We start from the raw sequence: 144,179 nt of genomic DNA, 5'->3' as shown, positions 1-144,179 counted from the left end.
TTTGCGAAAAGTTTCTGTTTGTAGTCTGGCACTTTTGGTTTGGCAGTTTACAATGCACAGCGGATAGTGCGGACATTTGTGGTGTGGGACATTTTGTGGAGAAACTCTCCATTTGTAGTCTGGCACTTTTGCAACAGCATGTCTTTGTCTTAAGTTGTGTCTTTGTGTTGACTGTTTTGTTTGTTATTTGGTGTTTATCTTAACCTTAGGCCTTGGCCCAGGGGGCATCTGAGTATGGGGGAGAATCTGCTAGTCTGAAGGGATGGCCGCTAGGGACTTATTTCCCTTGCCCTAAGATGACTGGGACTTCTCTTTCGCCTTGGAAAGCCCCTGGGTCAACAAATGTTGGTGAGATATCACCCCATTCACTGAGACCTGATTGTTCTCTGTTTTATGTTTCCTGAGGCAGAGAAGTTATGGATGAGAATGGACTGCTCCTTCAGCAGACTCTGGATTTACCTTGCTGAGTGGGAATGGCACAGAGTTCTGGTAGGGATAAACTGGGGACCCATTAGCCCCCAACTCAGCCTTTGGTTGTAGTCTTGTCTAGTTTTGTTTTAGAGTTGGTATAAATTTCAAATGTGGATCCTTGGTTTTTGTTTATTTGTGTTATTGTTATTTATTTAAATATCTTGGGGGAATAAAAATTCCAGCCTCCAGCTGGGCTCCATCACAGACCTGCTATGTCCCTTCCCTGTGAGGTGTGGAAGGTTACTAGACTAGTTTGGTTCCCTTCAAGCCTCAGGCTGAATTTTCTCCTTGTGGAGACTGCTGGAAAGGAGGGAGTAGGAGGCTGTGTGCCTGGTTTTGACTTTTCAGGTAGTCCTAACAATGTAACAATTTGTAAAATGCTCCTGTCTAAAATTGGATAAAAATCAGGCCAGTTTAGTTCCAGGTGACCCCCCAGCCTTACTCCAAAAGAAGGGATTCAAAAGACCAATTGGTGAAATCCTTTGGCAAACAAGCAAGCCCTGGGAAAATGAAGCTCAACAGAGGTACTTTGTTTAAAAGTAATATTGTCTTAAGAGTAATATTGTCTTAAGTTTTGGTTTAAAACCTTTAGAAAAAGTATGTACAATTGATTTTGATTTTTGTGAAGTTTAAGATTTGTGTGAGTGTGTTTTGTATGTGTGAACACGTTCGAGATAAAAATTGTCAGCATGCTGTAACACTGGTTGAGTTTAAGTTTAAAATTGGAAAGTTTATGAGGTTTGGACATTACCAAAAAAATTTAAAGAATTATCACATTGTTTTAAAAGTCTTTTTAAAGGATTCTTTTATTTGAAAATCAGAAAATCTGGTATTTTAGAATGGATAAGGATGTTTACACTGTAATCAAGATATCTGGATTAACCAAAAGGAGAAATTTAGATGCTAACAGAACACCTATCTTTAGGAGTGAAGGGTGAATAGGCAGAACAGGCAGAAGTGCTGCTCATGCATGGTGGAACAGGCCTTGAGAGAAGAGGAGTCCAGGACTGGTGAAAGAGGGCAAGCAGGCACAAACACAGTTCATCTACCCCTAAAGAGTTGGATAGGGTGCGTGCCCATTCCAAAGGAGGAACCAAGTGGCCCATCTTTATTCTGTCCCCTTTCCCTGCAGATAGACACTGGAAACATGATGGTAAAAAGGAGTGATTTGATGATCTGATTAGCATTGCTAACACTGCTCCTTGGATGTGTTAAAATTAAAATAAGAAAAGCCTCAAAAAGAGGGTTAAAAAAGTTTGTCTGTATAATGTGATTTACTCTCAATTGGATATATTTTTTTTAAGGCATAAAGGTGTTATGCCTAGCTTTTTGGTACAGTGATGGTGATTGTAATTCTTCCACTTAGGAAATATTGTCATTTGAGTTTAAAAGTCTTAATGTGTATCTGTTATAAAACAAGCAGCGAGGAGGAAATGAGTGACACCTAGCCTTGAGAGTTAAAGGGATCTTTCAAAAAAAGTATAGAATATTGAAACTGAGATTAATAGGAGGCTTAAAAATTAAGAAAGGATTTCTGTATATAAAGAAAAAAATACTTTTTTTTGGTTGGTCATGGGGTTTGAACTCTGGGCTTGAGTGGTATCCCTGTTCAATTCAGACCAGAGCAAGTGCTCTACAGCTTGAGCCAGAGCACCACTTCTGGTTTTCTAGTGGTTAATTGGAGATAAGAGTCTCCCGGCCTTTTCTGCCCGGGCTGGCTTTGAACCATGATCCTCAGATCTCAGCCTCCTGAGTAGCTAGATTTACAAGCATGAGCCACCAGCACCCAGCTTAAAAGCAAAATTGTTCTAAACATTTGCCTCAAAGTAGAAAAAAGAAAAATTAAGATGACCAAAACAATTGCTTAATTCCTATTTCAGTTTGCTGTTATCGTTTTTTTGTTTTGTAACAGTTCCCAGCAGGCCCCACAAAAAGGAGTGAGGATTCTTGTAAGTTTGCCAGATGTAACTTTGGCTCTTAATAATTTTCAGGTAGCATGCTTAAAAGCTACTTCTATGTTGACCACCTTGTTGCTTTTAATTGGAATAAAGTGGCTTTTTATGAGACTCATTGATCTACAAACTGGTTTAAAGCCAGCCCAGGCAGAAAAAAGGTCCCTGTGAGACTGTCACCTCTGCTCAGCCAGCGGAAGGCTGAAACAGCAAGCAGAGTTGTTTTAGGACTCAAAGTGGCACAGTGAGAGTGGCAGAGTGCTAGCTTTAAGGTGTAGAGTTGAGGGACAGCACTCAGGCCCTGAGTTCAAGTCCAGAAACCAAGTAAGAGAAATGCCAATGAGGCATTTTTCCCAGTGTGGAGAAGGTGTTCCTGGGAGGAAAGCAATGGAGGAGCATGCAGAGGCAGTAAGCCACTACTTGGATGGCAGAAATAATGTCAGATCTTAGAGCCGCTTGTGCGTGGCCCTTCAAAAATTGGTCAGAGGCAGGAGTTCATGGGAAGATAGTTTGTAGTTTGTAATCTTGCCTAATGTCCATGTATATCTACATTGTAAGGGACAAGAAGTTGTCAGTAATCTGTGATGATACTAAAAAGCTAAGGTAGTAAAATGTGGAGGATAGTTTAGATCCCAACCACTGTATGTGCCAAAAGCTCTAATTGGCAATAACTTTTTTTTTTTTTGGTTGGACATTGGGCTTGAACTCTACCACTTGAGCTATAGCACCACTTCCGGTTTTCTGGTGGTTTATTGGAGATAAGAGTTTCATGGACTTTCCTGCCTGGGCTGGCTTTGTAGTGCAATGCTCAGATCTCACACTCCTGAGTAGCTAGGATTACAGGCGTGAGCCACCAGTGCCCGGCTTGGCAGTAACGTTTGAGCTGAAACCAGCTACATGAAACTCATCTTCTCAGGAAAAAAGTTTGTAAACCTCAGAGTGTGTTCCTATTGATATCTGTCTGAAGGCCTGCATAGGTAACTTAGGCATTGTTAGGATCTCTAGAGATCACATTCCTAAGCCATCCAGAAAGATGCTTTTGTAATCAGAATGCTAAATAAGCTACAGTGCTGTAGCTAGAGAAAAGGTCTGTGCATTTTTCAAAAGTTAAAATATTGTTCTTAATGAAATCTAACCCTGGTAACCTCTTTGCAAAATAGGCTAAGGTTATAGGTTCCTGGCTAGGTAGGATCAACACCCCTGAGTCAGCTTGAAGAAGTTACAGAAGATGAATCTTCGCCCATCTTCCCCTTTTAAGATCAAAGGACCAGAGTTACTTTTGAAAAAATGTGGCAAGGGGCTGGGAAGGTAGCTCAGTGGTAGAGCACTTGCCTTGCATGCCTGAGGCCCTGAGTTGGATTCCTCAGCACCACATAAGCAAAAAGAAAAGAGCCGGAAGTGGCGTTATGGTTCAAGTTGTAGAGCACTAGCCTTGAGCTGAAGAGCTGAGGGACAGCACCCAGGCCCAGAGTTCAGGCCCCACGACCAGACCCCCCCCCCCCAAAATGTGGCAAAATGGACAGAAGGAAAAGGCATGGGAAAGAGTAATAGAGGCCTGAGCCCTCTATATCTGCCTAGAAAATCCTAGCCTGATTAAAAGAACTATCTAGTTTAAAAAGTTGTCATTTTGGCAAATTGTTCTGGGCTATTGTCTAAATGGTCTTAAAAACTAGTGGGGTCACAGACTTCTAGGCTTATGTACTGTATCCTTAACCAGTCTGTGTAGGAATTTGCAGCCCAGCACAAGGTGTGGCAGTCTGTTGGAGCCACTGAGAGAGTCTGCTGCTGCTGCACACTCTACTGAGTAAAGTGCTATGACAGCCTGACAGTCACCTGGAGGAAATCTACATTGTCACCCAGACCACCTCCAACGTGGTAAAAGTAAACTGAACTCCTGCCTGATTCCATCACCTGAGACTGCTTCCCTGTTGAAAGCTGCTAAAACTAAGACCTTGTGGGACATTCTTTTGGTGATATAAAGTAACCCTGCCTATTCCCACAGTGGATATTGGGGGCAAGGATATCATTAGGTCACAGCCTAGTTTGGTGGAGAAACTTTCACCCCCACAGAGGAGTGACTTTCTTCACTGGGTTAACAGAGCCAGAGGCTGCCCCTCCCTACAGCAGCCGAGACAATCAATTGAAATTCAGTAAACATAAACCCTGAGAATGGCTCCAGGTTGGGCTCTGTGAGTGTCTCAGAAGCTAGCCCCTCAGAGAAAAGCTACTGTTTGCTGAAAGGCCTCAACTCTACCCAGAACCTAGCCTCATCACAGCATCTCCAAACTAGAGTAAACAGGCATCTCCTTCTTTTGTGCTACTCAAAGCAGAGCTCCCTCCCACTGAACTAGCCTGGGAGAAAAATCTCAAAATCCTGTGTAAAGGACAACATTTTTCTGCCTGCTCAAACAAACTGTGTTAAGAAACCAGTCAAGCTACAGGAAAACCAAACACCAGAACAGACCAGAGACTCCACCAAGGTACTGGTTACCGACACAGGGGAGACACAGGATCTTCCCATTTTCCCACCCCCCCCCAAAAAAAAATCAAAGAACTCTTTTTTGTACCAGTTTTTAATTTTAATTTTTAAAATTTTTTTATATTAATCTTTCTTTTCTCTTTTTTCGCCTCATAATTTTTATTTTAGGTGTGTGTGTGTGTGTGTGTGTGTGTGTGTGTGTGTGTGTGTTTGCTTTTTAATAATATCTCTTTAGACTTTTTGTCCTTTTTATTTTTTTAATTTATCTTTTATCCTTTTCATTTTTTTCCTCTTTCTTTTTTGTGTGGCTTAATTGCTGTTTGCTCATCCCCAGATATATACCAGTTTTTGAATATTAGACCTTATACCCCATTGTGTACACACTTAATCTAGAAATTTATTACTCAATTCACAACTTATTAGGCTTACCTTCTTTAACAGCAGTATTATACCTTTATACCTATATAATTTTCAAGTAACTTATTTTAAGTATTTTTATTTTTTTGTTTTCATGTCTCCTTTCTCTCCCTTCCTTACTATCATCCTAGCCTTCTTCTCTCAATATCACATCTTTAAACTTACATTATTTTTAGGTGTTACAATTTTTTTTGGGGGGGGGTCCGGTCATGGGGCCTGAACTCTGGGCCTTGGCTCTGTCCCTCAGCTCTGCAGCTCAAGGCTAGCGCTCTACCACTTGAGCCACAGCGCCACTTCTGGCTTTTTTCTTTTTGCTTATGTGGTGCTGAGGAATCGAACCCAGGGCCTCAGGCATGCAAGGCAAGCGCTCTACCACTGAACCACCTTCCCAGCCCAGGTGTTTCAATTTTTATATTGTGAAAATACTGTACAGAGGGGTTACAATTACATGGGCAAGATAATGAGTACATTACATATCAAGTATTGCAGCCTAATCCTTTGTTTCCACTTCCCATCCCTTCCCATCTTCCACCCACCCCCCCTCCCACCCAATCCTTCCTGTCCCACCCCTCCTTCCCCCACTCTTGCACCAAAACTGTAAAGTTTGTTTTCGACATAACAACTTGTACATCTCATTGTTGCAATGGGTGGAGCTGTATACTTATTTAAACGATGTGTTTTTCCCCTTCCCCTCCACAAATTATACCGATATCAAATACAGTGAAAGCAGTGGGGGAGGGACAAAAAAAGCAACAGAGAAATAATCTTATAAATGTGTTAGAAACAATCACATGAAAGAAAAAAAAAACATTTGAATACATATCTTAGGGTTCATTTCCCTAACATTAACTTATCTGACCTTTTCTGCTTGACTCAGACATATACTAGTTATTACAAATAAAGGAAACCATAGGACCTACGTTTCTTTGGGCCTGGCTTACTTCACTTAATACAATTTTTTCCAAGCCTTTCCGTTTCCTAACAAATGGAGTAATGTCATTCTTTCTGATGGAGGCATAGAATTCCATTGTGTATATATACCACATTTTCTTGATTCATTCATCTACTGAGTGGCATCTGGTTTGTTCCATATCTTAGCTATAGTAAATAATGCTGCAATAAACATAGTCCTGCTGGTAGCTTTAGTGTGGTCTTGTTTGTAAACATTTGGGTAAATGACCAAAAGTGGGATTGCTTGGTCATAGGGGAGCAATATGTGGAGCCTTTTGAGGAAGCTCCATACTGCATTCCAATTGGTTGAACAAATTTACACTCCCAGCAACAATGCAGTCACGTTCCCTTCTGTCCACATCCCCTCCAGCACATGTTGTTATTAGAGTTCTTGATTTTAAACCATTCTAACTGGGTGAGGTGGTATCTCAATATTATTTTGATTTGCAATTATTTTATGGCTAGAGAGGTTGAGCATTTCTTCATGTGTCTATTGGCCATCCTTCTTTCCTCTTCAGAGAAGTTTCTCTTTAAGTCTTTAGCTCACTTCATTATTGGGCAGTTGTTTCTTTGAGGATTTGTTGCTGGGGGATTTAATTTTTTGAGTTCCAAGTATGTTTTAGATATGAGACCCTTGTCTGTTGTATGGCTAGTGAAGATCTTCTCCCAATCTGTGGGCTTTCTATTGATCTTGCTAGCTATGTCCCTTGCCCTGCAGAAGCTCTGCAATTTCATGCAATCTCATTTGTCCAACCTTTCTTTGATTTGTTGTGTTTCTGGTTCTCTATTAAGGAGATTTCGGCCTGTGCCATGGAGACTCAGGGTTTCTCCTATTCCATCCTGTAATGTTTTCAGAGTGTCTGTTTTGACTCTGAGGACTTTGATCAATTTGGAGTTGATTCTGGTGCAGGGTGATATATAAGGATCTAAGTTTAGTTTTCTACAAGTAGTTAACCAATTTTGCCAGCACCATTTACTGAAGAGGCTGTCTTTCTTCCATTTTATTGTTTTAGCTCCCTTATCGAAGATTAGATGGCAATAGATCTGCAGGTTCATTTCTATGTTTTCAATTGTATTCCATTGGTCCTGAGGTCTGTTCTTGTACCAGTACCAAGCTGTTTTGATTACTATGACTTTATAGTAGAGTTTGAAATTTGGTATTGATATTCCTCCAGCAGTGTTTTTTCTGTTGAGGATCGTTTTTGCTATTTGGGGTCTTTTATTGTTCCATATGAATTTTTGGATTGCCTCTTCTATTTCCTTGAAGAATGAGGGTGGAATTTTGATAGGTATGGCATTGAATTTGTAGATAGCCTTGGCAAGTATTGCCATTTTCACGATGTTGATCTTTCCAATCCAGGAGCATGGGAGTTTTTGCCACTTTCTAAGTTCTGTTTTGATTTCCTTTTTCAAGCTTTTAAAGTTTTCATCATAGAGGTCCTTCACTTCTTTGGTTAAGTTAATTCCTAGGTATTTTATTTTTTGTGGGGCTTTTACAAATGGAGTTGCTTTCCTAATTTCAGCCACACTTTTCTCATTGTTGGGATACAGAAAAGCCATTGATTTTGGGGGGTTAATTTTATAACCTGCTACTTTGCCAAAGTTTTGAATCAGCTTGAGTAATTTGGGAGTGGAGTCTATGGAATTCTTTAAATACAAGATCATGTCATCTGCAAAGAGGGAGAGTTTTACTTCTTCTTTCCCTATTTGGATCCCCTTTATGTTTGCATCTTTTCTTATTTCTGTAGCTAGGCATTCTAATACTAGATTGAAGAAAAGTGGAGAGTGGACATCCTTGTCTTGTGCCTGAGTTAAGAGGAAATGGCTTTAGTTTTTCACCATTAAGTATAATACTGGCTGTAGGTTTGTCATATATAGCCCTTATTGTATTGAAGACTGTTCCGTGAATTCCTTTTTTTTCCAGAACCTTCATCATATAGGGGTGTTGGATCTTGCTTTTTCTGCATCTACTGAGATAACTATGTGGTTCTTATCCTTGCTCCTGTTGATTTGATGAATTATATTAATTGATTTGCGTATATTGAACGAGCTTTGCATCCCTTAAATGAATCCTGTTTGATCGTGGTGTATGATTTTTTAGGATGAATTTTTGAAGTCGATTGGCCAAAATTTTGTTGGGAAGTTTTGCATCAATGTTCATCAAAGAAATGGGTCAATAGTGCTCTTTCTTTGATGAGTTCCTGTCTGGTGTTGGGATGAGGGTTACTATGGCTTCATAGAATGAGTTTGGTAGTGAACTTTCTCTTTCAATTTCATTGAATGATTCTCTTTAAGTTGGGGAAGAGCGCTTTATCCTTTGAGGACCACGCCACTTCTGGCTTTTTGTTTTTTCTGTCAGTCATCTGCCTGTACTCTGGGCCTGGGCGGTGTCTCACAGGTCTTCATCTCAAGGCTGGCTCTCTACCACATGAGACACAGCACCACTTCTGGCTTCTTTCTACTTATGTGGTGCTGAGGAATGAAACCCATGGCCTCATGTGTACAAGGCACACACTACCACTGAGCCTCCCTCCCAGCCCCTTGGCTTTTTTTTTAGTAATTTATTTTAGATAAGAATCTTATGGACTTTTCTGCTTGGGCTGGCTTCAAATCACAATGCTCATATCTCAGCCTCCTGAATACCTAGGATTACAGGCATGTGTGACTGCCACCAGCATTTCTTTAACTTTATTCTTTTTTTGTGTGTGTGGTCTGGCCATGGGGCCTGAACTCTGGGCCTGGGTGCTGTCCTTCAGCTCTTCAGTTCAAGGCTAGCCCTCTACCGCTTGAGCCACAGTGTCACTTCTGGCTTTTTTCTTTTTGCTTATATGGTGCTGAGGAATCGAACCCAGGGCCTCTGGCATGCAAGGCATGAGCTCTACCACTGAACCACCTTCCCAGCCCTTTAACTTTATTCTTTATTCTTTTTTTTAAAACATACTGCTTAGCTACGGAAAGAAATTGCATCTTGGAGACAACAGGAAAAAGAAAACCTAAAAATTCACCAATGCCAGTTGCTCAATTTCACACTCTTATACAATAGATTTCCTGTTCCTTTACTCACTTCTAATGAGATCATCTTGGAAAGTTTTCCCATACTCTCTGGACTTCCCTCACCGTATGTCACATCTGTGAGAAAAGATCGAGGAAGTTCAGTGGTGCTCATCAGCATCCACAATTCTCCAGTGTTTGTCACCCGGAAACAATGTTTCCCCCCCACACACACAGTGTCACTGCACTTCCAGGTGACATGATGAGCATGCTCACAGAAGTGATGAGCTCACATAGTCCTGAGCCTTTATCTCAGGGCACCATGGCTGAGCACACATGCTATGACATCTGCCTCTGCTCCTCTGTCTACAGCGAGTTCCCACTGGGTAAGCAGCTCTTCTTCTCAGGCAAGTGACAGTAGTCAATGAAATCATCAAGAAAATGCAGAAGTAACTTCTCTGTAAAATGTGTGTGCTGTGTCGGGTTAAAATGAGACACCTGTCTTGTATTTTAAGAGAAATATTAAGTGAGAGTTACAAGCCTGTTTCTTGCCTCAGTTAGTGGTTTGATGCAGCTCCACATGTCTTTGTATCCTGAAGACCACACAGCTTTGTGGGCTCAGGGTTAGAGCATACTCTGCTGAAATATCTAATATACCTGTGTACTTTGTTGTCATGAGTAATGTCTCAATGTGATTTCTCATTTCATTAAAATAATGACATATTACTTGAAGAAAAACATTGTAAGAGATTGTGAAAAGGAACATTTTGTGAGATGACTAATCATGATATGAATGGAAGAAGCTAGACAATGTTAATTTCAAGTGCCTTGGCTTGTCAATCACATGCCAGCCATTTTCCTCAGTGTTTTATCTCTCCCTCTGCCTTCTCTTTTAATTTCCACTTACTTATGGAGATTCTTTTTTGGGGGAGGTGGGTACGGTCGTGGGGCCTGAACTCTGCACCTGGGCGCTGTCCCTCAGCTCTTCAGCTCAAGGGTAGCGCTCTACCACTTGAGCTACAGCGCTGCTTCCATCTTTTTTCTTTTTTCTTATGTGGAGCTGAGGAATCGAACCCAGGACCTCAGGCATGCAAGGCAAGCGCTCTACTACTGAGCCACCTTCCCAGTCCCCGGAGATTCATTTTTCTTTTGTCAGTCATGCGACTTGAACTCAAGGCATAGACATTGTCCCTGAGCTTTTTTGCTCAAGTCTAGGGTTCTAACATTTGAGCCACTGGACCACTTCCAGTGTTCCTGGTGGTTCCTGGGAGGTAACAGTTTCCTGAACTTTCCTGTCCCAGTTAGCTTCAACCCTCGATCCTCACATCTCAGTCTTCTGAGTTGCTAAGATTACAGCCATGGGTCTAATACACCTCGCTTACGACATTCTTCTTCAAATGAAATCTTTTAAACAGAAACTCTATTTCATGGGCAAATTTATCTATGTGCATCACCAGGAAGGGCTTAATATATGCTTTTCTGCATGGTGAAAACCTTTTTAGGACCAGAGAGATGGAGAGCCCTAGAATTGTCCATGAGTCACCAAAGAGTCTGGAACATTAAGTCTTGTGGGATTGTCTGCTCAGACTGGCTTCAAACTATAATCTTCAGCAGTCAGCTGCCTGAGTGTCTAGGATTACAGGCATCAGTCACCAGAACCTGGCTTCTTTGGATTTCTTTTCTGAGATTGCTAGAGTAATTTTAGACTCTACTTCTTTGTTAATAAACTAAAAAGATCCACCTTTTACAAACTGAAGTTCATGCAAGTTTTGTGTTTCCTTCTATGTGTGCAGTGTGTCTCTTGTTTTTAATGATGATATGGCTACATTAAGCTCTTATCTGTTTCATTCCATGTTTGTTATAATTAAGTGTTGTTTTACATAATTTTAACTTTTTAAAATCTATGTTGTTCTCCTTTATTATAAGAAAGAGTTCTCCTTCTCTGGCTCATGCCTATAATCTAGCTACCCAGTTGGCGGATATCTGAGGATCCTGGTTGAAAGCCAGCCCAGACAAAATTCCATGAGATTCTTATCTCCATTTCACCATCAGAAAACCACAGTGGTGCTGTGGCTGCAAGTGGAAGAGCTGAAATGAGCTCAGAGTTGACACTTAGATCTGGGTGCTCTGTGAGCTTTTTTACTCAAGGCTAGTGCTTGACCACTTGGAGTAACAGCACCATTTTTATTTTTGGAGTGGTTAATTAGAGATAAGTGTATCATGGGAATTTTCTCCCATGAATGGCTTTGAACTGCACTCCACAGATCTTCAATTGTGATCCTCATATCTCAGCACTCTGAGACCCCACCACTGGAGGGAAAAAAAAGAAAACAAATGTTCCTAATACAGAAGATGTTAGTTGATGCCTTACCATTCTATGAAGTATTTGTGTATATTAGTAATCATGCTATTAATTCAAATACAATTTCATGTAATTCTTTTTTTGTCAGTTATGGGCCTTGAACTTATGGCTTGGGCACTGCCAAAAGTGTTTTCGTGTGCAATGTTAGGACTGTATCTCTTCAATCATTCCTGCACTTCTGGCTTCTCATTAGTTTAATGCACTGAATGGGAATTAAGTTGTGATGAAATGAGGAACCAAATTTTGAAAAGTCAAATGCTGGTGACCACAGATGGACTTCTGTCCCAAATACCTGCAGCTCCTTGAATACACTTCATACTGTTAGAAAATTGAGCAGGACAGGAAAGACACAATAAGAAAACAATACCAACAAACCAGATCAACTCCAATGCTGAGCTGACCTGGGACACCATGGTTCCCTGAGGAGAGCCAGGAGACATGAGGTTGGGCTTAATCACACTTCAGCTGGTTTGCCCTTACATAGGGTCAGGTTCATAGGGCAGGGTCACAGGGATCACCAGGATCTCTGAAGCTCAAGACACAGGACTGACTGATAGGTCAGTAATGTATTGTTCAAGTCCTGCCACTGCCTCTAGAATTTCAGTCCTTCCTATCACCTGTCTCCTATGTGTGGGACTTCACTTTCTTCCATAATGAAGAGAAGATGGTGCCATGAAACCTAATTCCTTACCATTCCTCACATGGCTAAGATGGTGCTGGTTATACACAATACCCTTATTTTAAATGGTGATCAGAATCTCACAGACCTCTTGCATGGGCTGGTTTGAACTCTGATCATCTGATCTCAGTTTCCTGATTCACTATGATTACTCGCACCTTCCTTGCTAGCATTCTGGTTTTTGATTTTTTTTTAAAGGCCATGAGGCTTGACCTTAGTTCTGGGTACTCTGTGAGCTTTTTGACTGAAGGCTAGTGCTCGACCACTTGGAGTCACAGCACCATTTTCATTTTTGGAGTGTTTAATTAGAGATAAGAATATCATGGGAATTTTCTCCCAGGAATGGCTTTGAACTGCAATCCTCAGATCTTCAATTGTGATCGTCATATCTCAGCCCTCTGAGTAGGTAGGCTAACACACAGCCATCACCAGAACTCAGCTAGCTGTAATATTTATAGTATTTTTTTCAGTCAGTCATGGGGCCTTAACTCTGGGTCTGGGTGCTATACATGTGCTCCTCAGCTCAAGGTGAGGGCTCTACCACTTGAGACACATTGCCACTTCCAGTTTTCTAGTGATTTACTGGAGATAAGTGTCTGGTGGACTTTCTTGCATGGGCTGGTTATGAACTGAGATAGTCAGATCTCAGCCTTGTGTGTAGTTAGGATGACAGGCGTGAGCTACCTCGCCCAGATAGTTGTTTGTTTTAATGTTAGTTTTGTCTCCCAATAAAATCAATTATTTCTGAGATGTTTAAGTGATGACCTAAGGTGACATGACAATGAGGATTGCCTTCCTCACACAGACTGCAGCAGGGATCCTGGGGAACTCCTCTCTCCTTTGTTTTTATGGCTATGCCCAAGTCATTGAACAGAAGTTGAGGCCCACAGACCCCTTCCTGATCCATCTGGTCTTTGCCAACAAGTTGGTTGGTTTATCCAGAGGAACTCCTCAGACGATGGCAGGTTTTGAATGGAAGTACTTCCTGGATGATGGTGTATGTAAATTCTTTTTGTATTTCTACAGTATAGCCAGAGGGGTTCCTCTTATTGCCACCTGCCTTCTGAGTGGCTTCCTGATCTCAAAGCTTTGCACTAGAAATGCTTGGTGGAAGATCACTGCTACATTCCCCAAGTGCTTTAGATTCTGTAACTCCCTTTTCTGGATCCTGCAGCTCCTGGTAAATGTTTATGTGCCTCCTAGAGTGATTGGCCCTAGACACAAACAAATTGTCACTGTGTACATGCATTATAGATACTGCTCCCCAGGCTGGTCAGTACCCTTTGCAACATTATTACATGTCTTTTTATTCATTTCCATTGGTATTATGTGCTTGGTTTATCAGATGTGGGCCAGTGGTTCCATGGTCCTTGTCCTACATAGACACAATCAAAGGGTCTGTAAATTTCACATCTGCACTCACCCCCAAAGACCTGACCATGAGGTCAGGGTCACGCACCCCATCCTGACCTTGGGTAGCATGTTAATCTCCTTCTACTGCCTGTCTCCCATTTTCACTCTTTGTGTTGGTCTACATATGGTAACAGATGTGTTCGGGTAGACACATCTGTGTACCTGGGTGTGTGTTTCTCAGTTCTGAGCCCCTTTGTGCTCATCAGCAGAGACACTCATATCACTCAGGGGTTTTATTCATACACTTTAGCATATTATCAAGCTGAACAGGGATGGCTCACTCGTGTATAATCCTAGCTACTTAGGAGGGTGAGATCTGAGGATCACAGTTCAAAGCCAGCCCAGCCAGGAGAGTCTGGGAGACTCTGATCTCCAGTGAACCACTAGAAAACTGGAAGTGACACTGTGGCTCAAGTGGTAGATTGTTAGCCTGGAGCTGAAGAGATCAGGTCCAGGGTCCAGGGCCAGAGTTCAAGACCCAGGACTGATAAAAAATATATCATAAGCTGGTCAATTTGATAGAAAACATTTTATACTTGGTTTCATTGTTGTTTCTTTGCAGCACTGGCATTTAGACTCTATGTTCTCACTAGCTTGGGACTCTACTGCTAGAGACATGCTCTAGTTCTTGTTCACTCTGGTTGTTGTTGGGATATAGCTTGCTTTTTTACCCAGATCATCCCGCCCTATAATGTGTTTCTTCAAGTATCTATGCCAGAAGATGCTATTCTAGATGCTGAGAGTTAATGGTTGAGCTAATATCTTAGGAAATCTTTTTCTCCTGGCTCACCTATCCCTGCAACCATCTCAATCGCAGCCTCACACCAGGATGGCATGACAGGTGTATACCACCACACCCAACTAGCACTTGAGATGGGGTCTTACTGTTTACCTGGGCTGACCTTGAACCTGAATGCTCCTGATTCAACCTTGCAGGCCGAATACATATTGGATCAATATTTTGTTCAAGATATTATTAGTAGCATAAGTAGTAGCAGTAGTATAATCATTATTTGTGAGTCATTGGGTTTGGGCTCAGGGATTGAGTGCTATGTGTGAGCTCCTTTGCTCAAGGCTAGCAAGCTACTCTTTTGAGCCACAGCTCCAAATTGGTTTTCCCATGGTTAATTGGAAGTAAGAGTTTCTCAACTTTCCTGCTGAGCTTGCTTTGAAGTGTGATTCCAGACGTCATTCTCTTGAATAGCTAGGTTACAGGTATAAAGCACCAGCAGAATTTTTTTAAAAAACGATTAAATGATGATATGTTATTCTGTAAGAATCCGGTGAAACTGACAAAAAGAGTACCATGGGAGTATATCAACAGTGGCATACTTGCCTACAGGGAACCCTGAATTTGTTGTCTGAACCTCAAATAAAATAAAGTTATAGAAAATTTCAAAGTAGTTATTGTTGCCTAATGATCTTTCACTGTTAGTTTAGTAAGCAAATAAGGAATAAGGAAAGGTACAATAATTAACAGTAACAGAGGAAGAGAAAATACAAATTCTAACCTAGTTTACAGGCCTAACATTTGATTTTTCCTCAGAACCTAATGAATTGTGATAAGCTAAAATGTACTATGCATTTCTAAAAAGAGATTCACAAGATTTTATTTTTTAAATTATTATAAGGTGTTCATTTCATTGTAGTGATTCAAATGTAAGTAAACAACTCAGTGTGTATATATGTGAGTATGGGAGTATGTGTGGGCTTTTCTCTATTGAGTGGCTTTATAGTAGAGATGCAATGTCTCCTCTTTTTGCTACAGAGATTTACTGCTATTTCTTTTTTTTTTTAATTTAATTTTATTTTATTTGTGAACATACTGTACAGAGGGGTTACAATTACATGGGCAGGATAATGTGTACATTTCTTACCAAGCATTGCAGCCTCCTCCTTTGTTTACCCTTCACATTCCTTCCCAGCCTCCTCCCTCCCCCCCCATCCCAACCCTTCTCCTTCCCTCCCCTTCCCCCCCACCCCCGAACCAACGTTGTAAAGCTCGTTTTGGACATGACAACTTGTACTTCTCATTGTTGCAACAGGTCCACCTGTATCCTTAAACAACTGGTTTTTCCCCATCTCCTCCACAACTTATACTGACATCAAATATAGTGAAAGCAGGGGTTATACTGTGGGGGAGGGACATACAAAGCAACAAAGAGATAATGTTATAAATGCGTTAGAAACACATGCATGAAAGAAAAAAACCTTAAAGTACATATCTAAGGGTTCATTTTCCAGACATCACATTATCTGACCTTTTCTGCTTGACTCATACATATACTAGATATTACAAATAAGGGAAACCATGGGACCTATGTTTCTTTGGGCCTGGCTTACTTCACTTAATATAATTTTTTCCAAGTTTTTCCATTTCCTAACAAATGGGGCAATGTCATTCTTTCTGATGGAGGCATAGAATTCCATTGTGTATATATACCACATTTTCTTGATCCATTCATCTACTGAGGGGCATCTGGGTTGGTTCCATGTCTTAGCTATGGTAAATAATGCTGCAATAAACATTGTTGTGCTGGTAGCTTTAGTGTGGTCTTGTTTGTAAACATTTGGGTAAATGCCCCAAAGTGGGATTGCTGGGTCATAGGGGAGTTCTATGTGAAGTCTTTTGAGGAACCTCCATACTGCTTTCCAATGTGGTTGAACAAGTTTACATTCCCACCAACAATGAAGTAAGGTTCCTTTCTGTCCACATCACCTCCAGCATCTGTTGTTGTTAAAGTTCTTGATTTTTGCCGTTCTAACTGGGGTGAGGTGATATCTCAATGTTGTTTTGATTTGCATTTCTTTTATGGCTAGGGATGTTGAGCATTTCTTCATGTGTCTATTGGCCATCCTTCTTTCCACTGCAGAGAAGTTTCTCTTTAAGCCTTTCGCCCACTTGTTTATTGGGCAATTGTTTCTTTGAAGATTTGTTGTTGGGGGATTTAATTTTTTGAGTTCCAAGTATATTTTAGATATGAGTACCTTGTCCGTTGTATGGCTAGTAAAGATCTTCTCCTAATCCGTTTGCTTTCTATTGATCTTGCTAGCTATGTCATTTGCCATGTAGAAGCTCTGCAACCTTATGCAATCCCATTTGTCCAACCTTTCTTTGATTTGTTGTGTTTCCGGGTCTCTATTCAAAAATTTCGGCCTGAGCCAAGGAGACCTAGGGTTTCTCCTATTCCATCCTGTAATGTTTTCAGAGTGTCTGCTTTGACTTGAAGGTCTTTGATCCATTTGGAGTTGATTCTGGTGCAGGGTGATATATAAGGATCTAGCTTTAGTTTTCTACATGTAGTTAACCAATTTTGCCAGCACCATTTACTGAAGAGGCTGTCTTTGTTCCATTCTATTGTTTTAGCTCCCTTATCGAAGATTAGATGGCTATAGGTGTGTAGGTTCATTTCTGGGCTTTCAATTCTATTCCATTGGTCCTGAGGACTGTTCTTGTGCCAATACCAAGCTGTTTTGATTACTATGACTTTATAGTAGAGTTTGAAATTTGGTATTGATATTCCTCCAGCAGTGTTCTTTCCGTTGAGGAGCGTTTTTGCTATTTGGGGTCTTTTATTGTTCCATATGAATATTTGGATTGCCTCTTCTATTTCCTTGAAGAATGAGGTTGGAATTTTGATAGGTATTGCGTTGATTTTGTAGATAGCCTTGGGAAGGATTGCCATTTTCACGATGTTAATCTTTCCAATACAGGAGCATGGTAGGCTTTGCCATTTTTTAGTTTTCTGTTGATTTCCTTTTTCAAGCTTTTAAAGTTTTCATCATAGAGGTCCTTCACTTCTTTAGTTAATTCCTAGGTATTTTATTTTTTGTGGGGCTATTACAAATGGAGTTGCTTTCCTAATTTCAGCCACACTTTTCTCATTGTTGGCATACAGAAAAGCCATTGATTTTGGGGGGTTAATTTTATAACCTGCTACTTTGCCAAAGTTTTGAATCAGCTTGAGTAATTTGGGAGTGGAGTCTATTACTGCTATTTCTTGAGTCAGTCTCTTTTTTTTTTTTTGTTTTTTTTTTTTTTTGTCTGCTATGGAGCTAGAACTAGGGAGCTGTCCCTGAGCCTCTTTCACCCAAGGTAACACTCTGAGCTATAGCACTACTTCATTTCTTCTTACTACTTTATTGGAGATAAACATCTCACATGCATTCCTGCCAGAGATAGCTTCAAACTGTGATCCTCACATTCCAGCTTCCGAAGTAGCTGGGTTTACAGGCCTGCCCCACCAGTAACAGGGTTTCTTCAGTCAATTTTTATAAAAGTACTGTTCTTAGAAATTGAACCCTTTACATCTAGTTTACATAATTTGCATGTCATTGGTAGAATTCATTCTCTCCATATCTCTCTCTTTCTCTCTCTCTGAATATTTCTTTCTCTGTTTCTCATTCTCTCTATGTAGATCCAAGCATTTAAATTCGGGGCTTTGTGCTTGCTGAAATTGCTTACTCTCCTTCTACTGTACCACTTGAGCCATGCCTACAGCAAGGATTTTTGTCATCATTTTTGGTTTGTTTTAGTATTTGTTCCAGTCCTGGTGTTTGAACTCAGGGACTGGGTGCCTTTCCCATCTTTTGTGCTCAAGGCTAGCTCTCTGCCATTTGACCTCAAACTTCACTTCCTACCTTTTTGGCAACTAGTTAGATATCAGAATCTCACAGGGTTTTCTACTTGGAATGGCCTTACACAACAATCTTAGGATCCCAGACTCCTGAGTAGCTAAGAATACAGACATGAGCTATAAGTACTCAGATTGGTGTTGATATTGGAGATGGAGTCTCATGGACATTTATGCTTATTCTGATTGTAACTTGTGATCCTCCTAATCTCAGCCTCCTGAAGAGCTAGGATAATAGGCATGAGTCACCTTTCCTGACTCTGGTTTGCATTTCCACAGGTCAGGAGTCATGTCTATGAAAGGTTAAAGTTTGAGGCAGTGACCACCACATGTTGCTTGTTTCTGTCTAGCAGAGCAACACGTAGTGGTAATCAAAACACCCAGTTGATTGTGTGCCTATATAAGACCTGCAAATCCTTAGCTTGGGGCTCTCCTCCTGGGCTCCACTGTGTCAGAGTGTAGGATGAGGCCTGATCTGCAGCCCGTTTAAATAAAACAGCTAGAGTCTGACCCTCGGTGGTCTTCTTGTGGGGGGTCCTGCGACCTTGGCATTGCATATTAGTGGGGGATCATCCGGGATACCCCCCCAAAGACCCCTGAGACCTCAGACTCCAAAGGTAAAACAGCGCTGTCTTTGTTAATTTGTCTTGTCCTCTCGTTTGTCTGTTTTACTTTCGTTTTCCCTTGTGAGGAGGGCTGCTCTGATTCCTAAAGAGTTGTTGAAACGGATGCGCTTGCACAACAACCCTGGAAGAACTGAGAGATGTCCCACATCCTCTTGTGGGGCGGGGGTAACCCTGCTGTGTGGGTTGGGGGTCCTTGGAACCCTGCTGTGTGGGGTGGGGGGGTCCTTGGAACACTGCTGTGTGGGACAGGGGTCCTTGGAACCACGCCCGTGTGAATTGTGGGGTGAGAGTCGTTTTTGAGGCCCAACTCCCCCACTGTGGGTCTGCTCCTTCTGCTGTGGGGCCTGGGTGTCCCATTACAGGATTCAACAGACCAATTCGGGAGATCTCCACTTTTTTTTTTTCGTAACTGTCAGACTTGCATGTGTTTTTTTTGTACTGTTTATTGTTTTTTGGACTGAATGACTGACGAGACTTACAAAAAGAAGCTGAGAAAGAGGAAAAGAAAAGGTACCCCCCAGTTTTTCAGGGAGATAACTTGGAAGAAGAAATGTTTCCTCCCCCATACTCCCCTCCCCAGGTTCCTTTTGCAGAACCTGAGAATGATCAAGAGGAGGAGGGAGCTATAGCAACCTCTGCACCTGCCCTAAAAGTTTCTCAGGGGCCAGTCACTGGACACCACCATGGGATCAACCCTCCATCTAATGCAGCTGTTTTTCCTTTATGCACTGTAGGTCCTGTGGATGCGAATAGTCAACAGCAACTCCAATATTGGCCATTTTCTACCAATGATCTATAGAATTGATGCACCCAAAATGCCCCCTTTTCTGAGAAACCCCAGGATTTAATTTTCTTGCTTGAAACTATTCTCTTTACTCATCAGCCCACTTGGGATGATAGCAGTCAGCTTTTACAGGTCCTTTTTTTTTTTTTGGGTCCGGTCGTGGGCCCTGAACTCTGGGCCTGGGCACTGTCTCTCAGCTCTTCAGCTCAAGGCTAGCAGTCTACCACTTGAGCCACAGCACCACTTCCGGCTTTTTTCTTTTTGCTTATGTGGTGCTGAGGAATTGAACCCAGGGCCTCAGGCATGCAAGGCAAGTGCTCTACCACTGACCCACCTTCCCAGCCCTACAGGTCCTTTTTACTACCAAAGAGAGAGACTGTATCCCCACAGGAGCACCAATCATGCATCCTGCCCTGATCGCTGCCTATTTTCCTGAGATCCAACCATCATGGGACTACAAAAATGTTGAAGGTAGGGAGCGACTCCTGGTCTACCGTCAGGCTCTGTTGGCAGGTCTCAAGGCGGCGGATCAGCGACGTACTAATATGGCCAAAGAGAGGAAGTGAAAGTCTGGCAGCATATCTTGAGCGGCTCATGGAAGCTTTTAGTCAATATACCCCATATGATCTTGTGACCCAGGAGTCGGCTCAGATGATTATGTTTGCCTATATAAATCAAGCTGCACCAGACATAAAGAGAAAGTTGCAGGCTCTAGACAAACTTGGTGAAAAGTCTATTAGGGATCTAGTAGCTGCGGTGGAAAAGGTTTACAATAAGAGAGAGACAGAGGAGCAAAGACAGGAAAGGAAGGACAAAGAGCATGAAATTGAGCGTGAAAAGAGAGACCGGACCAAGGAAAAGAGGCAGGACTTGTTGGATTAGCCACTATCCCACGCTGAGTATACCTGGTTCACAGAGGGCAGCAGTTTCATTCGAGATGGAAAAAGGTATGCGGGCACAAGTCACCATGGACACTGAGATAGTGTGGGCAGAAGCACTCCCCCAGGGAACGTCTCCACAAAGAGCAGAGCTAGTGGCATTAACAAAAGCCCTACCGATGGGAAAAGGGAAGAGACTAAACATTTACACAGACAGTCGGTACGAATTTGCCACTGTGCATATCCATGGAGTCATTTACCAAGAGAGGGGGCTGCTGACAGCTGCAGGAAAGACAATTAAAAACAAACACGACATTTTAAGCCTCATCCAGGCCATATGGGAACCAGCAAATATTGCCATTATGCACTGCCCTGGCCATCAAAAAGGAACTGATTCTATAACCGACGGAAACAACTTGGCCGATCAGGCAGCTAAGGAGGCAGCCCTCCAGCCCAGAGCGGAAGTACTGACTCTAGTAGATCCAGGACAATGAGCTTTGCCTCCTGAGCCTCAGTACTCCCAAGAAGACTTGGAGTGGAGAAAGAAAATTCCCATGGCCTATAAACCCCCAGACAGAGAAGGAAACAAAGACTGGAGGAAAACTGGTGAGGGGAAACTTATCTTGCCACAAAGATTGGGCAAGGGGATTCTTAAAAGAATTCATCAGTCTCTCACATGGGAATCGGAAGAATGCAGGACTTTCTCCAACACTCAGAAATAAAATTTAGGCAAGGAAATCAACTCATTGAGGACATTGTTAAAAATTGTAAAGCCTGTCAGCTCAACAATGCCCCCTATCAACCCATTAAAAAAGGAGCTCGCCTCCGTGGAGATAGGCCAGGCGTGTATTGGGAAGTAGACCGAAATTAAAAATGGAAAATTTGGATATAAATATTTGCCAGTTTTTGTAGACACTTTTTCAAGATGGGTTGAAGCCTACCCAACAAAGCATGAGACCGCGAACGTTTTGGCTAAGAAGATCTTGGAAGTAATCCTACCCAGGTATGGCTTCCTATTCATCATCGGGTCGGACAATGGACCGGCCATCATCTCAAAAGTAAGTCAGGGAATAGCCAGGACACTGGGGACAGATTGGACACTGCACTGTGCTTATAGACCCCAGAGTTCAGGGCAGGTAGAAAGAATGAATCAGACTCTAAAAGAGACCTTAAGTAAATTGGCCTTGGAGACTGGCACAGACTGGGTATCGCTCCTTCCTTTTTCCTTGTTTAGAATAAGAAATTCACCCTATCAGCTTGGCTTTAATTGTTGCTGATTTGGATGATGCTGGATTTCTGTGTAAGCTTGACAATTTACAGCTGGTGCATAAGAGTATGTGGCCCTAGCTTAGAGCATTATCTGATTCTGCTTCTATTCCTACCCCCCATTTGTTTAAACCAGGGGACTGGGTGTTTGTTTGAAGGCACAACTTGAAATCTCTGGAACCACGGTGGAAAGGACCTTACATGGTGCTACTGGCTACACCTACTGCCCTTAAGGTGGATGGCATTGCTGCTTGGATCCACTGCTCCCAAGCCAGACAGGCTGACCTCTTTGCCCTGGACGACGGTGGGGAAACATGGGAAGTCTCCATGCATCCTACCCAACCACTCCACATACGCCTCAAGAAAAGAAAATGGACTGATTGTTATTGGTATATCCCTTCAAGATCAAGAAGTGTTGGGGTTTAGTTTTGGGCCAGAGCCACAAAATTGTGGCTCAGGACCATAAGTCAAAGGGAGGGGAGTGAATGAAAGGTTAAAGTTTGAGGCAGTGACCACCACATGTTGCTTGTTACTGTCTAGCAAAGCAACACGTGGTGGTAATCAAAACACCCGGTTGATTGTGTGCCTATATAAGACTTGCAAATCCTTAGCTCAGGGCTCTCCTCCTGGGCTCCGCTGTGTCAGAGTGTAGGACGAGGCCCGATCTGCAGCCCGTTAAAATAAAACAGATGTAGAGTCTGACTCTCAGTGGTCTTCTTGTGGGGGGTTCTGCGACCTTGGCATTACAGTCTACACTACTATTTCTGGTTCAGTAATATGTGTCTTCTGGGTTTTTTGCTACCCACAGTAAAACTTTTGTCTATTTCTTCTGTCTTTTCAAGCATCCAACATCATCATCCTGACCATCCTCATTGATAGAGGGGTCTGCTGGAACTAAACCTTTTTTTTTTTTTTTTTGCATCTACGGTAATTTTATGGTTTTTATTGTGAAAATACTATACAGATGGGTTACAATTACATAGACAAGATAATGAGTACATTTCTTATCAAGCATTGTAGCCTCCTCCTTTGTTTACCTTTCCCATCCCTTCCCATCCACCCCCGCTACACAATCCTCCACGCTACTCCCCTCCCCCGCACCAAAGTTGTAAAGTTCATTTTTCGACATAACGACTTATACATATCATTGTTGCAATGGGTCCACATGTATCCCTATTTAAATGATTTGTTCTTCCCCTTCCCCTCCACAAATTATACCGACATCAAATATAGTGAAAGCAGGGGTTATACTGCGGGGGAGGGACATAGAAAGCAACAAAGAAAGCATCTTATAAATGTGTTAGAAACCATCGCATGTAAGAAAAAAAAACTTTTGAATACATATCTTGGGATTCATTTCCCTAACATCACCTTATCTGACCTTTTCTGCTTGACTCAGACATATACTAGATATTGCAAATAAGGGAAACCATGGGACCTATGTTTCCGTGGGCCTAGCTTACTTCACTTAATATAATTTTTTCCAAGCCTTTCCATTTCCTAACAAATGGAAATAGAAATGCAAATATAATAGAAGTTACTCTATAACTGGGATTACAGCAGTAAGCCACCAGCACCTGGCAGATCTTTCATCTTTAAAATTATTAAATTAGTATATAAGACAAGTTATTCTATAAGATTCTGTGTGAAACAAACTGAAAGCAGGCTTTGGAAGTATCTCATGGGTGAAGTTCCTGCCTACGCAAGACCCCAAATTTGTTGTCTGAAACTTAAATAAAAGTTATAGAAATTTCAATATAGTTAATGAGGACTAATGATCTTTTACTGTTAGTTCACTAAACAAATATTGCATAAGGTACAATTGCTAATTTGCAGTGACTGAGATACCAGAAGATGAATGTTTTCACCATATTATGTAGGAATTGTACTCGATTTTTCTTCATGACTTCATGAATTGTGCTACATGTAATGAATAGAAGTGTTAAACTTGGAAATAAAGTTCAATATTTAGCACTAAACAAAGTGTTATTACTTGTTGATTTTTCACCTTGGTACCTGAAAACATATTACCTTCAAACACATTTAGATCCAGCAACATCAGAGAAAGAAGAGTCATGTAGAAAGGTCTCTCCAATTGATCACAAGAATGTCAGAGATCTAAACATATCCTCCATGTTTGATCTGCACCAGGAGACATGAAGTCAGGTCAAGCAGTAAACGTGTGTCACTGATGGTTCTTAAATATATCCAGGGACATGCCCAGAATTCCATCCTTGTCCTAAAAGTATGGCAGACAGAGTGTGAGGCCTAACCTCATGCACAATATCAGCAGTTATCCTAAAGATGGTTTAGTCAATGTTCAAGTGAAATGTGCATTGTTTTTGACAAAGTTTTACAAGTTTTAGTTTTATTAAATTACTATAATCTGTTACTAGAATATATATCATTTCATTGTGGTGATCCAAATATAGGTAAACAACTGTGTGTGATAGTGTGTGTGTTTGTGAGTGTCTGTGAGATTGTCTGTGTTGCTAGTCCTTCTACTACAGATGCAACCTCTTCTTTAGTTATTCAGATTTCCTGCTATTTCTTGATTCAAGTTTTCTTTTCTTGTTCCCTTTTTTTCCTTCTGGTCTTGGCACTTGAACTGAGGTCCTGTGTGTTGTCCCTGACCTTTGCTAGATCAAGGCTAGTGCTCTACCACTTGAACCATAGCATCACTTCTGTTTTCTTTTGAGGACTTTGTTGAAGAGTCTCATGGATTTCTTGTCATCACTGGCTTCCAACAGCGATCCTCAGACCTCAGCCTTCTGAAAAGGTAGGATTATAGGCTTGAGCCAACAGTGTCTGCTTCCTTGAGTCAATTTTTGACAGGGGTAGTGTTCCTACAAACTTTCACAGTCCTAATGATATGTAATTATTAGAATCCGTTCTGTGTGGGTGGGTGTGTCTCTGCGTGCACACCCACACGTGTGCATGTCTTTTTGTCTTCTCTTTTTCTCTTTCTTTTTCTCAGATACCAGTACATGAATTTAGGGCCTATGGTAGTTCATATTGCTTACTCTGCTGGTCCTCTACCACTTTAGCCATGACTCCCGCCCAGGACTTTTTATGTTGTTTTTATTCTCCCTTTGTGTTGTGCCATTCCAGGAGTTTGAACTCATGGCCTTAGTGCTGTCCCTGAGCTTTTGTGCTCAAGGTTAGCAATTTACTATCCGAGTCTCAGCTTTACCACCACTTTTTTTTTGTAGTTATTTGGCAGTAACCGTCTCACAGGCTTTTCTCTCTGGTCTGGCTTCAAACATTGATCCTAAGACCTCAGTCTCCAAGTAGCTAAGATGACAGACATGAGCCACCTATGCCCGGCTTGTATGCCATTTTGGAGATGGAGTTTTGTGGACATTTGTGCTTGTTCTGATTGTAACCCGTGATCCTCATAAACTCAGCCTCCTGAGGAGCTAGAATCACAAGTCTGAGCCACCTTTCCTGGCTCTGTTTTGCCTTTGCACAGGTCAGGAAGCATGTGTGCACTTCCATTTCTGGTTCAGTACTGTGAATCTTCTGGGTTTCCTTTGACAATCTAAGTAAAAGTTTTGTGAAATTCTTTGGTCTTTTCAAGCACCCAATATTTGGTTTCACTGACTTTTTTCTTTTTTATGTCTTTGGTGGGGCTTGAACTCTGGTCCTAGGCGTTGTCCCTGAACTCTTCAGTTCAAGGCAAGCCCTCTAGCAACTGAGCCAAAATGCTATTTTCGGTTTTCTGATGGTTACTAGGAGATAAAAATCTCATGGACTTTCCTGCCTGGGCTGGCTTTTAACTGCAATCTTCAGACAGCCTTTTGTGTAGGTAGGATTATAGGCATGAGCAACTACTGCCCAACTCAGACTTTTGTATTGCTCTTTTTATAGCTTGCATTCATAGTTATGCTCTTATTTCTTTCATATTGTGTTTACCTTGCTATTATTTTATTGCTCTGTAAGGAATGATGACAGGTGAAGACTTTTGGGTGTTTCCCTTTAGTAAGGTCAGGATCAAAGTTTCCCTCTCAACACAGACCTGGTTTCTATTTTCATACACAGGTGTGCCTTAGATTTAGGCAATATGCTCATATTGTGTTCAGAAAAAGAGTGGAATTCAGGTTTTCTATATTGCCTATCTCGGAAGGTCAAATGGCTGGAATAAGGGAGCATGTGGAGTGTTTATTAAGATTATGTGAGAACATTTATAAGACTGTTGTAGAACGTATCTCTGAGCCTTGATAATTTAAGCATCGTAAACCATGACATAATACATGGTATTTCCACTTGGGATATAGTTTTTATTTCCCCCACCAGCCTATCCTGAAACTTGAACTCAGCCCATGAGGCACTGGTCCTGAGTCTCGTTGTGCTCATGTTTAGTGCTCAGCTACTTGAGTCACAGTGCACTTACAGTATTGTCTGAGTAGATTTTTGTTTTGTTTTTGTTGGTCCTTGGGCTTGAACTCTGGGACTGGGCTCTTCACCTCAAGGCTAGCACTCTACCACTTGAGCAGAGCTCAAATTCTTGTTTTCTAGTGGTTTCCTGCACATAATATTCTCATGGACTTTCTTGCACGGGCTGGATTTGAACTGTGATCCTCATATCTCAGCCTGGTGAGTAGGTAGGATTAAAAGGCACGATCGACCAGCACCGAGCTTGACTGAGTACTTTTTTAGAGATAAGAGTTTCAGACTATTTTTCCTGGCATGGCTTCAATGTGCAGTCCTCAGATCTCAGCTTCCTGAATAGCTAGGATTTAGGCATAAGCCACTAGTTCCCAGCTTTTTTATTTTTAGAATAATGGTTTTTTTAAGGAAGAAACCACACCTTGGAAACAAAAAAAAAATCACCCTAAACTGCGAAAGCCATTTGTTCAATTTCACACTTTATACAGTAGTTATCCTGTTCCTCTATTCACTTCTAATGAGATTGTCTTCAAAAGTTTCCCCATATTCCCTGGACTTCCCTAGCCCTGAAGTGACATCAGTTGGAAATGTTTGTGGAAGTTCAGTGGTGCTCAACAGTATCCACAATTCTCCAGTGTTTGTCACAGGAAAGCTCTGTTCCCCATGTACACAGTGTCACCGCACTTCCAGGGGACATGATGAGAAAGGCCACAGAGGAGATGAGATCACACAGTCCTGAGTCTTTACCTTGGGGCTCCAAGGCTGAGCACACAGGCTTTGAGCACTGCCTCTGTTCCTCTATCCTAACAGCCAATTCCTACTAGGTAAGCAGCTATTCTTCTCAGGCAAGTGACTATACAACTCATCAAGAAAATGTGGAAGTAACTTCTCTGTAAAATGTGTGTGCTGTGTGGGGTTAGAATGAATTTTAGGAAAAATGTTTGGTGAGAGTCACAGGCCTGTCTCCTGCCTCAGTTAACAGTCTTGGTGCAGCTACACATCCCTTCGTATCCTTGAGACCATACAGCTTTGTGTGCTCAGGGGTACAGCATTCTCTGCTGAAATGATCTAATACAGCCCTTTACTTTGTTGTATGAGTAATGTCTCAATGTAATTTCTCCCTACCCTTAAAACAGTAACATATTATTTGATGATAGACATTGGAAGAGATTTTGCAGAAGAAGAACTTGTGACCTGACAAATTATGATATGAATGTATGAAGCTAGTTGACTTTAATTAAATATACTTTGGCTTGTCATTCACATTCTAGCCAGTTTCCTCAATGTGTTCTCTTTTCCTCTGTCTTCTCTCTTATTGCCCTGCAACTTATTTAAGAATATTTTATTTTGTCAGTTGTGGGAATCGACCTCATTGCCTGGGTGCTGTCCCTAAGCTTTACACTCAGAGATAGGCTTCCCTCATTTGCTACACAGCATTGATTCTAGATTTTCCTGGCAGTTATTTGGAGATAAGAGTCTTGATTTTCCTTCCTGGGCTGGCTCCATACCTCAATCCTGACATCTTAGCCTCCAGAGTTGTTAAGAGAACAGCCATGGGCCTCCAATGTATAGATTAGGTTCTTTATCAGATGAAAAGTTTTGACCTCATATTCTATTTGATGGGTAAACTTATCTATGTATGTGAGCAGAAACCATTTCATCCCATTATTTCTGCATCTTTGAGAACTGTTTATGATCACAGAGATGGAGAGTGCTCTTCTCCCTGAGTCACTGAAGAGCCCCAAACATTCAGAAACCAAAGCCATGTGGGATGTGCAGTATAAGGGCTTGAACTCAGGGCCTCTGAGTGTTGCCTAGTTTTTCACTCAAAGCTGCTGTTCTATTACTTCAGACACAATTATACTTCTGCCTTTTGTGGGTTAATTGTGGATAAAATGTCTTGTGGATTTGGGCGCTCAGGTTGGCTTCAAACTGTAATCTTCAGTTCTCAGCCTCCTGGCTTCTTTGTATTTGTTTTTTGAAATTGCTAAATTAAATTCAGACTACACTTCTTTGCTACTAAACTACCAAATTGAAGTGTGTGCAATTTCTGTGTATCCTTCGTATAGAGTATGTATCTGTTGTTATTTGTGCTGTGGATACATTAAGACATCATCCTTTTTTTCCATCTTTCTTATAATTAAGGGTGTTTTTATGGAGTTTTAACTGTTTTTCTCTTGTTGTGGGGAGGACCACCAGGAGAGACCATGCAGACATAGAGTACAGTGAATAGAAAGTCTTTGTTAGCCAGCCAGTGACCACATTAGGACTTTTTGGTCCCTCAGTGCAGTCCCAAATCTGATCTGTGGGCCCCTTTTAAAGCAGCAAGCCACTCCTGGTGGCAGTGCCTCACACCTGTAATCCTAGCTACTCTGGAGGCTGCAATCTGAGTTTGCGGTTCAAACCAGCCCAGGCAGGAAAGTCCATGAGACACTTATCTCCAATGAACCATTAGAAAAGTTGAAGTGTCACTGTGGCTCAAGTGGTAGGCACTGGCCTTAGGCTGAGGAGTTGAGGTACAGCACCCTAGGCCAAGTGGACAACGCATGACGGACAAAAAAAAAAGTCAGAAAATCCACCTCCTTGCTCAGTACGGGGTAGAGAGTCCCTCATGTTTCTTTCCTGCAGGTGCAAGCTAAGCATAACATTACAGAAACTAGTCATTGCTGTAAGCAAGCATCCAGTAAGGGTAACATGACCGGTTTCTGTGACTATTTCTATGACTGTTACCTAGAGACTGTGAAGGAAACAGTGAAGAAGGGATAACTATATCTTTTAGCTCAAACCTTAAGGAACTAGGTAGGAGTGCTCTCCTTTCTTTAAGATAGAGTCACAACGGAAAATGGAGTTATAGAATCTCAGAGTAAAGTCTAAGATGCTGGGGTTTGACAAGCTCTACTACAATCTAAGATAAACTGCCATTTTTTCTTTTTTGCTTGTCCGGGAGCTTGAATTCGGGGCCTGGGCACTGTCTCTGAGCCTTTCTGTGCTCAAGGCTAGCATTCTATCACTTGAGGCATAGAACCACTTTTGGCTTTTTCTGTTTCTGGGGTAGTAGGTAATAGAACACAGGCCTTCATGCATGCTAGACAAACACTCTACCCCCAAGCCACGATCACAGCCCAAGATAATCTCCTTTGTTATAAGAAAAAAATGTTCCTTGTCAGTCTCACGTCTCTAATCCTGGCTCTTCAGGAAGCTGAGAACTGGGGATCCTGCTTGGAAGCCAGCCTGGGCAGGAAAATACCTGAGACTCTTCTCTCCAATTCACCATCAGAAAACCAGGAGCTGTGACTCAAAGTGGAAAAGCACTAACCTTGAGTAAACAAGAGTCCAGCAACTGACAAAACAAGAGGTCCACAACTGACAAAAAAGAAAAACAAAAAGAAAAAAATAGTGTTCCTTATAGACAAGATGTTGGTGGATGACTCACCATTTTATCAATTATTTGTGTGTATCACTAAGCATGCTCTTAAATAATATTTCATGGATTTCTTTTGTGGTTACAGTTGTTGGCGCTGAGGCTTCAACTAAGGGTTTGTAGACTATGCATGCACTTTATGCTCAAAGCGCATGCTCTACCACTGCAATATGGTTCAATTTCTGGCTTTTTGGTAGCGTAATGTGTGGTACAGGAACTCAGTCATGAGAAACAGAGAAGCCACATTCTGAGCGGTTGAGTTGGGAGTCTTATTGGAGAGCCAACGAATGCCGGTGAACTTGTGTCACAAACACCTGCAGCCCCTCAAATACACTTACCACCTTCAGAAAAGAGGCATGCAAGAGGATACAGAGCTGACAAACAACATCAACAAACCAGAGCAGCTCCAATGAAGAGCTGAATTGGGAAAACATGATGACCGAGGCAAGAGAGGCATGGTGTAATGGAGGCTGAGCTGGTCCAGGCCTAGAGAGGGCTAGGGTCATGGGCCAGTGTCATTGGGAGATGAAGAGTCAAGTTCAAGGCACAGGAATGGCAGATCCAGTATCTATTGTCCAGGTCCTTGCCACTGCCTCTAGGAATTCAGGCCCTCATTATCTGTGGTGGGAGTTCACCTTCTCCCATCACAAAGACAAGATGGTGCCAGCAGCCACTTTAGCAAAAGGTTGACTCAGTTTCTTAATTTCGTGGGTATCAGACTCTCACAGACCTCCTGCCTTCGTTGGCTATGAGCTATGATCCTCAGATCTCAGCTTCCTGCATTGCTAAAATTACTGGTACCTGGCTAGGATAGCTTTTTTTTTATTGTCAAGGGTTTTGAACTGAGGCCAGGGTGCAATGTGAAGCCTAACGCTCTATCATTTTCAGCCAAAGCACTGCTCCTGATTTTGAGTGGTTAGTTAAGGGTAAGAGTGTCATGGGAATTTTCTGCCTGGGCTGGCTTCGTCCAACCACAATTCTCAGATCTAGAAACACGATGCTCATATCTCAGCCGCCTGAGTAGCTAGGATTAAAGGTGTGAGTCACCAGTGCCCAGCTAGCTAACATGGTCATAGTTCTTTGTTTTCAATGTATTTTTTGTCTCACAATAAAATGAATTCTTTCCAACACTCAAGCCAACATGGAGGTGGGCGTTGTCTACCTCACTCAGACTGCAGCTGAGATCCTGGGGAACTCCTCCCTTTTTTGCTTTTATAGCTACACCCTCCTCATTTGACAGAAGATGAGGCACATAGACCTGAATCTGTCGCCATCTTGTCTTTGCCAACAACTTGGTTCTTTTATTCAGGGTAATCCCTCAGACAATGGCAGTATTTGGATGGAAGTACTTTCGGGATGAGGCTGGATGTAAAGTTGTTTTGTATGTCCACAGAATACGCAGAGGGGTTTCTCTTGATGCCACCTGCCATCTGAGTGGCTTCCAGGTCTCAAAATTTTGCACTAGAAATGCTTGTAGGAAGATGACTAGTAGATTTCCCAAGTGCTTTGGTGTCTGTTGTTCGTTTTCTGGATCCTGCAGCTCCTGGTCAATGTTTCTGTGCCTCAGAGTGATTGGCCCAAGACACAAACAAAATGGCACTGTGAATGTGCATTATAGATACTGCATCACAGGCCCACCACAACCCTTTACAACTTAATTACAGCTAGCTTTATTCTCTTCCATTGATATTATGTGCTTGGTTTTCATGATGTGGGCCAGTGGCTCCATGGTCCTTGTCCTGCTCCGACATAAACAGAGGGCCTGGCAGATTAATAGCCTCATTCCCTCCCAAGTACCTTGCCATGAGGCCAGGACCACGTGCTCCATCCTGACCCTGGTGAGCATGTTCATTTACTTCTAGTGCCTCTCTGCCATTTTTACTGATTGGTTTAGTTCACATAGGAAGCCAGTCCCATGGCTCCTGTACAGACATGGCTGTGTTCCTCTATGTGTGTTTCTCAGTTCTGGGAACTTTTGTGCTCGTCAGCAGAGACACCCGCTTCAGTAGGGTGTTTTACATGTTTACTAAAAAATTATTTTCCTAATTTGTTTAAACCATACCTTATATCAGATTTTACAGTTGGATCATAATTTCTTTTGGCAGTACTGGGGTTCATACTCTGTGCCCTGCACTGCTAGGGCAGGGGATTTATTACTGGAGACATTCTCTAGTTCTTTCTCAGTCTAGGTATTTTTGAGATGTACCTTTCTTTGTATCCTATTATGTGTTTCCTGAAGTATCTGGGATCACAGATGTGAACCAATATATTGAGGTGGTTTTTGGTTGAGATGGATTTTTTCACCAGTCTTACTTATAACTGCAACCATCCCAAGCTCAGCCTCTCACATGGATGGGAATGACAGGTGAACATCATCACACCCAGCTAGCAACTGAGATGGAATCTTATGAACTGTTTACCTGGGCTGGCTTTGAACCTGAATCCTCCTGATTCAACCATACTGATATGAGCCAGTGCATACATCTTGGATTCGTTTTTCATTAAATTATTACTATGATTATTCTTACATCATTTATGCGGCTTTAACTCAGGATCCCTGGGTTATCCCTGGGCTCTTTTTCTCAAGACTTATATACATTTTGAGCAACAGCTCTTCTTCTGGTTTTCCTTTGGTTCACTGGATATAAGAGTCTCTCAAGCTTTCTTGCCTGGGTTTTCTTGGAAGCCTAATCCTCAGATCTCCACCTCCTGAGTAGCTAGCATAACAGGTGAGATACACCAGCACCTGAAAGAAAATTCTGTTGTTATCATTATTTAACAATTAGGTATTCTGTAAGAATCCATGTGAAATGGACAAAAGAGGGCCAGGAGAGAATTTCAGCAGTGAAGCACTTGCCTACCCAAGACCCTGATTTTTTTTTAATTGTGAACATACTGTACAGAGGGGTTACAATTACATGGGAAAGATAGTGAGTACATTTCTTATCAAGCATTGTAGCCTCCTCCTTTTTTTACCCTTCCCATCCCTTCCCAGCCTCCCCCTGCCCCCCTCCCCCCCCACTAAAGTTTTAAAGTTCATTTTCGACATGACAACTTGTACTTCTCATTGTTGCAACGGGTCCACCTGCATCCTTATTTAAACGACTTGTTTTTTCCCTTCCCCTCCACAAATTATACCAACAGCGGTTATACTGTGGGGGAGGGACATACAAAGCAACAAAGAAATAATCTTATAATTGCTTTAGAAACAAATGCATGAAAGAAAGAAAACATTTAAATACGTATCTTAGGGTTCATTTTCCTAACATCACCTTATCTGACCTGTTTTTCTTGACTCATACATATACTAGATATTGCAAATAAGGGAAACCGTGGGACCTATGTTTCTTTGGGCTTGGCTTACTTCAATTAATATAATTTTTTCCAAGTCTTTCCATTTCCTAACAAATGGGGCAATGTCATTCTTTCTGATGGAGGCATAAAATTCCATTGTGTATATATACCACATTTTCTTGATCCATTCATCTACTGAGGGGCATCTGGGTTGGTTCCAGATCTTAGCTATGGTAAATAATGCTGCAATAAACATATTTGTGCTGGTAGCTTTAATGTGGTCTTGTTTGTAAACATTTGGGTAAATGCCCAAAAGTGGGATTGCTGGGTCATAGGGTAGCTCTATGTGGAGTTTTTTGAGGGACCTCCATACTACTTTCCAAAGTGGTTGAACAAGTTTACACTCTCACCAACAATGAAGTAAGGTTCCCTTCTGTCCACATCCCCTCCAGCATCTGTTGTTATTTAGAGTTCTTGATTTTTGCCATTGTAACTGGGTAAGGTGGTATCTCAATGTTGTTTTGATTTGCATTTCTTTTATGGCTAGGGATGTTGGACATTTCTTCATGTGTCTATTAGCCATCCTTCTTTCTTCTTTAGAGAAGTTTCTCTTTAAGTCATTAGCCCACTTACTTATTGGGCAGTTGTTTCTTTGAGTATTTGTTGTTGGGGGATTTAATTTTTTGAGTTCCAATTATATTTTAGATATGAGACCCTCGTCTGTTGTATGGGTAGCGAAGATCTTCTCCCAGTCTGTGGTCTTTCCATTGATCTTGACAGCTATGTCCTTTGCCATGCAGAAGCTCTACAACTTCATGCAATCCCATTTGTCCAACCTTTCTTTGATTGTTGTGTTTCCGCGTCTCTATTAAGAAAATATCAGCCTGCGTCAAGGAGACCTAGGAAAACCCTGATTTTTTTTTACAGAACTACAATATAATAAAGCTATGAAAATTTTAATGCAGTTATTGAATCATAATGATATTTTACTTTTAGTTCTCTAAGCAAATGAAGCATAAGGAAAGACACAAATACTGTCTTCTGAGGAGTAACAGAGGAATCAGAAGATGAATCTTTCCCCCCTACTATACAGAAATTATGCTTAATTTTTCTTCATTACTTAATAAATTGTGTTGCATAATTGTAATATTTGCAAATACTAAGCCTGGAAATAAAGTTCAATATTAACACAAAACAAAACGTTATTAAATGTTGTGTTTTTCATTTGGATGCCTGAAAACCTTAACTTCAAATGTACTTAGATTCTCCATCTTCAGGTAAGAGGAGTAGTGTAGAAAGGTCTCTCCTATGCATCATGGGGATTTCAGCAATCTGAAGACATCCATGTTTGATCTGAACCAGGCAACATGGAGCAGATCAAGCAGTAAACTTGTGTTACTTCTGGTTCCTAAATGTAATGTAAGACCAGCCCAGAATTCCATCTTTGTCCTAAAAGTAGGACAAACTCAGTGTGACGCCTAACCTCATGCATAATATCAGCTGGTCATCCCAAAGGTGATTTAGTCAATGTTCAATGAAAATGTATTTGCATTTGGCAAAAAATACACAATTATTAACTTTATTAAATTAGCAAAAACTGTTCTTTTCCCTGCTGTGATGCAAATGAAGGTAAATAAACTGTGTGTGTGTGTGTGTGTGGGCACGCGCATGTGTGTGTGTATCTGTGGGCTTTTCTGTGTTGGGTGGCTTTGTACTGGAGGTGTAATCTCTGTTTTCCTTATTACTATTTCTTGAGTCAATTTTTCTTTTCCTGGGGCTTGAACTCAGGGTCTGGATGCTGTCCCTGAGCTTCTATGGCTCAATGCTCGCCCTCTATCACTTGAGCCACAGTGCCACCTCCGGCCTTTTCTGAGTTGTTTCTTGGAGAGAAGAGTGTCACAAACTTTCCTGCCAGGGCTGGCTTCAAACTGTGATTCTCATACTTCAGCCTTCTGAGTAGCTAGGACTAGAGGTGTGAGCCATCAGCACCCATCCTTCTTCAGTCAATTATGACAAGAGCACCGTTCCTAGAAACTTGAATACTTTTCAACTAGTTTATGTTATTCGTAATCCTTAGAATCCATTTTCTCTCTGTGTCTTCTCTTCTTGTGCCAGGACTTGAATTCAGGGCCCTATGCTTGCTAAACTTGTTCACTCAACTGGTACTCTACCACTTAAGCCATGCCTCCAGTCCAGGTTTTTCTTCTTGTTTTTGTTTTTGTGTCAGTCCTGAGTTGGAACTTGGGGCCTGGGTACTGTATGTGTATTTTTCTGCTCAAGGCTAGTTCTCTACCATCTGAGCAGCAGCTTTACTTCCAGCATTGTTGGTAGTTAATCAAAGATGAGAGTCTCACAGGCTTTTCTGCCTGGGCTGGCTTCAAACACTGATCCTCAGACCTCAGCCTCCTGAGCTGCTAAAATTTCAGACATGAGCCACTTGTACGAGGCTTGTCAGCAATTTTGGAGATGGAATCTTGTGGAATTTGTGCTTGTTCTGGTTTTAAACTGTAATCCTCCTAATCTCAGCATCCTGAGGAGCTAGCATCCTAAGCCTGAGACACCTTTCCTGGCTCTGTTTTGCATTTCCACAGGTCAAGAATCATGTCTGCATTTCACTATTTGGTTAAGTAATTTGAGTCTTCTGGTTATATCGTTACCAATCTAACCAAATTTCTGTCCATTTCCTTGCCTTTTTTCAAACTTCCAACCTTTGGTTTCTCTGATTTTTATCTCTATTGTTCTGCTTTCATCTTGCATTCATAGTTAAGCTCTTCTTTTTTATTTCCATATTGTGTTTCCTTGCTATTATTTTCTTGCTCTGTAAAGAGTGATGACAGGTGGAGACTTTTTGGTCTTTCCTTTTGTAATGACAGGATCTAAGTTATATATTTCCCTCTCGGCACCATCCTGGTTTCTAGTTTCATCTATGGATGCCTCTTAGTTTTAGGCAATATGGTCATGCTGTGTTCAGAGGAAGGAATTTCTATACTCTCTGTATCTCAGAAGGTCAAAATGGCTGGAATAAATGAGCACATGAAAAGCCTATGAAGGTATCTATGAAGATACTGGGGAAACATGAAAAAGACTACTGTGAAACTTTGAGCCTTGATTATTTGAATATTGATCAAGACATAGCACTTCAACTTGGGAAATAACCTATTTTATACATTTTTTACTGTGAAAATACTTTACAGAGGGTTTAGTGTTAAATGAGAAAGGTAATGAGTACATTTTTAAGATATGTATTAAGGCTTGAACTCAGGGCCTGGGCACTGCCCCTGAGGGTCTTATTTCCTCTATGTAGTGCTCTATCTCTTAAGCCACAGCCACTTCCAGCTTTCTCTGAGTGGTTTATTGTAGGTAAGAGTTTCATGTATTTTTCTGCTTACACTTCTTTTGAACTCCAATCCTCAGATCTCCCAATTCTGAGTAACTAGGATTACAGGCATGAGCTACAGATGCTTGGAATTGTTTTAAAATAATGGTTCTTTGCTATAGAAAGAAATTGTATCTTGGAGACAAAGGGAAAATCTTACAAATTCACCAAAGCCATTCCTACAGTGTCACACACTTACACAATAGATTTCATTTTCCTCTACTCACTGCTAATGAGATTGTCTTAAAAAGTTTCCAAATATTCCCTTGACTTTCCTCACCGTGGGTCACATCGGTTGGAAATGGTCATGGAATTTCACTGGTGCTCATCAGAATCCACAATTCTCAAGTGTTTGTTACAGGGAAACTGTATTCCCCGTGCACACAGTGTCAGCAAACTTCCAGGTGACAAGATGAGCACGCCCACAGAGGAGATGAGATCATGGAGTCCTGAGCCTTTTTCTTGGGGATCCGTGGCTGAGCACACATGCTGTGACCACTGCCTCTGCTCCTCTGTCCTCACAGCCAATTCCTACTGGGTAAGCAGCTATTCTTCTCTTGTAAGTAATAGTGTTTAATGTAACTCATCAAGAAAAAGCAGAAATAACTTCTCTGAAAATGTGTGTGTTGTGTGAGGTTACATTGAGACCAATGTCTTGTATTTTAGGAAAAAATGTTTGGTGAAAATCACAGGCCTCTCTCCTGCCTCAGTTATCAATTTTGATGCAGCTCCACATTGCTTTGTATCCTGGAGACCATTCAGCTTTGTGTGCTCAGGGGTAGAGCATTCTCTGCTCAAATGATCTGATACACCTCTATATGGTTTCTGTCATGAGTAATGTCTCAATGTGATTTACACTTACACTTAATGTAATCACATATTATTTGAAGATATACATTGGAAGAGATTTGTCAAGGAATAACCTGTGACATGACTATTTATGATATGAATGTAAGAGGCTTGTTGATATTAATTTTAATGCCTTGGCTTGTCATTTCCATTCCCACCAATTTCCTCAGTTTGTTCCCTCTCCATCTGCCTTCTCTCATTGTTCTTGCACTCATATTTCTTATTATTTTGTCATTCACGCAGTTGTACTCAGAGCCTGGGCTCTGTCCCTGCGCCATTTTAAAAAAGCCTAGTGCTCTACCATTTGAGACACAGTGCCACTTCAGTGTTCCTGGTGGTTATTGGTAAATAAGTGTCTCCTGGAGTTTGGGTGGCTTCAATGTTTGATCCACACGACTCAGTCTTCTGAGTTACTAGGATTATACATATGAGTGCCTAGTTTAGGAGATTCTTTTCTAACTGAAAACTTTTAACCAGAAACTCTATTTCATGGGCAAATTCTTGTATGTACATGAGTAAGAGGCCTTTAATATATGCTTTTCTGCATCCTTTAGAATTGTTTAGGAGCAGAGAGACTGAGAGTCCTAGTTGTCCATGAGTCACTGAAGAGCCTGGAGCATTCAAACACCACAGTGCTGTGGGATGGCCAGTTGAAAGTCTTAAACTGAGGGCCTCCATCTCTTGCTTAGGTTTTCACTCAAGGCTGCAGTTCTGTCAGTTGAGACACACTTCTACTTCTGGAAGAAGAGATGGCCAAAGCCGACATTGAAATGAGGGTTGCCTTCCTCACACAGACTGGAGCCGGAGTCCTGGGGAACTCCTGTCTCCTTTGTTTTTACAGCTACACCCTCCTCACTAGACAGAAGGTGAGGCCTACAGACCCCATCCTCTGCCATCTGGTCTTTGCAAACTACGTGGTTGTTTTATCAACTGGGATTCCTCAGACGATGGCAGGAATTGGATGGAAGTACTTTCTCGATGATGCCGCATGCAAAGTTGCTTTGTATTTCCGCAAGGTAGCCAGAGGGGTTTCTCTTAACACCACCTGCCTTCTGAGTGGTTTCCAGGTCTCAAAGCTTTGCACTAGAAGTGTTTGGTGGAAGATCACTACTACATTCCCTAACTGCTTTGGAATCTGTGGTTTCCTTTTCTGGATTCTGCAGGTCCTGGTAAATGTTTATGTGCCTCTGAGAGTAATTGGCCCAACACACAGGCAAAATGTCACTCTGCACATGCATTATAGATATTGCGCCATAGGACCAACTACACCAAAACCATTTGTACGTTTATCACAAATAGTCTTATTCTTTTCCATTGATATTATGTGCTTGGTGTTCATGATGTGGACCAGTGGCTCCATGGTCCTTGTCCTGCACAGACACAAACAGAGGGTCCAGCACATTCACAGCCACATTGCCTCCCAAAGACCTGACCATGAGGCCAGAGCCACACGCACCATCCTGACCCTGGTGAGCATGTTCGTCTACTTCTACTGCCTCTCTGCCATGTTCACTCTTTTTGTTGGTCTACATATGAAACCAGACCTGTGGCTGGTGGACAGGTCTGTGTTCCTGGATGCATGTTTCTCAGTACTCAGCCCTTTTGTGCTCATGAGCACTGACAATCGTATCACTCATGTGTTTCATTCTTGCATTGAATAAAAGATTTTCATGATTCGTTCAAACCAACCCATTACATTCAATTTTACAATTGGTTCATAGTTTTATTTTTGCAGCAGTGGCATTTACACACTATACTCTGCACTGCTAGGGCAGGGGCTCTACTACTAGATACCTGGTCTTGTCTCTTTTCCCTCTGGTTATTTTTGAGCTATACCATTACTTTATACCATGTCAGGCTGCATCCTCATATTCCTATTGTGTGTTTCCTGAAGTACCTGGGATGACAGATGTGAACAGAGATCCTGAGATTTCACTTTTTAGATAGAGTCTTTGGGAATAGTTTTTTCCTCAAGTTGACCTATCACTACAACCATCCCCTTCTCAGCCTTACAGATAGCTGGGATATCTAGTGTACACAAACACACCCAGCTAGTATTGGAGGGGGAATCTTGTGAACACTTTTCCTGGGATGGCCTTGCATCTGAATCCTTCTGATTGAACCTTGCATCTGTGAGCCACTGTATCCAACTTGGATCAGTCTTTGAGCAATATTATCATCATCATCATTATTGTTGTTGTTGTTAGTTGTGGGGCTTGTAATCTGGGCTTGGACACTTTCCCAGAGCTCTTTTGCTCAAACATAGCACTGTACGTATTTGGCCCACAGCACCACTTCAGATGTTGTCTGAGTAGTTTACTGGAGAGAGGAGTGTCATAGACTTTCCTACCTGGTGGCTTCCAATTCTAATCATCAGATCTCAGCCTCCTGAGTAGCTGGGATTACAGGCCTGAGCCCCCGGAGCCTGACATAAAATTTTATCTTTGAAGTTATAAAATGAGTGTATAATAGAAGGTGTTATGTAACAATCTGTGTGAAACTGACTGAAAGCAGGCTATGGGAGTATCTCAGTGGTGAAGGTCCTGCCTACGCAGGTCCTGCCTGAATCTCAAATAAAATGAAGTTATAGAAAATTTCAATGTAGTTCATGTGGCCTAATTATCTTTCATTGTTAGTTCACTAAACAAGTATTGCATAAGGTACAATTGCTAATTTACAGTAACTGAGATACCAGAAGATGAATGTTTTCACCATATTATGCAGGAATTGCACTTGATTTTTCTTCATGATGTCATGAATTGTGCTGAGTATGTGTAATGAGTAGAAGCATTAAACTTGGAAATAAAAGTCAATATTTAGCACAAAACTAAAGTGTTACTACTTATTCGTTTGTCACATAGGCACCTGAAAATATATTACCTTGAAGCATATATAGATCCAGCATCTTCAGTGGAAGATTCAGTAGTAGAATACTCTTCAGTAGAAGAGTATTCTAGAAAGACCTCTCCTCTACATCATGAGTATTTCAGAGGTCTGAAGACATCTGCCATACTTGACCTGGAGCAGGAGACATGGTGTCAGGTCAAGCAGAAAACCTGTGTCACTGCTGGTTCATAAATGTAACCTGGGACCAGCCCAGAATTTCATCCATGTCCTAAAAATTATGACAGACTCAATGTGAGGCCTAGCCTCATCCAGTCATCCTGAAGATGATTTAGTCAATGTTCAAGTAAAATGTACATTGCATTTGACAAAGTTTCACAAGGTTTAGTTTTATTAAATTACTATAATCTGTTATTAGAATATATATAATTTCATTGTGGTGATTCAAATATAGGTAAACAACTGTGTGTGATAGTGTGTGTTTGTGGGTGTCTGTGGGATTGTCTGTGTTGGGAGGCTTTATACTACAGATACAATCTCTTCTTCAGTTATTCAGATTTCCTGCTATTTCTTGATTCAATTTTTCTTTTCTTGGTCCTTTTTTTCTCTTGCCCTGGTGCTTGAACTTAGGTCATGTGTATGTCCCTGAGCTTTGCTGGATCAAGACTAGAGCTCTACCACTTGAACCATAGCACCACTTTTGGTCTTTTCTGAGTACTTTGTTGGAGATAAGAATCTGATGGATTTCTTGTCATGGCTGGTTTCCAACAGCAATCCTCAGATCTTAGCCTCCTGATTAGCTACAATTATATGCATTTGTCAACAAAGTCTGCTTACTGGAGTCAATTTTGTCAGAGGTAGTGTTCCTAGATATTTTAACATTCCTAATTATATGTAATTGTTAGAATCCATTCTGTGTGTGTGTGTGTGTGTGTGTGCGTGTGTGTGTGTGTGTGTGTGTGTGTGTGTGTGTGTGTGTGTGTGTATCCATCTGTCTTTCTTTCTTTCTTTTTCTTTTTCTGCATGTACAAGTACATGAATTCAGAGCCTCTGGTAGTTTAAACTGCTTACTCTGCTGGTCTTCTACCACTTTCACCATGACTCCAGCCTTGGACTTTGTTCCTGTCTTTTATTCTGTTTTTTTGTTGGGCCACTACAGGAGGTTGAACTCAGGTCCTGGGTGCTGTCCCTGAGCTTTTCTGCTCAAGGCTAGCTCTTTACCATCTGAGCCTCAGCTTCACTACCAGCTTTTCTGTGGTTACTTTGAAGTAAGAGTCTCACAGGCTTTTCTGCGTGGTCTGGCTTCAAACACTGATCCTCAGACCTCAGTTTCCATGTAACTAAGATGACAGACATTAGCAACCTGTGCCCAGTTGTAAGCTATTTTGGAGATGGAGTCTTGTGGACTTTTGTGCTTGTTCTCCTAATCTCAGCCTCTTGAAGAGCTAAAATAATAAAATTGAGCCACCTTTCCTGCCTCTGTTTTGCATTTCTACAGGTCAGGAATCATGTGTGTACTTCCATTTCTGATTCATTAATTGGAATGTTCTGGTTTTTCCTTTGCCAATACAAGTAAAAATTTTGTACAAGTCTTTGGTGGTCTTTTCAAACACCCAACATTGGGGTTCACTGACTTTTCTTTCTTCCTTTCTTTTTTTTTTTTAACATCAGTCGTGGGTCTTTAACTCGGGTCCTGGGCGTTGTGCCTGAGCTCTTCAGCCTAAGGTGAGTGCTCTACCATTTGAGCCACCATGTAACTTCCTGTTTTCTGGTTGTTAATTCAAGATAAGCATCTCATGGACTTTCCTGCCTGTGTGGCATTGAACTGCAATCCTCAGACAGCCTCTAGAGTATCTAGCATTACAGGGATGAGCCACCACTGCTCAGCTCACTGACTTTTCTATTTCTCTTTTTATAACTTGCATTTACACTTATGCTGTTCTTCTTTGCTTTCATATTGTGTTTGCCTTGCTATATTTTCTTTCTCTGTAATGAATGATAACAGGTGGAAATTTTTGGGTCTTTCCCTTTTGTAAGGTCAAGATTGAAATTTGCCTCTCAGAACAGACTTGGTTTCTATCTTCATTTACAGATGTGCCTTAGATTTAGGCGATAGGTCATGCTGTGTTCAGAGGAAGAGTGGCATTTAGGGTTTCTATATTCTCTATCTCTGAAGGTCAAAATGGCTGGAATAAGTGAACATGTGGATAGTTTATGAAGGTCATGTGTAAACATGAAAAAGACTGGTGTAAAACACATCTCTGAGCCTTGATAATTTAAGCATTGTTAACCTTCACATAGAACAGTGTATTTCCACTTGGGATATTCTCTTTTTCTCCCCACCAGTGTGTCCTGAAGCTTGAACTTAACCCCTGGACACTAGTCCTGAGTCTCTTTGTGCTCATGGTTGGTGCTCAACCACTTGAGCCACAGTGAACTTACAGCATTGTCTGAGTAGTTTTGTTTTGTTTTTGTGGGTCCTGGGGCTTGAACTCAGGGACTGGGACTCACCTCAATGCTAGCACTCTACCACTTGAGCAAAGCTCAAATACTAGTTTTCTAGTGGTTTATTAGAGATAATAGTTTCATGGACTTTCTTGCCCAGGATGGATTTGAAATGTGATGCTCAGATTTCAATCTCCTGAGTATCTAGGATTACAGGCATGACCCCCCAGCACCCAGCTTGACAGAATGTTTGTAGTGATAAGAGTCTCAGATGATTTTTCCCAGGATGGCTTCAAACTGCAGTCCTCACATCACAGCTTCCTGAATAGCTTGGATTATAAGCAAAAGCCACCAGTGCCCAGCTTTTTTATTTTTTATTTTTATATTTTGGGGTCAGGTCATGGAACCTGAACTCTGGGCCTGGATGCTGTCCCTCAGCTATTCAGCTCAAGGCTAATGCTCTACCACTTGAGCCACAGTGGCACTTCTGGCTTTTTTCTTTATGTGGTGCTGAGGAATCGAACCCAGGACCTCAGGCATGCAAGGCAAGCGCTCTACCACTGAGCCACCTTCCCAGCCCCTATTTTTATCTTTTTAACATTGGTTTTCTAAAGAAAGAAACCACATGCCAGGCACTGGTGGCTCACGCCTATAATCCTAGCTACTCAGGAGGCTGAGATCTGAGGATCGCGGTTCAAAGCCAGCCCGGGCAGGAAAGACCCTGAGACTCCTATCTCCAATAAACCACCAGAAAACTGGAAGTGGCGCTGTAGCTCAAGCAGTAGAGCTCTGGGCTTGAGCTGAAGAGCTGAGGGACAGTGCCCAGGCCCTGAGTTCAAGCCCCACGACCGACAAAAAAAAAAAAAAGAAACCACATCTTGGAGACAAAAGGGAAAAAATCACCCTAAAATTCACGAAAGTCATTTGCTCAGTTCCACAATTTTATTTACTTTTTATTTTTATTGTGAAAATACCGGATAGAAGGGTTACAATTACATGGGCAAGATAATGAGTACATATCTTATGAAGCATTGTTGCCTCCTCTTTCTTTCCCCTTCCCAACCCATCCCATACCCCCCTCCCACACTCCCCACTAAATCTATCCCCCTAAAGTTGTAAACTTCATTTTTGGACATAACGGCTTGTACATCTCATTGTTGCAATGGGTCCACCTAATTCCATATTTAAGCTATTTGTTTTTTCCCGTCCCCTCCACAAATTATACCAACATCAAATACAGTGAAAGCAGGGGTTATACCATGGGGGAAGGACATACAAAAGAACAAAGAAAACATCTAATAAATATGTTAGAAACAATTGCATGAAAGAAGAAAAAACCATTTGAATACTTATCTTGGGGTTCATTTCCCTAACATGAATTTATCTGACCTTTTCTGCCTGACTCAGAAATACACTGCTTATTGCAAGTAAGGGAAACCATGGGACCTATGTTTCTTTGGGCCTGGCTTACTTCACTTAATATAATTTTTCCCAAGTCTTTCCATTTCCTAACAAATGGGGCAATGTTATTCTTTCTGTTGGAGACATAGAATTACATTGTGTATATATACTGCACTTTCTTAATCCATTCATCTATAGAGGGGCCTCTGGGTTGAAAGAAGGATGGCCAATAGACACATGAAAAAATGCTCAACCTCTCTAACCATAAAAGCAATGCAAATCAAAACAACATTGAGATACCACCTCAACCCAGTTAGAATGGCTATAATCAAGACCTCTAATAACAACAGATGCTGGAGGGGATGTGGACTAAAGGGAACCTTACTACATTGTTGGTGGGAGTGTAAACTTGTTCAACCACTTTGGAAAGCAGTATGGAGGTTCCTCTAAAGACTCCACATAGAGCTCCCCTATGACCTAGTAATACCACTTTTGGGCATTTCTAAAATCATCACAAACAAGATCACACTAAATCTACCAGCACAACTATTTTTATTGCAGTATTATTTGCCATAGCTATTCTTCACACTTTTATACAGTAGATTTCTTGTTTCTTTACTCACTTCTAATTAGATCGTCTTCAAAAGTTTCCCCATATTCATTGTTCTTCCCTAACCATGGGGTCACATCTGTTGGAAATGGTCGTGGAAGTTCAGTGGTGCTTATCAGTATCCACAATTCTCTCCAGCGTTTGTCACACGGAAGCTCTGTTCCCCCTACAAACGGTGTCACTGCACTTGCAGGTGACATGATGAGCATGCCCACAGAGGAGATAGGATCACACAGTCTTTTTTTTTTTTATTGCTTTCTTTTTTTGTTTTTAAATTTAATTTTATTTTATTTGAGAACATACTGTACAGAGGGGTTACAATTACATGGGCAGGATAATGCATACATTTCTTACCAAGCATTGCAGCCTCCTCCTTTGTTTACCCTTCACCTCCCTTCCCAGCCTCCCCCCTCCCCCCACCCAATCATACCCCCCTACCCCCCACACCGACATTGTAAAGCTGGTTTTGACATGACATTTTGTACTTCTCATTGTTGCAACAGGTCCATCTGAATCCTTAAATGACTTGTTTGTCCCCATCTCCTCCACATGTTATACTGACATCAAATATAGTGAAAGTGGGGATTACACTGTGGGGGAGGGACATACAAAGCAACAAAGAAATAATCTTATAAATGCGTTAGAAACACATGTATGAAAGAAACAAAAACATTAAAATACATATTTAAGGGTTCGTTTTCCTAACATCACATTATCTGACCTTTTCCGCTTGACTCATACCTATACTAGGTATTGCAAATAAGAGAAACCATGGGACCTATGTTTCTTTGGGCCTGGCTTACTTCACTTAATATAATTTTTTCCAAGCCTTTCCATTTCTTAACAAATGGGGAAATGTCATTCTTTCTGATGGAGGCATAGAATTCCATTGTGTATACATCTATTCGACCTCAAACAACTATATGTTAAAGGACTTTGAACCGCAGAGAAGAATTTGGAAAACAAGAAATTATTAGGGTTAGGGAGAGATGTGGGTAAAAAATAGGAATAGATTGGTGTGGGGTGGCACAGGGAGAGTTAATTATGTCCTAATCACAATGCAGGAAATAGGTTGGGTAGGATGCAAGTAGAGAGAGAGAGAAAAAGAAGAAAGGGAAAGGGGACTGAGAAGAGACCAGAAAAAAATAGAAACATAAAAATTAATGTTATTATAGAGATTAAAAGACCATCTATTTAGAGATGAATGTGAATATATTGAGAGAAAGGGAGGGACAAAGAGGAGATGTGAAAAACTTTAAAAAAATGCTTAAAATTTTATATAGGTATAAAGAGGTAGTACTGCTATTAATGAATTTAAGTCTCAGAGGTTTTGAATTGAGTAACAAATTTGTGGATTAAGTGTGTACACAATGGGGGATAGGGTCTACTGGTTAACTATGGGTTTATCTGAGGATGTGCAGGACAAGAGTTAAGTCACATAAAGAAGAACAAAAGAGAGGAAAAGGTGGAAAGGGTAGGAAAGTGAGAAGAAAAGATCAGAAGTTCAGTAGAGCTAGACAAAAAACAAAAAGATAATTAAGAAAGAAAGAAAAAGAGAAAGAAGACAAGAAAAGAAAGGAAAACGCACATTCACATATTCCTAAAATAAAAATTATAAGAGGAGAAAAAAAAAGTTATTGGAAAACAATTATTTTTTTAAGAAGAGGCAAAAATTAAAGATTAAGAAAAGTTTTACGAAAGGAAAAAAATTTTTTATATATATTAAGTGAAGTAAGCCAGGCCCAAAGAAACATAGGTCCCATGGTTTCCCTTATTTGCAATATCTAGTATAGGTATGAGTCAAGCGGAAAAACAAAGGAGGAGGCTGCAATGCTTGGTAAGAAATGTATGCATTTTCCTGCCCATGTAATTGTAACCCCTCTGTACAGTATGTTCTCAAATAAAATAAGATAAAATTTAAAAAAAAAAACAAAAACAAAAACAAAAACAAAAAAAAGAATAGAAGAAGAAGAAAAAAAAAAGTTCTTTGATTTTTTTTTTTGGGAGGGGTGGGAAGAATCCTGTATCTCCCTTTTGTCTGTAACCAGCCTCTTGTTGGAGTCTCTGGTCAGCTTGAGGTCCTGTGGCTTGATTGGTTTCTTAAGTCAGTTTGTTCGATCAGGCAGAAAAATGCTCTGCTTTACCCAAGATTTTGAGATCCCCCTCCCAGGTTAGTTTACTGGGAGGGTGATCTGCTTTGAGAATCACAAAATAGGGGGATGCAGTGATGAGGCTAGGTTCTGGGTAGAGTTGAGGCCTTTCAACAAACAGTAGCTTTTCCCTGGGGCTATTTTGTGAAAAAACTGACAGCGCCCAGCCTGGAGCCATTCTCAGGGTTTCTGTTTTTCAATTGATTGTGGTGGCTGCTAGAGGGAGGGGCAGCCTCTTGCTCTGGTTACCCAGTGAGGAGAGCCACTCCAATGGCTGGCGCCTGAGCTGGGTGACTTTTCCCTGGATGGAACTGAGTCTGTGAGGTCACTTCACCGTTAAGTTCTTGTGACCTACTAAATGACTCGTTTTATTCCAAGGCCTGAGCTGGAGCTAGCAGCTCCGCCTAGCTTTGTTGGTATCCAAGATGGAGATCACCAGTGCTGGCGGGGGGGAGGGGTGGCCTTCTCTCCTCTGCTCCCTGAGAAGGAGTGAGGACGTCGGGCTTCTACTCATGCTGAGTCTTGGATCCTGGGTCCTCTCTGCAAACTGCAGGATGAAGATGTCCGCTCCGTGTCGGTTCTTGCTGGTGTTGAGTAGAATCCACTCGTCCGCTGCGTCTGGCTCCTTTGTCCTAGACTCTCTGTGTCTCAGGTATGACCCCGCGGCGGTGGTCGCCGCTGCGACCCTGCCGCCGCAGCGGCAGCTGCTGGCAAGCGCTCAGATGTGTCTCTTTGGCTTCCCTTCTCTTGACTAACTCTCTGCCCTGTGATGGCATACTTGGTGTGATTCTCTGGCTTAGGACTGTTCACTGGAACTCTAAAACTGCTTTCTATGCAAGAACTTGTTCAGATTCCAGCTTCTCCTCCGCCATCTTCCTGGAACTCCCAAGATCACACAGTCTTGAGCCTTTATCTTGGGCTCAGTGACTGAGCACACATGCTGTGACCACTGCCTCTGCTCGTCTGTCCGGACAGCCAATTCCTACTGGGTAAGCAGCTATTCTTCTCAGGCAAGAGACAGTAGTCAGTGAAACTCATCAAGAAAATGTGGAAGTAAGTTCTGTTTAAAATGTGTGTGCTGTGTGGCGTTAGAATGAGGAACATACCTTGAATTTTAGGAAAAAATTTTGGTTCAAGTCACAGGCCTCTCTCATGCCTCGGTTAATAGTCTTGATGCAGCCCCACATCCCTTCATATCCTAGAGAACACACAGCTTTGTGTGCTCAGAGGCACAACATCCTCTGTTGAAATGATCTAATATAGCTCTGTACTTTGTTGTCATGAGTAAAGTCTCAATGTGATTTCTCCCTACATTTAAAGAAATAGTATAATGTTTGATGATAATCATTGGAAAAGATTTTGCAAAAGAAGAAATTGTGACCTGACAAATTATGATATGAATGTATGAAGCTAGTTGACTTTAATTAAATATACTTTGGCTTGTCATCCACATTTCAGCCAATTTCTTCAATGTGTTCTCTTTTCCTCTGTCTTCACTCTTATTTCCCTGCAACTTACTAAAGGATATTTTTTTTTGTCAGTTGTGGGTTGGACCTCAGTGCATGAGTGCTGTCCCTAAGCTTTTCACTCAGGGATATTGTTCCAACATTTGCTACACAGCACTGCTTCTAGATTTTCCTGGTGGTTATTTGGAGATAAGAGTCTTGACTTTCCTCCCTGGGCTGGCACCACACCTCAGTCCTGACATCTTAGCCTCAAGAGTTGTTAAGATAATAGCCATGGAACTCAAACATATAGATTATGTTGTTCTTTTTCTTTTTTCTTTTTCTTTTTTTAAATTGAAATTTAATTTTATTTGTGAACATACTGTACAGAGGAGTTACAGTTACATGGGCAGGAAAATGCATACATTTCTTACCAAGCATTGCAGCCTCCTCCTTTGTTTACCCTTCACATCCCTTCCCAGCCTCCCCCCTCCCCCCCAATCCCAATCCTTCTCCTTCCCCCCCTTCCACCCCTTCCCCCCTCACCCCGCACCAACGTTGTAAAGCTCGTTTTGGACATGACAACTTGTACTTCTTATTGTTGCAGCAGGTCCACCTGTATCCTTAAACGACTGGTTTTTCCCCATCTCCTCCACAAGTTATACTGACATCAAATATAGTGAAAGCAGGGGTTATACTGTGGGGGAGGGACATACAAAGCAACAAAGAGATAATCTTATAAATGTGTTAGAAACACATGCATGAAAGAAAAAAAACATTAAAATACACATCTAAGGGTTCATTTTCCTGACATCACATTATCTGACCTTTTCTGCTTGACTCATACATATACTAGATATTACAAATAAGGGAAACCATGGGACCTACGTTTCTTTGGGCCTGGCTTACTTCACTTAATATAATTTTTTCCAAGTTTTTCCATTTCCTAACAAATGGGGCAATGTCATTCTTTCTGATGGAGGCATAGAATTCCATTGTGTATATATACCACATTTTCTTGATCCATTCATCTACTGAGGGGCATCTGGGTTGGTTCCAGATCTTAGCTATGGTAAATAACGCTGCAATAAACATAGTTGGGCTGTTAGCTTTAGTGTGGTCTTGTTTGTAAACATTTGGGTAAATGCCCAAAAGTGGGATTGCTGGGTCATAGGGGAGCTCTATGTGAAGTCTTTTGAGGAACCTCCATACTGCTTTCCAAAGTGGTTGAACAAGTTTACATTCCCACAAACAATGAAGTAAGGTTCCTTTCTGTCCACATCCCCTCCAGCATCTGTTGTTGTTAGAGTTCTTGATTTTTTGCCGTTCTAACTGGGGTGAGGTGATATCTCAATGTTGTTTTGATTTGCATTTCTTTTATGGCTAGGGATGTTGAACATTTCTTCATGTGTCTATTGGCCATCCTTCTTTCTTCTTCAGAGAAGTTTCTCTTTAAGTCTTTCGCCCACTTATTTATTGGGCAGTTGTTTCTTTGAGGATTTGTTGTTGGGGGGTTTAATTTTTTGAGTTCCAAGTATATTTTAGATATGAGACCCTTGTCCGTTGTATGGCTAGTAAAGATCTTCTCCCAATCCGTGGGCTTTCTATTGATCTTGCTACCTATGTCATTTGCCCTGCAGAAGCTCTGCAACTTTATGCAATCCCATTTATCCAACCTTTCTTTGATTTGTTGTGTTTCCGGGTCTCTATTCAGAAAATTTTGGCCTGAGCCAAGGAGACCTAGGGTTTCTCCTATTCCATCCTGTAATGTTTTCAAAGTGTCTGCTTTGAGTTCAAGGTCTTTGATCCATTTGGAGTTGATTGTGGTGCAGGGTGATATATAAGGATCTAGCTTAAGTTTTCTACATGTAGTTAACCAATTTTGCCAGCACCATTTACTGAAGAGGTTGTCTGTCTTCTATTCTATTGTTTTAGCTCCCTTATCGAAGATTAGATGGCTATAGGTCTGTAGGTTCATTTCTGGGTTTTCAATTCTATTCCATTGGTCCTGAGGTCTGTTCTTATGCCAATACCAAGCTGTTTTGATTACTATGGCTTTATCGTAGAGTTTGAAATTTGGTATTGATATTCCTCCAGCAGTGTTCTTTCCATTCAGGAGCGTTTTTGCTATTCGGGGTCTTTTATTGTTTCGTATGAATTTTTGGATTGCCTCTTCTATTTCCTTGAAGAATGAGGGTGGAATTTTGATAGGTATTGCGTTGAATTTGTAGATAGCCTTGGGAAGTATTGCCATTTTCACGATGTTAATCTTTCCAATGCAGGATCATGGGAGGTTTTGCCATTTTTTAAGTTCTGTGTTGATTTAGGGCGAAAGACCTAAAGAGAAGCTTCTCTGAAGAAGAAAGAAGGATGGCCAATAGACACATGAAGAAATGTTCAACATCCCTAGCAATAAAAGAAATGCAAATCAAAACAACATTGAGATATCACCTCACTCCAGTTAGAACAGCAAAAATCAAGAACTCTAACAACAACAGATGCTGGAGGGGATGTGGACAGAAAGGAACCTTACTTCATTGTTGGTGGGAATGTAAACTTGTTCAACCACTTTGGAAAGCAGTATGGAGGTTCCTCAAAAGACTCCATATAGAGCTCCCCAATGACCCAGCAATCCCACTTTTGGGCATTTACCCAAATGACCACAAACAAGGCCACGCTAAAGCTACCAGCACAACTATGTTTATTGCAGCATTATTTACCATAGCTAAGATATGGAACCAACCCAGATGCCCCTCAGTAGATGAATGGATCAAGAAGATGTGGTATATATACACAATGGAATTCTATGCCTCCATCAGAAAGAATGACATTGCCCCATTTGTTAGGAAATGGAAAGGCTTGGAAAAAATTATATTAAGTGAAGTAAGCCAGGCCCAAAGAAACATAGGTCCCATGGTTTCCCTTATTTGCAATATCTAGTATAGGTATGAGTCAAGCGGAAAAAGTCAGAGAATGTGATGTTAGGAAAACGAACCCTCAAATATGTATTTTAATGTTTTTGTTTCATTCATGCATGTGTTTCTAACGCATTTATAATATTATTTCTTTGTTGCTTTGTATGTCCCTCCCCCACAGTGTAACCCCCGCTTTCACTATATTTGATGTCAGTATAACATGTGGAGGAGACGGGGACAAACAAGTCGTTTAAGGATTCAGGTGGACCTATTGCAACAATGAGAAGTACAAAATGTCATGTCAAAACAAGCTTTACAATGTCGTTGGGGGGGATTGAGGGGGGGTATGATTGGGTGGGGGGGAGGGGGGAGGCTGGGAAGGGAGGTGAAGGGTAAACAAAGGAGGAGGCTGCAATGCTTGGTAAGAAATGTATGCATTTTCCTGCCCATGTAATTGTAACCCCTCTGTACAGTATGTTTTCAAATAAAATAAAATAAAATAAAAAATTAAAAAAAAAAAAAAGATTTGTGTGAGTGTGTTTTGTATGTGTGAACATGTTCAAGATAAAAATTGTCAGCATGCTGTAACACTGTTGAGTTTAAGTTTAAAATTGGAAAGTTTTTGAGGTTTGGACATTACCAAAAAATTTTAAAGAATTATCACATTGTTATAAATGGCTTTTTAAAGGATTCTTTTACTGGAAAATCAGAAAATCTGGTATTTTAGAATGGATAAGGATGTTTACGCTGTAATCAAGATATCTGCCTTAACCAAAAGGAGAAATTTAGATGCCAACAGAACACCTATCTTTAGGAGTGAAGGGTGAATAGGCAGAACAGGCAGAAGTGCTGCTCATGCATGGTGGAACAGGCCTTGAGAGGAGAGGAGTCCAGGCCTGGTGAAAGAGGGCAAGCTTGCACAAACACAGTTCATCTACCCCTAAAGAGTTGGATAGGGTGCATGCCCATTCCACAGGAGGAACCAAGTGGCCCATCTTTATTCTCTCCCTTTTCCCTGCAGATAGACACTGAAAACATGATGGTAAAAAGGAGTGATTTGATTATCTGATTAGCATTGCTAACACTGCTCCTTGGATGTGTTAAAATTCAAATAAGAAAGGCCTCAAAAAGAGGGTTAAAAAAGTTTGTCTGTATAATGTGGCTTACTCTCAAAGATTTACTCTCAAATGGATATATTTTTTTAAGGCATAAAGGTGTTATGCCTAGCTTTTTGGTACAGTGATGGTGATTGTAATTCTTCCACTTAGGAAATATTGTCATTTGAGTTTAAAAGTCTTAATGTGTATCTGTTTTAAAACAAGCAGCAAGGAGGAAATGAGTGACACCTAGCCTTGAGAGTTAAAGGGATCTTTCAAAAAAAGTATAGAATATTGAAACTGAGATTAATAGGAGGCTTAAAAATTAAGAATGGATTTCTGTATATAAAGAAAAAAAATTACTTTTTTTTGGTTAGTCATGGGGTTTGAACTCTGGGCTTGAGTGTTATCCCTGTTCAATTCAGATCAGAGCAAGTGCTCTACAGCTTGAGCCAGAGCACCACTTCTGGTTTTCTAGTGATTAATTGGAGATAAGAGTCCTGGCCTTTTCTGCCCGGGCTGGCTTTGAACCATGATCCTCAGATCTCAGCCTCCTGAGTAGCTAGAATTACAAGCATGAGCCACCAGCACCCAGCTTAAAAGCAAAATTGTTCTAAACATTTGCCTCAAAGTAGAAAAAAGAAAAATTAAGATGAACAAAACTATTGCCTAATTCCTATTTCAGTTTGCTGTTATCTTTTTTTTTTTGTAACAGTTCCCAGCAAGCCCCACAAAAAGGAGTGAGGATTCTTGTAAGTTTGTCAGATGTAACTTTGGCTCTTAATAATTTTCAGGTAGCATGCTTAAAAGCTACTTCTATGTTGACCACCTTGTTGCTTTTAATTGGAGTAAAGTGGCTTTTTATGAGACTCATTGATCTACAAACTGGTTTAAAGCCAGCCCAGGCAAAAAAAAGGTCCCTGTGAGACTGTCACCTCTGCTCAGCCAGCAGAAGGCTGAAACAGCAAGCAGAGTTGTTTTAGGACTCAAAGTGGCAGAGTGAAAGTGGCAGAGTGCTAGCTTTAAGCTGTAGAGTTGAGGGACAGCACTCAGGCCCTGAGTTCAAGTCCAGAAACCAAGTAAGAGAAATGCCAATGAGGCATTTTTTCCAGTGTGGAGAAGATTTTCCTGGGAGGAAAGCAATGGAGGAGCATGCAGAGGCAGTAAGCCACTACTTGGATGGCAGAAATAATGTCAGATCTTAGAGCCACTTGTGCATGGGCCTTCAAAAATTGGTCAGAGCCAGGAGTTCATGGGAAGATAGTTTGTAGTTTGTAATCTTGCCTAATGTCCATGTATATCTACATTGTAAGGGACAAGAAGTTGTCAGTAATCTGTGATGATACTAAAAAGCTAAGGTAGTAAAATGTGGAGGATAGTTTAGATCCCAACCACTGTATGTGCCAAAAGCTCTAATTGGCCAAAACTATTTTTTTTGGTGGGACATTGTGCTTGATCTGGTCCTGACCACTGTACCTCAGATCTTCAGCCCAAGGTGAGCACTCTACCACTTGAGCTATAGCCCCACTTCCGGTTTTCTGGTGGTTTATTGGAGATAAGAGTTTCATGGACTTTCCTGCCTGGGCTGGCTTTGTAGTGCGATGCTCAGATCTCACGCTCCTGTGTAGTTAGGATTACAGGCGTGAGCCACCAGCGCCCGGCTTGGCAGTAACTTTTGAGCTGAAACCAGCTACATGAAATTCATCTTCTCAAGAAAAAAGTTTGTTAACCTGAGAGTGTGTTCCTATTGATATCTGTCTGAAGGCCTGCATAGGTAAGTTAGGCATTGTTAGGATCTCTAGAGATCACATTCCTTAGCCATCCAGAAAGATACTTTTGTAATCAGAATGCTAAATAAGCTACAGTGCTGTAGCTAGAGAAAAGGTCTGTGCATTTTTCAAAAGTTAAAATATTGTTCTTAATGAAATCTAAACCTGGTAACCTCTTTGCAAAATAGGCTAAGGTTATAGGTTCCTGGTTAGGTAGGATCAACACCCCTGAGTCAGCTTGAAGAAGTTACAGAAGATAAATCTTTGCCAATCTTCCCCTTTTAAGATCGAGGGACCAGAGTCACTTTTCAAAAAATGTGGCAAGGGGCTGGGAAGGTAGCTCAGTGGTAGAGCACTTGCCTTGCATGCCTGAGGCCCTGGGTTTGATTCCTCAGCACCACATAAGCAAAAAGAAAAAAGCCGGAAGTGGCATTATGGCTCAAGTGGTAGAGCACTAGCCTTGAGCTGAAGAGCTGAGGGACAGCGCCCAGGCCCAGAGTTCCAGCCCCACGACCGGACCCCCCCAACCCCCCAAAATGTGGCAAAATGGACAGAAGGAAAAGGCATGGGAAAGAGTAGTAGAGACCTGAGCCCTCTATATCTGCCTAGAAAATCCTAGCCTCATTAAAAGAACTATCTAGTTTTAAAAGTTGTCCTTTTGGTAAATTGTCCTGGGCTATTGTCTAAATGGTCTTAAAAACTAGTGGGGTCACAGACTTCTAGGCCTATGTACTGTATCCTTAACCAGTCTGTGTAGGAATTTGCAGCCCAGCACAAGGTGTGACAGTCCCTTGGAGCCACTGAGAGAGCCTGCTGCTGCTGCACACTCTACTGAGTAAAGTGCTATGACAGCCTGACAGTCACCTGGAGGAAATCTGCATTGTCACCCAGACCACCTCCAACGTGGTAAAAGTAAACTGAACTCCTGCCTGATTCCATCTCCTGAGACTGCTTCCCCGTTGAAAGCTGCTAAAACTAAGACCTTGTGGGACATTCTTTTGGTGATATAAAGTAACCCTGCCTATTCCCACAGTGGATATTGGGGGCAAGGGTATCACTAGGTCACAGCCTAGTTTGGCGGAGAAACTTCCACTCCCCAGAGGAGTGACTATCTTCACTGGGTAAACAGAGCCAGAGGCTGCCCCTCCCTACAGCAGCCGAGACAATCAATTGAAATTCAGTAAACATAATCCCTGAGAATGGCTCCAGGTTGGGCTCTGTGAGTGTCTCAGAAGCTAGCCCCTCAGAGAAAAGCTACTGTTTGCTGAAAGGCCTCAACTCTACCCAGAACCTAGCCTCATCACAGCATCTCCAAACTAGAGTAAACAGGCATCTCCTTCTTTTGTGCTACTCAAAGCAGAGCTCCCTCCCACTGAACTAGCCTGGGAGAAAAATCTCAAAATCCTGTGTAAAGGACAACATTTTTCTGCCTGCTCAAACAAACTGTGTTAAGAAACCAGTCAAGCCACAGGAAAACCAAACACCAGAACAGACCAGAGACTCCACCAAGATACTGGTTACAGACACAGGGGAGACACAGGATCTTCCCATTTTCCCACCCCCCCCAAAAAAAATCAAAGAACTCTTTTTTGTACCAGTTTTTAATTTTAATTTTTAAAATTTTTTTAAATTTATTTTATTTTATTTGTGAACATACTGTACAGAGGGGTTGCAATTACATGGGCAGGATAATGCGTACATTTCTTACCAAGCATTGCAGCCTTCTCCTTTGTCTATCCTTCACATCCCTTCCCAGCCTACCCCCTCCCCCCATCCCAATCCTTCCCCCCCCCAACATTGTAAAGCTCGTTTTCGACATGACAACTTGTACTTCTCATTGTTGCAACAGGTCCACCTGTATCCTTAAACGACTTGTTTTTCCCCATCTCCTCCACAAGTTATACTGACATCAAATATAATGATGGGAGGGACATACAAAGCAACAAAGAAATAATCTTATAAATGCGTTAGAAACACATGATGAAAACTTTAAAATCTTGAAAAAGGAAATCGACACAGATCTTAAAAAATGGCAAAACCTCCCATGCTCCTGGATTGGAAAGATTAACATCGTGAAAATGGCAATACTTCCCAAGGCTATCTGCAAATTCAACATGATACCTATCAAAATTCCAACCTCATTCTTCAAGAAAATAGAAGAGGCAATCCAAAAATTCATATGGCAGAATAAAAGACCCCAAAGAGCAAAAACGCTCCTCAACGGAAAGAACACTGCTGGAGGAATATCAATACCAAATTTCAAACTCTACTATAAAGCCATAGTAATCAAAACAGCTTGGTACTGGCATAAGAACAGACCTCAGGACCAATGGAATAGAATTGAAAACCCAGAAATGAACCTACAGACTTATAGCCATCTAATCTTCGATAAGGGAGCTAAAACAATAGAATGGAACTAAGACAGCCTCTTCAGTAAATGGTGCTGGCAAAACTGGTTAACTACTTGTAGAAAACTAAAATTTTTTTATATTAATCTTTCTTTTCTCTCTTTTTTCCCCTCATAATTTTTATTTTAGGTGTATGTGTGTGTGTGTTTGTGTGTGTGTGTGTGTGTGTGTGTGTGTGTGTGTGTGTGTGTGTGTTTGGTTTTTAATAATATCTCTTTTGACTTTTTTGTCCTTTTTATTTTTTTAATTTATCTTTTATCCTTTTCATTTTTTTCCTCTTTCTTTTTTGTGTGGCTTAATTGCTGTTTGCTCATCCCCAGATATATACCGGTTTTTGAATATTAGACCTTATACCCCATTGTGTACACACTTAATCTAGAAATTTATTACTCAATTCAGCACCTATTAGGCTTAACTTCTTTAACAGCAGTATTGTACCTTTATACCTATATAATTTTCAAAAACTTATTTTAAGTATTTTTATTTTTTTGTTTTCATGTCTCCTTTCTCTCCTTCCTTATTATCATCCTAGCCTTCTTCTCTCAATATCACATCTTTAAACTTACATTATTTTTAGGTGTTACAATTTTTTTTTGGGGGGGGGTCCGGTCATGGGACTTGAACTCTGGGCCTGGGCGCTGTCCCTCAGCTCTTCAGCTCAAGGCTAGCGCTCTACCACTTGAGCCACAGCTCCACTTCTGGCTTTTTTCTTTTTGCTTATGTGGTGCTGAGGAATCGAACCTACGGCCTCAGGCATGCAAGGAAAGTGCTCTACCACTGAGCTACCTTCCCAACCCAGGTGTTTCAATTTTTATATTGTGAAAATACTGTACGGAGGGGTTACAATTACATGGGCAAGATAATGAGTATATTACTTATCAAGTATTGTAGTCTAATCCTTTGTTTCTACTTCCCATCCTTTCCCATATCCCCTTCCCACCCCCCCTCTGCCCTCCCACCCAATCCTTCCTGCCCTACCCCCTGTTTCCCCCCACTCTTGCACCAAACCTGTAAATTTCGTATCCCACATAACCACTTGTACATCTCATTGTAGCAATGGGTCGAGCTGTATCCTTATTTAAACAATTTGTTTTTCCCCTTCCCCTCCACAAATTATACTGATATCAAATACAGTGAAAGCAGGGGTTATACTGTGGGAGAGGGACATAAAAAGCAACAAAGAAATAATCTTTTTTTTATGTATTTTATTTTATTTGTGAACATACTGTACAGAGGGGTTACAATTAGATGGGCAGGATAATGCGTACATTTCTTACCAAGCATTGCAGCCTCCTCCTTTGTTTATCCTTCACATACCTTCCCAGCCTCCCCCTTCCCCCCCAGTCCCAATACTTCCACCCCCCTCGCACCAACACTGTAAAGCTCGTTTTTGACATGAAAACTTGTACTTCTCATTGTTGCAACAGGTCCACCTGTATCCTTAAACGACTTGTTTTTCCCCATGGCCTCTACAAGTTATACTGACATCAAATATGGTGAAAGCAGGGGTCATACTGTGGGGGAGGAACATACAAAGCAACAAAGAAATAATCTTATAAATGCGTTAGAAACACATGCATGAAAGAAAAAAACATTAAAATACATATCTAAGGGTTCATTTTCCTAGCATCACATTATCTGACCTTTTCCGCTTGACTCATACATATACTAGATATTGATTATAAGGGAAACCATGGGGTCTATGCTTCTTTGGGCCTGGCTTACTTTGCTTAATGTAATTTTTTCCAAGTCTTTCCATTTCCTAACAAATGGGGCAATGTCATTCTTTCTGATGGAGGCATAGAATTCTATTGTGTATATATACCACATATTCTTGAGCCATTCATCTACTGAGGGGCATCTGGGTTGGTTTCATATCTTAGCTATGGTAAATAATGCTGCAATAAACATAGTTGTGCTGGTAGCTTTAGTGTGGTCTTGTTTGTAAACATTTGGGTAAATGCCCAAAAGTGGGATTGCTAGGTCATAGGGGAGTTCTATGTGGAGTCTTTTGAGGAACCTCCATACTACTTTCCAAAGTGGTTGAACAAGTTTACATTCCCACCAACAATGAAGTAAGGTTCCCTTCTGTCCACATCCCCTCCGGCATCTGTTGTTGTTAGAGTTCTTGATTTTTGCCATTCTAACTGGGTTGAGGTTGTATCTCAATGTTGTTTTTTTTTTTTTTTTAATTTTATTTTATTTTATTTGAGAACATACTGTACAGAGGGGTTACGATTACATGGGCAGGATAATGCATACGTTTCTTCCCAAGCATTGCAGCCTCCTCCTTTGTTTATCCTTCACCTCCCTTCCCAGCCTCCTCCCTCCCCCCCACCCAATCATACCCACCCTCCTCCCCCCCACACCGACATTGTAAAGCTGGTTTTGACATGACATTTTGTACTTCTCCTTGTTGCAACAGGTCCACCTGAATCCTTAAACGACTTGTTTGTCCCCATCTCCTCCACATGTTATACTGACGTCAAATATAGTGAAAGCGGGGGTTACACTGTGGGGGAGGGACATACAAAGCAACAAAGAAATCATCTTATAAATGCGTTAGAAACACATGCATGAAAGAAACAAAAACATTAAAATACATATTTAAGGGTTCGTTTTCCTAACATCACATTATCTGACCTTTTCCGCTTGACTCATACCTATACCAGATATTGAAATAAGGGAAACCATGGGACCTATGTTTCTTTGGGCCTGGCTTACTTCACTTAATATAATTTTTTTCAAGCCTTTACATTTCCTAACAAATGGGGAAATGTCATACTTTCTGATGGAGGCATAGAATTCCATTGTGTATATATACCACATTTTCTTGATCCATTCATCTACTGAGGGGCATCTGGGTTGGTTCCATATCTTAGCTATGGTAAATAACGCTGCAATAAACATTGTTGTGCTGGTAGTTTTAGTGTGGTCTTGTTTGTAAATATTTGGGTAAATGCCCAAAAGTGGGATTGCTGGGTCATAGGGGAGTTCTATGTGAAGACTTTTGAGGAACCTCCATACTGCTTTCCAAAGTGGTTGAACAAGTTTACATTCCCAAAAACAATGAAGTAAGGTTCCTTTCTGTCCACATCCCCTCCAGCATCTGTTGTTGTTAGAGTTCTTGATTTTTGCTGTTCTAACTGGAGTGAGGTGATATCTCAATGTTGTTTTGATTTGCATTTCTTTTATTGCTAGGGATGTTGAACTTTTCTTCATGTGTCTATTGGCCATCCTTCTTTCTTCTTCAGAGAAGTTTCTCTTTAAGTCTTTCACCCACTTGGTTATTGGGCAGTTGTTTCTTTGAAGATTTGTTGTTGAGGGATTTAATTTTTTGAGTTCCAAGTATATTTTAGATATGAGACCCTTGTCCGTTGTATGGCTAGTAACGATCTTCTCCCAATCCGTGGGCTTTCTATTGATCTTGCTAGCTATGTCCTTTGCCATGCAGAAGCTCTGCAACTTTATGCAATCCCATTTGTCCAACCTTTCTTTGATTTGTTGTGTTTCCGGGTCTCTATTCAGAAAATTTCGGCCTGAGCCAAGGAGACCTAGGGTTTCTCCTATTCCATCCTGTAATGTTTTCAGAGTGTCTGCTTTGACTCTGAGGTCTTTGATCCATTTGGAGTTGATTCTGGTACAGGGTGATATATAAGGATCTAGCTTTAGTTTTCTACAAGTAGTTAACCAATTTTGCCAGCACCATTTACTGAAGATGCTGTCTTTCTTCCATTCTATTGTTTTAGCTCCCTTATCGAAAATTAGATGGCTATAGGTCTGTAGGTTCATTTCTGGGTTTTCAATTCTATTCCATTGGTCCTGAGGTCTGTTCTTATGCCAATATCAATCTGTTTTGATTATTATGGCTTTATAGTAGAGTTTGAAATTTGGTATTGATATTCCTCCAGCAGTGTTATTTCCGTTGAGGAGCGCTTTTGCTATTCGGGGTCTTTTATTGTTCCATATGAATTTTTGGATTGCCTCTTCTATTTTCTTGAAGAATGAGGTTGGAATTTTGATAGGTATCGCGTTGAATTTGTAGATAGCCTTGGGAAGTATTGCCATTTTCACGATGTTAATCTTTCCAATCCAGGAGCATGGGAGGTTTTGCCATTTTTTAAGTTCTGTGTTGATTTCCTTTTTCAAGATTTTAAAGTTTTCATCATAGAGGTCCTTCACTTCTTTGGTTAAGTTAATTCCTAGGTATTTTATTTTTTGTGGGGCTATTACAAATGGAGTTGCTTTCCTAATTTCAGCCACACTTTTCACATTGTTGGCATACAGAAAAGCTATTGATTTTTGTGAGTTAATTTTATAACCTGGTACTTTGCCAAAGTTTTGAATCAGCTTGAGTAATTTGGGAGTGGAGTATATGGGATTCTTTAAATACAAGACCATGTCATCTGCAAAGAGGAAGAGTTTTATTTCTTCTTTCCCTATTTGGATCCCCTTTATCTCTGCATCTTGTCTTATTGCTGTAGCTAGGCATTCTAATACTAGATTGAAGAGAAGTGGAGAGAGTGGACATCGTTGTCTTGTTCCTGAGTTAAGAGGAAATGGCTTTAGTTTTTCACCATTAAGTATAATGCTGGCTGTAGGTTTGTCATATATAGCCTTTATTGTATTGAGGAATGTTCCATGGATTCCTAATTTTTCCAAAACCTTTATCATAAAGGGGTGTTGGATCTTGTCGAATGCTTTTTCTGCATCTATTGAGATAACCATGTGGTTCTTATTCTTGCTCCTGTTGATGTGATGAATAATATTAATTGATTTGAGTATATTAAACCAGCTTTGCATGCCTGAAATGAATCCTGTTTGATCATGGTGTATGATTTTTTGGATGAATTGTTGAAGTCGGTTGGTCAATATTTTGTTGAGAAGTTTTGCATCAATGTTCATCAAAGAAATGGGTCTATAGTTCTCTTTCTTTGATGAGTCCCTGCCTGGTTTTGGGATGAGGGTTATGATGGCTTCATAGAATGTGTTCGGTCGTGAATTTTCTCTTTCAATTTCATTGAAGAATTGGAGGAGTATTGGTGTGAGCTCTGCTTTGAAGGCCTTTTAGAATTTCGCTGTAATACCATCTGGTCCTGGACTTTTTTTAGCTCGAAGGTCTCTTATTGCTGTTTCTATTTCAACGCTTGATATGGGCCTGTTAAGCTGGTTTAACTCATCTTGGTTTAGTTTTGGCATGTCAATATTTGCTAGGAAAAGGTCCATTTCTGTCAAGTTCTCAAACTTATTAGCATAAAGTTTTGAGAAGTATTCCCTTATAATGTTTTGAATCTTGGTTTTTCCCGTGGTGATGTTTCCATTCTCATTTCTGAGTTTATTTATTTGGGTGTGTTCTCTTCTTTTTCTGATAAGATTTGCTAAGGGTCTGTCAATTTTGTTAAGTTTTTTGAAGAACCAACTCTTTGTTTTGTTGATTCTTTCTATAGCTTTTTTGGATTCTAATTCATTTAATTCTGATTTAATTTTAATTATTTCTTTCCGTGTACTGGATTGGGGTTTATCTTGCTGCTCTTTTTCAAGGAGGTTTAGATGTGTCATTAGATTGTTGGTTTAGATCTCTCCAATTTGTTGATGTAGGAGCTCAGATCTATAAACTTGCCTCTGAGTACTGCTTTTGCTGTGTCCCAGAGGTGCTGATAATTTGTTTGCTCACTTTTGTTGAATAGCATGAACATTTGAATTTCCTTTCTAATCTCTTCCATGACCCACTCGTGATTCAGCAGTGTGTTGTTCAGCCTCCATGTGATACCAGAATTTATTTGGTGGCTTTTGTTGTTGAGTTCTAATTTTATTCCCTGTGGTCAGAGAGAATGCAAGATATAACTTCAATGTTTGTGAATTTGGACCAGTTTGCTTTGTGGCCTAAAATGTGGTCTATTTTAGAAAATGTTCCATGTGCTGCTGAGAAAAACGTGTATTCTGATGCTGCTGGGTGAAATGTTCGGTAGATATCTCTTAAATCTAGTTGATCTATGCAGCTGTTTAGATCTGTAGTTTCTCTGTTGAGTTTTTGCCGAGTTGATCTATCTAGTGGGGAGAGTGGTGTGTTAAAATCCCCAACAATTTGGGCTGGGAAGTTGGCTCAGTGGTAGAGCGCTTGCCTTTCATACCTGAGGCCCTGTGTTCAATTCCTCAGCACCACATAAGCAAAAAGAAAAAAGCCGGAAGTGGTGCTGTGGCTCAAGTGGTAGAGCGCTAGCCTTGAGCTGAAGAGCTGAGGGACAGCGCCCAGGCCCAGAGTTCAGGCCCCACGACCTGACCCAAAAAAAAAATCCCCAACAATTAATGTCTTTGGAGTTATATGATATTTGAGGGAAAGTAGTGTTTCTTGGATAAATTTGGGTGCTCCATTGTTTGGCGAGTAGATATTTAGAATTGTAATATCCTCCTGAAAGAGTGATCCCTTAATTAGTATGTAGCGACCTTCTTTATCTCTTCTCACGAGTTTTAATTTGAAGTCTATTTTATGTGATATTAGGATTGCAACTCCCGCCTGTTTATGGGGTCCGTTTGCTTGGTAGATTTTGTTCCAACCTTTAACATTGAAAATGTGTTTGTTTTTAAGGGCAAGATGTGACTCCTGCAGGCAGCAGATAGAAGGGTCTTGTTTTTTAATCCAACTAGACAGTCTATGTCGCTTAATTGGAGAGTTCAGTCCCTTAACGTTAATAGATAGGACTGAGAGGTATTTGGGAGTTCCTGCCATGTTATCCACCTTCTTGGGGGTTGCAAAAACTGGGTTCTTCCTATGGTTCTTGGATTCTCAGTTTGGGTGCAGTTTCTAGACCTTTATTGTGGTCTTGTTGGTTTTCTATGTGTAGGACATCTTTAAGAATCTTTTGTAGGGCTGGTTTGGTGGAGATGTATTGTTTCAATTTTTCATGCTATGGAAGGTTTTTATTTGGCCTTCAGTTATGAAGGAGAGTTTAGCTGGGTACAGTATTCTTGGTTGATAGTTGTTTGTTTTTAGGGCATGGCATACATTATTCCAGGCTCTTCTTGCTTTGATTGTCTCTGCTGAGAAATCTGAGGTGATTCTAATTGGTTTTCCTTTATAGGTGATTAATCTTTTCTCCTTGACAGCTTTAAGGATCTTTTCCTTGTTCTGAGTTGATCCTGTGTGGATTATAATGTGACGGTGGGATGTCCTATTCTGGTCTGGTCTGTTTGGAGTTCTAAAAGCTTCTTGTATCTGAATAGGCCTATCTTTTTGCATGTTTGGGAAGTTCTCTGCTAGGATCCTGTTAAACAAATTTCCTAGGCCATTAACTTCTGTTTCTAGGTGCTCCTCTACACCCATTATCCTTAGATTAGGCCTTCTGATGGTGTCTTCCAGGTGTTGGATAGATCTACCATATTTCTTGGACTTGTCTTGGATGTTTGTATGTTCTTTCTCTATAATATCTAGGCTGTCTTCAATCCCTGAGATTCGATCTTCTGCATGATCTAACCTGCTGTCAAGACTTTCTACTTTGTTTTTTTATCTCTTTTCCTTCTAATTGGTCAGCTTTGATGGCTTCAAGTTCTTTATTGAAGCTTTGTTTTAGATCTTGTATGAACTTCTTTACTTCCTTAATTTGATGTTCAGTGTTTATTCTCATATCACTTAGTTGATTGGTTATGGTTTCCTTGGACTCCCATTCCTTCTGTTGGGTTCCATTCAGCATTCCCTTTGTGGTCTCCCTGACTTCCTTCAGCTCTTTGTTAATGGATTCCATGAATGCCTTTAGTGATCTTTGTGTATTCTCTTCCTTCTCTCTCAATTCCTGTATTACTCTTTGATAAGCTTCCTCCCGTTAGTGGGATTCCTGTAGTTCTCTTTGAGTGTTCTCAGCTTGTTCACGCCATTCCTGTCTTTCTCTTTGAGTATTCTCAAGCTGCTCATGCAAATCCTGTATCAGCTTTTGAGTAGCTTCCTCACGCTTATGATATTCCTGTATAAACTTCTGGGATGCCTCCTCTCTCTCCCTATCACGCTCATACAGAGACCTTTGTATGCTTTCAATCTTTTGATTTATCATGTTTGCCAGCAGTCTTTGTAGAGCTATTTGGGAATTCTCCTCTGGATTATTCATTATCTGTTCTGTCCCCTGATTATCGGGATTGGGAATTGAGATACCCGGATTTGCCATTTTTCTTGTGTTTTTCCAGCTTACTCTGCCCATTTGAGATGAAAATAGCACCAGTTTTGTGCTAGAACACTATCTTAAGGCAAGCATCAACCCAAGTCTGAATTTGCACAGTCAATAGTCTACAGATACAATCTAGTTCAACAGATACATCTATTCAACATCAAACAACTATACATTAATGGGCTACGGACTGCAAAGAATAATTTGGAAGACCAGAAATTATTAGGGTTAGGTAGAGATGTGGGTAAAAAAATAGGAATAGATTGATGTGCGGAGGCTCTGAGGGAGTTAACTAAGTCTTAATCTCAAAGCAGGAAATAGGTTGGGTAGGATGAAAGTAGGGAGAGAGAGAAGAAAAAAAAGAAAGGGAACGGGAAAAGAAAAGAGACCAGGAAAAATACAAAGGTAGAAATTAATAAAATTGTGTAGATTCGTTAACAATCTATTTAGATAAGAACGTGAATTTATTGGGAGAAGGGGAGGGATATATAGGTATAAAGAGGTAGTACTGCTATTCGGGAATTTACATCTTAGAGGTTTTGACTTGTGTAATAAATTTGTGGATTAAGTGTGTACACAATGGGGGATAGGGTCTAATAGTCAACTACAGGTTTATCTGAGGGTGTGCAGGACAAGAATTAAGTCACATAAAGAAGAACGAAAGAGAGGAGAAGGTGAAAAAGATAAGAAAGGAAGAAGAAAAAGATGAGAAGTTCAGTAGAGCTAAACAAAAAACAAAAAGATAATTTTAAAAGAGAGAGAAAAAAAAAGAGAGAAAGAAGACCAAAAAAGAAAGCAAAAACGCACACTCCCATATCCCCAAAATAAAAATTATAAGGGAAAAGAAACTTTCTGGAAAACATTTTTTTTATCAAAAGAGGCAAAGATTAAAGATTGAAAAAAGTTTTAAAAAAGAAAAAAAATTTTTTTTTTATATAAGGTACCAAAACTAAAAACTAAAAAAAAAAAAAAAAAAAAAAAAAAGAAGACGAAGAAGAGAAAAAGGAAAACAAAAAAACAAAAACAAAAAAAAAAAAACAAAAAAAAATTTCTTTTTTTTAAGGAGGAGTGGGAAAAATCCTGTATCTCCCTTGTGTCTGTTACCAGCCTCTTGTTGGAGTCTCTGGTCTGCTTGTGGTCCTGTGGCTTGGTTGGTTTCTTAAGTCAGTTTGTTCGAACAGGCAGTAAAATGCTCTGCTTTACCCAGGATTTGGTGATCCTCCTCCCAGGCTAGTTCATTGGGAGATAGATCTGCTTTGAGTATCACAAAAGAGGGGGATGCAGTGATGAGGCTAGGTTCTGGTAGCTTTTCCGGGGCTGGTTTGTGAAAAACTCACAGAGCCCAGCCTGGAGCCATTCTCAGGTTTCTCTTTACTGATTTTCAATTGCTTGTCCAGGCTGCTAGAGGGAGGGGCAGCCTCTGGCTCTGATTACCCAGTGAAGAAACCCACTCCTCGGGCTGGTGCCCGAGCTGGGTGACTTTTCCCTGGGTGGAGCTGAGTCTGGCAGGTCACGCCGCTGTTAAGTTCTTCTGACCTGCTAAATGACTCGTTTTATTCCAAGGACTGAGCTGGAGCTAGCAGCTCCACCGAGCTTTGTCGGTATCCAAGATGGAGATCACCGGTGCTGGGGGGGCAGGGGTGGCCTTCCCTCCTCTGCTCCCTGAGAAGGAGTGAGGACATCAGGCTTCTACTCACGCCGAGTCTTGGTTCCTGGGTCGTCTCTGGTCTGCGAACTGCAGGATGAAGATGTCTGCTCCTTGTCGGTTCTTGCTGGTGTTGAGTAGAATCCGCTCGCCTGCTGCATCTGGCTCCTTTGTCCCGGACTCTCTGTTGCTTAGGTATGGCGGCTGCGCTCGCCCACCACCGCCACAGCTGCCGCCGCCGCGGAGGCTGCTAGCAAGGGCTCAGAAGTGTCTCCTTGCCTGGGTTTCCTTCTCTGGCCAAACTCTCTGTCCTGTGATGATTCCCTTAGTGTAGTTCTCTGACTTAGGACTGTTCACTGGAACTTTAAAACTGCTTTCTATGCGAGAGCTTACTTAGACTCCAGCTTCTCCTCTGCCATCTTCCCGGACTCAGCACCAAGAAATAATCTTATAAATATGTTAGAAACAATCACATTAAAGAAAAAAATCATTTGAATACATATCTTAGGGTTCATTTTCCCTAACATCAACTTATCTGACCTTTTCTGCTTGACTCAGACATATACTAGTTATTACAAATAAAGGAAACCATAGGACCTACGTTTCTTTGGGCCTGGCTTACTTCATTTAATAGAATTTTTTCCAAGCCTTTCCATTTCCTAACAAATGGAGTAATGTCATTCTTTCTGATGGAGGCATAGAATTCCATTGTGTATACATACGACATTTTTCTTGATTCATTCATCTACTGAGTGGCATCTGGTTTGTTCCATATCTTAGCTATAGTAAATAATGCTGCAATAAACATAGTCCTGCTGGTAGCTTTAGTGTGGTCTTGTTTGTAAACATTTGGGTAAATGCCCAAATGTGGGATTGCTTGGTCATAGGGGAGCAATATGTGGAGCCTTTTGAGGAAGCTCCATACTGCTTTCCAATTGGTTGAACAAGTTTACACTCCCACCAACAATACAGTCAGGTTCCCTTCTCTCCACATCCCCTCCAGCATATGTTGTTATTAGAGTTCTTGATTTTAGCCATTCTAACTGGGTGAGGTGGTATCTCAATGTTGTTTTGATTTGCATTTCTTTTATGGCTAGAGATGTTGAGCATTTCTTCATGTGTCTATTGGCCATCCTTCTTTTCTCTTCAGAGAAGTTTCTCTTTAAGTCTTTAGCTCACTTCATTATTGGGCAGTTGTTTCTTTGAGGATTTGTTGCTGGGGGATTTAATTTTTTGAGTTCCAAGTATGTTTTAGATAGGAGACCCTTGTCTGCTGTATGGCTAGTGAAGATCTTCTCCCATTCTGTGGGCTTTCTATTGATCTTGCTAGCTATGACCCTTGCCCTGCAGAAGCTCTGCAATTTCATGCAATCTCATTTGTCCAACCTTTCTTTGATTTGTTGTGTTTCTGGGTCTCTATTAAGAAGATTTCGGCCTGTGCCATGGAGACTCAGGGTTTCTCCTATTCCATCCTGTAATGTTTTCAGAGTGTCTGCTTTGACTCTGAGGTCTTTGATCCATTTGGAGTTGATTCTGGTGCAGGGTGATATATAAGGTTCTAACTTTAGTTTTCTAGAAGTAGTTAACCAATTTTGCCAGCACCATTTACTGAAGAGGCTGTCTTTCTTCCATTCTATTTTTTTTTAGCTCCCTTATCGAAGATTAGATGGCAATAGGTCTCCAGGTTCATTTCTTTGCTTTCAATCGTATTCCATTGGTCCTGATGTCTGTTCTTGTACCAGTACCGAGCTGTTTTGATTACTATGGCTTTATAGTAGAGTTTGAAATTTGGTGTTGATATTCCTCCAGCAGTGTTTTTTCTGTTGAGGATCGTTTTTGCTATTCAGGGTCTTTTATTGTTCCATATGAATTATTGGATTGCCTCTTCTATTTCCTTGAAGAATGAGGTTGGAATTTTGATAGGTATCGCATTGAATATGTAGATAACCTTGGGAAGTATTGCCATTTTCACGATGTTGATCTTTCCAATCCAGGAGCATGGGAGTTTTTGCCACTTTCTAAGGTCTGGTTTGATTTCCTTTTTCAAGCTTTTAAAGTTTTCATCATAGAGGTCCTTCACTTCTTTGGTTAAGTTAATTCCTAGGTATTTATTTTTTGTGGGGCTATTACAAATGGAGTTGCTTTCCTAATTTCAGCCACACTTTTCTCATTGTTGGAATACAGAAAGGCCATTGATTTTTGGGGGTTAATTTTATACCCTGCTACTTTGCCAAAGTTTTGAATCAGCTTGAGTAATTTAAGAGTGAAGTCTATCGGATTCTTTAAATACAAGATCATGTCATCTGCAAAGAGGGAGAGTTTTACTTCTTCTTTCCCTATTTGGATCCCCTTTATGTCTGCATCTTGTCTTATTGCTGTAGCTAGGCATTCTAATACTAGATTGAAGAGAAGTGGAGAGAGTGGACATCGTTGTCTTGTTCCTGAGTTAAGAGGAAATGGCTTTAGTTTTTCACCATTAAGTATAATGCTGGCTGTAGGTTTGTCATATACAGCCTTTATTGTATTGAGGAATGTTCCATGGATTCCTAATTTTTCCAAAACCTTCATCATAAAGGGGTGTTGGATCTTGTCGAATGCTTTTTCTGCATCTATTGAGATAACCATGTGGTTCTTATCCTTGCTCCTCTTGATTTGATGAATAATATTAATTGATTTGCGTATATTGAATCAGCTTTGCATCCCTGAAATGAATCCTGTTTGATCATGGTGTATGATATTTTGGATGATTTGTTGAAGTCGGTTGGCCAATATTTTGTTGAGAAGTTCTGCATCAATGTTCACCAAAGAAATGGGTCTATAGTTCTCTTTCTTTGATGAGTTCCTGTCTGGTTTTGAGATGAGGGTTATGATGGCTTCATAGAATGTGTTCGGTAGTGAACTTTCTCTTTCAATTTCATTGCATGATTCTCTTTAAGTTGGGGAAGAGCGCTTTATCCTTTGAGGACCACGCCACTTCTGGCTTTTTGTTTTTTCTGTCAGTCATCTGCCTGTACTCTGGGCCTGGGCGATGTCTCACAGGTCTTCAGCTCAAGGGTAGCGCTCTACCACTTGAGCTACAGTGCCGCTTCCGTCTTTTTTCTTTTTTCTTATGTGGAGCTGAGGAATCAAACCCAGGACCTCAGGCATGCAAGGCAAGCGCTCTACTACTGAGCCACCTTCCCAGTCCCCGGAGATTCTTTTTTCTTTTGTCAGTCATGGGACTTGAACTCAGGGCATGGACATTGTCCCTGAGCTTTTTTGCTCAAGTCTAGGGTTCTAACACTTGAGCCACTGGACCACTTCCAGTGTTCCTGGTGGTTCATGGGAGGTAACAGTTTCCTTAACTTTCCTGTCCCAGTTGGCTTCAACCCTTGATCCTTACATCTCAGTCTTCTGAGTTGCTAAGATTACAGCCATGGGTCTAATGCACCTTGCTTATGACAATCTTCTTCAAATAATATCTTTTAAACAGAAACTCTATTTCATGGGCAAATTTATCTATGTGCATCACCAGGAAGGGCTTAATATATGCTCTTCTGCATGGTGAAAACCTTTTTAGGACCAGAAAGATGGAGAGCCCTAGAATTGTCCATGAGTCACCAAAGAGTCTGGAACATTAAGTCTTGTGGGATTGTCTGCTCAGACTGGCTTCAAACTGTAATCTTCAGCAGTCAGCCGCCTGAGTGTCTAGGATTACAGGCATCAGTCACCAGAACCTGGCTTCTTTGGATTTCTTTTCTGAGATTGCTAGAGTAATATTAGACTCTACTTCTTTGTTAATAAACTAAAACGATCCACCTTTTACAAACTGAAGTTCATGCAAGTTTTGTGTTTCCTTCTACGTGTACAGTGTGTCTCTTGTTTTTAATGATGATATGGCTACATTAAGCTCTTATCTGTTTCATTCCATGTTTGTTATAATTAAGTGTTGTTTTACATAATTTTAACTTTTTTAAATCTATGTTGCTCTCCTTTATTAAAAGAAAGCATTCTCCTTCTCTGGCTCATGCCTCTAATCTAGCTACCCAGTTGGCAGAGATCTGAGGATCCTGGTTGAAAGCCAGCCCAGACAAAATTCCATGAGATTCTTATCTCCAATTCACCATCAGAAAACCACAGTAGTGCTGTGGCTGCTAGTGGAAGAGCTGAAATGAGCTCAGAGTTGACACTTAGGTCTGGGTGCTCTGTGAGCTTTTTTACTCAAGGCTAGTGCTTGACCACTTGGAGTAACAGCACCATTTTCATTTTTGGAGTGGTTAATTAGAGATAAGAGTATCATGGGAATTTTCTCCCACGAATGGCTTTGAACTGCAATCCACAGATCTTCAATTGTGATCGTCATATCTAAGCACTCTGAGACCCCACCACTGGAGGGAAAAAAAGAAAACAAATGTTCCTAATACAGAAGATGTTAGTTGATGCCTTACCATTCTATGAAGTTTTGTGTATATTAGTAATCATGCTATTAATTCAAATACAATTTCATGTAATTCTTTTTTTGTCGGTTATGGGCCTTGAACTTATGACTTGGGCACTGCCAAAAGTGTTTTCGTGTGCAATGTTAGGACTCTACCTCTTCAATCATTCCTGCACTTCTGGCTTCTCATAAGTTTAATGCACTGAATGGGAATTAAGTTGTGATGAACAGAGGAACCAAATTTTGAAAAGTCAAATGCTGATGAACACAGATGGACTTCTGTCCCAAATAACTGCAGCTTCTTGAATACATTTCATACTGTTAGAAAACTGAGCAGTACAGGAAAGACACAATAAGAAAACAATACCAACAAACCAGATCAACTCCAATGCTGAGCTGACCTGGGACACCATGGTTCCCTGAGGAGAGCCAGGAGACATGAGGTTGGGCTTAATCACACTTCAGCTGGTTTGCCCTTACATAGGGTCACAGGGAGCACCAGGATCTCTGAAGCTCAAGACACAGGACTGACTGATAGGTCCAGTAATGTATTGTTCAAGTCCTGCCACTGCCTCTAGGATTTCAATCCATCCTATCACCTGTCTCCTGTGTGTGGGACTTCACCTTCTTCCATCATGAAGAGAAGATGGTGCCATGAAACCTAATTCCCTGCCATTCCCCACATGGCTTAGATGGTGCTAGTTATACACAATACCCTTATTTCAAATGGTGATCAGAATCTCACAGACCTCTTGCATGGGCTGGTTTGAACTCTGATCATCTGATCTCAGTTTCCTGATTCACTATGATTACTCGCACCTTCCTTGCTAGCATTCTGGTTTTTGGTTTTTGTAAAGGCCACGGGGCTTGACCTTAGGTCTGGGTGCTCTGTGAGCTTTTTGACTCAAGGCTAGTGCTCGACCACTTGGAGTCACAGCACCATTTTCATTTTTGGAGTGGTTAATTAGAGATAAGAATATCATGGGAATTTTCTCCCAGGAATGGCTTTGAACTGCAATCCTCAGATCTTCAATTGTGATCGTCATATCTCAGCCCTCTGAGTAGGTAGGATACCACACAGCCATCACCAGAACTCAGCTAGCTGTAATATTTATAGTTTATTTTCAGTCGGTCATGGGGCCTTAACTCTGGTCTGGATGCTATACATGTGCTCCTCAGCTCAAGGTGAGGGCTCTACCACTTGAGACACATTGCCACTTCCAGTTTTCTAGTGATTTACTGGAGATAAGAGTCTGATGGACTTTCTTACATGGGCTGGTTATGAACTGAGATGGTCAGATCTCAGCCTTGTGTGTAGCTAGGATGACAGGCGTGAGCTACCTCACCCAGATAGTTGTTTGTTTTAATGTTAGTTTTGTCTCGCAATAAAATCAATTATTTCTGAGATGTTTAAGTGATGACCCAAGGTGACATCACAATGACGATTGCCTTCCTCACTCAGACAGCAGCAGGGATCCTGGGGAACTCCTCTCTCCTTTGTTTTTATGGCTATAACCAAGTCATTGGACAGAAGTTGAGGCCCACAGACCCCATCCTGATCCATCTAGTCTTTGCCAACAACTTGGTTGGTTTATCCAGAGGGACTCCTCAGACGATGGCAGGTTTTGAATGGAAGTACTTCCTGGATGATGCCATATGTAAATTCTTTTTGTATTTCTACAGTATAGCCAGAAGGGTTTCTCTTATTGCCACCTGCCTTCTGAGTGGCTTCCTGATCTCAAAGCTTTGCACTAGAAATGCTTGGTGGAAGACCACTGCTACATTCCCCAAGTGCTTTAGTGTCTGTGGTTCCCTTTTCTGGATCCTGCAGCTCCTGGTAAATGTTTATGTGCCTCCTAGAGTGATTGTCCCTAGACACAAACAAATTGTCACTCTGTACATGCATTATAGATACTGCTCCCCAGGCTGGTCAGTACCCTTTGCAACATTATTACATGTCTTTTTATTCATTTCCATTGGTATTATGTGCTTGGTTTATCAGATGTGGGCCAGTGGTTCCATGGTCCTTGTCCTACATAGCCACAATCAAAGGATCTGTCAATTTCACATCTGCACGCACCCCCAAAGACCTGACCATGAGGTCAGGGCCACGCACCCCATCCCTAACTTGGGTAGCATGTTGATCTTCTTCTACTGCCTGCCATTTTCACTCTTTGTGTTGGTCTAAATATGATACCAGACGTGTTCAGATAGACACATTTGTGTTCCTGGGTGTGTGTTTCTCAGTTCTGAGCCCCTTTGTGCTCATCAGCAGAGACACTCATATCACTCAGGTGTTTTATTCGTACACTTTAGCATATTAACAAGCTGAACAGGGATGGCTCACTCGTGTGTAATCCTAGCTACTTAGGAGGGTGAGATCTGAGGATCACAGTTCAAAGCCAGCCCAGCCAGGAGAGTCTGGGAGACTCTGATCTCCATTGAACCACCAGAAAACTGGAAGTGGCGCTGTGGCTCAAGTGGTAGATTGTTAGCCTGGAGCTGAAGAGATCAGGTACAGGGTCCAGGCCCAGAGTTCAAGACCCAGGACCGATAAAAAATATATCATAAGCTTGTCAATTTGATAGAACACATTTTATACTTGGTTTCATAGTTGTTTCTTTGCAGCACTGGCATTTAGACTCTATGCTTTGTTCTCGCTATCTTGGGACTCTACTGCTAGAGACATGCTCTAGTTCTTGTTCACTCTGGTGGTTGTTGAGATATAGTTTGCTTTTTTCCCCAGATCATCCCACCCTATAATACTCCTATAATGTGTTTCTTCAAGTATCTATGCCAGAAGAAGCTATTCTAGATGCTGAGAGTTTATGGTTCAGCTAATGTCTTAGGAAATGGTTTTCTCCAGGCTCACCTATCCCTGCAACCATCTCAATCTCAGCCTCACACCAGGATGGCATGACAGGTATACACCACCACACCCAACTAGCACTTGAGATGGGGTCTTACTGTTTACCTACGTTGACCTTGAACCTGAATGCTCCTGATTCAACCTTGCAGGCCGAATTCATACTGGATCAATATTTTGTTCGAGTTATTATTATTAGCATAAGTAGTAGCAGTAGTATAATCATTATTTGTGAGTCATTGGGTTTGGGCTCAGGGCTTGAGTGCTATCTGTGAGCTCCTTTGCTCAAGGCTAGCAAGCTACTCTTTTGAGCCACAGCTCCAAATTGGTTTTCCCATGGTTAATTGGAAATAAGTGTTTCTCAACTTTCCTGCTGAGCTTGCTTTGAAGTGTGATTCCAGACATCATTCTCCTGAATAGCTAGGTTACAGGCATAAAGCACCAGCAGAATTTTTTAAAAAAAGGATTAAATGATGATATGTTATTCTGTAAGAATCCGGTGAAACTGACAAAAAGAGTACCATGGGAGTATATCAGCAGTGGCATACTTGCCTACAGGGAACCCTGAATTTGTTGTCTGAACCTCAAATAAAATAAAGTTATAGAAAATTTCAATGTAGTTATTGTTGCCTAATGATCTTTCACTGTTAGTTTAGTAAGCAAATAAGGAATAAGGAAAGGTACAATAATTAACAGTAACAGAGGAAGAGAAAATACAAATTCTAACCTAGTTTACAGGCCTAACATTTAATTTTTCCTCATGACCTAATGAATTGTGATAAGCTAAAATGTACTATGCATTTCTAGAAAGAGTTTCACAAGATTTTATTTTTTTAATTGTTATAAGGTGTCCATTTCATTGTAGTGATTCAAATGTAAGTAAGCAACTCAGTGTGTATATATGCGAGTGTGGGAGTATGTGTGGGCTTTTCTCTATTGAGTGGCTTTATAGTAGAGATGCAATGTCTCCTCTTTTTGCTACTCAGATTTACTGCTATTTCTTGAGTCAGTCTCTTTTTCTTCTTTTTTTTTTTTTTTTTTTTTTTTTTGGTCTGCTATGGAGCTAGAACTAGGGAGCTGTCCCTGAGCCTCTTTCACCCAAGGTAACACTCTGAGCTATAGCACTACTTCATTTCTTCTTACTACTTTATTGGAGATAACCATCTCACATGCATTCCTGCCAGAGATAGCTTCAAACTGTGATCCTCACATTCCAGCCTCCGGAGTAGCTGGGTTTACAGGCCTGCCACACCAGTAACAGGGTTTCTTCAGTCAATTTTTATAAAAGTACTGTTCTTAGAAATTGAACCCTTTACATCTAGTTTACATAATTTGCATGTCATTGGTAGAATTCATTCTCTCCATATCTCTCTCTTTCTCTCTCTCTGAATATTTCTTTCTCTGTTTCTCATTCTCTCTATGTAGATCCAAGCATTTAAATTCGGGGCTTTGTGCTTGCTGAAATTGCTTACTCTCCTTCTACTGTACCACTTGAGCCATGCCTACAGCAAGGATTTTTGTCATCATTTTTGGTTTGTTTTAGTATTTGTTCCAGTCCTGGTGTTTGAACTCAGGGACTGGGTGCCTTTCCCATCTTTTGTGCTCAAGGCTAGCTCTCTGCCATTTGACCTCAATCTTCACTTCCTACTTTTTTGGCAACTAATTAGACATCAGAATCTCACAGGGTTTTCTACTTGGAATGGCCTTAAACAACAATCTTAGGATCCCAGACTCCTGAGTAGCTAAGAATACAGACATGAGCTACAAGTACTCAGATTGGTGTTGATATTGGAGATGGAGTCTCATGGGCATTTATGCTTATGCTGATTGTAACTTGTGATCCTCCTAATCTCAGCCTCCTGAAGAGCTAGGATAATAGGCATGAGCCACCTTTCCTGACTCTGGTTTGCATTTCCACAGGTCAGGAGTCATGTCTATGAAAGGTTAAAGTTTGAGGCAGTGACCACCACATGTTGCTTGTTTCTGTCTAGCAAAGCAACAAGTAGTGGTAATCAAAACACCCGGTTGATTGTGTGCCTACATAAGACCTGCAAATCCTTAGCTTGGGGCTCTCCTCCTGGGCTCCACTGTGTCGGAGTGTAGGATGAGGCCTGATCTGCAGCCCGTTTAAATAAAACAGCTAGAGTCTGACTCTCTGTCGTCTTCTTGTGGGGGGTCCTGCGACCTTGGCATTGCATATTAGTGGGGGATCATCCGGGATACCCCCCTAAGGCCCCTGAGACTTCAGACTCCAAAGGTAAAACAGTGCTGTCTTTGCTAATTTGTCTTTTCCTGTCCTTTGTCTGTTTTACTTTCGTTTTCCCTTGTGAGGAGGGCTGCTCTGATTCCTAAAGGGTTTTTGAAGCGGATGCGCTTGCATGACAACCCTGGAAGAACTGAGAGATGTCCCACATCCTCTTGTGGGGCGGGGGTTACCCTGCCGTGTGGGTTGGGGGTCCTTGGAACCCTGCCGTGTGGGGCGGGGGGGGGCGTCCTTGGAACACTGCTGTGTGGGACAGGGGTCCTTGGAACCACGCCCGTGTGAATTGTGGGGTGAGAGTCGTTTTTGAGGCCCAACTCCCCCACTGTGGGTCTGCTCCTTCTGCTGTGGGGCGTGGGTGTCCCATTACAGGATTCAACAGACCAATTCGGGAGATCTCCACTTTTTTTTTTCGTAACTGTCAGACTTGCATGTGTTTTTTTTTTACTGTTTGTTGTTTTTTGGACTGAATGACTGACGAGACTGGAAACCATGGGCACCACTCCATCTAGCCCCCTAGACTTACAAAAAGAAGCTGAGAAAGAGGAAAAGAAAAGGTACCCCCCAGTTTTTCAGGGAGATACCTTGGAAGAAGGAATGTTTCCTCCCCCATACTCCCCTCCCCAGGTTCCTTTTGCAGAACCTGAGAATGATCAAGAGGAGGAGGGAGCTATAGCAACCTCGGCACCTGCCCTTAAAGTTTCTGAGGGGCCAGTCACTGGACACCACAATGGGATCAACCCTCCATCTAATGCAGCTGTTTTTCCTTTATGCACTGTAGGTCCTGTGGATGCGAATAGTCAACAGCAACTCCAATATTGGCCATTTTCTACCAATGATCTATAGAATTGGTCCACCCAAAATGCCCCCTTTTCTGAGAAACTCCAGGATTTAATTTATTTGCTTGAAACTATTCTCTTTACTCATCAGCCCACTTGGGATGATAGCAGTCAGCTTTTACAGGTCCTTTTTACCACCAAAGAGAGAGACCGTATCCCCACAGGAGCACCAATCATGCATCCTGCTCTGATCGCTGTCTATTTTCCTGAGATCCAACCATCATGGGACTACAATAAGTTTGAAGGTAGGGAGTGACTCCTGGTCTACCGTCAGGCTATGTTGGCAGGTCTCAAGGCGGCGGCTCACCGACGTACTAATATGGCCAAAGTTTATGATGTTAGACAGGGAGGAAGTGAAAGTCTGGCAGCATATCTTGAGCAGCTCATGGGAGCTTTTAGTCAATATACCCCATATGATCTTGAGATCCAGGAGTCGGTTCAGATGATTATGTTTGCCTATATAAATCAAGCTGCACCAGACATAAAGAGAAAGTTGCAGGCTCTAGACAAACTTGGTGAAAAGTCTATTAGGGATCTAGTAGCTGCGGTGGAAAAGGTTTACAATAAGAGAGAGACAGAGGAGCAAAGACAGGAAAGGAAGGACAGAGAACATGAAATTGAGCGTGAAAAGAGAGACCGGACCAAGGAAAAGAGGCAGGACTTGTTGGACTTGCCACTATCGCACGCTGAGTATACCTGGTTCACAGAGGGCAGCAGTTTCATTGAAGATGGAAAAAGGTATGCGGGCACAGCAGTCACCATGGACACTGAGATATTGTGGGCAGAAGCACTCCCCCAGGGAACGTCTCCACAAAGAGCAGAGCTAGTGGCACTAACAAAAGCCCTACAGACGGGAAAAGGGAAGAGACTAAACATTTACACAGACAGTCGGTATGCCTTTGCCACTGTGCATGTCCATGGAGTCATTTACCAAGAGAGGGGGCTGCTGACAGCTGCAGGAAAGACAATTAAAAACAAACACGACATTTTAAGCCTCATCCGGGCCATATGGGAACCAGCAAATATTGCCATTATGCACTGCCCTGGCCATCAAAAAGGAACTGATTCTATAACCAAAGGAAACATCTTGGTCGATCAGGCAAGTATGGAGGCAGCCCTCCAGCCCAGAGTGGAAGTACTGACTCTAGTAGTTCCAGAACAACGAGCTTTGCCTCCTGAGCCTCAGTACTCCCAAGAAGACTTGGAGTGGATAAAGAAAATTCCCATGGCTTATAAACCCCCAGACAGAGAAGGAAACAAAGACTGGTGGAAAACTGGTGAGGGGAAACTTATCTTGCCACAAAGATTGGGCACGGGGATTCTTAAGAGAATTCATCAGTCTCTCACATGGGAACCCGAAGAATGCAGGACTTTCTCCAACACTCAGAAATAAAATTTAGGCAAGGAAATCAACTCATTGAGGACATTGTTAAAAATTGTAAAGCCTGTCAGCTCACCAATGCCCCCAATCAACCCGTTACAAAAGGAGCTCGCCTCCATGGAGATAGGCCAGGTGTGTATTGGGAAGTAGACTTCACAGAAATTAAAAATGGAAAATTTGGATATCAAAATTTTGCCAGTTTTTGTAGACACTTTTTCAGGATGGGTTAAAGCCTACCCAACAAACATGAGACTGCGAACGTCGTGGCTAAGAAGATCTTGGAAGTAATCCTACCCAGGTATGGCTTCCCATGCATCATCCGGTCGGACAATGGACGGGCCTTTGTCTCAAAAGTAAGTCAGGGAGTAGCCAATACACTAGGGACGGATTGGAAATTTCACTGTGCTTAAAGACCCCAGAGTTCAGGGCAGGTAGAAAGAATGAATCAGACTCTAAAAGAGACCTTAAGTAAATTGGCCTTGGAGACTGGCTCAGACTGGGTATTGCTCCTTCCTTTTTCCTTGTTTAGAATAAGAAATTCACCCTATCAGCTTGGCTTTAATTGTTGCTGATTTGGATGATACTGAATTTCTGTGTAAGCTTGACAATTTACAGCTGGTGCATAAGAGTATGTGGCCCCAGCTTAGAGCATTATCTGATGCTGCTTCTATTCCTACTCCCCATTTGTTTAAACCAGGGGACTGGGTGTTTGTTTGAAGGCAAAATTTGAGATCTCTGGAACCACGGTGGAAAGGACCTTACATGGTGCTACTGGCTACACCTACTGCCCATAAGGTGGATGGCATTGCTGCTTGGATCCACTGCTCCCACGCCAGACTGGCTGATCCCTTTGCCCTGGACAACCGTGGGGAAACATGGGAAGTCTCCAAGCATCCTACCCAACCACTCCACATACTCCTCAAGAAAAGAAAAATGGAATGATTGTTATTGGTATATCCGTTCAAGATCAAGAAGTGTTGGGGTTTAGTTTTGAGCCAGAGGAACAAGATTGTGGCTCAGGATCATAAGTCAAGGGGGGGGGGGGAGGGAATGAAAGGTTAAAGTTTGAGGCAGTGACTACCACGTGTTGCTTGTTACTGTCTACCAAAGCAACACATGGTAGTAATCCAAACACCCAGTTGATTGTGTGCCTATGTAAGACCTTCAAATCCTTAGCTCGGGGCTCTCCTCCTGGGCTCCGCTGTGTCAGAGTGTAGGACGAGGCCAGATCTGCAGGGGGTTTAAATAAAACAGCTGTAGAGTCTGACTCTCAGTGGTCTTCTTGTGGGGGGTCCTTCGACCTTGGCATTACAGTCTACACTACTATTTCTGGTTCAGTAATATGTGTCATCTGGGTTTTTTGTTTCCCAAAGTAAAACTTTTGTCCATTTCTTCTGTTTTTTCAAGCATCCAACATCATCATCCTGACCATCCTCATTGATAGAGGGGTCTGCTGGAACTAAACCTTTTTTTTTTTTTTTTGCATCTACGGTAAATTTATGGTTTTTATTGTGAAAATACTATACAGATGGGTTACAATTACATGGACAAGATAATGAGTACATTTCTTATCAAGCATTGTAGCCTCCTCCTTTGTTTACCTTCCCCATCCCTTCCCATCCACCCCCACTACCCAATCCTCCCCGCTACTCCCCTCCCCCCGCACCAAAGTTGTAAAGTTCATTTTTCGACATAACGACTTATACATATCATTGTTGCCATGTGTCCACCTGTATCCCTATTTAAACGATTTGTTTTTCCCTTTCCCCTCCACAAATTATACTGACATCAAATACAGTGAAAGCAGGGGTTATACTGTGGGGGAGGGACATACAAAGCAACAAAGAAATCATCTTATAAATGTGTTAGAAACCATCGCATGTAAGAAAAAAACATTTGAATACATATCTTGGGATTCATTTCCCTAACATCACCTTATCTGACCTTTTCTGCTTGACTCAGACATATACTAGATATTGCAAATAAGGGAAACCATGGGACCTATGTTTCTTTGGGCCTGGCTTACTTCACTTAATATAATTTATTCCAAGCCTTTCCATTTCCTAACAAATGGAAATAGAAATGCAAATATAATAGAAGGTACTCTATAACTGGGATTACAGCAGTAAGCCACCAGCACCTGGCAGATATTTTATCTTTAAAATTATTTAATTAGTATATAAGAGAAGTTATTCTATAAGAATCTGTGTGAAACAAACTGAAAGCAGGCTTTGGAAGTATCTCATGGGTGAAGTTCCTGCCTACGCAAGACCCCAAATTTGTTGTCTGAACCTTAAATAAAAGTTATAGAAAATTTCAATGTAGTTAATGAGGCCTAATGATCTTTTACTGTTAGTTCACTAAACAAATATTGCATAAGGTACAATTGCTAATTTGCAGTGACTGAGATACCAGAAGATGAATGTTTTCACCATATTATGTAGGAATTATACTTGATTTTTCTTCATGACCTCATGAATTGTGCTACATGTAATGAATAGAAGTGTTAAACTTGGAAACAAAGTTCAATATTTAGCACTAAACAAAGTGTTATTACTTGTTGATTTTTCACATTGGTACCTGTAAACATATTACCTTCAAACACATTTAGATCCAGCAACATCAGGGAAAGAAGAGTCATGTAGAAAGGTCTCTCCAATTGATCACAAGAATGCCAGAGATCTAAACATATCCTCCACGTTTGACCTTCACCAGGAGACATGAAGTCAGGTCAAGCAGTAAACCTGTGTCACTGCTGGTTCCTAAATATATCCAGGGACATGCCCAGAATTCCATACTTGTGCTAAAAGTATGGCAGACAGAGTGTGAGGCCTAACCTCATGCACAGTTATCCTAAAGATGGTTTAGTCAATGTTCAAGTGAAATGTGCATTGTTTTTGACAAAGTTTCACAAGTTTTAGTTTTATTAAATTATTATAATCTGTTACTAGAATATATATAATTTCATTGTGGTGATGTGCCTATGGTAGTTTATATTGCTTACTCTGCTGGTCCTCTACCACTTTAGCCATGACTCCGGCCCAGGACTTTTTATGTTGTTTTTATTCTCCCTTTGTGTTGTGCCATTCCAGGAGTTTGAACTCATGGCCTGAGTGCTGTCCCTGAGCTTTTGTGCTCAAGGTTAGCAATTTAATATCTGAGTCTCAGCTTTACCACCACTTTTTTGGTAGTTATTTGGCAGTAACAGTCTCACAGGCTTTTCTCTCTGGTCTGGCTTCAAACATTGATCCTAAGACCTCAGTCTCCAAGTAGCTAAGATGACAGACATGAGCCACCTATGCCCGGCTTGTATGCCATTTTGGAGATGGAGTTTTGTGGAGGTTTGTGCTTGTTCTGATTGTAACCCGTGATCCTCATAAACTCAGCCTCCTGAGGAGCTAGAATCACAAGTCTGAGCCACCTTTCCTGGCTCTGTTTTGATTTGCACAGGTCAGGAAGCATGTGTGCACTTCCATTTCTGGTTCAGTACTATGAATCTTCTGGGTTTCCTTTGTCAATCTAAGTAAAAGTTTTGTGAAATTCTTTGGTCTTTTCAAGCACCCAATATTTGGTTTCACTGACTTTTTTCTTTTTTATGTCTTTGGTGGGGCTTGAACTCTGGTCCTGGGCGTGGTCCCTGAACTCTTCAGTTCAAGGCAAGCCCTCGACCAACTGAGCCAAAATGCTATTTTCGGTTTTCTGGTGGTTACTTGGAGATAAAAATCTCATGGACTTTCTTGCCTGGGCTGGCTTTTAACTGCAATCTTCAAACAACCTTTTGTGTAGCTAGGATTATAGGCATGAGCGACTACTGCCCATCACAGACTTTTGTATTGTTCTTTTTATAGCTTGCATTCATAGTTATGCGCTTTTTTCTTTCTTTTTTTTTAAATTTTTTAAATTTTATTTTATTTTTTTTGTGAACATACTGTACAGAGGGGTTACAATTACATGGGCAGGATAATGCGTACATTTCTTATCAAGCATTGCAGCCTCCTCCTTTGTTTACCCTTCACATCCCTTCCCTACCTCTCCCCGACCCCCCCCCCCGCACCCATTCCTTCCCCGTCCCCCCCTCCACCCCCCCCCACCAAGGTTGTAAAACTCGTTTTCGACATGACCTTGTACTTCTCATTGTTGCAACAGGTCCACCTGTATCCTTAAATGACTTGTTTTTCCCCATCTCCTCCACAAGTTATACTGACATCAAATATAGTGAAAGAAGGGGTTATACAGTGGGGCAGGGACATACAAAGTAACAAAGAAATAATCTTATAAATACGTTAGAAACAAATGCATGAAATAAGAAAGCATTAAAATACATATCTAAGGGTTCATTTTCCTAACATCACATTATCTGACCTTTTCTGCTTGACTCATACATAAAATAGATATTGCAAATAAGGGAAACCATGGGACCTATGTTTCTTTGGGCCTGGCTTACTTCACTTAATAAAATTTTGTCCAAGTTTTTCCATTTCCTAACAAATGGGGCAGTGTCATTCTTTCTGATGGAGGCATAGAATTCCATTGTGTATATATACCACATTTTCTTGATCCATTCATCTACGGAGGGGCATCTCGGTTGGTTCCATATCTTAGCTATGGTAAATAATGCTGCAGTAAACATAGTTATGCTGGTAGCTTTAGTGTGGTCTTGTTTGTAAACATTTGGGTAAATGCCCAAAAGTGGGATTGCTGGGTCATAGGGGAGTTCTATGTGAATTCTTTTGAGGAACCTCCATACTGCTTTCCAAAGTGGTTGAATAAGTTTACACTCCCACTAACAATGAAGTAAGGTTCCCTTCTGTCCACATCCCCTCCAGCATCTGTTGTTGTTAGAGTTCTTGATTTTTGCTGTTCTAATTGGAGTGAGGTGGTATCTCAATGTTGTTTGGATTTGCATTTCTTTTATGGCTAGGTATGTTGAGCATTTCTTCAAGTGTCTATTGCCCATCCTTCTTTCTTCTTCAGAGAAGTTTCTCTTCAAGTCTTTAGCCCACTTATTTATTGGGCAGTTGTTTCTTTGAGTATTTGTTGTTGGGGGATTTAATATTTTGAGTTCCAAGTATATTTTAGATATGAGACCCTTGTCTGTTGTATAGCTAGTGAAGATCTTCTCTAAATCCGAGGGCGTTCTATTGATCTTGCTAGCTATATCCTTTGCCATGCAGAAGCTCTGAAACTTCATGCAATCCCATTTGTCCAACCTTTCTTTGATTTGTTGTGTTTCCAGGTCTCTATCCAGAAAATTTCGGCCTGAGCCAAGGAGACCAAGGGTTTCTCCTATTCCTTCCTGTAGTGTTTTCAGAATGTCTGCTTTGACTTCGAGGTCTTTGATCTATTTGGAGTTGATTCTGGTACTGGGTGATATATAAGGATCTAGTTTTAGTTTTCTACAAGTAGTTAACAAATTTTGCCAGCACCATTTACTGAAGAGACTATCTTTCTTCCATTCTTTTGTTTTAGCTCCCTTATTGAAGATTAGATGGCTGTAGGTCTGTAGGTTCATTTCTGGGTTTTCAATTCGATTCCATTGTTCCTGAGGTCTGTTCTTATGCCAATGCCAAGCTGTTTTTATTACTATGGCTTTATAGTAGAGTTTGAAATTTGGTATTGCTATTCCTCCAGCAGTGTCCTTTCCGTTGAGGAGCGTTTTTTGCTATTCGGGGTCTGTTATTGTTCCATATGAATTTTTTGATTGCCTCTTCTATTTCCTTGAAGAATGAGGTTGGAATTTTGATAGGTATCGCGTTGAATTTGTAGATAGCCTTGGGAAGTACTGCCATTTGCACCATGTTAATCTTTCCAATCCAGGAGCATGGGAGGTTTTCTAAGTTTTTGCCATTTTCTAAGTTCTGTTTTTATTTCCTTTTTCAAGATTTTAAAGGTTTCATCATAGAGGTCCTTCACTTCTTTGGATAAGTTAATTCCTAGGTATTTTATTTTTTGTGGGGCAATTACAAATGGAGTTGCTTTCCTAAATTCAGCCACACTTTTCTCATTGTTGGCATACAGAAACGCCATTGATTTTGGGGAGTTAATTTTATACCCTGCTACTTTGCCATAGTTTTGAATCAGCTTGAGTAATTTGGCAGTGCAGTCTATGGGATTCTTTGAATACAAGATCATGTCATCTGCATAGAGGGAGAGGTTTATTTCTTCTTTCCCTATATGGATCCGCTTTATGTCTGCATCTTGTCTTATTGCTGTAGCTAGGCATTCTAATACTAGATTGAAGAGAAGTGGAGAGAGTGGGCATCCTTGTCTTGTTCCTGAGTTAAGAGGAAAGGGCTTTAGTTTTTCACCATTGAGTATTATGCTGGCTGTAGGTTTGTCATATACAGCCTTTATTGTATTGAGGAATGTTCCATGGATTCCTAATTTTTCCAAAACATTCTTCTTAAAGGGGTGTTGGATCTTGTCGAATGCTTTTTCTGCACCTATTGAGATAACCATGTGGTTCTTATCCTTGCTCTTGTTGATGTGATGAATAATATTAATTGATTTGCGTATATTGAACCAGCTTTGCATCCCTGAAATGAATCCTGTTTGATCGTGGTGTATGATTTTTTGGACGACATGTTGAAGTCGATTGGATAAAATTTAGTTGAAAAGTTTTGCATCAATGTTCATCAAAGAAATGGGTCTATAGTTGTCTTTCTTTGATGAGTCCTTGCCTGGTTTTGGGATGAGGGTTATGTTGGCTTCATAGATTGCGTTCGGTAGTGAACTCTCTCTTTCAATTTCATTGAAGAGTTGGAGGAGTATTGGTGTGAACTCTGCTTTGAAGGCCTTGTAAAATTCTGCTGTAAAACCATCTGGTCCTGGACTTTTCTTAGCTGGGAGGTCTCTTATTGCTGTTTCTATTTCAATGCTTGATATGGGCCTGTTAAGATGGTTTAACTCATCTTGGTTTAGTTTTGGCATGTCAATATTTGCTAGGAAAAGGTCCATTTCTGTCAAGTTCTCAAACTTATTAGCATAAAGTTTTGAGAAGTATTCCCTTATAATGTTCTGAATCTTGGTTGTTTCCATGGTGATGTTTCCATTCTCATCTCTGAGTTTATTAATTTGGGTGTGTTCTCTTCTTTTTCTGATAAGATTTGCTAAGGGTCTGTCAATTTTGTTAAGTTTTTCGAAGAACCAACTCTTTGTTTTGTTGATTCTTTCTATAGTTTTTTTGGATTCTAATTCATTTAATTCTGATTTAATTTTGATTATTTCTGTCCGTCTACTGGATTGGGGTTTATCTTGCTGCTCTTTTTCAAGGAGGTTTAGATGTGTCATTAAATTGCTAGTTTCAGATCTCTCCAATTTGTTGATGTAGGAGCTCAGAGCTATAAACTTGCCTCTGAGTACTGCCTTTGCTGTGTCCCAGAGGAGCTGGTAATTTGTGTGTTCATTTTTGTTGAATAGCATGAACATTTGAATTTCCTTTCCAATCTCTTCCATGACCCACTCTTGATTCAGCAGTGTGTTGTTCAGCCTCCATGTGATACCGGACTTTCTTTGGTGGCTTTTGGTGTTGAGTTCTAATTTTATTCCCTTGTGGTCAGAGAGAATGCAAGGTATAACTTCAATGTTTCTGAATTTAGACAAGTTTGCTTTGTGGCCTAAAATGTGGTCTATTTTAGAAAATGTTCCATGTGCTGCTGAGAAAAACGTGTATTCTGATGCTGCTGGGTGAAATGTTCGGTAGATGTCTGTTAAATCTAGTTTATCTATGCAGCTGTTTAGATCTGCGGTTTCTGTGTTGAGTTTTTGCCAAGTTGATCTATGTAGTGGCGAGAGTAGTGTGTTAAAATCCCCAACAATTAATGTCTTTGGATCTATATGGGATTTGAGGGAAAGTAGTGTTTCTTGGGTAAATTTGGGTGCTCCATTGTTTGGCGAATAGATATTTAGAATTGTAATATCCTCCTGAAGGAGAGATCCCTTAATTAGTATGTAGCGACCTTCTTTATCTCTTCTCACGAATTTTAATTTAAAGTCCATTTTATCTGATATTAGGATTGCAACACCCGCCTCTTTATGGGGGCCGTTTGCTTGGTAGATTTTTTTTTAATTTTAATTTAATTTTATTTGTGAACATACTGTACAGAGGAGTTACAGTTACATGGGCAGGGTAATGCGTACATTTCTTACCAAGCATTGCAGCCTCCTCCTTTGTTTACCCTTCACATCCCTTCCGAGCCTCCCCCTTCCCCCCCTAATCCCAATCCTTCTCCTTCCCCCCCTCCCCCCCTTCCCCCCCCCCCGCACCAACGTTGTAAAGCTCGTTTTGGACATGACAACTTGTACTTCTCATTGTTGCAACAGGTCCACCTGTATCCTTAAACAACTGGTTTTTCCCCATCTCCTCCACAAGTTATACTGACATCAAATATAGTGAAAGCAGGGGTTACACTGTGGGGGAGGGACATACAAAGCAACAAAGAGATAATCTTATAAATGTGTTAGAAACACATGCATGAAAGAAAAAAACATTAAAATACACATCTAAGGGTTCATTTGCCTGACATCACATTATCTGACCTTTTCCGCTTGACTCATACATATACTAGATATTACAAATAAGGGAAACCATGGGACCTACGTTTCTTTGGGCCTGGCTTACTTCACTTAATATAATTTTTTCCAAGTTTTTCCATTTCCTAACAAATGGGGCAATGTCATTCTTTCTGATGGAGGCATAGAATTCCATTGTGTATATATACCACATTTTCTTGATCCATTCATCTACTGAGGGGCATCTGGGTTGGTTCCATATCTTAGTTATGGTAAATAATGCTGCAATAAACATAGTTGTGCTGGTAGTTTTAGTGTGGTCTTGTTTGTAAACATTTGGGTAAATGCCCAAAAGTGGGATTGCTGGGTCATAGCTGAGCTCTATGTGAAGTCTTTTGAGGAACCTCCATACTGATTTCCAAAGTGGTTGAACAATTTTACATTCCCACAAACAATGAAGTAAGTTTCCTTTCTGTCCACATCCCCTCCAGCATCTGTTGTTGTTAGAGTTCTTGATTTTTGCCGTTCTAACTGGAGTGAGGTGATATCTCAATGTTGTTTTGATTTGCATTTCTTTTATGTTGAACATTTCTTCATGTGTCTATTGGCCATCCTTCTTTCTTCTTCAGAGAAGTTTCTCTTTAAGTCTTTCGCCCACTTATTCATTGGGCAGTTGTTTCTTTGAGGATTTGTTGTTGGGGGGTTTAATTTTTTGAATTCCAAGTATATTTTAGATATGAGACCCTTGTCCGTTGTATGGCTAGTAAAGATCTTTTCCCAATCCGTGGGCTTTCTATTGATCTTGCTAGCTATGTCATTTGCTCTGCAGAAGCTCTGCAACTTTATGCAATCCCATTTGTCCAACCTTTTTTGATTTGTTGTGTTTCCAGGTCTCTATTCAGAAAATTTCGGCCTGAGCCAAGGAGACCTAGGGTTTCTCGTATTCCATCCTGTAATGTTTTCAGAGTGTCTGCTTTGAGTTCAAGGTCTTTGATCCATTTGGAGTTGATTCTGGTGCAGGGTGATATATAAGGATCTAGCTTAAGTTTTCTACATGTAGTTAACCAATTTTGCCAGCACCATTTACTGAAGAGGTGGTCTTTCTTCCATTCAATTGTTTTAGCTCCCTTATCGAAGATTAGATGGCTATAGGTCTGTAGGTTCATTTCTGGGTTTTCAATTCTATTCCATTGGTCCTGAGGTCTGTTCTTATGCCAATACCAAGCTGTTTTGATTACTATGGCTTTATAGTAGAGTTTGAAATTTGGTATTGATATTCCTCCAGCCGTGTTCTTTCCATTCAGGAGCGTTTTTGCTATTCACTGTCTTTTATTGTTCCATATGAATTTTTGGATTGCCTCTTCTATTTCCTTGAAGAATGAGGTTGGAATTTGGATAGGTATTGCGATGAATTTGTAGATAGCCTTGGGAAGTATTGCCATTTTCACGATGTTAATCTTTCCAATCCAGGAGCATGGGAGGTTTTGCCATTTTTTAAGTCCTGTGTTGATTTCCTTTTTCAAGCTTTTAAAGTTTTCATCATAGAGGTCCTTCACTTCTTTAGTTAAGTTAATTCCTAGGTATTTTACTTTTTGTGGGGCTATTACAAATGGAGTTGCTTTCCTAATTTCAGCCACACTTTTCTCATTGTTGGCATACAGAAAAGCCATTGATTTTTGGGGTTAATTTTATAACTGCTACTTTGCCGAAGTTTTGAATCAGCTTGAGTTATTTGGGAGTGGAGTATATGGGATTCTTTAAATACAAGATCATGTCATCTGCAAAGAGGGAGAGTTTTATTTCTTCTTTCCCTATTTGGATCCCCTTTATGTCTGCATCTTTTCTTATTGCTGTAGCTAGGCATTCTAATACTAGATTGAAGAGAAGTGGAGAGAGTGGGCATCCTTGTCTTGTTCCTGAGTTAAGAGGAAATGGCTTTAGTTTTTCACCATTGAGTATAATGCTGGCTGTAGGTTTGTCATATACAGCCTTTATTGTATTGAGGAATGTTCCATGGATTCCTAATTTTTCCAAAACCTTCTTCTTAAAGGGGTGTTGGATCTTGCCGAATGCTTTTTCTGCATCTATTGAGATAACCATGTGGTTCTTATTCTTGCTCTTGTTGATGTGATGAATAATATTAATTGATTTGCGTATATTGCACCAGTTTTGCATCCCTGAAATGAATCCTGTTTGATCGTGGTGTATGATTTTTTGGATGAATTGATGAAGTCAGTTGGTCAATATTTTGTTGAGAAGTTTTGCATCAATGTTCATCAAAGAAAATCGTCTGTAGTTCTCTTTCTTTGATGAGTCCCTGCCTGGTTTTGGGATGAGGGTTATGATGGCTTCATAGAATGTATTCGGTAGTGAGCTTTCTCTTTCAATTTCATTGAAGAGTTGGAGGAGTAATGGTGTGAGCTCTGCTTTGAAGGCCTTGTAAAATTCCGCTGTAAAACCATCTGGTCCTGGACTTTTCTTAGCTGGGAGGTCTCTTATTGCTGTTTCTATTTCAATGCTTGATATGGGCCTGTTAAGATGGTTTAACTCATCTTGGTTTAGTTTTGGCATGTCAATATTTGCTAGGAAAAGGTCCATTTCTGTCAAGTTCTCAAACTTATTAGCATAAAGTTTTGAGAAGTATTCCCTTATAATGTTCTGAATCTTGGTTGTTTCCGTGGTGATGTTTCCATTCTCATCTCTGAGTTTATTAATTTGGGTGTGTTCTCTTCTTTTTCTGATAAGATTTGCTAAGGGTCTGTCAATTTTGTTAAGTTTTTCGAAGAACCAACTCTTTGTTTTGTTGATTCTTTCTATAGTTTTTTTGGATTCTAATTCATTTAATTCTGATTTAATTTTGATTATTTCTTTCCGTGTACTGGATTGGGGTTTTTCTTGCTGCTCTTTTTCAAGGAGTTTAGATGTGTCATTTAATTGCTAGTTTCAGATCTCTCCAATTTGTTGATGTAGGAGCTCAGAGCTATAAACTTGCCTCTGAGTACTGCCTTTGCTGTGTCCCAGAGGAGCTGGTAATTTGTGTGTTCATTTTTGTTGAATAGCATGAACATTTGAATTTCCTTTCCAATCTCTTCCATGACCCACTCTTGATTCAGCAGTGTGTTGTTCAGCCTCCATGTGATACCGGACTTTCTTTGGTGGCTTTTGGTGTTGAGTTCTAATTTTATTCCCTTGTGGTCAGAGAGAATGCAAGGTATAACTTCAATGTTTCTGAATTTAGACAAGTTTGCTTTGTGGCCTAAAATGTGGTCTATTTTAGAAAACGGTCCATGTGCTGCTGAGAAAAACGTGTATTCTGATGCTGCTGGGTGAAATGTTCGCTAGATGTCTGTTAAGTCTAATTGATCTATGCAGCTGTTTAGATCTGCGGTTTCTCTGTTGAGTTTTTGCCGAGTTGATCTATCTAGTGGGGAGAGTGGTGTGTTGAAATCCCCAACAATTAATGTTTTTGGATCTATATGGGATTTGAGGGAAAGTAGTGTTTCTTTGATAAATTTGGGTGCTCCATTGTTTGGCGAATAGATATTTAGAATTGTAATATCCTCCTGAAGGAGAGATCCTTTAATTAGTATGTAGCGACCTTCTTTACCTGTTCTCACGAATTTTAATTTGAAGTCTATTTTATCTGATATTAAGATTGCAACTCCCGCCTGTTTATGGGGGCCGTTTGCTTGGTAGATTTTGTTCCAGCTTTTAACATTGAAAATGTGTTTTTTTTTACGGGCAAGATGTGACTCCTGCAATCAGCAGATAGAAGGGTCTTGTTTTTTAATCCAACTAGACAGTCTATGTCGCTTAATTGGAGAGTTCAGTCTGTTAACGTTAAGAGATAGGACTGAGAGGTATTTGGGAGTTCCTGCCATGTTATCTACCTTCTTGGGGGCTGCGAAAACTAGGTTCTTCCTATGGTTCTTGGATTCTCAGTTTGGGTGCAGTTTCTTGTCCTTTATTGCGGTCTTGTTGGTTTTCTATGTGTAGGACATCTTTAAGAATCTTTTGTAGGGCTGGTTTGGTGGAGATGTATTGTTTCAATTTTTCTTTGCTATGTAAGGTTTTTATTTGGCCTTCAGTTCTGAAGGAGAGTTTAGCTGGATACAGTATTCTTGGTTGATAGTTGTTTGTTTTTAGGGCATGGCATACATCATTCCAGGCTCTTCTTGCTTTGATTGTCTCTGCTGAGAAATCTGAGGTGATTCTAATTGTTTTCCCTTTATAGGTGATTAATCTTTTCTCCTTGACAGCTTTAAGGATCTTTTCCTTGGTCTGAGTTAATGATTATAATGTGACGGTGGGATGTCCTATTCTGGTCTGGTCTATTTGGGGTTCTAAAAGCTTCTTGTATCTGAATAGGCCTATCTTTTTGTATGTTTGGGAAGTTCTCTGCTAGGATCCTGTTAAACAAATTTCCTAGACCATTAACTTCTGTTTCTAGGTGCTCCTCTACACCCATTATCCTTAGATTAGGCCTTCTGATGGTGTCTTCCAGGTGTTGGATAGATCTATCATACTTCTTGGACTTGTCTTGGATGATTGTATGTTCTTTCTCTATAATATCTAGGCTGTCTTTAATCCCTGAGATTCGATCTTCTGCATGGTCTAACCTGCTGTTAAGACTCTCTACTTTGTTTTTTATCTCTTTTCCTTCTAATTGGTCAGCTTTGATGGCTTCAAGTTCTTTGTTGAAGCTCTGTTTTAGGTCTTGTATGAATTTCTTTACTTCCTTAATTTGGTGTTCAGTGTTTGTTCTCAAATCACTTAGTTGATTGGTTATGGTTTCTTTGGACTCCCATTCCTTCTGTTGGGTTCCATTCAGCATTCCCTTTGTGGTCTCCCTGACTTCCTTCAGCTCTTTGTTAATGGATTCCATGAATGCCTTTAGTGATCTTTGTGTGTTCTCTACCTGGTCTCTCAATTCCTGAATTACTCTTTGATTAGCTTCCTCCCGTTTGTGGGATTCCTGCAGTTCTCTTTCCTCCTGTTCGTGGGATTCCTGCAGTTCTCTTTGAGTGTTCTCAGCCTGCTCACGCCATTCCTCCCTTTCTCTTTGAGTATTCTCAAGTTGTTCACGCAAATCCTGTATCAGTTTTTGAGTAGCTTCCTCATGCTTATGATATTCCTTTATAAACTTTTGGGATGCCTCCTCTCTCTCCCTATCACGCTCATACAGAGTCCTTTGTAAGTTGTCAAACTTCTCATTTATCATGTTTGCCACCAGTGTTTGTAGAGCTATTTGGGAACTCTCCTCTGGATTGTTCATTATCTGATCTGACCCCTGATTATCAAGATTGGGAATTGAGATACCCGGATTTGCCATTTTTCTTGTTTTTCCGGCTTACTCTGCCCATTTGAGATGAAAATAGCACCAGTTTTGTGCTAGAACACTATCTTAAGGCAACCATCAACCAACGTTTGCATTTATACAGTCAATATTCTACAGATACAATCTAGTTCAACAGATACATCTATTCAACATCAAACAACTATATGTTAATGGGCTTCAAACCGCAGAGAAGAATTTGGAAAGCCAGAAATTTTTAGGGTTAGGGAGAGATGTGGGTAAAAATTAGGAATAGATTGGTGTGGGGAGGCACAGGGAGAGTTAACTATGTCCTAATCTCAATGCAGGAAATAGGTTGGGTAGGATGCAAGTAGAGAGGGAGAGAAAAAAGAAGAAAGGAAAAGGGAAAGGAAAAGAGACCAGAAAAAAATTAGAAACGTAAAAATTAATATAGTTATGGAGATTGAAAGACCATCTATTTAGAGAGGAATGTGAATATAATGAGAAAACAGGAGGGAGATAGAGGAGATGTGAAAAACTTAAAAAATGCTTAAAATATCATATAGATATAAAGAGGTAGTACTGCTATTAAGGAATTTAAGTCTCAGAGGTTTTGGATTGAGTAATAAATTTGTGGATTAAGTGTGTACACAATATGGGATAGGGTCTACTAGTTAACTATGGGTTTATCTGAGGATGTGCAGGACAAGAGTTAAGTCACATACAGAAGAACAAAAGAAAGGAAAAGGTGAAAAGGATAAGAAAGGGAGGAAAAAAAGATCAGAAGTTCAGTAGAGCCAGACAAAAAACAAAAAGATAATTAAGAAAGAAAGAAAAAGAGAGAGAAGACAAGAAAAGAAAGGAAAATGTACATTCACGTATTCCTAAAATAAAAATTATAAGAGGGAAAAAAAAGTTACTGGAAAACAATTGTTTTTTCAAAAAAGGCAAAAATTAAAGATTAATAAAAGTTTTAGAAAAGGAAAAAAATTTTTTTTATATATATAAGGTAACAAAAAAAAAAAAAGAAAAAAGAAAAGAACAAAAAAAAGTTCTTTGGTTTTTTTTTTTTGATTTTTTTGGGAGGGGTGGGAAGAATCCTGTATCTCCCTTTTGTCTGTAACCAGCCTCTTGTTGGAGTCTCTGGTCAGCTTGAGGTCCTGTGGCTTGATTGGTTTCTTAAGTCAGTTTGTTCGAACAGGCAGAAAAATGCTCTGCTTTACCCAAGATTTTGAGATCCCCCTCCCAGGTTAGTTTAATGGGAGGGTGATCTGCTTTGAGAATCACAAAAGAGGGGTGATGAGGCTAGGCTCTGGTAGAGTTGAGGCCTTTCAACAAACAGTAGCTTTTCCCTGCGGCTATTTTGTGAAAAATTCACAGAGCCCACCCTGGAGCCATTCTCAGGGTTTCTGTTTTTCAATTGATTGTGGAGGCTGCTAGAGGGAGGGGCATCCTCTGGCTCTGGTTACCCAGTGAGGAAAGCCACTCCAATGGCTGGTGCCTGAGCTGGGTGACTTTTCCCTGGATGGAGCTGAGTCTGGCAGGTGACTTCGCCGTTAAGTTCTTGTGACCTGTTAAATGACTCGTTTTATTCCAAGGCCTGAGTTGGAGCTAGCAGCTCCTCCGAGCTTTGTTGGTATCCAAGATGGAGATCACCGGTGCTGGGGGGGGAGGGGTGTCCTTCCCTCCTCTGCTCCCTGAGAAGGAGTGAGGAAGTCGGGCTTCTACTCACGCCGAGTCTTGGATCCTGGGTCGTCTCTGGTCTGCAAACTGCAGGATGAAGATGTCTGCTCCTTGTCGGTTCTTGCTGGTGTTGAGTAGAATCCTCTCGCCCGCTGCATCTGGCTCCTTCGTCCCGGACTCTCTGTGTGAGTGCTCAGGTATGGCCGCGGCTGCGGTCGCCGCTGCGACCCTGCCGCCGCCGCCGCGGCTGCTGGCAGGCGCTCAGACGTGTCTCCTTGTCTTGGCTTCCCCTCTCTTGTCTAACTCTCTGTCCTGTGATGGCACACTTGGTGTGATTCTCTGGCTTAGGACTGTTCACTGGAACTCTATAACTGCTTTCTATGCGAGAGCTTGTTCAGATTCCAGCTTCTCCTCCGCCATCTTCCCGGAACTCTGCTTGGTAGATTTTGTTCCAGCCTTTAACATTGAAAATGTGTTTGTTTTTACGGGCAAGATGTGACTCCTGAAGGCAGGAGAGAGAAGGGTCTTGTTTTTTAATCCAACTGGACGGTCTATGTCGCTTAATTGGAGAGTTAAGTCCGTTAACGTTAAGAGATAGGACTGAGAGGTATTTGGGAGTGCCTGACATGTTATCCACCTTCTTGGGGGCTGTGAACACTGGGTTCTTCCTATGGTTCTTGGATTCTCAGTTTGGGTGCAGTTTTTTGGCCTTTATTGTGGTCTTGTTGGTTTTCTATGTGTAGGACATCTTTAAGAATCTTTTGTAGGGCTAGTTTGGTGGAGATATATTGTTTCAATTTTTCTTTGCTATGGAAGGTTTTTATTTGGCCTTCAGTTATGAAGGAGAGTTTAGCTGGGTACAGTATTCTTGGTTGATAGTTGTTTGTTTTTAGGGCATGGCATTCATCTTTCCAGGCTCTTCTTGCTTTGATTGTCTCTGCTGAGAAATCTGAGGTGATTCTAGTTGGTTTCCTTTTATAGGTGATTAATCTTTTCTCCTTGACAGCTTTAAGGATCTTTTCCTTGGTCTGAGTTGATCCTGTGTGGATTATAATTTGACGGTGGGATGTCCTATTCCGATCTTGTCTATTTTTGGTTCTAAAAGCTTCTTGTATCTGAATAGGCCTATCTTTTTGCATGTTTGGGAAGTTCTCTGCTAGGATCCTGTTAAACAAATTTCCTAGACCATTAACTTCTGTTTCTAGGTTCTCCTCTACATCCATTATCCTTAGATTAGGCCTTCTGATGGTGTCTTCCAAGTGTTGGTTAGATCTATCATATTTCTTGGACTTGTCTTGGATGGTTGTATGTTCTTTCTCTATAATATCTAGGCTGCCTTCAATCCCTGAGAGTCGTTCTTCTGCATGGTCCAACCTGCTGTCAAGACTTTCTACTTTGTTTTTTATCTCTTTTCCTTCTAATTCGACAGCTTTAATGGCTTTAAATTCTTTGTTGAAGCTTTGTTTTAGATCTTGTATGCTTTGGGTATCACGAAAGAGGGAGATGGCTGTTCCCTTTAGTTTGGAGATGTTGTGATGAGCCTAGGTTCTGGGTAGAGTTGAGGCCTTTCAGCAAACAGTAGCTTTTCCCTGAGGAGCTAGCTTCTGAGACACTCACAGAGCCCAGCCTGGAGCCATTCTCAGGGTTTATGTTTTCTGAATTTCAATTGATTGTCTAAGCTGCTGTAGGAAGGGGCAGCTCTGGCTCTGTTTACCCAGTGAAGAAAGCCAATCCTGGGGCTGGTGGAGCTTGCTTGGCCCGGGCTGGGTGACTTTTCCCTGGTGGAGCTGAGCCTGGCAGGTTTGGGCAGGTTCCTGTGGTCTGCTAAATGGCTCTTTTGTTTTCTTCCAAGGGCTGAGTTGGAGCTAGCTGCTCAGCCAGGCCTTTGTCAGTATCAAAATTGGAGATCTCCAATAGTGGTGGGAAGGAGGGGTGGCCTTCTCTCCTCTGCTCCCTGAGATGCAGTGAGGATGTCAGGGTTCTACTTACACCACCTGGGTCTTGGTTCCTGGGTCATCTCTGGTCTGCAGCCTGCAGGATGAAGATGTCTGCTCCTTGCCAGTTCTTGCTAGTGTTGAGTAGAATCTGCTCGCCCACTGCATCTGGCGACTTTGTCCGGGACACTCTGTGTTGCATGTAAGGTGGCTACAGCCACTGCCACCTCTGCCACTGCCTCATCAGCTGCTGCTGGCAAGTGCTCAGATTTGTGTCCTTGCCTGGATTTTCCTCTCTGGCCAAACTCTCTGTACTGTGATAGCACACTTGGTGTGATTCTCTGGCTTAGGACTGTTCACTGGAGCACTAAAACTGCTTTCCATTTGAGAGCTTGCTTAGCCTCCAGCTTCTCTTCCTTCATCTTCCCAGAACCCCGCTTAGTATTTTATTTTTTGTGGGCTTATAACGAATGGAGTTGCTTTCTTTTTATCTTTTTATTTTTAACTTTTGGTTCTGGTCGTGGGGCCTGAACTCTGGGCCTGGGTGCTGTCCCTTAGCTCTTCAGCTCAAGGCTAGGCTCTACTACTTGAGCCACAGTGCAACTTCCGGCTTTTTTCATTTTGCTTATGTGGTGCTGAGGAATCTAACCCATGGCCTCAGGCATGCAAGGCAAGCTCTCTACCACTGAGCCATCTTTCCAGCCCTGGAGTTGCTTTCTTAATTTCAGCCACTTTTTTCATTGTTGGCATACAGAAATGCCATTGATATTTTTATTGAATTTTATTTTTTTCCTCTGTTTTTCTTTTTTTTCTTTTTTTTTTTATTGTGAAATACTGTACAGTGGGGTTACAATTACATGGACAAGATAATGAGTACATTTCTTATCAAGCATTGTAGCCTCCTCCTGTTTCCCCTTCCCTTCCTTTCCCGTCTTTCCCCTGGCCCACAACCCAATCCTTCCCCCCGACCAAAGTTGTAAAGTTCACTTTCAACATAAGGACTTGTACATCTCATTGTTGCAGTGGATCCACCTGTTTCCCTATTTAAACAATTTGTTTTTTCCCTTCCCCTCCACAAATTATTACCACATCATATACAGTGAAAGCAGGAATTATACCGAGGGGGAGGGACATACAAACCAACAAAGAAATAACCTTATAAATGTGTTAGAAAAAATTGTATGAAAGAAAAAAATGTGAATACATATCTTAGGGATCATTTCCCTAACATCAACTTATCTGACTTTTTCTTCTTGATTCAGACATATAGTAGTTATTGCAAATAAGGGAAACTATGGGACCTATGTTTCTTTGGGCCTGGCTTACTTCACTTAATATAATTTTGTCCAAGTCTTTCCTTTTCCTAACAAATGGGGCAATGTCATTTTTTCTGTGGAGGCATAGAATTCCATTGTGTATATATACCACAGTTTCTTTATCCATTCATCTACTGAGGGGCATCTGGGTTGGTTCCTTATGGTAACTATGGTAAATAATGCTGCAATAAACATAGATATGCTGGTAGATTTAGTATGGTCTTGTTTGTGATCACTTGGGTAAATGTCCAAAAGTGTGATTGCTGGGTCATAGGGGAGCTCTATTTGGAGTCTTTTGAGGAATCTCCATACTACTTTCCAAAGTGGTTGAACAAGTTTACACTCCCACCAACAATGCAGTAAGGTTCTCTTCTGTCCTCATCCTCTCCAGCATTATTATTATTGTTACTCTTATTATTTGTGGGGCTTGAACTCAGAGCTCGGACACTGACTCAGAGCTCGTTAGCTTAAGGCTAACACTCTACCATTTTGACCCACAATGCCACTTCAGGCCTTTTCTGAGTAGTTTATTGGAGAGAGGAGTGTCATGGACTTTCCTGCCAGGCTGGCTTCCAACTGCAATCCTCAGATCTCAACCTCCTCAGTAGCTGGGATTACAGGCATGAGCCACCGGCACCTAGCATATATTTTATCTTTAAAATTCTTAAATGAGTATATAATGGAAGGTTCTGTAAGAATCTGTGTTAAACCGACTGAAGGCAGACTTTGGGAGTATCTCAGCAGTGATGTTCCTGCCTATGCAAACCCTCAAATTGTTGCCTGAACCTCAAATAAAACAAAGTTATAGAACATTTCAATGTAGTTAATGAGACCTACTGATCTTTTATTGTTAGTTCACTAAACAAATATTGCATAAGGTACACATGCTAATTCGCAGTAACTGGGATACCAGAAGTTGAATCTTATCACCCTATTATGCAGGAATTACACTTCATTTTTCTTCATGACCTCATGAATTGTGCTGAGCAAGTGTAATGAGTAGAAGTATTAAACTTGCAAATAAAGTTCAATGTTTAGCACAAAAACAAAGTGTTATTACTTGTTGGTTTTTTACATTGATACCTGAAAACATATTACCTTCAAACACATTTAGATCCAGTGAAGAGCCAAAATAACTCCATTTTGAGATTAACCCCATCTTGTGCTAGGCTGCCCTCAGAGGATCCCCGAAAGAGAAAAACAGTTCTCGGGAAAACCGTAGGTTGCCACGAACCCTTCCAACCCTTAAGAAACAGAACAATTGCCCAAGTGTTTCAGGAACAGAACATAATGGTTTTGTAGCCATCGAACCATCAAATGTGGACCAATATTTCAGATAAAGGGCAGTGCTGTTAGGTTGGACTCAAACCTCAGTACATGGGCCAATAAAAATGACTATACAATCTTTATAAATGTTAACCAATTATTTAGCTGCTTGTATGAAAATCCCCTAAACTTCTATGTTAAATGCTATAAAAGCTGTGCTTATTTTGTGCTCAGGACCTCTTAGCATCACCAGTTACCAAGTGGGTGGAGGACCAAGCTCAAGCTTGCAAATAAACGACTTTTTTGCTGTTTGCATTGGTCATGGTCTCTGGTGGTCTCTCGGGGGTTCCGAGTCCATACAATATTTCTGGAGGCTCATCCAAGATACCCCTCATAAGATCCTCCAGACGCTCCACCACAGAGTAGTGGAAACCCGGCAGGTAAGTTAAGGCATTTCCGCTTTGTATTTTATTTGTAATTTTGGTTGCCTGCAGGTTTTGTATTCAAGTTGGCAAAGGGTCTTGGTGCTAAAAGCCTCCAACAGGATCTGTGGGAGATGTCCCAAGGCATTATTTGGGTAAATTGCTGTTCAGTGGGGACATTTGTTTGGGGAAACTCTCCGTTTGTAGTCTAGCACTTTTGGTTTGGCAATTTACAACGCAGAGCGTGTTTTAGTCTTAAATTGTGTCTTTGTGTTGAGTGTTTTGTTTGTAGTTTGTGTTTTAAAATCCCCCAAAATTCTGGAGGGAGAAATAGTTCCCCTCAGGATTCCCACCAGCTGGACCTGGCCTGTGAAAGACCCGAGCCACTGTCGGAAACCATTTTAACGTGCTCCAGATTTGCGATGGGAATTTGTCTTTTTTGTCTATCACTTTTTCTTTCAGGATTAGTTGTGGTATATTATTTTATGTTTTTCAATATGACTTCTAAATTGAGTGCTTCCAAATTATAACTTCCCTTTATTAAAATTTTCACAGGAAATCACTTGGGAGAACAACTTTCGTGTAAGGTTCTCTGCTCTCAGTATTTTGTATTAACTTTCTTCTTTTGTCCCTGTGTTGAGTGTCTCATGGAACAGGAAAAGCACCATTTTGGAAGATGGGACAGAATCACACCACCCTTTTGATAGGACAGAAACACACCTCTCTCCTCACTATTTTAACCGACCATATCAAAGATGTTAAGGATTGGGGTAACTCCCTGAGCATTGAAATTTTTAAAAAGGAAATGAATAACTTTCTGTTCCTCTGAGTGACCGACCTTCGGTGTGGGGTGGCCCCCAGAGGGGTCATTTTACCTGAACCTAATTCAGCAGGTCCAGAACAAAATTTTCTTTCCAGGACACAACGCACACCCTGACTAGATCCCTTATATTCTTGTTTGGAGAGACCTAGAGGAAGACTCCCCCTCCTGGTTAACCCCTGTCTTGCCTCCTCCAGAGTCAGAATGCCATAAGATTTTGGGTGTGAAGGAGTCAGGAAGACCTGCCTGATCCCCCTCTGCCCCTCTTTATCCAGTCCTACAGCAGGAATTGGCTAGTGATTGCCTTCTCTTCCCCTCCCCCCCCACCGTACATGCCAACCCCCGTTGCCCCTGAGCCTGAGGCCCTGGTGGTGCCGGATGAGGAAACAGCAGTGGGAGATGGGACACTGGAGGGGCCAGCAGGAGGGACACGAGGATGGACACACACGACGAGTCCCCCACAACCTGATACCATGATAGCTCTTCCACTTCAGGAATTTGCCCTCCCCCCATGACACTGGATTCCTGAAACTCCAGTATTGGTCTTTTGCCACTAGTGATTTGTATAACAGGAAAAATCTAAATGTCCAGTTTTCTGAAATCCTTAAAGACTTAATTACTCTTTTAGACAGCGTAATGTTTACCCACCAACCAACTTGGGACGACTGTCAGGAGTTCACTCTGGAGGAAAGAGAGTGGATTTAGGTGGAAACCAGGAAACTAGTTCCTGGGGAGGACGGTGGCCCCATGATTAATTCTGCCTTGACTAATGCCGCCTTCCCAGTGGAGCACCCACCAGAGGACCAGTGGAATTACAACACCCCTCAAGGTAGAGAGACACTCTGGGTCTATCACCAGATTCTAAGGGCGGGTCTCCAGGATATGGCCTGAAAACCCACTAATTGGGCCAAAGTATTACAGGGAAGAAGAGACCCCTGCAGCTTATTTGGAAAGGTTAATGGAGGCCTTTAGACAGTTTACCCCTATGAACCCAGAGGCACCCAAAAATCAGGTAGCAGTGGTCATGGCCTTTGTTAATCAGGCAGCCCCAGATATTAAGAAAAAGTTACAAAAATAGAAGATTTAGAAGGCTGAAACATCCCTGGGTTATTACGCATACCCCAGTGTGTGTTTAACAACAGGAATCCCCTAAAGGAAAGACAGGCGGAGACTATGGCCTGAGTGTTGGTCGCTGCAACAGGGGGAACGGGTCCTGACTCCAGACCCAGTAGATGTGTAATTGTGGGCAAGAACCAATGTGTCTATTGTAGAGAGAAAGGACACTGGGCTAAAGGCTGTCCAAAGAACAGGAGGGACTCCAGGAAAGACAGCTGCCAGCAAAAGCCTCCCGCTGTTCTGACCGTGAGAGAATCAGACCGCGAATAGTGAGGTCAGGGTTCGGCACCCTTCCCCGAACCCAGGGAAACACTTAAGGTAAAAGGGACCCCACTGGATTTCCTGGTGGATACAGGGGCCCGACATTCTGTGCTCCTCAAGCCCCTTGGCAAACTCTCTGAAAAAGCATCTCCAGGAAAGAAGAGTAGTCTAGAAAGGTCTCTCCTGTGGATCACAGGGATTTCAGAGATCTGAAGATATCCGCCATGTTTGACCTGCACCAGGAGAAATGGTGTCATGTCAAGCAGAACCTGCATCACTGCTGGTTCCTAAATGTAACCCGAGACCAGCCCAGAATTCCATCCTTGTCCTAAAAGTATGATAGACTCACTGTGAGGCCTAACCTCATGCTCAATATCAGCAGTCATCCTGAAGATGATTTAGTCAATGTTCAAGTAAAATGTCCATTGCATTGACAAAGTTTCACAAGTTTTAGTTTTATTAAATTACAATAATCTGTTACTAGAATATATTCAAATGTAGGTAATTCAAATGTAGGTAAACAACTGTGTGTGATAGTGTGTGTTTGTGAGTGTCTGTGGGATTGTCTGGGTTGGGAGGCTATATACTACAGATGCAATCTCTTTTTAGTTATTCAGATTTCTTGCTATTTCTTGATTCAATTTTTCATTTCTTGTTCGTTTTATTTTTCTGGTCCTGGGTCTTGAACTGAGGTTCTGGGTGCTGCCCCTAAGCTTTGCTGGATTAAAGCTCATGCTCTACCACTTGAACCAGAGCACCACTTCCGGTCTTTTCTGAGTATTTTGTTGGAGATAAAAGCTCATGCATTTTTTGTCCTGGCTGGCTCCCAACAGCAATCCTCAGATCTCAGCATCCTGAGTAGCTACAATTATAGATGTGAGCCAACAGTGTCTGCTTTTCTGAATCAATTTTGACAGGGGTAGTGTTCCTAGGAATTTTAACATTCCTAATTAAAAGTAATTATTAGAATCCATTCTGTTTGTCTGTGATTCGGGCACATGCACATACATGCGTGTGTGTCTATTTGTATTTCTCTCTTTCTCTTTCTTTTTCTTCAGGTACCAAGACTTGAATTCTAGGTCTGTAGTAGTTTAAATTGCTTACTCTTCTGGTCCTCTACCACTTTAACCGTGACTACAGCCCAGGATTTTTTATGTTGTTTTTTTTTATACTGCCTTTGTGTTGTGCCATTCCAAGGGTTTGAACTCAAAGCCTGGGTGCTGTCCCTGAGCTTTTGTGCTCAAGGCTAGCTCTTTACCATTTGAGCCACAGCTTCACCAACAGCTTTTTTTTGGTGGTTATTTTGAAATAACAGATTTTTCTGCCTGGTCTGGCTTCAAACACTGATCCTAAGACCCCAGTGTCCTGAGCAGCTAAGATGACAGACATGAGTCACCTTTGCCTGGCTTGTAGGCAATTTTAGAGGTGTAGTCTTGTGGACTTTTGTGCTTGTTCTGATTGTAACCTGTGATCCTCCTACTCTCAGCCTCCCGAGGAGCTAGAATCATAGGCCTGAGCCACCTTTCCTGGCTCTGTTTTACATTTGCACAGGTCAGGAATCATGTGTGCATTTCAATTTCTGGTTCAGTAATTTGAATCTTCTGGTTTTTCCTTTGCCAATCTAAGTAAAAGTTTTGTGCGATTCTTTGGTCTTTTCAAATACCCAATATTGGGGTTCACTGACTTTTTTTTTTTACTTTTCTGTGTCATTGGGGGGACTTGACCTCTGGAACTGGGCATTGTCCCTGAACTCTTCAGCTCTAGGCCAGAATTTTAACCCCTGTACCACAATGCTACTTCCAGTTTTCTGGTGGTTTCTTGGAGATAAGAGTCTCATGGACTTTCCTACCCGGGCTGGCTTTGAACTTCAATCCTCAGACAGGCTCTTGAGTAGCTAGGATTACAGACATGAGCGACTGCTGTCCAGTTCAGACTTTATTATTGCTCTTTCTATAGCTTGCATTCATAGTTGTACCCTTCTTCTTTCCTTTCATATTGTGTTTACTTTGCTAATATTTTCTTGCTCTGTAAGGAATGATGACATGAAAACTTTTGGGCCTTTCCCTTTTGTAAGGTCAGGATCGAAGTTTCCCTCTCCTCACAGACCTGGTTTCTATTTTCATATACAGATGCCCTTAGATTTAGGCGATATGGTCATGCTGTGTTCAGAGGAAGAGTGGCATTCAGGTTTTCTATATTCTGTATCTCAGAAGGTCAAAATGGCTGGAATAATTGAGCATGTGGAAAGTTTATGAAGATCATGTGAAAACATTAAAAAGACTGTTGTAAAACATATCTCTAAGCCTTGATAATTTAACCATCATTAACCATCACATACTACATGGTACTTCCACATGGGATATTGTCTTTCTGTTTCTCACCATCCTGTCCTGAAGCCTGAACTCAGCCCATGGGCATTGGTCCTGGGCCTCTTTGTTCTCATAGTTAGTGCTCACCCACTTGAGCCACAGTACACTTAGAGCTTTTCTGAGTAGTTTTTTGTTTTGTTTTGGTGGGTACTGGGGATTGAACTCTGGGACTAGGTTCTTCACCTCAAGGCTTGCACTCTACCACTTGAGCAAAGCTCAAATTCTTTTTTTCGAGTGGTTTATTGGAGATAATACACTCATGCACTTTCTTCCCAGGGCTGGTTTTGAACCATGATCCTCAGATCTCAGCCTCCTGACTAGGTAAGATTACAGGCATGAGAGCAGGACCCAGCTAGAATGAGTACTTCTTTAGAGATAAGAGTCTCGGATTATTTTTTCCTGGGATGGCTTCAAACTGCAGTCCTCAGATCTCAGCTTTCCGAATAGCTAGGATTACAGGCATAAGCCACCAGTGCCCGCCTTTTTTATTTTTTATTCTTATTTATTTATTTTTATTTTTTTCAAATTTTTCATTGTGATTAAGTGGTTACATAATTTCCCAAATTTCACAGTATTGTGGGATAGTGATGCTTCGTTAAAGTCACAAACACGTTCTAATTTTCATGGAGCAAATTGTCTATCATGGTCTACAACATTTATGAGTTCTATGAGCTTTGCAATACAGTTATTTCTTCCACATTGAGTTATATGTACATCTCTTTGTTTTGCTTAGCATCAGCTGTTCCCTCTTTCCCACTTGTTTCCTTCCTCTCATGGCTGCCATTGAGTTGCTTATTTCATTTTGGTCAATGTTCAGTGCAGCTGATGGGTCCCGCTGCTGTATGTTTTCCCCTGATTCCTTCTAGTTCTGTGTCATCCTCCTGGTTTCCGTCTGGTGTGCACATATATACCATATATGTGATCAGCAGCACGGGATTATTTAGTAGTGATTCAACCAGATGAGTGGAAGTCCTTTTGTTTCTTAAGTCTTGTTTATTTTGTCATATTACCTTAGATTTTGGACTTAACATCTACTTATCAGGGAGACCATGTGCCGTTTGTCTCTTTGCTCTTGGCTTACCTCGCTCAACACGATTTTTTCTAGCTCCAAGCATTTCCCTGCAAATGCCATTATTTTTTCCTTTCTACTGGCTGCATAATATTCCATTGTGTATAGATACCACCATTTTTAGATCCATTCATCTGTGGTGGGGCATCTGGGTTGTTTCCATATCCTGGCTATTGTGAACAGTGCTGCAATAAATATGGAGGAGTATGTGTCCTTGTATCCTGGTTCCTGTTGTTCAGGATAGATGCCTAGAAGTGGTATGACTGGATCATAATGGAGGTCAATATTTAGCTTTCTGAGGACCCTCCAGATTGCTTTCCAAGGTGGTTGTACAAGTGTACAATCCCACCAGCAGTGTAATAGGGCTTCTCTTTCTTGGCATCTCCTCCAGCATTTATTGTTGGCTGACTTTAGGATATAGGCCATTCTGACTGGGATAAGGTGGTATCTCAGGGTTGTCTTTATTTGCATTTCCTTCACAACCAGGGGTGGCAAACATTTCCTCATGTGTTTCTTTGACATTTTTTATTATTATTGTGGTAATACCATACAGAGGAGTTACAATAAAATGGACAAGATAGTGAGTACATTTCTTATCAAGCATTGTTGCCTCATCCTTTGTTTCCCCATACCATCCCTTTCCCTCTCCACCACCCAACCTCGGCCTCCATGGCCCCTGGCCCCATCCCCCACCCCGCCAAAGTTGTGAAGTTCGTTTTTCGACAAAATGTCTTGTAAATCTCATTGTTGTAATCGGTCCGCCTGAAACGCCATTTAAACGGTTTGTTTTTTCCTTCCCATCCACAAATTATAACAACATCAAATACAGTGAAAGCAGGACTTATATCCTGGGGGAAGTACATACAAAGCAACAAAGAAATCATCTCACAAATATGTTGGAAACCATCACAAGAGAGAAAAAAATATATTTGAATACTTATTGGGGTTCATTTCGCCTAATATCAACTTGTCTGACAGTTTCTGTTTCTCTCAGACATATACTAGTTATTGTAAATAAGGGAAACCATAGGACCTATATTCCTTTGGGCCTGGATTACTTCACTTAATATAATTTTCTCCAAGTCCTTCCATTTCCTAACAAATGGGACAATGTCATTCTTTCTGATGGAGGCATAGAATTCCATTGTGTATATATACCACACTTTCTTTATCCATTCATCTACTGAGGGACATCTGGGTTGGTTCCATATCTTGGCTATGGTAAATAATGCTGCAATAAACATAGCTGTGCTGGTAACTTTAGTATGGTTTGTTTGTGATCGGTTGGGTAAATTGCCAAAAGTGGGATTGCTGGGTCATAGGAGAGCTCTATGTGAAGTCTTTTGAGGAACCTCCATACTGCTTTCCAAAGTGGTTGAACAAGTTTACACTTCGAGCAATAATGCAGTAAGGTTCCCTTCTGTCCACATTCTCTCCAGCATCTGTTGTTTTTAGAGTTCTTGATTATAGCCATTCTAGCTGGGGTGAGGTGGCATCTCAATGTCGTTTTGATTTGCATTTCTTTTATGGCTAGAGAGGTTGAGCATTTCTTCATGTGTCTATTGGCCATCCTTCTTTCCTCTTCAGAGAAGTTTCTCTGTAAGTCTTTAGCCAACTTATTTATTAGGCACTTGTTTCTATGAAGACTTGTTGTTGGAGGATTTAATTGTTTGAGTTGCAGGTATATTTTAGATATGAGACCCTTGTCTGTTGTATGGGTAATGAAGATCTTCTCCAAATCCGTGGGCTTTCTATTGATCTTGCTAGCTATGTCCTTTGTCATTCAGAAGCTCTGCAATTTCATGCAATCCTATTGTCTAACCTTTCTTTGATTTGCTGTGTTTCTTGGTCGCTGTTACTAAAATTTCAGCCTGTGCCAAGGAGACATAGGGTTTCTCCTATTCCATCCTGTAATATTTACAGAGTGTCTGCTTTGGCGCCAAGGTCTTTGATTCATTTGGAGTTGATTCTGGTGCAGGGTGATATATAAGCATCCAGCTTTAGTTTTCTGCAAGTGATTAGCCAATGTTTCCAGCACCATTTATTGAAGAGGCTGTCATTTTTCCATTCTATTTTTTTTTTAGCTCCCTTATCAAAGATTACATGGCTTTAGGTCTGTAGGTTCATTTCTAAGTTTAAATTCTGTTCCATTGGTCCTGAGGTCTGTCTTGTGCCAGTACCAAGCTGTTTTGATTATTATGGATTTGTAGTCGAGTTTGAGATTTGGTATTGATATTCCTCCAATACTGTTCTTTCTGTTAAGGATCGTTTTTGCTATTCTGCATTCTTTTATCGTTCCATATGAATTCTGCTTTAAGATAACGAGTACATTTCTTGTTGGACATGGTTACCCCCTCCTTTTTTTTTGTTGATCATGAGGCCTGAACTCTGGGCCTGGGCACTGTCCCTAGCGCTTCAGCTCAAGGCTTGCACTGTACCACTTGAGTCACAGCACCACTTCTGGCTTTCTCTGCTTATGCGGTGCTGAGGAATCGAACCCAGGGCCTCATGCATGCAAGGTAAGCACCCTACCACTAAGCTACTTTCCCAGCTCTATTCCATATGAATTTTTGGGTTGCCTCTTCTATTTCCTTGAAGAATGAGGTTGGAATATTGATAAGCATTACATTGAACTTGTAGATACCCTTCAGAAGTATTGCCATTTTCATGATGTTAATCCTTCCAATCCAGGAGCATGGGAGATTTTTCTACTTCATACGTTCTGTTTTCATTTCCATTTTCAGGTTTTTAAAGTTTTCATCATAAGGTCCTTCATTTCTTCGGTTAATTCTTTTTTTTATTGTGGAAATACTGTACAGAGGGGTTAAAATTACATGGGCAAGATAATGAGGATATTTCTTATCAAGTATTGCAGCCTCCTCCTTTGTTTCCCCTTCCCATCCCATTCTCCCACTACCCCCCCATCGAAACCTCCTACCCCCCCCCAACAAAGTTGTAAATTTCGTTTTTGACATAACGACTTGTACATCTCATTGTTGCAATGGTTCCACCTTATCTTATTTAAACGCTTTCTTTTTTCCCTTTCCCTCCACAATTTATAACAACATCAAATATAGTGAAAGCAGAGATCATACCATGGAGGGGGGCGCATACAAAGCAACAAAGAAATAATCTTAAAATGTGTAGAAACAATCGCATGAAAGGAAAAACCATTTGAATACATATCTTAGGATTCATTTCCCTAACATCAACTTATCTGACCATTTCTGCTTGACTCAGACATACACTAGTTATTGCAGATAAGGGAAACCATGGGACCTATGTCTTTGGGCCTGGCTTACTTCACTTAATATATTTTTTCCAAGTCTTTCCATTGCCTAACAAATGGAGCAATATCATTCTTTCTGATGGAGGCATAGAATTCCATTGTGTTTATATACCACATGTTTTTGATCCATTCATCTACTGAGGGACATCTGGGTTGGTTCCATATCTTGGCTATGATAAATGCTGCAATAAACATAATCGTGCTGATAGCTTTAGTGTGGTCTTGTTTGTGAACATTTGGGTAAATGCCCAAAAGTAGGATTGCTGGGTCATAGGGGAGCTCTATGTGAAGTCTTTTGAGGAACGTCCATACTGCTTTCCAAAGTGGTTGAACAAGTTTACACTTCCACCAACAATGCAGTAAGGTTCCCTTCTGTCCACATCCCCTCCAGCATCGTAGTTATTAGAGTTCTTGATTATAGCCATTCTAATTGGGTTGAGGTAGTATCTCAATGTTGTTTTGATTTACATTTCTTTTATGGCTAGGGAGGTTGAGCATTTCTTCATGTGTCTATTTGCTGGGTCATAGGAGAGCTCTATGAGGAGTCTTTTGAGGAACCTCCATACTACTTTCCAAAGTGGTTGAACAAGTTTACATTCCCACCAACAATGTAGTAAGGTTCCCTTCTGTCCACATCCCCTCCAGCATCTGTTGTTATTAGAGTTCTTGATTATGGCCATTCTAATTGGACTGAGGTGGTATCTCAATGTTGTTTTGATTTGCATTTCTTTTATAGCTAGGGAGGTTGAGCATTTCTTCATGTGTCTATTAACCATCCTTCTTTCCTCTTCAGAGAAGTTTCTCTTTAAGTCTTTAGCCCACTTATTTATTGGGCAGTTATTTCTTTGAAGATTTGTTGTTGAGGGATTTAATTTTTTGAGTTCCAGGTATATTTTAGATATGAGTACCTTGTCTGTTGTGTGGCTAGTGAAGATCTTCTCCGAATCCGTGGCTTTCTATTGATCTTGCTAGCTATGTCCTTTGCCATGCAGAAGTTCTTCAATTTCATGCAATCCCATTTGTCCAACATTTCTTTGATTTGTCGTGTTTCTGGGGCTCTATTAAGAAAATTTTGGCCTGTGCCAAGGAGACCTAAGGTTTCTCTTATTCCATCCTGTAATGTTTTCAGAGTGTCTGCTTTGACTTCGAGGTCTTTGATCCATTTGTAGTTGATTCTGTTGCAGGGTGATATATAAGGATCTAGCTTTAGTTTTCTACAAGTAGTTAACCAATTTTTCCAGCACCATTTACTGAACAGACTGTCATTTTTCCATTCTACTTTTTTAGCTCCCTTATCGAAGATTAGATGGCTATAGGTCAATAGGTTCATCTCTGGGTTTGCAATTCTATTCCATTGGTCCTGAGGTCTCTTCTTGTGCCAGTACCAAGCTGTTTTCATTACTATGGCTTTATAGTAGAGTTTGAAATTTGGTATTGATATTCCTCCAGCACTGTTCTTTCTGATGAGGATCGTTTTTGCTATTCGGGGTCTTTTATTGTTCCATATGCATTTTCAGATTGCCTCTTCTATTTCCTTGAAGAATGAAGTTGGAATATTGATAGGTATAGCATTGAATTTGTAGATAGCCTTTGGAATTATTGCCATTTTCACGATGGTGATCTTTCCAGTCCAGGAGCATTGAAGTTTTTGCCACTTTTTAAGTTCTGTTTGATTTGCGTTTTCAAGTTTTTAAAATTTTCATCATATAGGTCCTTCACTTCTTTGGGCAAGTCAATTTCTAGATATTTTATTTTTGGGGGGGCTATTACAAATGGAATTGCTTTCCTAATTTCAGCCATGCTTTCCTCTTTCTTGACATACAGAAAAGCCATTGATTTTTGACGGTTAATTTTATATCCTGCTACTTTGCCAAAGTTTTGAATCAGCTTGTGTAATTTGGAAGTGGAATCCATGAGATTCTTTAAATACAAGATCATGTCATCTGCAATGAGGGAGAGTTTCTCTTCATCTTTCAATATTTGGATCCTTTTTTTATTTGCATGTTGTCTTATTGCTGTAGCTAGGCATTCTAATACTAAATGGAAGAGAAGTGGAGAGAGTGGACATCCTTGTCTCATTCCTGAGTTAAGAGGAAATGGCTTTCGTTTGTCACCATTAAGTATAATGCTGGTCGTAGGTTTGTCATATACAGCCTTTATTGTATTGAGGAATGTTACCTAGATTCCTAGTTTTTCCAGAACCTTCATCATAAAGGGGTGTTGGATCTTGTCAAATGCCTTTTCTTCATCTATTGAGATAACCATGTGGTTCTTATCCTTGCTCTTGTTGATGTGATGAATTATATTAATAGATTTGCATATATTGATCCATCTTTGCATACCTGAAATGAATCCTGTTTGAACATGGTCTATGATTTTTTGGATGAATTGTTGAAGTCGATTGGCCAAAATTTTGTTGAGAAGTTTTGCATCAATGTTCATCAAAGAAATGGGTCTATAGTTCTCTTTCTTTGATGAGTCCCTACCTGGTTTGGGGGTGAGGGTTACGATGGCTTCATAGAATGAGTTTGGTAGTGAACTTTCTTTCTCAATTTCATTGAAGAATTGGAGGAGTATTGGTGTGAGCTCTGCTTTGAAGGCCTTGTAGAATTCTGTTGTAAATCCATCTGGTCCTGGACTTTTCTTAGATGGGAGGTCTCTTATTGCTGTTTCTATTTCAATGCTTGCCTGTGAAGATGGTTTAATTCACCTTGGTTTAGTTTCAGGATGTCAATATTTGCTAGGAAAAGGTCTGTTTCTGCCATGTTCTCAAACTTATTAGCATAAAGTTTTGAGAAGTATTCCATTATAATGTTCTGAATCTTGGTTGGTTCTGTGGTGATGTTTCCATTCTCATCACTGAGTTTATTTATTTGGGTGTGCTCTCTTCTTTTTCTTATCAGATTTGCTAAGAGTCTTTCAATTTGTTAATTTTTTCAAAGAACCAACTTTGTTGTTTTTTTTTTTTTCTGTTTTGTTTTGTTTTTGGTTCCGGTTGTGGGGCCTCAACTTTGGGCCTGGGCACTGTCCCTCAGTTCTTCAGCTCAAGGCTAGCTCTCTACCACTTGAGCCACAGCACCACTTCTGGCTTTTTCTTTTTGCTTATGTGGTGCTGAGGAATCGAACCCAGGGCCTCAGGCATGCAAAGTAAGTGCTCTACCAATGAGCCACCTTCCCAGCCCCGAACCAACTCTGTTTTGGTGATTCCTTCTATGGATTTTTTGGATTCTAATTCATTTAATTGTGATTTAATTTTAATTATTTATTTCCATCTACTGGATTGAGATTTATCTTGCTGCTCTTTTTCAAGGAATTTCAGATGTCTCATTGAATTGTTGGTTTCAGATCTCTCCAATTTATTGATATAGGAGATCAGAGCTATAAACTTGCCTCTGAGTACTGCCTTTGCTATGTCCCAGCGAGCTGGTAATTTGTGTGTTCATTTTTGTTGAATATCATGAACATTTGATTTCCTTTGTAATCTCTTCCATTACCCATTGGTGATTCAACAGTGTGTTGTTCAGCCTCCATGTGTTACAGGACTTTCTTTAGTGGCTTTTGTTGTTGAGCTCCAATTTTATTCCCTTGTGGTCTGAGAGAATGCAAGGTACAAATTCAATATTTCTGAATTTGGACAAGTTTGCTTTGTGACCTAAAATGTGGTCTATTTTGGAAAATGTTCCATGTGCTGCTGAGAAGAATGTGTATTCTGATGCTCCTGAGTGAAATATTCAGTAGATGTCTGTAAAATCATGTTGATATATGCAGTTCTTTAGATCTGCGGTTTCTCTCGTGAGTTTTTGCTGAGTGAATCTATGTAGTGGGGATAGTGGTGTGTTAAAGTTCCCTACAATTGGATGTGAGGGCGATCTGTCTGTGACATCTGTCACCCCATTGATCACCAGGGTTGATTCAGCTGATCTGGCTGGCTAGGCGGGTGTCCCCTTCCTTCTTCACCGCTCCATGTGCATCCCTCCCAAAGCTGCACGCTCGGTCGAAGAGGATGACCATCCCCGATAGAGGAGGACCGGTCTTCGGTCAAGGGTATATGAGTAGCTGCATTCCCCTGCTAGAATCTCAAGCTCTCAAAATTCCGTACAATTAATGTCTTTGGATCTATGTGAGATTTAATGGAAAGTATTGTTTCTTGGATAAATTTGTGTGCTCTGGTGTTTGGCGAATAGATATTTAGAATTGTATTATCCTCCTGGAGGAGAGATCACCTATTTAGTATGCTATGACCTGCTTTATCTCTTTTCACTAATTTTAATTTGAAGTTCATTTTATCTGATATTAGGATTGCAACTCCTGCCTCTTTGTGGAGGTCATTTGCTTGGTAGATTTTGCTCCAGTCTTTCACTGTTAAAATTGGTTCATTTTTTTGAGCTAGGTATGACTCCTGAAGGCAGGAGAGAGAAGGATTTTGCTTTTTAATCTAACTAGATAGTCTATGTCCCTTAATTGGAGAGTTTAGTCCATTAATGTTAAGATATAGGACTGAGAGGTTTTTATGAATTCCTGCCATGCTATCCATCTTTTTGGGAACTGCGGCAACTGGTTTCTTCCTATGGTTCTTGGATTCTCAGTTTGGGTGCGGTTTCTTGGCCTTTATTGTGGTCTTTTCGGTTTTCTATGTGTAGGACATCTTTAAGTATCTTTTGTAGGGCTGGTTTGGTGGAGATGTATTGTTTCCGTTTTTCTTTGCTATGGAAGGTTATTATTTGACCTTCAGTTATGAAGGAGAGTTTAGCTAGGTACAGTATGCTTGATTGATAGTTGTTTGTCTTTAGGGCATGACATTCATCATTCCAGGCTCTTCTTGCTTTAATTGTCTCTGCTGAGAAATCTGAGGTGATTCTAATTGATTTCCATTTATAAGTGATTGATCTTTTCTCTTTGACAGCTTTAAGGATCTTTTCCTTGGTCTGAGTTGGTCCTGTCTGGATTATAATGTGAGGGTGGGGTGTCCTGTTCTGGTCTGGTCTATTTGGAGTTCTAAAACCTTCTTGTATCTGAGTAGGCCTATCTTTTTGCATGTTTGGGAAGTTCTTGTTAGCATCCTGTTAAACAAATTTCCTAGACCTTTAACTTCTGACTCTAGTTGCTCCTCTAAACCCATTATCCTCAGATTAGGCCTTCTGATGGTGTCTTCCAAATGTTGAATTGACCTGTCATATTTCTTGGATTTGTCTTGGATAGTTCTATGTTCTTTCTCTATAATATCTAAGCTGTCTTCAATCTTCGAGATTCTATCTTCTTCATGATCTGACCTACTGTCAAGACTTTCTACTTTGTTTTTTATTTATTTTCCTTCTAATTGGTCAGCTTTGATGGCTTCAAATTCTTTGTTGGAGCTTTGTTTTAGATCTTGTATGAACTTCTTTATATCCTTAATTTGGTGTTCAGTGTCTATTCTCAAATCACTTAGTTGATTGGTTATGGTTTCCTTGGACTCCCATTTCTTCTGTAAGGTTCCATTCTGCATTCCCTTTGTGGTCTCCCTGAGTTCTTTCAGGTGTCTATTTATGATTCCATGAATGCCTCTATTGATCTTTGTCTATTCTCATTCTGCTCTCGCAATTTCTGTATTGCTCTTTTATGAGCTTCCTCACGTTCACGCTATTCCTGTAGTTCTCTGACTATTCTCAGCCTGCTCATGCCATTCCTGTTTCTCTCTTTGTCTGTTCTCAGCCTGCTCACTCAATTTCTCTCTTTCTCTTGACTGTTCTCAGCCTGCTTACGCAATTCCTTTATTTCTCTTTGAGTGTTCTCAACCTGCTCACGCACTTCCTGTATCAATCTTTGAGTAGCTTCCTCACGCTCATGTGATTCCTGTATTGGTCTTTGGTTTGCCTCCTCTCTCTTGCTATCATATTCACACTGAGTCCTTTCCAGCTTTTCAATCTTTTCATTCATTCATCATGTTTATCAGAATTGTTTGTAGAGCTCTTTGGTAACTCTCCTCTGGATTAATCCTTAACTATTCTGTCACCTGATTATCATGACTGGGAGTTGAGAAACCCGGGCTTGCCATTTTTCTTGTGTTTTTTTCTGGCTTGTTGTGTCCATTTGGTATGAAACACCCATTTTGTTCTAGAATACTATTTTAAGGCAAGCATCAACCAAAGTCCTGTAGTTGCACAGTCAAAATACTGCAGATACAATCTAGTTCAAAAGATGCAATCTACTCAAAATCACAGCAATGGATTAATGGGCTAAGAACAGCAAGGAAGAATTTGGCAAACAAGATATTATTAGGTTTATGGAGAAATGTGGGGAAAAATAGGATTAGAGGGGTGTGGACAGGTAAAAGGAGAGTGAATTTCACCAAGTCCTAATCTCAGAGAGGGAAATGAATTGGACAGAATGATAGGAGAGAGATTAAAAAAGAGAAGAAAAAACAAAAAATGCAAAAAGTGGAAAAACAAAAATTCTTTAAAAATTATATAGGGATAAAGAGATAATACTGCTATGACAGGATTTAAGCCTAACAGATTGTGAACTGAGTAATAAATTTCTGGACTAAATGTGTACACAATGGAGGATAAGATCTAATAATAGACTACGGGTATATATCTAAGGATGAACAGAGCAGCAATTAAGTCACACAAAAAAGAAAGAGAAAAAAATTTAAAAAGTGAAGAAAAGACAAAAAAAAGCACCAATTGGTCAATAGAGATAAGAAAAAGCACACGCACCCATATACAACTAAAATAAAAATTATAAGAGGAAGAAAAAATGATTAATAGAAAACAATTTTTTTAATTAAAAAAAGAGTTCTTTGATTTTTTCTTTTGGGGGGAGGGCGGGGTATGGGAAGATCCTGTATCTCTCTTGTGTCTGTAACCAGTCTCTTGTTGGAGTCTCTGGTCTGCTTGTGGTGTTTGGTTTTCCTGTAGATTGATTGGTTTCTTAAGTCAGTTTGTTTGAGCAGGCAGAAAAATGCTCTGCTTTTTTCAGATCCTCCTCCCAGTATAGTTCAGTGCGAGGGAGATACGCTTTGAGTATCTGCTTTGAGGGAGATGGCTGTTTCCTCTAGTTTGGAGATGCTGTGAGGAGGTTAGGTGCAGGGTAGGGTTGAGGCCTTTCAGCAAACAGCAGCTTTTTTCTGAGGGGCTAGCTTCTGAGACACTCACAGAGCACAGCCTGGAGTCATTCTCAGGGTTTATGTTTAGTGAATTTCAATTGATTTTCTAGGCTGCTGTATGGAGGGGCAGCCTCTGGCTCTGTTTGCTCAGTGAAGAAAGCCACTCCTTAGGGACCAGAGACTTCTCTGCCTGGGCTGGGTGACTTTTCCCTGGGTGGAGTTGATCCTGGCAGGTCAGGTCAGGTTCCTGTGACCTGCTAAATGACTCCTTTTGTTTTTGTTAGAGCTAGCTGCTCAGATGGGCCTTTGTCAGTATCAAAATGGTGATCTCTGGTGGTGGTGGGGAGGGGAGGCCTTCCCTCCTCTACTCCCTGAGAAGGAGTGAGGATGTCAGGGTTATACTCACGCTGGAGTGTTGGTTCCTGGGTAGTCTCTGGTCTGCAATATGCAGGATGAAGATATCTGCTCCTTGTCAGTTCTTGCTGGTGTTGAGTAGAATCTGCTAGCTCATTGTGACTGGCTCCTTTGTCCTGGACTCTCTGTGTTGTAGGTATGGGATATATGGCCACCGCCTCTGCCGCTGCAGCCGCCACAGATGGGCGACCAGCCAGTGCTCAGATCTGTGTCCTTGCCTAGATTTTCCCTCTCTGGCCCAACTCTCTGTACTGTAATAGCACACGTGGTGTGATTCTCTGGCCTAGGACTGTTCACTGGAACACTAAAACTCCGGTCTATGCGAGAGCTTGTTTAGCCTCCAGCTTCTCCTCTGTCATCTTCCCAGAAATTAGGGATATAGATTTTTATATACTTTTTTATTGTAAAAATACTGTACAGAGCGGTTACATTTACATAAGGAAGGTAATGAGTACATTTTTTAACAGGTATTAAGGCTTGAACTCAGGGCTTGGGCACTGTCCCTGAGGGTATTTTTTTTCTCAAGATAGGGCTCTACCACTTGAGCCACAACTCCACTTCCAGCTTTTTCTGAGTGGTTGACTTGAGGTAAGAATTTCATCTATTTTTCTGCCTATTCTGCCTTTGAACTGCAATCCTCAGATCTCAGATTCCTAATTAACTAGAATTACAGGCATGAGCCACAGATGCCTGTTTTTTTTTAAATCATGGTGTTTTGCTATGGAAGAAATCGTATCTTTGAGACAAAGAGAAAAAAACCTACAAACTCACCAATGCCATTCATACAGTGTCAAACGTTTACACAATAGATTTCCTTTCCCTCTACTCACTTCTAATGAGATGTCTTCAAAAGTTTCCCCATATTCCCCTGACTTCCCTCATCGTGGGTCACATCTGTTGGAAATGGTGGTGGAAGTTCTGTGGTGCTCATCAGTATCCACAATTCTCCAGTGTTTGTCACAGGGAAATTCTGTTCCCCATGCACACAGTATTACCACACTTCCAGGTGACAGGATGAGCATGACCACAGAGGAGATGAGATCACACAGTCCTGAGTCTTTTTTTGGGGGCTCCTTGGCTAAGCACACATGCTGTGACCACTCTGCTCCTCTGTCCTGACAGCCAGTTCTTACTGGGTAAGCAGCTAAGGCAAATGATAGTAGTCAATGGAACTCATCAAGAAAATGCAGAAGTAACTTCTCTATAAAATGTGTGAGCTGTGTGGTTAGAACGAGGAACATGTCTTGAATTTTAGGAAAAATGTTTGAGGAGAGTCACAGGTCTCTCTCTTGCCTCTGTCAACAATCTTGTGCAGCTCCACATCCCTTCATATCCTGGAGACCACACAGCTTTGTGTGCTCCGGGCTACAGCTATCTCTGCTGAAATAATATAACACAACTACATATATATATATTTTTAAATTCTTGCCAGTCCTGGGGTTTGAATTCAAGGCTTAGGCACTATTCCTGAGCTTTTTTTTTTTTTTGACCAAGGTAAGTGCTCTATCCCTTCAGCCATAGTGCCTCTTCTGACCTTATGTCAGTAGTGTATTGGAGCTAAGAGTCTCAGGGATATTTTCTGGCCAACTGGCTTCTAACTGCTATTGTCAGCTCTCATCCTCCAACTGGCTAGAATTACAGGCATCTGCCACCAGCACCTGGCTACTTTGAATGTGTTAATTATTTGAAACTGCTAGAGTAGATTCAGGTTAAACTTGTTTTTTGATACACTAATAAGGTGTTTCTTGTAAAAACTGAGTTTTGTGCACTAATTGTGTTTCCTTCTCAATCTCTGCTGCTATTTGATACTGGTGTGAATGCATTAAGACATTGTAGTTTTCACAACCAAGTGTTGCTTTACAAAATTTTAACAGTTTTCATCTGCTTTATTATAAGAAATAATGTTGCTTGTTGGGCTCAGGACTGTAACTCCAGCTATTCAGGAGGATGAATCCTGAGGATCCAGGTTCAAAGCCAGCCCAGCAGAAAAGTCCATGAGGCTGTTACGGCCAATTCATCACCAAAAGCCAGAATTGGCTGTGGCTCAACGTGGAAGAGCACTAGCCTTGAGCAATATGAACTCAGGAACAGCACCGAGGCCCCACTACTGACAAAAATAGGAAAATAAAAAAAGAAAGAATGATCCTTTTAAATAAAATGTTGGTTGTTGCCTCATCATTCAGTCAAGTATTTGTGTATATCACTAATCATGCTATTAATCAAACTATTGATTAATATTTCCTGGAATTCTTTTATCCTGTTGGTTATGAGGCTAAAAATCAGGGCTTAGGCCTGAGCCACAGATTCTGATGGGGACATTTCTGCCTGAACTGTCTTGAAACTGCAATCCACATTCATCTGGCTTAGCTAACACATCCTTGTTTGTTCAGATTTCATGCTACTTTTTGTGTCACAATATAATCCATGATTTCCTAGATATAGAAGAGATGACCAAAGCCAATATTAAAATTGGGGATTGCCTTCCTCACTCAGACTAATCAGGAATCCTGGGGAAATCGGGTCTTCTTTATTTTTACAACTACACCCTCCTATTTGGTCAGAAGGTGAGACCCATAGACTCAGTCCTCAGCTATCTGGTCTTTCCAATAACTTGGTTATTTTACCCAGAGGGATCGCTCAAATGATAGCAGGTTTGGTATGGAAGTACTTCCTCGATGATACTAGGTGTAAACTTGTTTTGTATTTCCACAGAGTAGCCAGAAGGGTCTCTCTTAATGCCATCTGCCTTCGGAATGGCTTCCAGGTCTCAAAGCTGTGCTCTAGAAACGCTTGGTGGAAGATCACTACTAGATTCTCCAAGGGCTTTGGATTTTGTGTTTCCTTTTTCTGGGTCCTGCATCTCCTGGTCAATGATTCTGTGCCTCTGAGAGTGATTGGCCCAAGACACAAACAAAATATTACTTTGTACATGCATTATAGATACGCCACCACAGGAGCAGCCCCACCAAAACCATTTGTAGGTTTATCGCAGATGGTCTTATTCTCTTCCATTGATGCTATGTGCTTGGTTTTCCTGATGTGGGCCAATGGCTCCGTGATCCTGTCCTCAACAGACACAAGCAGAGTGTCCAGCACATTCATAGCCACATTCCCTGTGGAAGACTTGGACACAAGGCCAGGGCCATGAATACCATCCTGTCACTGGTGAGCAGGTTGGTGTCCTTCTACGGCCTCTCTGCCATTTCCACTATTTGTGTTGGTCTACATACGAAACCAGACCTGGGCCTGCTGGACATGTCTGTGTTCCTGGATACATGTTTCTCATTATTGAGCCCCTTTGTGCTCATCAGCAGTGACACTCGTATCACTCAGGTATTTTATTCCTGCACTGAATAAAATGGTTTTCATGATTCATTTAAACCAAGCCATTAAATTCAATTTCCAGTTCGTTCATAGCTTTGTTTTTGCAGCAGTGGCATTTACACACTACACTCTGCACTGTAAGGGCATGGGCTCTACTACTAGAGACCTGCTCTAGAACTTTTTCAATCTGGTTATTTATTAATTTGTGGTCCTTGGGCCTGAAGTCTGGGCCTGGGTTGTGTTCCTCAGCTCTTTAGCTCAAGACTAATGCTCTACCACTTGAGCCACAGCACCACTTCCAGCTTTCTCTATTAATATGGTGCTTAATAATCCTCATGTATGCCAGGCAACCACTCTACCACTGACCAATCCTCCCAGCTCAAACTGTTTACTTTTTTGAGCTATAGTCTTGCTTTGTAGCCAGGTCAGCTTGCACCTTTATACTCATTTTATGTGTCTCCTGAAGTACCTGGAATGAGAGATGTGAATTTAGATGCTGTGGTTTTGTTGTTTTGATAGAGTCTTAGGGAATTGTTTTACCCAGGCTGACCTATCACTGCAATCACCCCAATCTCAGCCTCACACATGGCTGGGATGCCTGATGTATACCACCACACTCAGCTAGTATTGGAGGGGGGATCTTGTGAACTGTTTTCCTGGGCTGGCCTAGGATCTGAATCCTCCTGATTCAACCTTGCATGTGTGAGCCACTGCATCCACCTTGTATCAATCTTGGAGTTAAATAATAATAATAACAATAAAAAGCAATCATTATTACTATTATTATCTGTGGGGCTTGAACTCAGGGCTTGGACACTATCCCAGAGCTCTTTTGCTCAAGGCTAACACTCTACCATTTTGACCCACAATGCCACTTCAAGCCTTTCCTGAGTAGTTTATTGGAGATAGGCGTGTCATGGACTTTCCTGCCAGGCTTGCTTCCAATTGCAATCCTCAGATCTCAACCTCCTCATAGCTGGGATTACAGGCATTAGCCACCAGCACCTGGCATATATTTTATCTTTAAAATTCTTAAATGAGTATATAATAGAAGGTATTCTGTAAGAATCTGTGTTAAACCAGCTGTAAGCAGACTTTGGGAGTATCTCAGCAATGAAGTTCCTGCCAACGCAAGACCCCAAATTTGTTGCCTGAACTTCACATAGAACAAAATTTTAGAAAATTTCAATGTAGTTAATGAGGCCTACTGATCTTTTATTGTCACTAAGAAATATTGCATAAGGTACAATTGCTAACTTGCAGTAACTGAGATACCAGAAGATAAATGTTATCACCCTATTATGCAGGAATTACACTTCATTTTTCCTTATGACCTCATGAATTGTGCTGAGTAAGTGTAATGAGTAAAGTATTACACTTGGGAATAATGTTCAGTATTTAGCACAAAAGAAAGTGTTATTACTAGTTGGCTTTTCACATTGGTACCTGAAAACATACTACCTTCAAACACACTTAGATCCAGCATTTTCAGGGAAAGAGGAGTCTTCTAGAAATGTTTTTCCTGTGAATCACGACTATGTCAGTGATCTGACGACATCCACCATATTTGACCTGCACCAGGAGAGATGATGTCAGGTCAAGCAGTAAACCTCTGTCACTGCTGATTCCTAAATATAATCTGGGACCAGCCCAGAATTCCATCCTTGTCCTAAAAGTATGACAGACACAGTGTGAGGCCTAACCTCATGCACAATACCAGCAGTCATCCTAAAGATATCTTGTCAGTGTTCAACTAAAATGTACATTGCATTGACAAAGTTTCACAAGTTTTAGTTTTATTAAATTCCTATAATCTGTTACTAGAATATATATATGTAGAAATATATATATGTAGAAATATATATACATATATTATATATCAATATATATAATTTTATATATATATATATATATATATATATAATTTCATTGTGTGATTCAAATGTTGGTAAACAACTGTATCTGATAGTGTGTGTGTTTGCGAGTGTCTGTGAGATTGTCTGTGTTGGGAGGCCTTATATTACAGATGCAATCTCTTCTTTTGTTATTCAGATTTCCTACTATTTTTTAGTTCTATTTTTTTTTCTTGTTCCTTTTTTTCCCTTTCTGGTCTTGGGGCTTCAACTGAGGTTCTGGGTGTTTTCCCTGAGCTTTACTAGATCAAGGCTAGTACTGTACCACTTGAACCATAGCACCACTTCTGGTCTTTTCTGAGTACTTTGTTGAAGAGTCTCATTAATTTCTTCTCATGGCTCTTCCCAACAGTGATCTTCAGACCTCAGCCTCCTGAAAACTAGGAATATAGGCCTGAGCCAACAGTGTCTGCTTCTTTGAGCCAATTTTGACAGGGGTCATATTCCTAGAAACTTTAACATTCCTAATTATATGTAATTATTAGAATCCATTCTGTGTGTGTGTCTTTGCAGGCCCACACACGGATGAGTGCACGTCTGTCTGTTTTTTTCTCTTTCTCTTTCTTTATCTCAGGTACCTGGACATGAATTCAGGGCCTGTGGTAGTTTATATTGCTTCCTCTAATGGTTTTCTCCAACTTTAGCCATGACTCCAGTCCAGGATTTTTTTTTCAGGGCGGGGGTTCCGCTCATGGGGCCTGAACTCTGGGCCTGAATGCTGTCCCTCAGCTCAAGGCCAGTGCTCTACCAGTTGAGCCACAGCGCCACTTCCAGCTTTTTTCTTTTTGCTTATGTGGTGCTGAGGAATCGAACCCAGGGCCTCATGCATGCAAGGCAAGTGCTCTACCACTGAGCTACTTTCCCAGCTCAGCCCAGGATTTTTATGTTGTTTTTATTCTGCCTTTGTATTCTGCCATTCCAGGGGTTTGAACTCATAGCCTAGTTCTGTCCTAGAGCTTTTGTGCTCAAGGCTAGCTCGTTACCATTTGAGACTCAGCTTCACCACCAGCTTTGTTGTGGTTATTTTGAAATGAGACTCTCACACGTTTTTCTGCCTGGTCTGGCTTCAAACACTGATCCTAAGACCTTGTCTCCTGAGCAGCTGACAAACATGAGCCACCTGTGCCCGGCTTGTAGGCTATTTTGCAGATGAAGTCTTGTGGACTTTTTTGCTTGTTCTGATTGTAACCTGTGATCCTCCTAATCTCAGCCTCCGCAGGAGCTAAAATCATAGGCCTTTGCCACCTTTCCTGGCTCTATTCTGCATTTGTACAGGTCAGGAATCATGTATGTACTTCCATTTCTGGTTCAGAAATTAGAATCTTCTGGTTTTTCTTTGCCAATCTAAGTAAAAGTTTTGTGCTATTCTTTGATTTTTTTCGAACATCCAACATTTGGTTTAACTGACTTTTCTTTATTTTTTTATGCCATTGGTGGGGCTTGAACTCTGGTCCTGGGCCTTGTCCCTGAACTCTTTAGCTTAAGGCAAGCCCTCTACCACCTGAACCAACATGTTACTTCCAGTTATCTGGTGTCTCATTGGAGATAAGAGTCTCATGGAGTAATCTGCCTGGCCTGGCTTTGAACTGCAATTCTCAGACAGCCTTTTGAGTAGCTAAGATTACAGGCATGAGTGACTGCTGCCCAGCACAGACTTTGCTATTGGTCATTTTATAGCTTGCATTTATAGTTATGCTCTTCTTTTTTCCTTTAATATTGTGTTTACCTTGCTCTTATTTTCTTGCTCTGTAAGAAATGACGACAGGTGAAGACTTTTGGGTCTTTCCCTATTGTAGAGTCAGGATCAAAGTTTCCCTCTATAGGTGCCCTTAGATTTAGGCAATGTGGTCATGCTGTGTTCAGAGGAAGAGTGGCATTCAGGTTTTCTATATGCTCTATCTCAGAAGGTCAAAATGACTGGAATAAGTGAGCATATAGTACGTTTATGATGATCATGTGGGAACGTCAAAAAGACTGTTGTAGAACATAAATCTGAGCCTTGATAATTTAACCATGGTTAACCATCACATAGTGCATGGTATTTCCACTTGGGATATTGCCTTTTATTCCACCAGCCTTTCCTGAAACTTGAAATCAGCCCATTGGGCACTGGTCCTGCATCTCTTTGTGGTCATGGTTAGTGTTCAACCACTTGAGCCACAGTGCACTTACAGGTTTGTCTGAGTAGTTTTTGTTTTGTTTTTGTCAGTCCTGGGACTTGAACTCCAGGACTGAGCCCTTCACCTCAAGGCTGGCACTTTCCTATTTAAGCAAAGCATAAATTCTGGTTTTCTGGTGGTTTATTGGAGATAATAGTCTCATGGACTTTCTTGCATGGGCTGGTTTTGAAGTGTGATCCTCATATCTCAGCCTGGTGAGGAGGTAGGATTAAAAGGCATGAGCAATCAGTACTGAGCTAGACAGAGTATTTTTTAGAGATAAGAATCTCAGACTATTTTTCCTGGGATGGCTTCACACTGCAGTCTTCAGACCTCAGCTTCCTGACCTAGAAACAGAATCCTACTGATTCACCCTTACAGGTGTGAGACACTGCATCCATCTTACATCAATCTTTCATTTAAATTTTTATTATTATTATTAATTATTGTTGTTGTTATTGTTGTGGAACTTGAACTCAGGGCCTGGAAGATATCTATGTACTCCTTTGCTAGCACTGTACTCATTTCAGCCACAGCTTCACTTCCAGTTTTCTGGTGGCTAATTGGAGAGAATAGTCTCTCAGAATTTCCGGCCTGGGCTGGCTTCAAACCTCAATTCAAATATCTCAGCCTCCTGAGTATCGAGGATTTCTGGAGTGAGCCACCAGTAACCCACATAAATGTTTATTTTTAAAATTACTTAATGAGGGACTAGGATTGTGGCATAGTGGTAGAGTACTTATCTAGCATGCATGAAGCCCTGCACAAGCCCAGTACAACATAAACAGAGAAAGATGGAAGTGGCTCTGTGGCTCAAGTGGTAGGGTGATAGTCTTGAGTGCCACATGCAGAGTTCAAGCCCTAGAAACCACAAATTATTAAATGAGTATGGAACAACAGATATTTTTAATGAATCTATGTGATATTGATAAAAACAGCGTCATGTATTATTTCAGCATTGAAGTTCCTGCTACTTGAGACCCTGGATTCGTTGCCTGAACCTTAATTAAAATAAAGTTAATGAAAATTTCACTGTAGCTATTGTGACTCAATGTCTTTTACTGTTAGTTCACTAAGCAAATAATAAATAAGGAAAGGTACAATTGCTGTCTGATTCACAGTAACAGAGACACCAGCAGATGAATCATTTCTCCCTACTTTACAGGACTTACACTTCATTACCTAATGTATTTTGCTAAGTAAATGAATGGAAAAATTAAACTTGGAAATAAAGTTCAATATTTAGCACAAAAAGATGTTATTACTTATTGGTGTTGCAGGTGGGTCCCCGAAAACATATTACTTCAAACATATTTGGATCCAGCATCTTGAGGTAAAAAAGAGTACTCTAGAATGATCTGTCATGTGGAACATGGGGATTTCAGAGATCGGAAGATACCCACCAGGTTTGACCTGGACCAGGAGTCATGTTGGCAGGTGAAGCAGTAAACCTATATAACTGCTGGTTCCTAAATATAATGCGGACCCAGCCCAGAATTCCATCTTTGTCCTAAAAATATGGCCAACTCTGTGTGAGGCCAAACCTCATGCACAATATCAGCAGGTCTGCCTAAAGATGATTTAGTTGATGTCCACCTAGAATAGAGAATGCGTTTGAGAAAAAAGTTTCAGAAGTTTTAATTTCATTCATACAATAGACATCATTTCATTGTGGTGACTCAAGTGTTGGCAAACAACTCTGTGTGTGTGTGTGTGTATGTGTGTGTGTGTGTGTGTGTGTGCTATTGTGTTAGGTGGCTTTATAATAGTGATGGAATGTCTCTTCTTCTTGTAGATATTCATATGTACTGTTCTTTTTTCCTTTAAGCTTCATTGGGCTTGAACTCAGGGCCTAGTCTCTGTCCCTGAGTCTCTCTGTGCTCAAGGCTAATGCTCTATAATTAGAGCACAGTTCCAATTCCAGCTTTTTCTGTGTATATGGTACTGAGAAATCAAATCCAGGCCTTCATGCATTCTAGACCAACACTCTACCACTAATCAACATTCCCATCGCATACTGCTATTTTTGCATTCAGTTTATATTTTCTTTTTTCCTGGTCCTGTTTGAAATCAGGGCCTGGATGATGTCCCTGAGTTTCTTAGGTACAAGCGTAGTACTCTACCACTTGAGCCACAGCACTACTTGAAGCCTTTTCTCAAGACATTATTGAAGATTAAAATCTCACAGATTTTTCTTTGAACTGAGATTCTTAAATCTCAGTCTCCTGAGTAGCTGTCATTACAGATATGAGACACCAGCACCAGCACCTACCTTGTAGGCTGTTATGGAGATGGAGTCTCATGGGGTTCTGTGCCCATTCTGGTTCCATACTTTGATCCTCCTAATCTCAGCTTCCACAAGATCTAGGCTTATAGATGTGAGCCATCTATGCCTAACTCTATTTTGCATTTCTAAAGTCAGGAATAATAATTAACTTCTGTTTCTGATTTTGTAATTTCAGTCCTCTGTTTTATTCGTTTGCCAATCTAAGTAAACTTTGGTCAATTTTTTTGATCTTTTCAGTCATCCAACACTTGTTTTGATGAATTTCTTTTCTATTATTCTTTCTTGATCTTGCATTTATATTTATGCTCTTCTTCTTGTCTTCATACTATGTTTACCTTGCTAGTATTTTTCTTGCTCTGTAAGGTGGGGAGGTTTTGGTCTTTCCTTTTGTAATATATGTATGCAAGCTATGTCCCTTAGAATTATAGGAAATGGCTGTGCTGTGTTCAGAGGGAGTGGTCCTCAGGATTTCTATATTCTTTGTACCTTAGAAACTCAAAATGGGCCGGGCACCAGTGCCTCACACCTGTAATCCTAGCTACTCAGGAGGCTGAAATCTGAGGATCATGGTTCAAAGCCAGCCCGGGCAAGGAAAGTCCGTGAGACTCTTATCTCCAATAAAAACCATGGGCCTTGATTCATCACAGGGCTTTCCCCAGGCCTCTTGGCCCTCCACAGGCCTCTCTTCCTGTGCCTCTCTACTGATCTGCACTCCACTCAGGCCAGCCTTGGTCTCCTCAAGCCCCCGGGTCTCCTCTGGCTCCTGGGTCTCCTCAGGTCTGAAGCTACAGGGGGCACCTGTCTCTCATGCCCCTTGGGCATCTACATTCTCTCTTTCAATGTGGGCAGGACTTCCACTCCCTGGGTTCTCACAGCTCATTGGAAAAGCCAGTCTCACAGACTTTTCTGCCTGAGCTGCCTTCATACTACAACCTCATATCTCAGCCTCCTGAGCTGCTGGGATCACATGCCTGAAACAAAGACACCCATTTTTATTTTTAATGTAGTGTTTTAATAAGAGAGAAAATGTATGTTGGATATGAAAGAAAAAAGTTCCTAATACCAATATCGAATACAGTGAAAACAGGGGTTATACTGTGGATGAGGGACAATCAAATCAACTAAGAAATATCTTATAAATATTTTAGAAACAATAGCAAGAAAGAAAAAAACATTTGAGTCCTTATCTTGGGGTTCATTTTGCCTAACATCAAATTATCTGACCATTTCTGCTTGACTCAGACAGATATTATTTGATATTGGTATAATTTGTGGAGGGGAAAGAAAAAACCAAATTGTTTAAATATCGATACAGGTGCTCCCATTGCAACAATGAGAAGTACAAGATGTTATGTCGAAAAACAAACTTCACAACTTTTGGGGGTGGGGGAGGAATGGGATGGGATGTTAAGGTGAAACAAAGGAGGAGGCAACAAAGCTTGATAAGAAATGTACTCATTACCTTGTTCATGTCATTGTAACCCCTCTGTATGGTATTTTCACAACATATTAAAAAAGAAAAGAAAAGAAAAAAGTCCCGAGAAGATTAATACAGAGGTTCAGCGAAGATGGCGGAGGAGAAGCTGGAGGATAAACAAGCTCTTGCATAGAAAGCAGTTTTAGTGTTCCAGTGAACAGTCCTAATCCAGAGAATCACACCAAATGTGCCATCACAGTACAGAGAATTAGGCTAGAGAGGGAAAATCCAGGCAAGGAGACAGATCTGAGCACTTGCCAGACACTGCGGCTACAGCGTCAGTGGCTGCGGTGGCAGAGGCGGCGGCCATAGCTGCCATACCTGCAACAAAGAGAGTCCTGGACAAAGGCGCCAGACACTGCGGGTGAGTGGATTCTACTCAACACCAGCAAGAACTGATATTTTCATCCTGCAGTTCCCAGACCAGAGACGACCCAGGAAACAAGACTCCGGTGTGAGTAGAAGCCTGACATCCTCACTCCTTCTCAGGGAACAGAGGAGGGAAAGACACCCCTCCCCCATTACCGGATATCTCCATCTTTCATACTGACCAAGGCCTGGCTGAGCAGCTAGCTCCAACTAAGGCCTTGGAAGAAAACAAAGAGTCATTTAGCAGGTCACAGGAACCTACCCAAACCTGCCAGGCTCAGCTCCACCTAGGGAAAAGTCACCCAGCCGGGGCCAAGCAAGCTCCACCAGGCCCAAGAGTGGCTTTCTTCACTGGGTAAACAGAGCCAGAGGCTGCCCCTCCCTATAGCAGCCTTGACAATCAATTAAAATTCAGTAAACATAAACCCTGAGAATGGCTCCAGGCTGGGCTCTGTGAGTGTCTCAGAAGCTAGCTCCTCAGGGAAAAGCTGCTGTTTGCTGAAAGGCTTCAACTCTACCCAGAACCTAGCCTCATCACAGCATCTCAAACTAGAGGAAACAGCCATCTCTCTCTTTTGTGATACTCAAAGTAGATCTCCTACCCATTGAACTAACCTGGGAGGAAGATCACAAAATACTGGGTAAATCAGAGCATTTTTCTGCCTGCTCAAACAAACTGACTTAAGAAAACAAGCAATTTCCAGGAAAATAAACCCACAAGCAGACCAGAGACTCCACCAAGAGACTGGTTAGAGACACAAGGAAGATATAGGATCTTCCCATCCTCCCCCAAAAAAAATCAAAGCACACTTTTTTTTGTAATTTTTATAAAAAAAAATTTCGATAACATTTTTTCATTTTTAATTTTTAACTTTAAAAAATTTGTTTTCTATTAACTTGTTTTATTCCTCTTATAATTTTAATTTTAGGGGTATATGTGTGTGTACTTGTTTTTTTTCTTGTGGAGGGGAAGGGGATAAACAAGTCCTTTAAATAAGGATATAAGTGGACCCTTGCAACAATGAGAAGTACAAGTCGTTATGTCGAAAACGAACTTTACAACTTTGGTGGGGGGGGGGGGGCGGGGAGGTTTGGGGGGGGGGGGAGGATGGGAAGGAATGGGAAGGGGAAACAAAGGAGGAGGCTACTATGCTTGATAAGAAATGTCCTCATTATCTTGCCCATGTAATTCACAATAAAAAATAAACAAAAATTTAAACTCCCCCCCAAAAAAATTTTTGTTTATCTCTACTTACTTTTGATCCTTTTTTTCTTTCTTAATCACTCTTTTCACTTTTTCTTCTCTTCTGTTCTTCTTTGCGTGACTTAATTGCTGTTCTGCTCAACCTCAGATATACCGGTAGTAGATTATTAGACCTTAGCCCCAATGTGTACACACTTAATCCAGAAATTTTTTACTCAATTTAAAACCTCTCAGACGTAAATTCCTTTTTTTTTTAATTTAATTTAATTTTATTTGTGTACATACTGTACAGAGGAGTTACAGTTACATGGGCAGGATAATGCATACATTTCTTACCAAGCATTGCAGCCTCCTCCATTGGTTTACCCTTCACATCCCTTCAAAGCCTCCCCCATCCCCCCCAATCCCAATCCTTCTCCTTCCTCCCCCCCCAGCCCCCCCCCCCTCCCGCACCAACGTTGTAAAGTTCGTTTTGGACATGACAACTTGTACTTCTCATTGTTGCAACAGGTCCACCTGTATCCTTAAACAACTGGTTTTTCCCCATCTCCTCCACAAGTTATACTGACATCAAATATAGTGAAAGCAAGGGTTATACTGTGGGGGAGGGACATACAAAGCAACAAAGAGATAATCTTATAAATGTGTTAGAAACACATGCATGAAAGAAAAAAACATTAAAATATACATCTAAGGGTTCATTTTCCTGACATCACATTATCTGACCTTTTCCACTTGACTCATACATATACTAGATATTACAAATAAGGGAAACCATGGGACCTACGTTTCTTTGGGCCTGGCTTACTTCACTTAATATAATTTTTTCCAAGTTTTTCCATTTCCTAACAAATGGGGCAATGTCATTCTTTCAGATGGAGGCATAGAATTCCATTGTGTACATATACCACATTTTCTTGATCCATTCATCTACTGAGGGGCATCTGGGTTGGTTCCATATCTTACCTATGGTAAATAATGCTACAATAAACATAGTTGTGCTGGTAGCTTTAGTGTGGTCTTGTTTGTGAACATTAGGGTAAATGCCCAAAAGTGGGATTGCTGTGTCATAGGGGAGCTCTATGTGGAGTCTTTTGAGGAACCTCCATACTGCTTTCCAAAGTGGTTGAACAAGTTTACATTCCCACCAACAATGAAGTAAGGTTCCTTTCTGTCCACATCCCCTCCAGCATCTGTTGTTGTTAGAGTTCTTGATTTTTGCCGTTCTAACTGGAGTGAGGTGATATCTCAATGTTGTTTTGATTTGCATTTCTTTTATGGCTAATGATGTTGAACATTTCTTCATGTGTCTATTGGCCATCCTTCTTTCTTCTTCAGAGAAGTTTCTCTTTAAGTCTTTCGCCCACTTATTTATTGGGCAGTTGTTTCTTTGAGGATTTGTTGTTGGGGGGTTTAATTTTTTGAGTTCCAAGTATATTTTAGATATGAGACCCTTGTCCGTTGTATGGCGAGTAAAGATCTTCTCCCAATCCGTGGGCTTTCTATTGATCTTGCTAGCTATGTCATTTGCCCTGCAGAAGCTCTGCAACTTTATGCAATCCCATTTGTCCAACCTTTCTTTGATTTGTTGTGTTTCCGGGTCTCTATTCAGAAAATTTCGGCCTGAGCCAAGGAGACCCAGGGTTTCTCCTATTCCATCCTGTAATGTTTTCAGAGTGTCTGCTTTGAGTTCAAGGTCTTTGATCTATTTGGAGTTGATTCTGGTGCAGGGTGATATATAAGGATCTAGCTTAAGTTTTCTACATGTAGTTAACCAATTTTGCCAGCACCATTTACTGAAGAGGTTGTCTTTCTTCCATTCTATTGTTTTAGCTCCCTTATCGAAGATTAGATGGCTATAGGTCTGTGGGTTCATTTCTGGGTTTTCAATTCTATTCCATTGGTCCTGAGGTCTGTTCTTATGCCAATACCAAGCTGTTTTGATTACTATGGCTTTATAGTAGAGTTTGAAGTTTGGTATTGATATTCCTCCAGCAGTGTTCTTTCCATTCAGGAGCGTTTTTGCTATTCGGGGTCTTTTATTGTTCCATATGAATTTTTGGATTGCCTCTTCTATTTCCTTGAAGAATGAGGGTGGAATTTTGATAGGTATTGCGTTGAATTTGTAGATAGCCTTGGGAAGTATTGCCATTTTCACGATGTTAATCTTTCCAATCCAGGAGCATGGGAGGTTTTGCCATTTTTTAAGTTCTGTGTTGATTTCCTTTTTCAAGATTTTAAAGTTTTCATCATAGAGGTCCTTCACTTCTTTAGTTAAGTTAATTCCTAGGTATTTTATTTTTTGTGGGGCTATTACAAATGGAGTTGCTTTCCTAATTTCAGCCACACTTTTCACATTGTTGGCATACAGAAAAGCCATTGATTTTTGGGGGTTAATTTTATAACCTGCTACTTTGCCAAAGTTTTGAATCAGCTTGAGTAATTTGGGAGTGGAGTCTATGGGATTCTTTAAATACAAGATCATGTCATCTGCAAAGAGGGAGAGTTTTATTTCTTCTTTCCCTATTTGGATCCCCTTTATGTCTGCATCTTGTCTTATTGCTGTAGCTAGGCATTCTAATACTAGATTGAAGAGAAGTGGAGAGAGTGGGCATCCTTGTCTTGTTCCTGAGTTAAGAGGAAATGGCTTTAGTTTTTCACCATTCAGTATAATGCTGGCTGTAGGTTTGTCATATACAGCCTTTATCGTATTGAGGAATGTTCCATGGATTCCTAATTTTTCCAAAACCTTCATCATAAAGGGGTGTTGGATCTTGTCGAATGCTTTTTCTGCATCTATTGAGATAACCATGTGGTTCTTATTCTTGCTCCTGTTGATGTGATGAATAATATTAATTGATTTGCGTATATTGAACCAGCTTTGCATCCCTGAAATGAATCCTGTTTGATCGTGGTGTATGATTTTTTGGATGAATTGTTGAAGTCGATTGGCCAAAATTTTGTTGAGAAGTTTTGCATCAATGTTCATCAAAGAAATGGGTCTATAGTTCTCTTTCTTTGATGAGTCCCTGCCTGGATTTGGGATGAGGGTTATGATGGCTTCATAGAATGTGTTCGGTAGTGAGCTTTTTCTTTCAATTTCATTGAAGAGTTGGAGGAGTATTGCTGTGAGCTCTGCTTTGAAGGCCTTGTAAAATTCCGCTGTAAAACCATCTGGTCCTGGACTTTTCTTAGCTGGGAGGTCTCTTATTGCTGTTTCTATTTCAATGCTTGATATGGGCCTGTTAAGCTGGTTTAACTCATCTTGGTTTAGTTTTGGCATGTCAATATTTGCTAGGAAAAGGTCCACTTCTGTCAAGTTCTCAAACTTATTAGCATAAAGTTTTGAGAAGTATTCCCTTATAATGTTCTGAATCTTGGTTGTTTCCGTGGTGATGTTTCCATTCTCATCTCTGAGTTTATTAATTTGGGTGTGTTCTCTTCTTTTTCTGATAAGATTTGCTAAGGGTCTGTCAATTTTGTTAAGGTTTTCGAAGAACCAAATCTTTGTTTTGTTGATTCTTTCTAAAGTTTTTTTGGATTCTAATTCATTTAATTCTGATTTAATTTTGAATATTTCTTTCAGTCTACTGGATTGAGGTTTATCTTGCTGCTCTTTTTCAAGGAGGTTTAGATGTGTCATTAAATTGCTAGTTTCAGATTTCTCCAATTTGTTGATGTAGGAGCTCAGAGCTATAAACTTGCCTCTGAGTACTGCCTTTGCTGTGTCCCAGAGGAGCTAGTAATTTGTGTGTTCATTTTTGTTGAATAGCATGAACATTTGAATTTCCTTTCTAATCTCTTCCATGACTCACTCTTGATTCAGCAGTGTGTTGTTCAGCCTCCATGTGATACCGGACTTTCTTTGGTGGCTTTTGGTGTTGAGTTCTAATTTTATTCCCTTGTGGTCAGAGAGAATGCAAGGTATAACTTCAATGTTTCTGAATTTAGACAAGTTTGCTTTGTGGCCTAAAATGTGGTCTATTTTAGAAAACGTTCCATGTGCTGCTGAGAAAAACGTGTATTCTGATGCTGCTGGGTGAAATGTTCGGTAGATGTCTGTTAAGTCTAGTTGATCTATGCAGCTGTTTAGATCTGCGGTTTCTCTGTTGAGTTTTTGCCGAGTTGATCTATCTAGTGGGGAGAGTGGTGTGTTAAAATTCCCAACAATTAATGTCTTTGGATCTATATGGGATTTGAGGGAAAGTAGTGTTTCTTTGATAAATTTGGGTGCTCCATTGTTTGGCGAATAGATATTTAGAATTGTAATATCCTCCTGAAGGAGAGATCCTTTAATTAGTATGTATCGACCTTCTTTATCTCTTCTCAAGAATTTTAATTTGAACTCTATTTTATCCGATATTAAGATTGCAACTTCCACCTGTTTATGGGTGCCGTTTGCTTCCTAGATTTTGTTCCAGCCTTTAACATTGATAATGTGTTTGTTTTTACGGGCAAGATGTGACGTCTGCAGGCAGCAGATAGAAGGGTCTTGTTTTTTAATCCAACTAGACAGTCTATGTCGCTTAATTGGAGAGTTCAGTCCGTTAACATTAAGAGATAGGACTGAGAGGTATTTGGGAATTCCTGCCATGTTATCCACCTTCTTGGGGGCTGCGAAAACTAGGTTCTTCCTATGGTTCTTGGATTCTCAGTTTGGGTGCAGTTTCTTGTCCTTTGTTGCGGTCTTGTTGGTTTTCTATGTGTAGGACATCTTTAAGAATCTTTTGTAGGGCTGGTTTGGTGGAGATGTATTGTTTCAATTTTTCTTTGCTATGGAAGGTTTTTATTCGGCCTTCAGTTATGAAGGAGAGTTTAGCTGGGTACAGTATTCTTGGTTGATAGTTGTTTGTTTTTAGGGCATGGCATACATCATTCCAGGCTCTTCTTGCTTTGTTTGTCTCTGCTGAGAAATCTGAGGTGATTCTAATTGGTTTCCCTTTATAGGTGATTAACCTTTTCTCCTTGACAGCTTTAAGGATCTTTTCCTTGGTCTGAGTTGATCCTGTGTGGATTATAATGTGACGGTGGGATGTCCTATTCTGGTCTGGTCTATTTGGGCTTCTAAAAGCTTCTTGTATCTGAATAGGCCTATCTTTTTGTATGTTTGGGAAGTTCTCTGCTCGGATCCTGTTAAACAAATTTCCTAGACCATTAACTTTGTTTCTAGGTGCTCCTCTACACCCATTATCCTTAGATTAGGCCTTCTGATGGTGTCTTCCAGGTGTTGGATAGATCTATCATACTTCTTGGACTTGTCTTGGATGGTTGTATGTTCTTTCTCTATAATGTCTAGGCTGTCTTCAATCCCTGAGATTCGATCTTCTGCATGGTCTAACCTGCTGTCAAGACTCTCTACTTTGTTTTTTATCTCTTTTCCTTCTAATTGGTCAGCTTTGATGGCTTCAAGTTCTTTGTTGAAGCTCTGTTTTAGGTCTTGTATGAATTTCTTTACTTCATTAATTTGGTGGTCAGTGTTTGTTCTCAAATCACTTAGTTGATTGGTTATGGTTTCTTTGGACTCCCATTCCTTCTGTTGGGTTCCATTCAGCATTCCCTTTGTGGTCTCCCTGACTTCCTTCAGCTCTTTGTTAATGGATTCCATGAATGCCTTTAGTGATCTTTGTGTGTTCTCTACCTGGTCTCTCAATTCCTGAATTACTCTTTGATTAGCTTCCTCCCGTTTGTGGGATTCCTGCAGTTCTCTTTCCTCCCGTTCGTGGGATTCCTGCAGTTCTCTTTGAGTGTTCTCAGCCTGCTCACGCCATTCCTCCCTTTCTCTTTGAGTATTCTCAAGTTGTTCACACAAATCCTGTATCATTTTTTGAGTAGCTTCCTCACGCTTATGATATTCCTGTATAAACTTTTGGGATGCCTCCTCTCTCTCCCTATCACGCTCATACAGAGTCCTTTGTAAGTTGTCAAACTTCTCATTTATCATATTTGCCACCAGTGTTTGTAGATCTATTTGGGAACTCTCCTCTGGATTGTTCATTATCTGATCTGACCCCTGATTATCAAGATTGGGAATTGAGATACCCGGATTTGCCATTTTTCTTGTGTTTTTCCGGCTTACTCTGCCCATTTGAGATGAAAATAGCACCAGTTTTGTGCTAGAACACTATCTTAAGGCAACCATCAACCAACGTTTGCATTTATACAGTCAATAGTCTACAGATACAATCTAGTTCAACAGATACATCTATTCAACATCAAACAACTATATGTTAATGGGCTTCGAACCGCAGAGAAGAATTTGGAAAACCAGAAATTTTTAGGGTTAGGGAGAGATGTGGGTAAAAATTAGGAATAGATTGGTGTGGGGAGGCACAGGGAGAGTTAACTATGTCCTAATCTCAATGCAGGAAATAGGTTGGGTAGGATGCAAGTAGAGAGGGAGAGAAAAAGAAGAAAGGTAAAGGGAAATGAAAAGAGACCAGAAAAAAAATTAGAAACGTAAAAATTAATATAGTTATGGAGATTGAAAGACCATCTATTTAGAGAGGAATGTGAATATAATGAGAAAACAGGAGGGAGATAGAGGAGATGTGAAAAACTTAAAAAATGCTTAAAATATTATATAGGTATGAAGAGGTAGTACTGCTATTAAGGAATTTAAGTCTCAGAGGTTTTGGATTGAGTAATAAATTTGTGGATTAAGTGTGTACACAATGGGGGATAGGGTCTACTAGTTAACTATGGGTTTATCAGGATGTGCAGGACAAGAGTTAAGTCACATACAGAAGAACAAAAGAAAGGAAAAGGTGAAAAGGATAAGAAAGGGAGAAAGAAAAAAAAAGATCAGAAGTTCAGTAGAGCTAGACAAAAAACAAAAAGATAAGAAAGAAAGAAAAAGAGAGAGAAGACAAGAAAAGAAAGGAAAACGTACATTCACGTATTCCTAAAATAAAAATTATAAGAGGGAAAAAAAGTTACTGGAAAACAATTATTTTTTCAAAAAAGGCAAAAATTAAAGATTAATAAAAGTTTTAGAAAAGGAAAAAAATTTTTTATATATATAAGGTACCAAAAAAAAAAAAAAAGAAAAGAAAAAAGAAAAGAAGAAAAAAAAGTTCTTTGATTTTTTTTTTTTGATTTTTTTGGGAGGGGTGGGAAGAATCCTGTATCTCCCTTTTGTCTGTAACCAGCCTCTTGTTGGAGTCTCTGGTCAGCTTGAGGTCCTGTGGCTTGATTGGTTTCTTAAGTCAGACGTAAATTCCTTAATAGCAGTACTGCCTCCTTATACCTATATAATATTTTAAACATTTTTATTTTTAAGTTTTTCATGTCTCCTTACTATCCTTCCCCTTCTCTTATTCTAGCCACATTCTTCTCTGAACATTAGGTTTTAATCTGCATAATTTTCAAGTGTTGCACTTTTTAATTTTTAATTTTTGTTTTTCTATTTTTTCTAGGCTTTTTTCTTTCTCTTTCTTCTTTTTATCTCTATCTCTTATATCATTCTATCCAACCTATTTCCTGCTTTGAGATTAGGAGTTAGTTTAATTAAATCTCCCTCTGCCTTCCCATATCCCTCTATTCTTATTTTTTCCCACATCTCTCCCTAAACCTAATAATTTCTGGTTTGCCAAATTCTACTTTGTGGTTCATAGCCCACTAATACATAGTTGATTGATGTTGAATAGATATATCTGTTGAACTAGATTGTATCTGCAGACTTTTGACTGCGCAACTACAGACGTTGGTTGATGCTTGCCTTAAAATAGTGTTATAGCACAAAAATGCTGTTACTTTCATCACAAATGGGCAGAGCAATTCAGAAAAACACAAGAAAAATGGCAAGTCCGGGTATCTCAACTCCCACTCATAATTATCAAATGACAGAAATGATAATGAATAATCCAGAGGAGAGTTCCCAAAAAACTCTACAAACACTACTGGTAAACATGGTAAAGGAAAAGATTGAAAACCTGCAAAGGACTCTGTATGAGCATGATAGGGAGAGAGAGGAGGCAAATCAAAGTTCAATACAGGAATCTCATGAGTGTGAGGAAGCTACTCAAAGATTGATACAGGAATTGGATGAGCAGCTTAAGAACACTCAAAGCGAAATAAAGGAATGTCATGAGTAGGCTGAGATAAGTCAAAGAGAAAGTCAGGAATGGTGTGAGCAGGCTGAGAGCACTCAAAGAGAACTACAGGACTTATGTGAATGTGAGGAAGCTAATCAAAGAGTAATACAGGAATTGAGAGAGCGGGATGATAATAAAGAAAGAACACTAAAGGCACTCATGAAATCCATAAACAGAGAGCTGAGAGAAGTCAGGGAGACCACAAAGGGAATGCTGAATGGAACCCAACAGAAGGAATGGGAGTCCAAGGAAAACATAACCAATCAAATAAGTGATTTGAGAATAAACACTGACCACGAAATTAAGGAAGTAAAGAAGTTCATACAAGATCTAAAACAAAGCACCAACTAAGAACTTGAATCAATCAAAGCCGACCAACTAGAAGGAAAAGAAATAAAAAACAAAGTAGAAAGTCTTCCTAGTAGGTTAGACCAAGCAGAAGATCAAATTTTGGGGATTGAATACAGCCTAGATATTATAGACAAAGAACATACAACCATCCAAGACAAATCCAAGAAATATGATAGATCTATTCAACACTTGGAAGACACCATCAGGACTAATCTAATGATAATGGGTGTAGAGGAGCACCTGGAGACAGAAGTTAATGGTCTAGGAAATTTGTTTAACAGGATCCAAGCAGAGAACTTCCCAAACATGCAAAAAGATAGACCTATTCAGATATAAGAAGCCTTTAGAACTCCAAATAGACCAGACCAGAACAGGACATCGCACCATCACATTATAATCCACACAAGATTAATTCAGAGCATGGAAAACATCCTTAACGCTGTCAAGGAAAAAAGAACAATCACTTATAATGGGAAACCAATTAAAATCACCTCAGATTTCTCAGCAGGGACAATCAAAGCAAGAAGAGCCTGGAATGATGTATGTCATACACTAAAGATAAACAACTATCAACCAAGAATTCTGTACACAGTTAAACTCTCCTTCATAACCGAAGGTCAAATAAAAATCTACCATAGCAAGGAAAAATTGAAACAATATATCTCCACCAAACCAGATTCTACAGATGACCTACACATATAAAAACAAGACCTCAAAAAAGGCCAAGAAACTACACCCAAACTGAGAATCCAAGAGCCATAGGAAGAACCCAGTTGCCACAGCTCCCAAGAAGGTGGATAAAATGGCATGAACTCCCAAATACCTCTCAGTCCTATCTCTCAATATTAATGGACTAAACTCTCCAATTAAGTGACATAAAAAGCAAGAAACTTCTATCTGCTGCCTTCAGGAGTCATATCTGGCTGATGGAAAAAAAACACATTTTCAATGTGAAAGACTGGAACAAAATCTAGCAAGCAAACAGACCCCATAAACTAGCAGGAGTTGCAATCCTAATATCAGATAAAATAGATTTCAAATTAAAATTAGTGAGAAGAGATAAAGAAGGGCGCTACATACTAATTAAGGGATCTCTCCTTCAGGAGGATATTACAATTCTAAATATCTATTCACCAAACACCAGACCACACAAATTTATCCAAGAAATAATACTTTCCCTCAAATCCTAGCTAGATCCAAAGACGTTAATTATTGGGGAATTTTCCACACCACTTTCCCCACTAGATTGATCAACTCGGGAAAAACTCAACAGAGAAACCACAGACCTAAACAACTGCGTAGATCAACTAGACTTAACAGACATCCACCGTATATTTCACCCACCAGCATCAGAATACACGTTTTTCTCAGCAGCACCTGGAACATTTTCCAAAATAGACCACATTTTAGGTCACAAAGCAAACTTGTCCAAATTCAGAAACATTGAAGTTATACTTTGCATTCTCTCTGACCAAAAGGGAATAAAATTAGAACTCAACACCAAAAGCCACCAAAGAAAGTCCTGTAACACAAGGAGGCTGAACAACACACTGCAGAATCATGCGTGAGTCATGGAAAAGATTAGAAAGGAAATTCAAATGTTCAAGATATTCAACAAAAATGAGCACACAAATTACCAGCTCCTCTGAGACACATCAAAGGCAGTACTCAAGGGTAAGTTTATAGCTCTGAGTTCCTACATCAACAAATTGGAGAGATCTGAAAACAACAATTTAATGAGGCATCTGACCTTCCTTGAAAAAGAGCAACAAGATAAACCCCAAACCAGTAGACGGAAAGAAATAACTAAAATTAAATCAGAATTAAATGAATTAGAATAAAAAACTATAGAAAGAATCAACAAAACAAAGAGTTGGTTCTTCGAAGAAATAAACAAAATTGACAGACCCTAAGGAAATATTATGAGAAAAAAAAGAGAGCACAACCAAATAAATAAACTCAGAAATGAAAATGGAAAGCACCACAGAAACAACCAAGAATCAGAACATTATAATGGAATACTTCTCAAAGCTTTATGCTAATAAGTTTGAGAACTTGGCAAAATGGACCTTTCCCTAGTAAATATTCACATGCCAAAACTAAACCAAGATGAGTTAAACCATCTTAACAGGCCCATCTCAAACATTGAAATAGAAACAGTAATAAGAGACCTTCCATCTAAGAAAAGCCCAGGACCAGATGGTTTTACAGCAGAATACTAGAAGGGCTTCAGAGCAGAGCTCAAACAAATACTCCTCCAACTCTTCAATGAAATTGAAAGAGAAAGTTCACTACTGAACTCATACTACGAAACCATCATAACCCTCATCCCAAAACCAGGTAGGGACTCATCAATGTAAGAGAAATATAGACCCATTTCTTTGATGAGCATTGATGCAAAACTTCTCAACTAAATTTTGGCCAATCGACTTCAACATGTCATCCAAAAAATCATACACCACGATCAAACAGGATTCATATCAGGGATGCAAAGCTGGTTCAATATATGCAAATCAATTAACATAAGTCATCACATCAACAGGAGCAAGGATAAGAACCAAATGGTTATCTCAATAGATGCAGAAAAAGCATTTGACAAGATCCTACACCCATTTATGATGAAGGTTCAGGAAAAATTAGGAATCCATGGAATATTCCTCAATACAATAAAAGCTGTATATGACAAACCTACAACCAGCATTATACTTAATGGTGAAAAACTAAAGCCATTTCCTCTAAACTCAGGAACAAGACTAGGATGTTCACTCTCTCCACTTCTCTTCAATCTAGTGTTAGAATGCCTAGCTACAGCAATAAGACAACATGCAAACATAAAGGGGATCCAAATAGGGAAAGAAGAAATAAAACTTTCCGTCTTTGCAGATGACATGATCTTGTATTTAAAGAATCCCACACACTCCACTCCCAAATTAATCAACCTGATTCAAAACTTTGGCAAAATAACAGGGTATAAAATTAACCCCCAAAAAGCAATGGCTTTTCTGTATGCCAACAATGAGAAAAGTGTGGCTGAAATTAGGAAAGCAACCCCATGCTTAATAGCCCAACAAAAAAATAAAATACCTAAGAGTTAACCAAAAAGTGAAGGACCTCTATGATGAAAACTTTAAACACTTGAAAACGGAAATTAAACAGAACTTAAAAAGTGGCAAAAACTCCCATGCTCCTGGATTGGAAGGACCAACACCATGAAAATGGCAATAATTCCCAAGGCTATCTACAAATTCAATGCGATACCTATCAATATTCCAAACTCATTCTTCAAGGAAATAGAAGAGGCAATCCAAAAATTCATATGGAACAATAAAAGACCCCGGACAGCAAAAAAATGTCCTCAACAAAAAGAACAGTGCTTGAGGAATAACAATATCAAATTTCAAACTCTACTGCAAAGCCATAGTAATCAAAACAGCTTAGTACTGTCACAAGAACAGACCTCAGGACCAATGGAATAGAATTGAAAACTCAGAAATGAACCTACAGACCTATAGCCATCTAATCTTTAATAAGGGAGCTAAAAAAATAGAATGGAAGAAAGACAGCCTCTTCAGTAAATGGTGCTGGCAAAACTGGTAGAAAAACTTGTAGAAAACTAAAGCTAGATCCTTGTATATCACCTTGCACCAGAATCAACTCCAAATGGATCAAAGACTTCGGAGTCAAAGCAGACACTCTGAAGACATTACATGATTGAATAGGAGAAACCCTAGGTCTCCATGGCACAGGCCAAAATTTTCTTAACAGAGCCCCATAAACAAATCAAAGAAAAGTTGGACAAATGGGATTGCATAAAGTTGCAGAGCTTCTGCATGGCAAAGGACATAGCTACCAAGATTAGAAAGCTCACAGATTGGGAGAAGATCTTCACTAGCCATACAACAGACAAGGGTATCATATCTAAAATATACTTGTAACTCAAAAAATTAAATCCCCCAACAACAAATCTTCAAAGAAACAACTGCCCAATAAATAAGTGGGCTAAAGACGTGAAGAGAAACTTCTCTGAAGAGGAAAGAAGGATGGCCAATAGACACATGAAGAAATGCTCAACCTCTCTAGTAATAAAAGAAATGCAAATCAAAACAACATTGAGATACTACCTCACCCCAGTTAGAAAGGCTATAATCAAGAACTTTAATAACAACAAATGCTGGAGAGGATGTGGACAGAAGGGAACGTTACTGCATTGTCGGTGGGAATGTAAACTTGTTCAACCACTTTGGAAAGCATTATGGAGGTTCCTCAAAAGACTCCACATAGAGCTCCCCTATGACCCAGCAATCCCACTTTTGGGCATTTACCCAAATATTCACAAACAAGATCATCCTAAAGCTACCAGCATGACTATGTTTATTGCAGCCTTATTTACCATAGCTAAGATATGGAACCAACCCAGATGCCCCTCAGTAGATGAATGGATCAAGAAAATTTAGTATATATACACAATGGAATTCTATGCCTCCATCAAAAAGAATCACATTGCCCCATTAGTTAGGAAATGGAAAGACTTGGAGAAAAATATATTAAGTGAGGTAAGATAGGCCCAAACAAACACAGGTCCCATGGTTTCCCTTATTTGCAATAACTAATATATATCTGAGACAAGCAGAATGTTAGGGAAATGAACCCCAAGGTAATTATTCAAATGTTTTTTTTCTTTCATGAGATTGTTTCTACCACATTTATAAGATTATTTCTTTGTTGCTTTGTATGTCCCTCCCCCACTTATAATACCTGCTTTCACTGTATTTGATGTCGGTATAATTTGTGGAGGGGAAGGGGAAAAACAAATCGTTTAAATAGGGACATAGGTGGACCCATTGCAACAATGAGACTTATAAGTCGTTATGTCGAAAATGAACTTTACAACTTTGGTGGGAGGTGGAGGAGGATTTGGTGGGGGATGCAGGGAAGGATGGGAAGGGATGGGAAGGAGAAACAAAGGAGGAGGCTACAATGCTTGATAAGAAATATACTCATTATTTTGCCCATGTAATTTTAACCCCTCTGTACATTATTTTCACAATAAAAAAATAAAAATGAAAACAAAAAAGTCGCTACAAACTCACCAAATACATATTATGGATGTCACACTCTTACACCATAGATTTCCTGTTCCTCTACTCACTTGTAATGAGATCATCTTCAAAAGTTTCCCCATATTCCCTGGACTTCCCTTACCATGAGTCACATCTGTTGGAAATGTTTGTGGAAGTTCAGTGGTGCTCATCAGTAGCCACAATTCTCCACTGTTTGTCACAGGGAAGCTCTATTCCCCAAGCACACAGTGTCACCGAACTTCCAGGGGACATGATGAGCATGCACACAGAGGAGATGAGATCACACAGTCCTGAGACTTTTTCTTGGGGCATTGTTGTTGAGCACACATGCTGTGACCACTGCCTCTGCTCCTCTGTCCTGACAGCCAATTCCTACTGGGTAAGCACCTATTCTTCTCAGGCAAGTGACTGTAGTTTTTGTAACTCATCAAAAAAAATGCAGAAGTAACTTCTCTGTTAAATGTGTATGCTGTGTGGGGTTGGAATGAGGCACATGTCTTATATTTTAGGAGAAATGTTTGGTGAGAGTAACAGGCCTCTCTCCTGCCTCGGTTAGCAATCTTGGCGCAGTTTCACACCCAAATGCATCCTGGAGACCACACAGCTTTGTGTGCTTAGGGGTAGAGCATTCTCTATATTTTTTGGCCATGTTTAATATGTCAACATGACCTCATTATATTTAAAGCAATCACCTATTATTTGAAGATAAACATTGGAAGTGATTTTGTAAAGGAGTAAATTCTGACATGAACAATTATGATATGAATATAAGAAGCCTGTTGACTTTAATTTAAATGCCTTGACTTGTCATTCCTGTTCCAGCCAATTTCCTCAGTGTGTTCTCTCTCCCTATGCTGTCTCTCTCATTGTCCTTGTAGTCATCTTACTTGAGGGGATCCTTTTATTTTCTCTTGGTTATAGGGCTTTTATTCAGGGCCTCAGCTCTGCCCCTGAGGTTTTTCTCTCAAGACTAGCACTACCATTTTAGCCACAGAGCCACTTCCACTTTTGGTCGTGGTTTTTGGGAGATATGAGTCTCCTGGTCTTTCCTACCCAGCCAGCAGTCAAATCTTAATCCTCACATCTCAGTCTTTAGTCAAATCTCAATTCTCACATCTCAGTCTTCTGAGTGTCTAAGATTACTGGTTTGAGTCACCAGCACCTAGTTTAGCAGATTTTTTTTCAAATGTCACCTTGTAAACAGAAGCTGTACTTGGTGGGAAAATTGATCTATGTAAATGACCAGGAGGTGCTTAACTTATGCTTTTCTGCATCTCAGAGAGATTAAGAGCCCTAGTTTTCCACGAGTCACTGAAGAGGCTGGAGCACTCAAACTACATCACTGAGGGACATCCACTCTAAGAGCTTGAACTCAGGGCCTCAGTCTCTTGCTTAGTTGTTCACTCAAGACTGCTTTCTATCACTTGAGACACACTTCCACTTCTGGCTTTTGGGTGGTTCAATGTAGATCAATGTCTTATAGATTGTCTGCTCAGGCTGCTATCAAACTGTAATCCTCAGCTCCTAGCCTCCTGAGTAGCAAGTATTACAGGAATAACCACCAGCACTTGCCTTCTTTGGATTTCTTTTTTGAAAATGCAAGAGCAAATTCAGATTACATTTCTTTGCTAATAAACTAGCAAGGTGTTTCTTTGATAAAGTGTAGTTTGTGCAACACTTGTGTTTCCTTCTCTGTGTACAGTATGATTGTTGTTATTGAATCATAATGTAGATACATTCAGACATTGTCCTTTTCTTTCCATATTTTACATAATTGTTGTTTTACAAAATTTTAACTATTTTTATCAAAGATAATATCCTTTATTACAAGAAATGATGTTTCTTTTCTGGATGATGCCTCTAATCTTAGCTATAGAGGAGCCTGAGATGCGAGGATTGTGGTTCAAAGCCATCCCAGGCAGGAAAGTCCATGACATTCTCATTTCCAGTCCATCATCAGAAACCCAGAAGTAGAGCTGTGGCTCAAAGTGGGAAAGGACTTACCTTGAGCAAAAAAAAGCTCTGAGATAGCCCCAAACCCCACTAGTGACAAAAAAGTAAAGAAAAAAGAAATAATGTTCCTTGTATTCAAGATGTTCATTGATGTCTCATCATTCTATCAAGTATTTGTGGGTATCAATAATAATGCTATCAATTCAATTAATTCATGTAACTCTTTTTTGTGGGTCCTGGGGTTTAACTCAGGTACTGGGCCTGTGCATGAGATTGTTTTTGCTCCAGGCTAGTGCTCTACCATTTGACACATGGGTCCACTTCTGCTGCTTTCATTAGTTTAATGTGTTCTTCAGAAACTCAGTGTGAGAAACAGAGAATCAAATTTTGAGGCCTGGGATTGGGAGTCTTTATCGGAGAGCTGTCAATTGCAGGTGGACTCCTGTCCCAAAGATGTGCAGTCCCTCCAATACACCTACACTGTCAGAAAACTGAGCCATGAGAGCAGGCGAGGAAAGAAAGAGCCTATCAAAAATACCAACAAATAAGATCAACTCTACTAGAGAGCTGAAGTGGAACACCATGGAGACAGGAGGAGTGCCAGGAGTCAGAAGGCATGGTTCAATGGAGCCTGAACTGGTCCAGATCTAGAGGTGCAGGGACAGGCTGACAGGGTGACAGGGAATCCCAGAGTCTCAGAGTTCAAGGCACAGGACTGAGAGGTCCAATAACCAATTGTTCAAGTTCCTGGCTCTGCTTCTAAGGAATTCAGATACACCCATCACCTATGTTTGGAACTTCACCTTCCTCCATCATGAAGATAAGATGATGAAAGTTAAACCTAATTTCCTATCATCCCACCATGTGGTAGGATTGGCACCTGTTAGACATAGTTTATTTATCTCAAATGGGGATCAGAGTCTCACAGACTTCTTGCCCTTTTGGATTTGAACCATGAAAATCAGATCTTAGCCTCCTGATTCACTATGATTCCTTGGGCATGGATTGACTAGTATGATTTTTATTTTTGTTTTTTGATGGCCATGGGGCTTGAACTAAGCTCTGGGCTGCTGTGTGAACTTCTTCCTCCAAGTTAATGCTCAAGCACTTTGAACCACAGCACCACTTCCGGTTTTTGAGTGGTTAATGGGAGATAAGGGTATCTTGAGGATTTTCTACCTCACCTGTCTTAGAACCACAATCCTCAGATCAGATCATAGCCTCCTGAGTAGCTAAGA

At 40.6% G+C, this 144,179-nt stretch overlaps 1 protein-coding gene across 1 annotated transcript; it reads left to right on the top strand.

The window, feature by feature from the left end:
* Window positions 1-37,981: 37,981 nt before the first annotated feature.
* Window positions 37,982-38,893, top strand: LOC122110598 (vomeronasal type-1 receptor 1-like). The gene has a single exon (XM_042683179.1). The coding sequence runs from the start codon at window positions 37,982-37,984 to the stop codon at window positions 38,891-38,893; it is 912 nt and encodes a 303-aa protein (XP_042539113.1).
* Window positions 38,894-144,179: the final 105,286 nt, after the last annotated feature.

This window comes from Dipodomys spectabilis, unplaced genomic scaffold (genome assembly GCF_019054845.1).
Source record: "Dipodomys spectabilis isolate Male_0828 unplaced genomic scaffold, ASM1905484v1 ptg000080l, whole genome shotgun sequence".
Classification (NCBI taxonomy): Eukaryota; Metazoa; Chordata; class Mammalia; order Rodentia; family Heteromyidae; genus Dipodomys; species Dipodomys spectabilis.
This window is presented reverse-complemented; position numbering and strand designations above follow the sequence as displayed.

Bases quoted from the DNA above. Each gene is read 5' to 3' on its own strand.
- LOC122110598 (XM_042683179.1), top strand. From the start codon at position 37,982: ATGGCCAAAGCCGACATTGAAATGAGGGTTGCCTTCCTCACACAGACT.